At 46.1% G+C, this 121,896-nt stretch overlaps 4 protein-coding genes and 3 long non-coding RNA genes across 12 annotated transcripts; 4 read left to right on the top strand and 3 right to left on the bottom strand.

The window, feature by feature from the left end:
* The first annotated feature begins 10,364 nt into the window (after nucleotides 1–10,364).
* Nucleotides 10,365–20,060, top strand: KCNE1 (potassium voltage-gated channel subfamily E regulatory subunit 1). 4 transcript variants are annotated; one of them, XM_049835294.1, is made up of 3 exons: nucleotides 10,365–10,520; nucleotides 10,703–10,743; nucleotides 17,375–20,060. In XM_049835294.1, exon 3 carries the CDS (start codon nucleotides 17,423–17,425, stop codon nucleotides 17,801–17,803), a length of 381 nt encoding a protein of 126 aa, XP_049691251.1. In that variant the 5' UTR covers nucleotides 10,365–10,520; nucleotides 10,703–10,743; nucleotides 17,375–17,422; the 3' UTR covers nucleotides 17,804–20,060. The 4 variants fall into 4 exon arrangements, with proteins under 4 accessions (XP_049691251.1, XP_049691252.1, XP_049691253.1 ...); XM_049835295.1 differs by lacking the exon at nucleotides 10,703–10,743; XM_049835296.1 differs by lacking the exons at nucleotides 10,365–10,520; nucleotides 10,703–10,743 and adding an exon at nucleotides 10,762–10,887.
* Nucleotides 20,061–26,524: 6,464 nt separating this feature from the next.
* Nucleotides 26,525–62,277, bottom strand: SMIM11 (small integral membrane protein 11). 3 transcript variants are annotated; one of them, XM_049835264.1, is made up of 5 exons: nucleotides 62,172–62,277; nucleotides 61,048–61,109; nucleotides 56,971–57,086; nucleotides 55,420–55,600; nucleotides 26,525–29,944 (listed from the first exon to the last, which is right to left on the bottom strand). In XM_049835264.1, the coding sequence occupies exons 3-4, from the start codon at nucleotides 56,989–56,991 to the stop codon at nucleotides 55,433–55,435; spliced, it is 189 nt and encodes a 62-aa protein (XP_049691221.1). In that variant the 5' UTR covers nucleotides 56,992–57,086; nucleotides 61,048–61,109; nucleotides 62,172–62,277; the 3' UTR covers nucleotides 26,525–29,944; nucleotides 55,420–55,432. The 3 variants fall into 3 exon arrangements, with proteins under 3 accessions (XP_049691221.1, XP_049691219.1, XP_049691220.1); XM_049835262.1 differs by lacking the exon at nucleotides 26,525–29,944 and adding an exon at nucleotides 51,561–53,691; XM_049835263.1 differs by lacking the exons at nucleotides 26,525–29,944; nucleotides 61,048–61,109 and adding an exon at nucleotides 51,561–53,691.
* Nucleotides 44,612–45,830, top strand: C32H21orf140 (chromosome 32 C21orf140 homolog). Its single transcript, XM_049835259.1, is given in 2 exon segments — nucleotides 44,612–45,649; nucleotides 45,651–45,830. Coding segments are annotated over 2 exon segments (759 nt in total). The 5' UTR covers nucleotides 44,612–45,070.
* A 19-nt stretch (nucleotides 62,278–62,296) lies between the features above and the next one.
* On the top strand, nucleotides 62,297–64,457 carry LOC126053277 (uncharacterized). Its single transcript, XR_007510316.1, has 3 exons — nucleotides 62,297–62,414; nucleotides 63,328–64,249; nucleotides 64,411–64,457. It is a non-coding gene; the product is annotated as an uncharacterized LOC126053277 (long non-coding RNA).
* On the bottom strand, nucleotides 64,305–73,448 carry KCNE2 (potassium voltage-gated channel subfamily E regulatory subunit 2). Its single transcript, XM_049835260.1, has 4 exons — nucleotides 68,746–73,448; nucleotides 66,619–66,802; nucleotides 66,409–66,486; nucleotides 64,305–64,700 (listed from the first exon to the last, which is right to left on the bottom strand). The coding sequence occupies exon 4, from the start codon at nucleotides 64,680–64,682 to the stop codon at nucleotides 64,305–64,307; it is 378 nt and encodes a 125-aa protein (XP_049691217.1). The 5' UTR covers nucleotides 64,683–64,700; nucleotides 66,409–66,486; nucleotides 66,619–66,802; nucleotides 68,746–73,448.
* Nucleotides 64,500–66,403, top strand: LOC126053278 (uncharacterized). The gene is made up of 2 exons (XR_007510317.1): nucleotides 64,500–64,616; nucleotides 65,841–66,403. It is a non-coding gene; the product is annotated as an uncharacterized LOC126053278 (long non-coding RNA).
* Nucleotides 73,449–93,133: 19,685 nt separating the features above from the next.
* LOC126053281 (uncharacterized) lies at nucleotides 93,134–109,988 on the bottom strand. Its single transcript, XR_007510319.1, has 3 exons — nucleotides 109,304–109,988; nucleotides 103,072–103,194; nucleotides 93,134–95,454 (listed from the first exon to the last, which is right to left on the bottom strand). It is a non-coding gene; the product is annotated as an uncharacterized LOC126053281 (long non-coding RNA).
* Between the last annotated feature and the right edge of the window lie 11,908 nt (nucleotides 109,989–121,896).

The following is a 121,896-nucleotide window of genomic DNA, read 5'->3' as shown; positions in this document are numbered from 1 at the left end:
CTTAGGCTGACTTTTCTGTACTTTCTGTTCCTAAGCCTCAGGATTTCATTTCCTTCTGCTTGGTTGTGATCAGAGAAGAAAGGTATCCTATGTGTAGTAACCTCATGTACTAACCAAGGAATGATCTTGCCCTTCAGTTACAAAGCTACAAGCAAGCTGTTACATACCTGAGCAGCTATCTAATATACAGGGCCCTGTGGCATCACTTCTGTTGAAGAAAATATGGGTGATGTGGTTCACACGTGCCTTTGATGTCTGGTTTAGTTTACAAATACACAAAGCCTTTCCTCCTTGACCTGCAGGAGGATTGAGCAGTTTTCTTCCTCACCACTTCCAGATCACAGGAATGAGGAAGCCAGAACTGTGGCACGAGAGTGCCAGGATGGCCTGAGGGTCAGGCTGTGCCCAGCATTCACCCAAGGCAGAAGAGGGCAGGACAGATGCCAGAGAGCAGGCACTATGTGTTTCTGTTGTGCAGACCCTTTTTGGGATGACAGCAGCCAGGTTTTGTGCTGGCCGAGCTGTTGGGGTGCAGTGATGAAGAGACCTGCTTCACTGCCTTGTCCTTGTTAGGCTGATCTGGTTCTGCTGCTGCTTCTCAGGAAAGTATTTCAGGAGCAACTGCAAAAGCTCTGCCTGTGTCCTTGAAGTGGTATCTGAGATCTGGCTTTCCTTACACCAAGCTGGGAGAAAATTTACTCATGTCAACATAGTTAAACCCATGCAAAATTGGGGTAAGGAGATATGAGATACTAAGAACAGTTCAAATCCGTGCCAGTGCTTCGGCAAAGGCTGCAGGTTCATAACTGCATGTCTGGAGAAAGCGTCTCCCAGGGGCAGCCCTGGTCCTCTCGCTCCACCATGGGTCAGTGGACCAGAAACACAAAGGATCTCAGAGGTTTCTGAAGGGTGGCAATTTGCTTATACTGCTCACGTCTGTGTTTGCTCAAGGGGAAAACCAGCACAGCAGGAAGATACATGTGGCTGCTTCTGGAGAAAAGCTTATCTGTGCCTCACGCTGTAAAACATCTAGCTTCTTTGGAAGAAGAAAAGAGGGGCAAAAAACCCCAGGACTAGCGATGCCTCTGAAAGACTTCCTTGATCATGCAGGCAAGGTTGGACCTTATGTGATGTGCAGGCACAGGAAGCTGTGGGTTCCATGGGCGAGAGAGTGAGCATATAGGTTTCATTATTCTAGCTAAATTAACGGAAAGCTATTTTTCACTTTTGTTTCTCAGGATACAAGGTTTCCCTTCCCCCATGAGCTGGCTCTTTTCCTGAATGGGTGCATTTTTGAGAATGTCCTTCTTAGCGCATGGAGGGCCCTCCGCTCTCAAGCTTACCTAGCAATTTAGTGCAAATTCCTGGGAGATTAGAAGGGACATTTGCACAGCTTGGTCTTTCTGCACCATTAGGGGATCTTTGATCTTTCTTTCTTCTGGCAGTGCTGCCAGCAAATCGGTTTCTGAGCTTAAAGCATCTCTGCTTCTCAGTGTATTGGGAGACCTGCTGGTAAAAACATGGGTATAAAATGCTCTTTGAGGTGGTTGGATTCAGTGGAAGAAAAGCCAAAGGTTCAATATTATTTTTGCTTAAGCAACATACTGCCAAAGGAGAACAATGCAAACCTGTTAAGTTTTCAGTACTTTAAACATTGGGAGGATGAATAAACCTCCAACAACGTGGTAATGCTGTGGTGGCTTCCAAAAGCCCTTCCTGCCTGACGCTGCGGCTCTTTGTGGGTCACTGCTGGTACAAACCCTCTGCTGACCACGCAGGTTTTGTGGGGTTGGGGTTGGATATTTTTGAAGACCCTATCATTTAATGGCTGTGGGCTCTTCAATACTGGGGATCTTGTTTGATTAGATGTGCTTCGTGAATATAACCTTTCAGTTTTGCCACCTGATTGAGTAGGGATTGTGGTTTGTAAGGCTCACATTCCCCCCCCCCCCCCCCCCCGAGGGGAGGGGAGCTGGATACCACAGAGGGATGGGGTAGTGAAGGGGAGCATCGTCTGGGAACACCTTGCTCAACCAGGGGTGCTGCCGTGCCATAGGGAGAGGGGGCACAATCAATCCACCGACTGCTCTCCTGCAGCATGGGTGTGCTGTGTCCTTTTGAGTGCAAAGCTCGGGTTGTGATGGGCATTGCACGATACCTGACAACCTCTGATTTACTGCTGCAGCAGCAGCAGAGGTTGCACACTGAGTGGTAGATATAACCTTATGTGCAAGCAGGGAGCGGGGTTTTTTTTGTACTATCTTGTCCTTACGTGGTTGGGTGGAACAAGTGACAATGAATCCTGCTCAGTCATATGCTCTCGTTTCATACTTGGTACATCCTGAAACCTGCATCCCTCTGTGTGCTCTCTTTAGAAAAATGCCATTTTGATTTCTTAATGGAATCTGACATGGATTTCAACTTCTGTGTACTGCAAAGGAGAAGAAAGCTTACAGTGTTTTCCACTCACTAATTGGTGTTAGCATGACCCCAGCATCAAAGTATGGAGGGGTCTGTGGTTCTTTTCTCATAATGTTTTATTTTTATGAGTACATGGCTTTTGTAATTCCACCTGGTTTAAGTGAGATCTTCAGACAGCATCTTTAAATCCTCCCTGAAAATATGTCTGAAGTGCTACTTTAGGTGTACTTTGCTCAAGATGATCCTTTCTTTTAAAAGATGCATGTAACCCCACCTTTTTGTAAAACTTGACAGCAGATGAGTACCTAATCCCCCTCAGACAACCTGGGGAAAAGGTGTGCAGAGAGTCTTGAGTGGATGGCTCCTTCTGGCTGTACACGAGCAGTGCAGACCTCCACGATGCTCGTCCTGCATAGCAGTAGAGGAGAATGGGGCCTTCTAGTGCACTCAACCAAAACAGTGATGCAAGGGAGCGCTCCTCGGCTCCTGTGGAGCCCTGGAGGTGCCCAACCTTCCTCAGCAGCTTCCTGAGGAGAAGGCTCCTGAGGATTCCTGAGGCTGCAGAATGCATCAGAGTGGGCCAGGAGACATGCTCCTGGGGAGAATATATCTGAGCTTAGCATTCAGAGTCTCACCTTCCCTCTGCCTAAATCCTGGAGGTATGTGTCCAGCCCAACAGGCATTTGCAGGATACATCTAACACAGGCTGGGTAAGATTGAACTTCTCCTAAAATGTATTTTTAGCTGCTTGCATTTAACTTGCTGGTGGTGGCATTGAGAGGTTACAGCAATTATATAGGAAATGAAAGATAAGGATTTGGTTGCATCCTCAAAAAGCTGCCGAGCATGTAGCACCTGCTTTCCAGGGCAGCACCTTGCTGGCTTGTCTGGGTGTGCCTCAGCAGCTCCATGGCAGCTCTGACTTACTTCACTCTGCTGAGTGCACAAATTGAGGCAAATGCTGCAATTCAAGCCTCTCCCCTCCCAGGACAGAGTCCCTATGCACAGCCTGCAGCCTAGGTGACCCTCTTCACTCCCCTCTGAAGCCAAGGGGATGACGTGACCCAGCCTTGGGAGAAGAGAGCACCACGTGCGTGGTGAACGCAGCAGCCTGCTCTGTGGGGCTGTGCCTGAGGAGGTGGGTAATGAAGGCTTGAACTCCTTTGGGCCAAGGGGACACAAAGGGGGCCCTGAGACCTCCTGCACCTCTAAGGCTTTGAGCGATGGGAGTCAGGGCAGTGGTGTGGGCCAGCTCTCCCGGGTGTCCTCAAGTGTAATGGGCTGGTGGCCACGTGGAGGACATGGGTTGGTTGCTTAGAGGTATGTGTGGCTCCAAGGGGCCCTGCTGGCTAGGTGACCCTCGCTGGGAACGCGGTTGGGGGCAGCTGGGGGCTGGCAGCAGCAAGGTACCGAGCTGCTGTCGGCCGTTCTGGGTGCGCACGTGTGCCCCTGCCAGGGCATGAGCAAACCCAGCATCAACGAGCGGGTTAGGCTGGGCACCTCAGCAGTTAGGCAGCAGCTAATCTTTTTGGGTTTGGTTTGGTTTTTAAGTTGCAATTATGGATGTGTTTGGGCAACATGCCAAGATCACCTAGGACACCTCTGAAGGGTTAAGGGCGTCTCAGCCCCAACCCAGTATTTTAAGGAGAGAATATTCTGAAGGAGGCAGAACGAAACGATCTCTGCAGAGGAATTACTTTTTTTTTTTTTTTTTTTTTTTTTTGTCTTCCAAATGGGTGCAGAGTGAAACAAAGAAATCCCTGCCTGCATGCATGTGGTGGATGTTTCAGGGGTATCGCCTTGGTGGCAGGGCAGGGCCCCCACCATCGGTGCTTGCAGGGTCAGAGACACGTTGCCAATAACAGGCTGAGACGCTAAGCGAAAATGGGCATTCTGCAGAGCCGAGCCCCGACACCACCTCCAATGGATACGTGCAGAGGGGAGATGAGCAGGAATGAAATGCTATCTCCCCTCGGCCGTTTCTGGCTTGTTGCCCTAACGCTCCCAATGGGTGAAGAGCTGAGGGTACCAGCAAAGGCACAGCACGGGGCAGGCTGGCCTGACCTCCAAATTGGCTACGGAGCTGCTCTTTGCGAGGCACCACTGGGAAACAACTGCCTCCCCCTCCACGCCATGTCTTTGCTCACCTTGGCACATGCGGACACGCTTCTCCTGAGGAACAAATGCACCTCTGTCAGAAATGAATGGTCACGCCTCTGCAGACCTTGTAGGCAGCATCCATGCCCTGAATGGAGGGGGGCAACCGGTCCCTGGGTAGCAACTGCCTGCAGGTGTAAGGTGCCCCGTGACCGGCACGTGGAGGACTTGCAATGGCACAGCATGCGTGCCAGGGCAGGGATGTTGTTAGCCATGCAGATACCTCTGTAAATGCACCCAGGGCAGTGCACATTCCTGAGCCAGCTTTGGATGAGAGGGGAGACGCTCCAGAGCAGACTCGGCCCCTGATTTTTTCCTGCATGGAACAAAGCTGCAGAAAGTGGAAAAACCAGTCCAAGTACCCCTCAGAGCAAAAAAGCTGCCTATATCACTGCTCCTTCTCAAGTAAACACATGATAGTTATTCCTCCCCTCTGCTAATGTGGCTTTTTAATCTGTGGAGACAGGAGCAGCAAGGCACACAGGCAGGCTCTGTCCTCCTGGGAGCAGGAAGGAAGAAATGTGATGGCTCTGTCATGACCTGGGCTCCTATACCACTGCTTGGGGGAAAACTTGGCCTTCTCTCCTTGGGCTAGCTTCAGGGTGAGGGGAGAATTGGGGCATTGTTACCCATGTAAACAGCATTTTAAAAAAATCTTTTCACAGGACTGAATATTTGTAGGAGAGTGTGGTGGGTGAAGAAAAAAATCCTGTTTTTTCTTACCAGACCATACCCATTTGAGGAAAAAAATTAACCACCGTTTGTTAAAAAAGGGAATTGAATATTTTGTGAGCAATGTGCCCCACTGCTGGGTGCCAAGGCCCAGTGCTGCTGGTGGCTATTGAACTGTGGCCACCTACACAGCACCGAGCTGAGACCATTTAATGTGATTACTGTGCTCCTGTCCTGAGAAGCACTCATTCCCCAGCAAGACCGGGGCAATTGTGAAACAACATTGCTAGCCAGTAGGAACGTATCCAGGAATTTTATGGCCGTCTCCATGTACCGTGACTGTGATTTTTTTTTTTTTTTTTTTTAATGAGGTTCTGCTTATTGTTAGGTAACTGTGCTGCTTTCTGTGCATGTTTGCAGCAGTGGCCGCGGGACCAAGCAGTGGGGACAGTAGAGCTGTGCTGCATGGTGGTGAGAAAAGGAGTTGGTCCTTTCCCTGCAGGCACTGCACCACAGATCACCTGAAACACTGCTGCTGGAAAGGGTCAGGAGCCATAGCACAGGTACTGCCGGAGCTGATAACCATGGCTTGCTCTCAAGAGACATAGTCCAGAGTGGATGCGAATTTGTGGCTAATGGTATAGCCTTCCCACGATGCCTGGTGAATGGTCAGAAGAATAAACTGCAGCATCGGTCACCGCTATACCGAATTTCCCCTGTCTGGTCATTAAAGTGATGAGTGCTTGCTGATTGGGGATGACTCATCTGAATCATCATCATAAAAATCTAACACTCCAGCCTTTGCGCCTCTGCCGGCATCTATGAATTACTCTTCAGTAAGGGAATTACATTTAACCTTGTGATGGGCATCCAAAGAGTATCCATCCAGTGTCTCTTCCAAACACTGCAGGTGTCAGCTCATTTTTAATTTAACATTGTGGGTTTTTTCAGCCTAAATTGTATTTCAATGGCAGGATGCAAATTGCAAGCCAGTTTCCCCAGCTGGTATAAATCCGTACAGCTCTGTTTACTTTGCTGCAGCTCCGCCAACTCATGCCAGCTGCACCTCTGACCTGTGACATCGCTCCTGCTGCTGCAGCCAAGCGAACCTTTATTTTGCAGTTGCATAATAGCAGAGGTCGAGCAAACATAGGGGAGCAGGTGGCCCACGTCCTTGCTTTTAGGAGTTGGATGTGCTTGCATTAGTGCTGGGATATCAGCAAATGAATTAGTGTCGCCCTTTCCAGGTTTGCTAAATGTTATATGCAATTCTGAGTACTTTTATTTTGGACTATCCGTCTCAAGCTTCATTTACAGAAAGCCAGTGCTGTGGTTTTCCTGAAAGCCCATCTTTCATAAGATGACTTGGATAGCCTCCAGTCCAAAGTCACTTCTACAGAATTTGGGCTGAATCAGAGGTCGTGTCCCAAAGGGGCCAGCTGAGACCTTCAGCAAGAGAGCTATTTGGCGGGAAGACGTTCTTGGGATGGGGGATGGAACTGGAGAAGGGCTCAAAGCCCCGGTCGTCTTCCCATCCCCTTGGCTTGGCCATAAGGAAGCAGAGGAGAGCAGGCAGCCACAGCCCAGTGTCTGCAATGAACTAAGCCCAGCTCAGGTCACTGTGGGACCACAGGAGACCAAAGGCACCTTCTGAGTTATTTGTCCCTCCCCCTGGGCTGCCCTGAGCAGCCCTTTCATTTCTTGCTCTGGAGCCCAGCAAAACTGTGCAAGTAAGGGTTTGTATAACTTTCTGGTGATTTCCCCTGATTTTGAGGGATTAACATGATATGTATGGGAAAGTGCCAAAGATAATGATCTGGACAGAAACATGTTCTACTTCATCTATTTATGTGCAAGAGCCACAGCAGTAACCTTTCTAAGAAAGAGCGACGATCCATTGAAAGAGTAAACTATATTCTCTACTCCCCATACCTACTTCAGTATTTCTTTCCTCAAAACAACAGTAAGACCAATTTTAAAAAAAAAAAGACCTCCACTCCTCCACCAGGAATATGGTTTCAAGAGATCTGCAAACTCCTGTGCCTGTGAAACGTCCCTTATCACCTTCCAGAGAAAACCTGTATTTGCTTTCTGAGGGATCCCGTCACTCTACATGTCGTCATTGTACTGAAGAAAATGAAACCTTCAGCTACTGACAGATCCGGGAGGGCAAAGAAACTTCTTCCCCGGAGTGGTTTTGTAGCACTGAACCTAGCCTTTGTATATTGCCATTGCTATATAAAAACAATAATCTCCCTGTCAGTCTCACTCTCAGGTCCTACCAAAGTCAAATAGAAGTTACACAGACCCTTCTAAAAAAACAATGAATTTGCTCTTGCCTAATGAAGACGTAATCCTCCTCTCAGCTGCAATGGAGCCATGCTGGTGTAACGGCAGGGGAAGCGATGTCTTACACAGACCCTGAGAACTCTTAAAAATAATCCATGTTTTGGTTTGCTCAGCCCCACAGCTTAGCTCCCTCTGGAGCTGCATCAACTGGAACAGTTTCGCCAGAGGTTACCCCAGTGCTCAGTGCTGCAAGGAGGCTATGGGTTGAGGGAAAGCAGGGCTTAGTCACTGTATTTGCATTTTTCTTCCCCATCACAGGATGTTAGTCAGTAGGATCCTGTTTACAGATCTCTTGCTGATTTTAGCTGATTTTGCTGACTGCAAATATCAACTTTTTGTGATGTAACAAGAATAAAGCAAACCCCAGAGGTGCAATGGTGTTCCTGTGGGGTTGAAGGGAGACTCGCCCCTCATCCCCCTGCAGAAGGGGTTCACTCTCTGCCAGGCACCTATCACACCCCTTACCAGGCTGGTAACCTCCCTGCTGCGTTTGGGATGGTAGGTTGACACCCCACCCTTTGCCTTCCCCGGGTGGTGGCAGGGGACTCGCCACCCACCAGCTGCTGCTCCCTGTGACATGCTCCCGCCTTCCCCAGGGAAAGGCTGTTTGCTTGTTTTGGCATGGGTTTGGTGATGCTGCCCCAGCATGGGTTTAGGTGGCTGCTCCAGCACAGCTCAGGTGTTCTCCATGGCCCGTCATCCTTTGTGCCAGCAGAGAGCCCTGCCGTGGGGGGAGGTGACAAGAAATGGGGCTGCTACCACTAAGCCTTGGCTCAAAGTGCCTTCCTTGGGAGCTGGTGCCCAGTCTGCCTCAGGTCCCAGCAGCTCCCTCCCCATGCCTGCCCTTCTCCCAAAGGAAGGGCACAGCTGCCAGGTCCACAACAAAGTGATGCTCCTCTTCCTCAACACCTTCCTGGGTATTCAGCCATGGGAAGAGGAAGGCTGGGCCAGGAAGCAACGTGATCTAATTTTGTCCCAAATTTCCCCTACGAAAGCAGGAAGCAAGGCCTGACTGCTTGTGCTCTGCTGTCACTGACCATGCACGCTCTCCTCCCTTCCTCTTCCTCCTCTCTCATCCCCTTTTGGACCCTTTCCAGGTTTGAGGCAGCACCTTGCAGCGTGCTCAAGCCACCCCAAAGTGGAGTGAGCCTTTGCTGCCCTAATCCTATTTTTGATCCTTCTGCATTGCCAGAAGATGTAATCAATTTGTTTATCAAGCAGTGTAGTTTTCCTGATTAGCCACAGCCCATCCTTACAGCAGCATCTTTTCCTGGTAATGCTCTAGTGTTTGGTTAGATTCTTGGGACACCCTTCTGTGATTTGGGTGAGATCACACACCCAGGCACACAATTTCTTTTTATTCTAGTGTTTTGGTGGCCGTGCTTGACCTCAAGCTGGTGCAACTGGTCTCCAGGGGAAGGGAAACACCTTCCCCACTGCTGGGAAAGCAGTCCTGCACTGCCACCGACGACTCCTCTGAATTTGGGCCATCTCTTCAACTTCATCTTCCTTGGCCCTACAAACACTGCCTCGTGGCAGGCATTAGAATGCAACAAAAAGGTCTCAAAGAGGAATGCTCTGTGGGTGCTAGGGGGTGCATGAAAGCAAGAAGTATCAGATCTGGCTCAAGGCTTCCCAGAAGCAAAGTGAAACTTCAGTTTGCTGCCCTGGAGGAGAGAAACCAAGCATGCAGGAGCTGGACCAGAAGCAAGCCAGATTTTTCCAGGGCTTTGGGCACAGCTCAGGACACTCACTGGTCCTGCCCACCCCCATCTCCAGTGAAGCCTGCCGTTGTAGGTATCTCCCTACCTAAACCCAGCCCGGGAATCTGTCCTGTCTTGTTAACAGCCTGCTCCCTCATTTGGATGCAGCAATGTCATGGGCAATGAAAACATGGGCAGCCCCCACCCCACTGAAAACACAGAATAAAGCTCCTGAAAGGGGGTATGCAAGAAAATATCCGGTTTTGTGCATTCATTTCAATACCTTAGTCACTGCCTAAATTCTCCTCCCTAGCAGCTGTCCTAGCAACAGCACCTGGTAAAGCCGAGGAGCATCAGCCAAGGAGGGGCCACCCCTGTCCCGGCTCGCTGCGGGCTGTTGAGAGTCTCGGGGCAGGGAACTGCCAGGAGCGGCCACACAGTGCACTGGTGCGGGTCTGCCACAGCCCCCAAGACACTGAGGGCATGTTATCCCACATCACCGGCATCCTCTGAATGAGTTTAAATGCAACTGTTGTGCAAAGCTAATAAATTCATTTTATAGTTTCCAGGTGGGCATTAACGAACCCTCCCTTTGGCTAACTGGTGACTACAGACACCTCTTTCTTGAATGGAAGATAGGGGTTTAGGTTTAGGGGTTTTTTTCCTTTTAGGTGATGGATAGGAGTTAGCTAGTGCTCCCTGTGAGCTGTTTGTGTTGGGTTTGAAGGGCAGCCCTGGAAATGGCTCCCCCCTTCCTCCTCACGCCCCAAAGGCTGTAACGTTACTTGAAGACAGACCTCGCCTTACGTCGTCACAGCTCCTAATCCCACGGGATTTTGCTGACACTATCTCTGTTTCCAAAAACGTCTTCCCACGTGCCTACCCGCGCAGCTTTGCTTCCTTGTCTCGACCCAAGGACACGCGGGGCACCGTGAGTTTGTGCGTGCGAGCGTGCAGGGCAGCGGGGAGGCGAGCGTCAGGGTGCGAGGGCAGAGGGACCGGCAATGCCCCGACGCCCCGGCATCCTCCTCCCGCTCCCCTTGCCGCCCGGCGGTGCCGGGGCCTGTGGCACCCACGGGTGCCAGCGTGGGAGCTGCCCCCGTGCCCCTCGGCACCTCCCACCTGTGTGTGCCCAGGGCTGGAGCCGGCACCTGCAGCCGGCGGCGGGAGGCCGGCTGACAGCACCCACGCCACGGGCTCCTGCCCTCCCCCAGCCCGGTGAGTCTGGGTGTTTTCCTGTTTGCCTCTTACCTTATGCTCTGATCCCAGGGACGGGGGACAGTGACAGCCAGGCTGCTGTCCCTGCAGGAGCCAGGAGCCAGCCTCAGCCCGCTCACACCCCAGGGGTATTACCCCGGGGGCTTTCTAGGGCTCACATCTCCCTAATTCTCTTTCCCCAGGAGGGGCTGGAGCCCTGCACCCAGCCGTGCTTTGCTGCCAGGTCTGTACCGACACTCAGCGCGGAGGGGCTGGGGACGAGAGCAGGGGCTGGTGGAGAACTGGGAGGCTGCAAGAGCCGCAGAGCTGCCGAGCCGCAGAGCTGAACTGATGGAGGAGAAGAGGGAGCTGGGACTCTGCCTGCCAGGTTTTGTTTGCTGTTACAGCCGTGCCAGTGTTTGCCTGCTCTTTTGGGCTGGGTGCAAGCCCAAGACAGCTGCATCTGGGAGGATAAACTTGGTTGCATGTTGAGGGGGGGAGGGTTGCTGGGTTTTCCGCTTCAAAATAGTGTGATACATACCCAGTGTGTGTAAGAGGACTAAATTTCTGTCTTGCGATCTGATGAAACTGGTGCTTTTCGGAAGAAATTAGTGTACCCCGCTGCATGAGTGTTGCTTTTTAAAGCGGCACAAAGACCTGAAGTGTTGCTTAGGCGGGTACAGATGGATGGCCCTAGGACTGGTTGTGAGAGGCTACAGATTTGCTAGAGAAAGGTGGGGACTGCGGAAGGTGTGTGCATCTTGTGTATAACTGGAAATCTATCCCTACAACCCTGCTTGCTTCTGGGCTGTGCTGTTGTCCCATCTCCGATAGGATTGCGGCGTCCTGGATGCTGCACCGTTGCAAAATTTCCAGGAGCTGGCGGGAGGAAACAGGTCTATCTTGTGCAATGCTCTGGCCTCCAGAAAGTTGTCCGACCTACTCATCCCTGCAACGAACAGCCAGGGAAATGAGCCAGGGAGGTCAGTAGATCCATTACTTTATGGTGGTGGAGAAGCATGTCATTGGCAGAAAATGTGGGGAGGTGGGCAACGTGCTGTGCTAACTTTTGCTACTAGCGTAACACAGGCTTTTTTTGTGCGTCATCTGTTCACGAGAAGTTGCTAGAGTACTGTATTTTCTAAAGGTACATATTCCTCTAGACTCCCTCAGTTTCTGGTGCTCAGTTAGCGATGCTTTTGGCAACAATATGAAAGAGAGATTGTTGGAGGTGTTTGCTTAGTATAAATTAGAATGTAGGTCCTTTGATTTGTGAGAGGTGAGAAAATTGTATTAGGAGACGAGCATCTGTCATTTAACATCTACCTCTGTTTATATGATAAATATCACATTTTACCCTCAGCAGGGAAGAAAAGTACAGCCAGCCAAAGCAAATCAGTTTGCCCAACTAATGCTCGAGGACAAAATTCCCATTGAGCTCCAAAGCCCAGTATCACATCCTCTAGGTACATTACATGACAGAAAATTGCCTCTTTTCTTTTTAAACCCCAGCAGTCGACTGGGACCCAACATCTCATAGCATGTGCTTCACCGAAGCTCAGCTGTTGGAAATAAGCCCAACTCAGACAGGGGCAGAGAGGACCCTGCTGAAGCTGGCGGCTCCAGCTGGGTTGGGTGCATTTCATTGGCAGCAGCATCCAGGCTCACAGAGCAGCCTCCAGCCTGCTTTTGAGCAGACCGACCCATTCTGCTTTGCCTTTGTTGGGAACCAGCCAGGTGTAAGTCAGTTCTGACATTTATAATGTAGACAGAAATTATATTAAATGCCAGATGCTCTGCAGCTGCAAATTGCTCTAGTTGAACTCAAATGCCAACTTACAGCTCTGTAGTGATACCTCCCGCGTGGTCCTACCTCCCCAGCAGCGGTGGGTGCGACTGCCTCAGCACACAGAAAGGCACAGCGTGCTCTCCAACAGCTCAGCCTGGCCTCTCCTCAAACCCAGCCAGGGTCAGATTCTGCATCATGCAGGCAGTCTCACGGACTTGCATTTTGCAGATCTAGCACTCCATAGCTGTAAGCATTTGGATGTGCAAGAGACTGAGATTAGGAGTAGGTCTGTCATAGCATGGTCATACTGGAGAGTTATGGCCGCAGCCACCCTCAGGGATGGTTTCTGAGATGGCAGATAGGCACGATGCACGTGGAGCCTATCCACACTTGCCCATGCCATCTGCATCCTCCAGTCCCACAGTGTGTTCTGCTTCATAGCTCCAGGAGCAACTGGGTCTTCCCTGAGTTTGGCCGTCACAGCCCTCCATCACGTGCAGCCAAGGGGACTTGGTGGCTTAAAGCTTTCTTCCCTAATTTCCCCTGTTAACTGTTAAAATGCAATCTTGACAGATGCCCTCTGCCAGAGACCCCTCAACCCTTTCCTTCAGGAGGCGGCTGTCAGGGTCAGTGCCGGGCCAGTTTTCCTTCCATCCCAGAGGGAAGATACCACCATGAACAAAGTGGCTGCCAGAGGGTTTTCTTTTCACTTTTTCTTCTAGAGAGCTGCTTTCCATCCCCAGGAGGTCTCCCCTCAGCTACACCCCAGGGCTCTTGCCCAAGCCACAGAGATTTGGGGGAGCAGCAAGTACTCCTATGGGGATGGTGGGAGCTGTTGAGGGATTGAGCAGTGTGAACAGACTCTGGTGGGCTTGGAAATAAGCAAAGGAGGACTCATTCTTCTCTACACAGGGGCCTTTGGGGTGTATGAGGGAAAGGAACAGTGGGTTTGGTTCGTTTTTTTCCTCACCAGTGGAGTGTCACCACGGCAAGGAACAGCTCACCTGTGTAAGTACATCTCTGGGGAAACTTTTACATTGAGCAGTGTCCAGGTTAAAGGCATCCCAAGCGATAAGAGCCAGCAGACAGAGAAAGAAAATGCTGTCTAGGATCCTCAGATCTTCACTGCAGTTATATCGAATGCATGGTTTTACACCTGCTAAGAACCTGTTCATTTATAAGCAGTATTGTAAAATGCTTTGGAAGAGGTGGTTAAGCTGCCTTCAAATGCTTTTCCTCCCTCCGCTGACAGTAGAAACTGTAGGCCATACCCATCTGACCACACAGAGACATTTATGGTGTAGATGTGTTTCCTAGAGTCATGCTTTTGTCCCTTCCTCAACTCCAGAAACCTGCCTGTGGCATCTGGCCTGCCATCCTAAACCCACAGTCTCCATGATATCACTCAGGGGACGTCCCTCTCCGCCTCTCACAAGAAATCCATGGCATGAGAAGGAGAGGGCAAGCGGCAGGTGACAGTGAGGAAAGGGACAAGGCTCATTAAGAGAGGGCCAGCTCCAGTGGTGCTGCTCGGCACCATGGACCATGGCCAGTCGGGCAGTGGTTCAGGTCATTGTTGACACCTGATGGAAGATGAGTTTGGGCAATGCCAGCAGTACACCGGTGCTGCTGGGAAACCCGTGTGTTGGAAAGCAACCTGCACTGAGCCCGTTGTTTTTGCTTTGGAGATCCGTCACCCGTATTCAGGGTATCGGATGGAGAAGCACCAATGCATTTGAGAGCCGGATGCGGTCCAGGCTGCTGCCAACCTTAGGGAATTCCCTCTGAATCACTGGCCAGTGAAAAATTTTCTGAGATGTTCAGTTTTGCCCCAGGTGATTTTTAACTTGGGCAGTTCACCGCTTGGTGCTTGCCCCTCCCAAGAGAGGCAGGAGGGGTGATCCCCTGGCCTGCACTGAAACCTCCTGTGGGATGGTGTGGGTTGGGAACCACCACCCCAGGTGAGGTCCCGGCTTACCAGGATGCAACCTGGGTAAACTAGGATGCTGGGTTTGGGCTGGGCATGATTTTACTCAGAGCTCCTCAGGGGACCCCCACGAGGGGACTGATCACAATTTGTAGCCCATCAGCAGTCCTCTGGGGAGATGAGTGGGGAGCAGAAAGCCAGTCTGGTTATGGCCAAAACAGAGAGCTTTTGGGACACTGAGATGTGACCATCTGTCGTGGAGTCGGCCAATGACACAGGTGGCTCTTCCCAGTCCCGTGTACTCACAGCTCTAAACTGGTCCCAGTATGGATTTCAGTGGAGTTCCAGAGGGCTTGTACAGTGGTGGGTGAGGCCCTTAGGCTTGTTGAGATTTCAGGAGGAGATTTCCTGGGAAACAGGAGCGTGCCCCCTCCCTCCCTTAACCTCTCCTGTTACTGCCATCTGCTGTGGTTACAGAGATGGGGCTGCTCAGCTCCCTGCTGGCTTCCAGCCCAGCCAGTGTACAAGCAACCCAGAAGTGGGCAATACCTTGCAACCCTCAGAAACCTCTCAAAAAATATATGGAGGTAGCTGAGGATATCCAGGCTCAAAATGTCAATTCATCAGCACCTGAAGTGTCTTCAGTGCTACCGATAATTATTATGAGAAATTATTGCCTCTCTTTCCAGAAAAAGTTGAGAGATCCAGTGGAATTCTTCTTTGTTTTGTCTTAAAGTTATTGCAATGATTTGTCAGCAGTTTTACATTTTACAGCGTCGACACGTTCTACACGCTTAGGAGGAGTAATCTCAGATAAAGGTTTAAACTTCCTTTTCTCTTCCTTTCCTTTCTAAAGGATCTGAAAACAGCTGTGAAATGTGAATACATTTTAACTATTAAGCCCAAGCTGCCAAGACGTTACTTCCTGTAGCTTTGAGTCATGGAACTGAAGAAATAAATTGGATCAGAATATTGTTTTGTACCAGCAATTTTTGTCTCCCTCTGCCACCCCCAGGCTTGGCTCTATGGAGGCATACTCTCATGTGTGCTCATTTTTCCTGCTGGTGAGGCACCTCATCGCAGGAACTGCTTGCTTGGAGCAGGGTGAGTCTGAGCCCACAGGAGCCTGACCTGGGCTCCCAGTGGTCACCCACTATCCAGGGGAAGCAGTCTGGTGTCATCTGGTGTGGGCTGGTGCCACTCGTGTCCCCCAGGCTTGTGTGATAAGGAGAACAGGGCTTTCTCCACAGAATTTATCATCCTGGGCTGAGTGTCTGACTTTCAGTGAGACTCGGCACGGAACCCATGACTGCACAGCTGGGAGGTCTAGCAAAAGGGTTCAGACTAAAAATCAGTACATGCAGTTGCATTAACAATTAATTTAGGTGAGTATGTTTGATCATATTCATGTCCAGATTAAGTGTGTATTTCATTCGGCTGCCAACAGCACCTGCTAGCACAGAACACGACGAGTAAATAACTGCTCTTCATATGAGGGATGGCAGGTCATAAGATCAGTGTCCTCTTCTCACTTCCTCTGTCTCAGCATCTCCTTTTACAGCATTTATGCCATAGCAAGGCGCAGACAATTCAAAGAAGCCTCCAGATCTCATCTACTGCAGTGTCATTACAAGCAGCTGGAGGCTGTGTGCACAGCTAAATTCCCTCCCATGCAGAGGTCCTGCACAACATCTATGCGTCATTAATGTCGCCCTCATGGAGGGGTGTAATTGCTGCCTAGGCATTTTGGTGGCTTTCTGCCCGAGGGTTCATTTCAGTCTTGATGTATTATAAATGATTATAATTTAGTACCACTTAAAAAAACCCAAAACAACAAAATGTAAGTATGCTGGAGAAGCTTTTGCTAACATGCTGGCCTGCTCTCACAGATTTAAAACTGTAGAAAGCACTGACAGCCATCTTATGTGATTACAAGATTGCTGTCACAGAAATGACCTTGAATAAAAGTACCTCATTCAGAAGTGCTAAGGGCAAAACCAGAGGGAGAGTGTTGCTGTAATCTTCTAGAGACATTTAAATTAGGAATTGTAGTGAGATTGTCAGTCATGTTACCTGGCTGCTGAGCCCTTTGGGACTTGAGTGCTGATAGGATTGCTTTTATTAACTGATTTACAGCTGACATTGGAAAGGGGAAAAGGACCCTTTAGCTTCTTGTGTAAGACTGTCAATGCAGAGGGCCGTGGCTAGGAGGCTTTGGACTTCCAGGTGCTTCCTGGTGTTACCATCGCCTGTCCTATTCCTGACCTGCAGTGATGCCAGTGGAAGTCCTCCAGACAACCAGACAATTGTCCTCCGACAATATTGTCCTCCAGACAATAAAACACTGGTTGCATAGCAATTTACTTTGGAGGGGAAAGCAATGAACTACCTGGGGAACGACTGCTAGCCTATAGGAGGGAGGATTAAGGGAGATGCTTTTCCTTTCCACTGCTGGGTAGGCAGTTACTATAGATTTCCCTCTGTGTCCACTCCCTGGGCAAATGCCCATTGGGAAGTTGCATCAGATTAGTGTGGGATACATTTCTGTCAGAGATTTGGTTGCTCGTTTTTGCATGGTGTATATCATCATGAGGGCTGCAGAAGAAAAGCAAAACTCCTTAACAGGGGTGGACAGGAGGAGCTTGCTGCAGGTACTGAGTGATTTCCACTCACTGCACATCAGCTACAGAAGTTTTGCTTCCAAATTCAATCCTGAAGCTGCGAGTAGAGGAGAGAAGACCAAGGGAAGCCATGATCACAATCTTCAAATCCAGAAGCAGCTGCTGTAGAGTGGGAGTGAGACACACCTCATGCCTGTGGGGGCTCAGGAGGGAAGTCATCGACTTTAAATAGCAGCACAGGAGGCCTGGGTGAGGTATCTGGGTGAGTGGCCAACAGCCGGGGCAGCTGTGCACTGCGACAGGCTGTGTGTGATGACTGAGGAGGTTTTGTAAGGCAGGCGTTTATGGGGGATGGACTCAGCCTAGCTAGCCTGGCTTGGAAACAGGAGATGAAGAGGTCCCTCCAGGCCCATCTGACCACCCTGCCTCTGCACTGGCCCCAGGGAGCTTTCTGGCTGAGGAGGGGAGCCAGTAAAGGGAGACAGAAGGAATCGCATCGTTATCTGATGGCATGCCCCTTATTTTTGTTCTTTTCTAGCTAACCTATAATTAAGGGAGAAAGAAGTGCGAAGGACAGAAAAACAAGATGTTGGTGCTGTCTAACAAGACAGCCCTGAATTCACTCCTCTCCAAGCTGCTTCAAGACTACCTGGAGCAGACAAATAGCTCTGCACCTTCCCAGGTCAGAAGTGCCAGCAGCAACCTGGAAATCATCTACGTGCTGCTGATGATCGGCCTCTTTGGCTTCTTCACAGTGGGAGTCATGCTGACCAACATCCGCGCCAGGAGGCTGGAGGACTCCCGCGACCCCTACAACACCTACATTGCCACGGACATTTGGCACAAGAAGGACAGGGAGTATTTTCAAGCCAAGATCATAGAAAACTATAAGCTGTGCTGTGTCTTTGAAAACCAGCTGGCCGTGGAGCAGCCAAGCATGCAGATTCCAGAGGTGAAGTCTTCCTAGCAAAAAGGGAGAAAGGATTGCACTTTGCACAGGGACAACCCGACCGATACCTGGTATGAACCAGGCTAGCTGCTTGCCCGTCTGCAGAGCCGCAGGCACTGGCCTCAGTCGGGCTAAATAACTGTAAACTGATGGTGAAGCTGATGGGTCTGTGATGGCCCTGGTGCTGCAAATGTGCCTGGCCACCAGTACCTTGCTGCAGTCACTGTAAGGTCGAGGAGGGGGGACACGCAGAGGGGGTATCATGGACTCGTCAGCTTCAACTAGCAAAAAAAGCAAATGTTGGTGTTGCCTGTGTGAACGCTTGCAGTAGTCCATGTAATTAAAATCAAACTGGATCAAACGCAAGCTAGAGGTGTTAACTGCCAAGTGTAGTTTAGGCAATCATTTTCAAGTAAGAAAGACCAGTTTCTTCCAAGAAAAAGTAGCCAAAATATTTCATTTGCATTTTTGTCCAGCATAGAATAATCATTTTATAAATTGTACGGTGTTGTGGATTAGCTATTTCTTTGAGAATCATGCACCTCTTTGAGATAAAATTTTAGAAAAATATTCCATTTTTTTCTGAAAACCATTTCTGTGGAAAATTGCAGACTCTGGAGCAAATTTTTTTAGTGACTGTCCCTAATTCCTAGCAGGTACCCCAGACCGGTGTTGATGGCTACTTTTGGTTTTTGGTTTTCCTTCTCATGGATGGTGGTTGATCCTGGCAGCAGTGTCCACTCTTGTTCAAAGATTCAGCAGCCCATGGGGTCTATGCCATACAAGTGTGTAATGTTTTGAAAGTGCCAGTCACATTTAATTATTGCACAAGAACCTAAGTGCAAGCCCTTGACTGGAAAGTGAATTTCCCCTCTGTGAAGAGCTGTTCCACAAAGTGTCTTATATTTAATCACTGACACAGCTTATGGCTGTGCTTAACTTAAAGCCCGTGAGCAGTTCCTCCAGCTCCCAAGAGCAGCCTCCCTCGGTATAGCTGTTTATCATTGCAGTATCCAGCACGAGGTCCATGCCAGCAAAGTTTTCCTGCCCTTGGCCTCCTTACTCCCTCCTTCGGCAGACACGGCCTGCCGAGCCACGGAGCTATGGTGGCAGCCAAACTCGGCTTCTGCGGCAGCAGCTATCATCTGTCTCTGTTAAAAGGGAGAAATACTGTTCCCCTGGACATACTGTTACTCAAAATAGCAACCTCGCCAGCCTGAAGCCTGTTTTTTTGTTTGGGATCAAAGAAGCAATGGTCTGGACAGAAGGGTGGGGGGGAGGCGGTTATTTCTGCTCTGCAGATACACATCCCATTTTTAGCTATTGGAGAGGAAAGAGAAGTGGGAGAGGCTTGAAAGAAAGTCATGCAGAGCAGCCGCTTCAAAGGCAAGGCGAGGGTAGATAGCTACCCAAGTATTTGGATGGGCAAGCGATACCAGTCACAGCATATCCCTTTTCCATGCATAGGTACTTCTTTAGCACTGCACTTTCATTAAAGTAATATTCTAGCCATGTTTGTGTTCCCAGAATACTCAGGACAATTAAAAATGCCGGGTATTTTTTAAAAAAGATATTTATAAGGTGCCTACCATTAAGCTGAGGACAAGATACATGTTTTCAGTGTCTTGAACAGCTTGGAAAATCTCCATTAGCTTAATTATCCAAGTTACTATTCCCTCTAGACGAATGTAAACCAAAGCCAAGCTTTGGAAAGATGTTGACTTCTGAGCTTGGGCACTGCTCTTTTGGGATCTCACCATGCAGTCTGTTTATTACTTGCAGTTCCCTCCCCCTGTGACAGTGCAAATGCTCTTGCTTGCTGGCTCTCCAGAGGCAGGCCTGAGAAGCATTGCTGACAATGTTTAAACTTGCATCAAAAATGGCTTTTAATTACATTAAAACCTTTGAATATTAAGCTTGTCAAAAGGGCTCCCTCTCGCAGCTCCCCCTCCACCCCAGGTGTTTTCAGGTATTTTGGGTCTAGGCACTTGCGGGTCACCTTATTTTAATAGGTCCAGTGTAGTTATTGGTGACAGGGGTAATTGTCACCATTAGTTGGCTTCCACTTTTTTTTTTTCAGCTCTGCCTTTTTGTTTGTTTAAAAAAGAAGGGAATGACTGTGCCTTAGTCACAACAGTTCTGTACCACCAGGCTACAAATCACCTTTCAGTGGCAGTTGTGGACTCCCACTGTGGGCTTTCACATTACCTTTCAGTCCTGTAGTTCTCCTTTTTCCCCTATTTTTTCACTTGTACAACGCAATAAAATATGAATTACAAACTGTGCTTGTGGCCTCAGATGTTTTTTTCTCCTAACCTGTTTCACAAGCTCACAGAAAGAGTGCTGATACTACCCAACGGGCACCCACTCACCCGTCCCCTTTCTACACCCTATTAACCAGGGCCAAGCCTGGGTGCTGGGATATCTCTCGGTACACCTAGATCTGGAGAAATATTAAAATGTCAGGAACAAATTCCTCACCTCAAGTAAACTCCCAGAGTCTGCAATACCCCAGGCAAGCTTGGCTCTGGTGTTCGATGCAGCGATCCCAGCTGCAGCCTTTGGGCATGTGTTGCACACAGCTTTCCACTGCAGCCCCAGCAGCACCTGCCCTAGGGGAACCTGGGTTTTGTCGCACCCCCCTAGAAATGATGGTGGGCCTGGCAAAAGCGGAGAAATTGCTGTGTGGTAGTAGTCCCCCCAGCAAGGGAGGAAGGTCTTGTGCCCACCTGGAGCCCAGTGGCTCTGCACAAGTCATTGGTTGGGTAGCTAGCCCTCATGGGATGCTCTGTTGATGCAGATTTTTTAAGTCTAGAAAGGATCGTTCTGATCGCAGGAGAGGTAGGTGTACGTATCAAGAGATCTTAAGGGTTCAGGTCAGCCAGGTCTCTCTGCATGCACTCCTTGAAAAAGGCTCTGAAATCCCTTTCTATATAGCTTTGGATTATGTAATAGCAGTTTTGGAGATGTAAAGTGTGAGCCAAGCTGCAGCCCGCATTGCCGAGCATCCTCCAGGGCCTGTAAACACAGCTCCCACTTCCTCTGTCATTACCACTGACTCATGCAGGACGGCTGACACGGGACCCATTTCTGACTTCATGTAATAGGAGAAAGAGCATTCACTGGCCAAGGAGTGCCTAGAAATGTGTGATTAGTTCACTTGCTCGTCATCTTTGCCATAGACCAAAGCCAGCAACAAACCTGTCATAAAATTACCATCACACAGAGCTCACGTTTTCCGATTTCCTGCTTGTTGGGGAGCTTGAAGAATCTTAAACTCATTAGGCAAGTGTTGCACTTTCTTTGGCCCAAACTTTACAAGTCTTTTGCTCAGGAGACATAGAATAGCCAGGGAGATTGTCACAGGTTTATTTTTCTCCAGTCCCCAACAGCTGAAGTACCTGGCTTCATCAGCTGTGGCTTATTCTAGTCAGTAGCCCTGCTGCCGGTTGGCCTAAATGAGCATATCTCTAGGCATAGGTATTGCTCTCTGGCTACTTATGGTTTTTATAACAGAAAACACATTACATAGAAATGCCAGCATTACACAGAAATGGCATTTTGAATTTAAGCCCTACATTGTTAAAAGCAATGTGACGGTAAGGCGCAAAGGTCTCGAGCAAAATCAAAGCCTAACATAGCAGGCTCTCTCCTGTATATGTTTTGAGACGTTCTGTTTTGTACAGCTGCAGACTAACATGAAAGTTGTGTGGTACAAAGCCACACAAATAAAATATTTATGAATAACTGTGGTACAGCACAAACAAGGACAAGACTCTGTGTCATACCTCTTGGAGGGGAAAGTCAGTCCTCGCACCTTGGAGGAAGAAGCTCCAGGGCAGTTTTTCACTACGTTATGTGGCCACTAACTCATGGGAAGATGACGTCTCCCTCTTCTCCCCTTTTCTGCCTGCCCCGGAAACCTGTCTGCATTGCCCAGGCTCTGGGCAACTCTGTGACTGCTGCAGACCCCCAAACCTAAAGCATATCTCCTTGGGCCATGGCTGTAAAGCTGTTGCAGGAACGTCATCTGTAATGCCTCTACCGGAGAAGACTTCCCCAGCCATGCGTGGAGCAGGGTGCAGCTACGCTTCTCTGGCAGCATGCAGTCATTTGCTGCGGTGGGATACCCGAGGATATGTGCCTGCATGGGCTCACACAGAGAGCGTATGGGTGGCCCAAGCTCAGCTTTAAGATGGCCAGATGCCAGCTGTAGCTGTAAGAAAGCATGGCTGCAGCGCGGAGGTTGAAACCAATGTGCTCTAAGCTGTGACTAGAAGTGGTTTACATCCAGGCAGCACAAAGCTCAGGGAAGCAAGCCTGCGCTGATCTGTAGCCGCTCTGTAGCCTGACGTGCACAACCTTCCCATAGGAAGCCCAAACTGAGAGCTCATCCTTTGCCTTCACTGCAAAACCTTCCCTCCCCTCTCACCTCCCTGGAGAGCTTCAGGCACTGGTTCTTATTTCCCATCTCATGGAGAACTTGCACCTGCAGCAGCTGGCTTTTCATTACACACAGCAGAAATCCTTAGAGCTGCAGGTACAAGAGATCAAACCCCTAGTATTAAGTGGTCCATCTGGAAAATACTTTACAGCCAAAGGCAGCCCAAGTGTGCAAGTCTGAAGTGAATTCCCCTCCCTCCTCACTTTATAGTTATCAGTGTTATCTTTATTTGCAGTTGGTTGGGTCAGACCTGCTACACCGGGAAGCGTGCACAAAGACAAGCAGAAGGAAACCGATAAAAATAGAAGATATGAGCAATCAGAAGCAAGCAGAACATTCTTTACAGCCGATAACAGGAATTATCTTATATAATATTTCTATGGCATCCTGTTTCATTTTTACACGTTGTTATCTCTATGCCAAACTCACTCCCTAATCTCCTTATCCAGCTGGAGCCATCAGCTACGCATGTGAAACCTCCACGAAGCCTTTCTCAAGAAATTGCTCAAGGGACCAGCACAAATATGATTGCTTGGCAGAGGAGGCTGTGAAAGGTCATGCTGCGTTTCAGTGGTGAGGTGGACAGGAGGCTGCTCCCTGAGACTGGAGCTGTCCATGCAGCTGGCTCCATGGACATGTTCAAGCAGAGAAACCGTCTCAGTCAACTGCCTTCAAAGGACAAGAAGCAAAGGCCAATACCATGCCAAAATAGGCAAGAAAATGACTTGGTAGTCAAGAAAATTCTTGGTAGTTCTAGGGCAGGGATTGCAAGGATAGTTTAAAAAAAGCACCAGCTTTCAACTGCACCCACGGGTGTCCTTCAGATCAAAGAAAAGGGAAGATGTACATAAATATCGATGGAAAATGTATGAATGCTAAATCCAGAAGTGCACATTATGACCTTCTGACCCGATTTAGCAGAACTAAGGCCAAAGACTCTAATGTAATACTTTCTTCAGGCAGGCCCAGAGCCTCTGGTTGGGCTACAGCACATTATTTTCAGACGCACACTCAGGCTCACCAAAATAATTCCTCTGCTCAGTCCACAAAATCCACACACCGTACCAGGGGCCACTGACCTTCCAAGACCAAGAGCCAAGTGAAATAAAATGTGACACCTTCATGTGAGAGCACCTGCTCTAAAAAATGCTTAATTCAGTATTGCTCTGATGAGTGTGATAGCAGTTTTACAACCGGTACATCACACAACCCGAAACACAGGTGATCATCACAGAAATACACTGTTTGATTTTGACCAATGTCCAGTAAATGGATTCTCAGTATATGATAGTTCTGATTTTGTTTCTAGATGCGGTAGCTTTCATACTTTTATATAAAAAAAGCCTAGCTCATTAGCCCAGCTGCGAGCATTCATTCTGATTTAATTCTGAGGATCAGAGGTTGACCAGTGGCTGCTGTTCAGCACAGCACACTTACCTGCTGGGGAGGTAATGCTCGTTTGGCACAGCCCCATTAGCAGTATCTCTTCTGCCTCCCCCCACTGCAATATTCACCCTTCTCCAGGTTTCCCTCCAAACCACAACCTCTGGCCTTCAGACCTCCCTCCCCAGCCTCCCTCACAGATCCATCTATCCTCGCTTGGGAGAAGGTGGCATAATCCCTCTGCCTTAGCCGAAGGGAGCCATATCAGCGGAGGATCTAACCCATTGTTCCCAAAGTCTGAGCTCCAATTTCCTTTTTCCTTGTGACCTCCAGCTTCGACTGGCAGGGTAATTTGTCAGGGGAACAGTTGATTCAGCAGCTGTTCTGGTTCACTGTTGTGCATATAAGCCTCAAGCCTGTGGTCTTTATTCAGACCCATGGCAACAGCAGGTTTGGGGACCTCCAGTCTGACGGGACTTTTTCCCCTGGCAGTATTTTCTCAAGCCTTTATTATCAGCTTCCCACCTAACAATGCAAAACGAATCTGGGAAAAGAGTGCAAACAATTATCTCATACCAACTCTGCACCTGCAGGCAAGATCCCTTCTCCAGGCTGCTTGAGCTGAGCTCACCCCGAGGTGCCTTGGTAGCTTCAGTCCCAGCAGTCCAGTTGCCGGGGACTCGGGGCTGGATCCGACCCTGAGTTGCATGCAGAGAGCAGAGGAATAAAACATCAAATCCTCCCCATACCTCTATTTATTTTTCACCTTAATATGCAAGAGTTATGATGCAGGAATAGACAAACTGGCACACTCATCAGTCTGGCACCCTCTGCCAGCCAAGGAGCCACAGAGATTTACCCTTAGGCAGCCTGTAGCAGGACTGACACCTAAAATTAACCCTCTGCTGTGCTTCTATTTATTTCCTCCTCAAAAAAAAGTGAGCTCTCTCTTTAACAGCAACAGCCCAATAGTCTTTCCATCCAAATCCTGACCTTGAGAATGAGATTGTAACAGAATAAAATGCAATTTGAATAAAAGTAAGCATATAAGAAACATACTGATGCGTGCTAATCCAAATTCCCAGCAGTGTTGGCTAGCTCACTGCAGAATACAGGCAGTAGAGACAGGGTCATCTTTGTTTACAACAAATGATTTAATCCAACATGTGCATATTAAACAGTTTCTTCTGGATTTCTTTATGTGCATGTTGCTCCTTATTTCTGTTCGTAGAAGTCCCTGAAATGCAGAATTTGTCAGGTCTTTTGAAGTTACCACCAGGTATCTCAAGGGCAGACTACCCCGGCTCAGATTTCTGACCTATATTTCTCTCTTTTCCCATGTACCTCCAGGGGAACATGACGATGTCCACCCTGGCTATGTGGGCCAGCTCTTCTCCCTGGAGAACAACCTCGCTAGGCTTGGGCAGGAGTAGAGGTAACAATAATGTCTCTGCTGACGGCAGTGCTGTAATTGACAACAGTGGGAACGGGATGTCACCCTGATTTGGACTCACCAGGGTCAAAGAAAAGGACATCACCCTATAGTATAGGGCATCACCACATCCCAGTGTGTGACCCGTGAGGAAAACGATCTGGTCTGGTCTGAAGAACAGTGTTATATGATATAAACTGATACCTTGTGATCTGGTAGTCTAAAAACATGAGCAGAACTACATTGCCATGGTGTGTATCCAGCATTTTGTGGCACAGCACATGGAGGCCAAGGCATAACTGAAATAACAGCAGAGGCAATTGTTGGGCAAGTGTGATGGGTTGACCCTGGCTGAACACCAGGTGCCCACCAAAGCCGTTCTATCACTCCCCCATCCTCAGCTGGATAGGGGAGAGAAAATATAACAAAAGGCTCGCGGGTCGAGATAAGGACAGGAGAGATCATTCACTATTACCGTCACGGGCAAAACAGACTCAGTTGGGAAAATTAACTCAATTTATTACAAATCAACCAGAGCAAGGTAATGAGAAATAAAACGAAATCTCAGAACACCTTCCCACCACCCCTGCCTTCTTCCCGGGCACAACTACACTCCCGGATTTCACCACCAAGCCCCCCCAGCGGCACAGGGGGACAGGGATGGGGTTTATGGTCATCACACGTTATTTTCTGCCGCTTCACCTCCTCAGGACGAGGGCTGATCACACTCTTCCCCTGCTCCAGCGTGGGGTCCCACCCACGGGAGACAGTCCTCCACGAACTCCTCCAACGTGGGCCATTCCCACGGGCTGCAGTTCTTCACGAACTGCTCCAGCATGGGTCCATTCCACGGTGTGCAGTCCTTCAGGAGCACACTGCTCCAGCGCGGGTCCCCCACGGGGTCACAAGTCCTGCCAGAAAACCTGCTCCGTGGGCTCCTCTCTCCACAGATCCGCAGGTCCTGCCAGGAGCCTGCTCCAGCGCGGGGTTCCCGCGGGGTCACAGCCTCCTTCGGGCACCCACCTGCTCCGGCGTGGGGTCCTCCACGGGCTACAGGTGGAGATCTGCTCCACCGTGGACCTCCCTGGGCTGCAGGGGGACAGCCTGCCTCACCAGGGTCTTCCCCACGGGCTGCAGGGGAATCTTCGCTCCGGCGCCTGGAGCATCTCCTCCCCCTCCTTCTTCACTGACCTTGGTGTCCGCAGGCTTGTTTCTCTTACATGTTCTCACTCCTCACTCCGGCGGCAGTTTCTCCCCGTCCCAACTTTTTTTCCTTCTTAAAACTGTTATCACAGAGGCATTACCACTATCACTGATTGGCTCGGCCTTGGCCAGTGGCGGGTCCGTCTTAGAGCCGGCTAATATGGGCTCGCTCTCTCTTCGAACACAGGGGAAGCTTCCAGCAGCTTCTTACAGAAGCCACCCCTGTAACCCCCCCCCCCCCCCCCGCTACCAAAACCTTGCCAAACAAAACCAATACAGCAAGCTAAATGGCAATGAAACCATCCAGTAGCTGCTCACAGGGGCCAGCAGCCATGCCAAAACCCCAGACCTGCTTCCCAGCTTTCCCACTAAGACACCCAGGACCTGGGTACCAGGCGCATCACAGCCACACTGGTGGCACCAGCCTTCCCCTCCTTCCTTCCTTCCTTTCTTCCTTCCTTCCTTCTTTCGTTCCTTCCTTCCTTCCTTCCTTCCTTCCTTCCTTCCTTCCTTCCTTCATTCCTTCTTTCCCTCCTTCCTTCCTTCCTTCCTCCAGCTCCAGGCAGCTTTTCTTTTCCCTCCCAAAATTCCTTCAGCGGGAAACAACACAGATGGTGCATTACCCTGCATCTGGGTTCGCCTCTTTATTTATCCACAGGAGCAGTTGGCACTCTTGGGGATTTGCAGATAAGTAAGCAGTCTGTGAAATTTTAGAAAAGGAGAAAAGGGATGTTGCAACCTGATGTGTTTATCAGAGGTGTTTGCGGTTCTGTACCATGTTACAGTTTCCGTTCAATGAGGAGGGCAAGCCTGCACCTACTGCAGGGACCAGACCAGTGTGTACCAGCTGGTGGTGCATGCTTCTGGCCCGCTCTGAGGAAACATGTTAAACCCCAGTGCAGGTGGTTCAGGCTAACACATTTTATCTGGAAATCTTCAGGGGAGGGGGAAGAGGAAACAGGCAATTACAGTGGCGGGGACAACATGGGGCAACCTGTCAAACTACCTGGCCTCCTGCCATTGTGTGTGGCCGTACCCAGGTGCCTCCCTAGATCGTGGCCCTACACAAATACTCCTCCTTTGCTGACACCTCCTTCTTCCATTTTTGGGACATTATGGGCAGATCCCAGACAGCTGTTCCCAGCTGCCCAGCCTGTGGTTTTAGAAATGTCCAACTCTAGGTCAATGTCTGAGAAGCTCATCACAGCTGTGGTCCAGAAATAACACCCTGAAGGGTAACCACCCTGCCACAGCTGCATCTCTGCTAGTGGCTGCAGTCACAAGGCAGCAAACACGACTTCTCTTCCAATGCTGCTAGCCCTCTGTGCCCTCCTCTTCCACCTACTCTGATGCAATCAGGAGTGAAACAAAGGAGAAAAAAAGGTCTTTGCCAAGTTTCATGGATATTTCCAGCATTCATCACAGATTATGCCAGTCTTCCATGTACTGCTACGCTTAGTTTTCCTGCTCTGGCTTGCCTCCTCCTATGGGGAAGGCACCGCTCGTCCTCTGGTGTTCACCATCAGCCAGCAGCCACCGCTGCAGGCTGGCTCAGGTTGTCCCAGGGTGACGTTGTCCTGGGCAAGAGCTCCTTAGTGTGCAGCCTGTGGTGGAAACAGGATGTGAAGCACAGGATAGGAGTGGCAATTGCTTTTATTGCTGTCCTGAAGGTGATACTACTCAAATCGTATTACCATGTGTTTGGACAGGAGCCAAAAACGTGAACATTGGACCACAATAAATGTGGATCTTTTTTGCTTCACAGGTGCAATTAAGGGGCAATATCCAGAATTTTACTGTCAGTAGGTGAGTCATAAGTGGCAAAAGCTGGATGTGGCTCTGAGACAACCACCTCCTGAAGCAGTTACATCTGCACAGAGCCTGCACGTGAAAAGGATCAAGTGATGAAGCAGGGATGAGTCTGCACTGCTTGGCAATGCCTTTGTCTGAAGCACACTCTGTTGCAAGAGGACAGGTCCCGGCGGCACTGGCTGCCACAGCTGCCTCCCGGTGATGTGGGGTCACAGCAGCACTCAGACAGCATTAGAAAATGAAATTTCCTGGCAAAGGGAGAGTCTGAGAATGGTGGGAGAGCAGCAAAAACTGTGGAGGTCTGCTACACTGGAGTACTGAGGAAGCTAAACGCATTTAGAAGGATCAGCCAATAAATGTTGGAAAAGCTAGAAAAAAGGAAGAAAGAAACAAAGAGCCTAAACTTAACTGCCTTAGACTTTTATCATCACAATCACTCATAATGCAATGTCTAATAACATAATTTTTGCCATATGACTCATACTGCGTTATCTCACAGAAGGCAGAAGCTCTTTTCTTTCATCTGATGTACTCAATGTGCAAGTAGCTATTCAAGGTTTGCCCCTATTGCTGAGGAGGAGTATTGGAAGTATCTAAAGGTCCTGTAGGAAAAACCAGTTAAGAAAGAGTGAGCCACATGACTGCAGTGCAATGCATGGGCATGGACCAGAGACCCCTGAGCAGATGTGCAAGCACCATGTTTTTTCCATTTAGCCCCAGTGTACGATCAGGGCTGCAACAGTGTTTTGCATAAATACTCAGGAATTCAGACGAGCTTTTTCTCACACCTACACTTGAGCATTGAGAGAGAGAAACAGGTCACCAGATAACCAGGACTAGCCCAAGGCCTATTATTGCAACAGCAAAATGAAAGCTCTGGCTCATTCTCAGCCACAGAAACTTGGGCAATGCAATTCGTGACATGGTCTGACCTGCACGAGAGGCAATATGCACTGCCTTGCGCTGGGGCCGTTACCTGCAGCCCTCACCCTCGGCCGCAACGAGTGAGTGTCCCTTTTCAGCTCTTCTAGGAAGCCAAGGTGACTCAGCCACCACCGAGAGGCAGCTGGGAGAAGGACATGACAGAGTATCACTTTGCCCAACCAAGGCCTTAGGAAGGAGGTTTCTACATAAAATAGCTCAGTATTCTAACAAATCCTCCACAGCTAACTGCTAACTCAATGTATTTCTCCTCCAGTGCTGGCTCCTCCAGCTCCCAACAGAGCAGGTCTCCTGTCAGTGCTTGCAGCAGCGTGCCAACCTCCTGGGCGTTGTGCCCTGCCTCGCGGGCAAGCCAGGCCTGCCTCTGAGACACCTTGGGGCCCTCCAGCCAACAGCAACCCCCAGGAGGATTGCTGGGGAAGGGGCACCCCTCAGCATCCCTGTCTTGGGGATGGTTCATTCCTGGAGTAAGTACTTGTCAGGGCATGACCTAGATTTTTTTTGAGGAAGTCACAGGGCTAGCGAGCAAGGAACCACATGGGGTTGAGGTCCTCAGTACCCCACTGTCCCAGATGACCAGTGTGGTCTGTTTGCAGGACTTGGCCACGTGAGAAATGATCCGTTGCTCATCTTAGATCCAGACATTCCTTCATCCCACTTCCTCCAAGGCAGGCAGGTCATCCTGGCTCAACAGGAAATATCACTTGAAGACATGATCCACCTTATATCCCAGGGGGGTGAGAGCATGGAAAACAAGCTAGCATGCTCCAGAGGAAAGTGTGCATGGGAAATGCTTCAAGTCTGAAGGTCATCTGGGCTTGTCCAGGCACTTCAATAGCACGATGAATCTTCCGTTCCTGGCTCATTCCAACCCACAGGATTTTAAAGACCTGATGCCTGTCTTGGTCATGTACTGTATGTGCTTTTCCAGGTGTCCTTGGTCCTGGAAGAGGGGAAGCACGGAGATTAGTTCGATTTCTACCAGCTCCTAAACCCCTTCCAGGGCTTCAATTCTTACTATAGAGTTGGCAACACTCTCAAATACAATATTTGTGCAAAAATATGACTAAAATAGCCTTGCTGATGTGTATTATTCCCTTACGTTATCTTTTTAAAAAAATGAAACTTCAGTAATAAGAGAATCAGATCCTTGGCTGGTGTGCCCTGGCCAATGGAAACTTCCCAGCTCATTCTGGGGTCCATATGCCTTCACTGAAAAACTGTCAGAAGTACTTATTCTGGCCCTGCTGTTATGTTGATGCTCCAAACCCATTCCCTCACCCTTCATTCCTTTTAAAAGAAAGGTGCCACCTGGCACTGGCACAGACTTCCAGGGCTGCGGGTGGAGGAAGGAGGCTGTCACCATTAGGCAGGTGGTGAGTACTTGTTCCTGGTCAAGGGACATGGTTGTGGCTGCATGCCTCTCTCCATCCACACTGCAATGGGATCCTAGTCCTGTGACGCACTGCCATAATTTCTGCCCTCCCCCTCGCCTGGACGTCTTACGCTACCCCAGCTCCTTCATTCTCGTTGTTGGGAATGGTATCCAGATGCTTCCCCTGGGTGACACAGGGTCCTTGCTCTCCTGCCTTGGGAAGGACAAGTAGAAATCCTACATCCTTTGCCTTGGTATGACTGGGGGTGGGGGGGGAGTCCATCTCACAGCACTTTTGCTGTCGTCAGTTTAGACGCTGGCACTAATCACAGTCATTAGAAAGCAAGCTCCTCTTGAGGGCACGTTGTGCTGAGAGATGGACTCATCACCCTTCAGGTCTATCTATCTTTCCCCGTTGAGTAGGGAAGCTCCCCATAGAGTCCCAGGCAGTGAAACAAATCCCACCTCTGGTGTATGCTTGAGCCTGTGTTGCTCATACTCCCATGTTGTGCAGGTGATCGGATGGCCATCATCCCCAAGGTGCTTGTTTTCAGTGTTTACACTTTCACATTTCCATTTGATTTTGTTTCCAAGAAAAAGGACCATCAAATCTAGGGAAGAGGTATGAAAACAGGTGGGTTTTCCATTTCCACGCTCCAGCTAGGTAGAGGGGTGGGGACAGGAGCCTCAAAGGAACTATACTTGATGGGGCAAAAGGACAAGGTGTGAGGCTTATCTTTCCCTAGCCCTGACCACGCTTCCTCAGAAACAAGACAGCAACATCAGTACAGCGCTGGGTCTAATCCGATGAGCTCTGCAGAGAAGCCAGCTAATTAGCCATGCTGTAGGGCCGTGCTGACCCAGCTACGCCGCTCCCTGGCCCTCGCTGGCATCTCCACCGGGCAATGCGTCGTGTCCTGCCAGCTCACCCACAGCCAGCCTGGGTCTCTGGCTCTGTCCGGTGCAAGACCAGACAGGCCTACTGGCGTTTCGTGCTCTCTGCTGGGTTTTGGCTCTTAGCGGGATGGTGGCTTTAAACCAGTAATACTCTTAGCACCACATTTTGCTTCAAGAGCTGGGGGTTAGCTGTAAAACAGCTCCAGCAATCTGGCAGCAATAGGGGTTATACACGAGTGGGGGAAGGCATATGTAAGAGTTTACGAAACCTCTCTTTCCCCATTGTCCTTGCTGCCTGGGAGCCCTCAGGTGTCCTTTCCTCCAACCAGTAGCTCCCTGCTTCTGGTTTTCTTCCTATTTCTGCATTTGTTAGCCAAAGGTGCAGCTCGCCTAATGAGCTGCTGATACTTTCAAAGCACTGTATGTTATCCAGCAAAGATTAGACGTGAAAAAATGAGTAGTTTGAACCGAGTCCCACAGCAAGATTTATGAATCTGTCTGACCACAATTTAATGGCAATAGCTGCTGCCGCTTCCTGAAGGCAGACATACCCTGCTGTAGTGGGGCCCTGCTTACCCTCACCTTTCACAGTCCTCCTCCCTCCTGCTTTCCATGGAAGGAAAACCAGCTGGCTTTAGCCTGAGCTCTCCTCCTCTCTCATCTGCTTTCAGTTGTTCTGATTGCACAAAGTAACCCCACGCCAGCAGTCGTCTGTGGCTCCCATGGCAAAGTCTGAGTTAAATTAGAGATGTTGCAAGCCACAGGTGGTGTTATGTGTTGATCTTGCAAGGGGACTTGGCTGTGAAGGGGTGTAACTCGTGCTGTTTTGCCACGGTGTGTGAATGGAATAAAACACCCATGCCCAGCTGGCAGAACAGGATATAAGAGGTTGGGGCAGGAGGACGCAAGATGAAAGATAGCAAGGTTGCTTCATCCAGCATCCTCTTTCCCATTCCTGGCTACTTTCTTTCCCCATCCTTTCACCAGAAGGGTAAAGCAGGACAAGCAGGGATGTAGGTGTGCAATGAACAAGGAGGCACAACTGCGTAGCCTCTTTCCTCTGGCATGACGAGATGGCATCAGCCAAACACATCTGGGGGGCACTAGGACACTGCTATTTTCTCTCCCACTTCTGAGAGTCACTGACTTTAAAAATGACAGATCTATGATGAATAACAAAAAATCACCTCAGGGCCATAATCTACTCTTACATGGGCTCTGACCAGCAGCAAGCATCCACCCACAGCAGCCTTTATGGTTTATTTTGCCCAGTATTGAGGCAACTGAGTCCTCGTTCACATTATTCTGATCCCCTGCACGATAAGGGAACATATATGGCCACTTGCATAGAGCCCCCATGTAGTAGAAGCCTCACAGGCCCATAGTATCCTGTTACCACATTGCTTTGCTGACACTCCCTCATACATAATGTGCCTGTGATTACTTGCTAGAGGCAAGAAGCAGAAGCCACTCCTCTCCTATGCTCCTTAAATAGTTAAATGCATTGGTCAGCTGGGAGCAAGCCTGACAGCTGAAAGAGGTGCTGCTCCCAGGACAGAGCCAGGTCTGCATGTAAGTAAGCTGTTTGATAGGTATAACATTTCATAGCTGTTGTTACGGTTCCTGGGGAGTCTGCAGCTTCCTCTACATTGTGATAAATAGGCACTGGTTTAAATTTTCATTTTCATTTTTCCATTATGTTGGATACATTTACTGGACCTTTTTTTCCCCCTAAAGTGCTGTTCTCTGAAAATCTCAGCTCTGTTTAACACTCAAGCTACTAGTCATTTTTTAAAAAAATAGCTATATCTGACATTATACAAGTAGCTCTGTGGGTGTTTTTATATTTTAGCATGTGTTTGTATGTGTAGGGAGAGGAGAAGTTTATGCACGCATATCTGTGTGCATGGATTTATGGCTACTTACAAGACAGACAATAGTGATGTATATCTCTAGTTGATGTGTGTGGGACACACCTTTGCACACACACAGAAAATGGTCAAAATGGAAAAACAATCCTTAGCTTGTGGAAAAGCAGTGAAGAGGGGAGCTGGTAGAAAAAGGATGAATCCCATCATGGGAAAAAAAGCTGATTTCTGTGTATCTAATATGATGATGGGGGAAAGGTAGCAATGCAAATGTTTGAAGCCTGGAGGAGTGCTGATGTCACATCCCAGTATCTTTCCAGCATTGTCTATGTGTGTGGGTGTGTGTTGGGGGGGGGGGGGGGAGGGTGAGTGTCCATGTATACACAGACAAATGACACATAGCCTTACTTGGACAAAACCATCTGAAGCCTGTTTTGTCCCTCCTAGAGGCCTGGTGTGGCTCAACAGCAGCCACTAATCCTTCCCCTAGTTGCCACTAAAGGCAGATCCTACCCTAGACTTCTTTCTCATTTCGGTGTGAATACTCAGCTTCTGCCTTTCAGTAGCATCACATTTGTGCTTGGCCCCCACAGCCTGCCAGTTAAAAATTTCCAGTGTGCTGTGTGCCTGGGCAAAGGAGAATTAGGCAGCCGTTAAAGTAACTGGCGATACTCTGCCCTTCTGGCTTGTTTTGTCATTTGCCTCAAGCCTCTCATTATTATTTTCTGGGGATTGGTACCTGTCCTGTTGTTTTTCTGTTGTATTTTGTATGGGAGGGAAAAATGTTTGAAAAGCAAAAATGCATCTTTTCCCCCTTAAATGTTTTCGGTACAGATAGGATGTTAATGTAGTGAAGTGACACATGGCTCAGTGATACCCACACTTCCATATATTTTAAGTGCCAGTCCAACATTTAACTAGTTTCACTGTTCTAGAGCAGAAAATACTGTATTCCTTAGAAAGCAGTGTCTGAGGAACTGTGTGTCAAAACACTATGCTTTTGTATTCAATTTTAAAACCGCAACAGTTTGTACACATCGCTAAAGGACCAGCCCCACTCCTGTGGGGGCAGGACTCGGGGAGATCCTGCCAAGAGACTCCAAAGGGCAGCATGGAGCTGCGGTTCCCAACCAGAGATCATCTTCCCAAACATGAGAGGGACAGTCCATCCAGCCACTGTCCTGTCTCCAGGGGTTTGGAGCAGTGCTTGAGGTGGCCCATAAAGCAATACAATGAGTGCAGAAGAAGCCCTTCAACAACATGCAGGCAGCTGTAGATACTGGAAGTAATAAATATGGATAAGAGCATTCAAAGCTTAGCTTCACTTTTAGATGATAGCAAGTGAGTATATTTTTGGCAACTGGGTACAGGATAGTCTGGGTGTGCAAAGAGGGTGGGTTGTTTGGGTTCTTTTTCAGTGGGATTGCAGAAAGTTAGGAAGTCCATCTATCAAGAAGAGTAAGGACCATTGGTACATCTCTGAACTTTGGTCATCCGCAGTGTCTTGTAGCTAGCTCATCATGGCATTAGCCAAAAAAGCCAGGACAGCCAGTACAGCAGAATAGGCTGGAGAGGCAGAAAAGGGAAATGTGGGTTTGGGGAGCAACAGAGCAAATCTTTTTATCAGAAAGTCAATTTACTTTCACTAAATCTTTTTCAGAATAAAACTTTCACCTAGTGTTCAGCCAAGGTATAGATCACTTTTTTCACATTGTGTCCTCTCAAAGGGGAACACCAAGACAGGTTTCATTTCTGCAGAGTGTTGTGATCACTGATTTCTACTGCAGCCAAGTAGATGTACCCAGACTGGGCTGGGGCAGAGAGGGGTTTTGTAATCTACGGGCAGTTTACTTGTATCTGGCTTGGAATCTGGAAGGAATCTTGCCTTTCTATTTTTCTGTACAGACCAAAAAATCCTGGTTAGCTAAAAGCTATACTCTACCTGAACTGTGTGGTCCCACACCCCCACTGTTGCTGCAATTCATTATATTCCCCTGGTAGATCTCCAACTCCCGTGCTGTGGTTGTAAATCTCCACACGCCTCTGCAAATGGGTCCCACGTAAGCTCTGCATTTGATTCACGCAGCCACCCGTCGTGGTTATTTGGCTATTAATAGATTCCAGGCAGACCAGTCACAACCCAGCCAGCAGGGTAAACACATTCATTAAAAGGTAATAGTTGCAAGAAGGAGGAAACCTAACCAGGAATAGATAACCTTAATCATCCAGGATGCTCAGTCAATTTCAGACACCCAATCAGCACTTCAGTGGTCTGGTGATGGGCTCATCCTAGCTGGACCGGAGAGGAAATGCCCGACTTTCCTGAGTCAGGAGTAGTGAACATCCCAGTGTCAAGCACAAGGAGGGAAGATAAAACATCTCCTGCCACCTGTACCTGCAAGGAGGATGAGAAAGGAAAGGAGGCTGCCCTCACCTGAGGTTCAGGCCACTCTCTTTTCCAAGGGTAGCCCTCATTTTAATACTGCCAAGTGTCCCTGGGGAGACTGACAGGCAGAGCTGCTCTGAGGGAGCATTCTCTAGTCTCCATCGGAAATTTTTTAGAGCTTTTTATACTGTTATTCATATCTAGCTCTTTAAATGGTTTCTTGTATGAGATTTAAGGGGTCAGTCAAATCCTCAGGTATTGTAAATCACCAAAGCTCTTGTTGCAACACGTGGGGTTGCAGCCTCAGTTTGTACAGCCCCTTTGCGAGAGGAGACCTACACAGGTTAATCAGCGCTGGCTGAAGAGCAAGGAAAACTACAACAAGGAAAGTGAATGACTTTAAGTTAGCAAAAGTTGCATGTTTGGGATGAAACTCTTGGTTTCTATTTACAGCTGGGCAAGACCTCACAGGCAGATCTGCACAAAGCTTTTCTAAGATTATCACATACTTCCCAAAGAAGGGGATTTCAGAGAACCAAAAATTATACATAGATTTGTATCAAAATTGGAAAATTGTTGCTGCCAAAAGCAAAAGCTTATTTTTTGGATGTGGGATCAGGAAATGGAGTCAAAACTTTTTATCTTGAAATTTTTCAGAATGGAAGGATTTCGTGGTTTGCTTAGAAGCAATGATTTAAGTTCCTCTTGTGCTAAAAGTGACTTTGAAAAAAGCTCACAAAGAAAAAGAAGACAACCTCAAGAAACATGATTTGGCAGAAAATAATTTCTCAGGTTTCCTTCTCAGCAAGATAACAAACTTACATCAGTTTGGATTAATTTAGTTCATTCCCACAGCTCTTCTTCAATTCAGCAGGTTTTACTGCAGATGATTTAGTGCAAACGGCCCTTCCACTCAGGAGCCAGGGCTATAATACCAGTATTATTCTCCTCTCCCCTTAGCAGTGTTATTGTTTGAATTATACTGGTACCTAAGAACGAGTCATTCTGTTTCCATTGAGATAGTTGCTGGAACTGTCAGCGTTATTCGGATGTCCTGATTTTGACACTACGTCACCAGCAAAACCGCGTCAGCCTAAAGTAATAGCATGTGCCCGTGCATGCATGTACATGTACATCTTTCATGCAGAGAGAAACAGCTTTTGATTCTCTGAATTCTTGCACTAACTTGCCACTGGCTTTCACCGTGGCTCTCTCCATACAAGACGTGCTGCTAGAGGATAGCCGAGCGCAGTTAGCTACACAGCAGAGGAGAGGAAATGGTGTGAAGGACCTGAGCTAGAAAACATGAAAGGACAGATGTGCATTAAGCAGCTAAGTTGGTTCTTTTGTTTTGCTTTGTTTTGCTTAGCTTTTGCAGCCAGAGTGGAAGCATAAGATGGCTTTCAGCAATCACACAAACAGCAGTTTGGTCATGCAGAATTTACTCCACATGTTTGTTGAACAAAAGAAGACCCTTCGGTTCAATAATTTCAGCAACCCAGCCTTGGAGATGCAAGAAGAGATAATGGCCTCATTTTATATCCTCATCATCGTTGGGTTCTTTGGCTTTCTTCTCTTTGTCATGATGCTCAGCAATATTGTTTCCAGCAAGCCTGAAAACTACATTGACTATCTCTATTCTGGGAAGCTTAACCCTCAGAGAAGCAAAGTGGAGGTTCCAGGAAAGGAGAGAAAAGACACTTTTGTTATTATCAACAGCACTGCCTTACTGGAGCTGCAAAGGCAGGATGGCAAATACAACCCTGGGTCTGAGGTGCCGAGCACAGATGCAGTCCTGAGGAATGTATGAAAATCGTTTCTTTTTATTATCATTCTGTTGTGCATACAGAGCCTAAACAGGGATATTTTTTGTTCATGAAAGCAAGAAATGAGGAGCTGTGCCAGGACAGATGCACAGCGGTCTTGTGCAAACTTCCCATGTGCAGCTGTGAAGGTACTGGAGTGCAACCTACATTATTTCAGCCCCAGGCCTTTGGAGAAGAGGCTGGAAATCAAGTCCTTGCTGGCCTAGCTCTTTCATTGCTGTTTCTATCATGCGTTTTTATGGCTTGTCTCTCAGGAGAATGAAAGGCCTTCCTTTGCATTCCTATTGCTTCAAGCAGAGCCAGTACGTTTCCAGCTGGGGCACTATTGGTGTGCCTGTTTGCTGTTATTATTTATTCATTCACTTATTTGGGGGGTCGGAGCTGCCAGTGAGCCCACTGGATATGCACTCTGCAAGCAGAAACAGCCGCTACAGCCTCTATGCCCAACCCTCACCGCCATGCCGGGCATCCGGAGGGAGAGGCACGCCGACCCATGTCCGGCCCTTCTGGAAGAAGGTTATTTCAAGGGTCTGGAGGCACGTGTCAAACTTGAACTTGTTTGCTCGCTCGGCAGGCTTGGTCTGCAGCAGGTTTTTGACAGCGTTCGTGCATTTCTCAGCAGCTCTCTTTCTGCGTGTCAGCCCTTTACCATAGCCCAGGACAATGAGGAGGGCCAAGACATCCTGACGTCTCTCCAGGATCCCTCTCTGGGCCCACCTGGACAGCATCGGGCATGATAAACCACAGCTGTAGCCCTTGGGGTTGTGCCACTGGTGTGTCAACGGCCTCCAACACATTCCTTCAGCGTTTAGTGCCAACCCCCTCACCTTGAAATCCCACCGAGCCCTCAGCCCCTGCTGCTTCCACGGGTGGTAGACAGTAAGAAGAGGGGTACCGTGGTAGTTTTACGGTGTCTTCTGTGGGCCACCAAGCCTCAGCAGACACAAGAAGGAGGGGTTTTCCCACCACACGGCTCAGGGGTGTTCAATCCATGTCCTGTAGAGCCCTGGCATACAGGGGTCCGAGACGGGCAGCTGTGGAGAGGCAAATGTTGGCAGTGGGCTTCAGCTTGCTACGTTTGGTCCGTTCATTCATTGGGAAAAGCTCTGGAGTCTGCAAATCAAAATGATTGGAAACTGGTGGTGCAGATACTCTGAGAACTTTAAGGCATTTTGTTATAGAGGCAAAAATCCAATGAAACCCTATAAAATTGTATGCCTGTGGGGTGGGTGTTGCTGGTTCCACTCAGCCTCCTTTATATTGCTTTGTGTGTTTACTCTTTGTTACTGATAGGAAAAAAGTTCTCAACAATTTTGTATCCTAGGAAACATAATTTCCTGACTTTTCTTCAGCAGGTTTTTACTCTATCTGTAGCTTCATGATTTGCTACTGTGATTTCTTTCTCTTTTTTTTTTTTTAATGTATCCTTTTCTGCCATCATATAGTGTTATTATTATGGGGTTTTGCCACTGTTTGGTCCAAGCCGACTGCCTGGAAATTATTTACTTCATGTGGGCCATATCCTTAAAGGGAGTTTCCAAAGCCTGATCTCATAAGACGTGTTCCAAGGCTGATACTTCCAGCTGATAGCCAAGATGAAATCCACACCACACTCTTGGCTTTCCACACTTCTTTGAATTCCAGAGATTCAGCTTTCCAACACAGACATCTCCTTTTTTGGATAGGTGCATATTCCCCAGACACTGTCTCCAGCAGAGGCCAATTAGGCAGTCAAGTTAGTTTTGGACCCCATTGCCTTTGGCTTCGTTACCGTGTCTGGTTTAATAACTGCTCAGTTTGAGCCAGGATCAACTATTTATGCTCACTTCTCCTGACTGCACTCAGTAGCCATGGTCCCATTGCTGCAGCTCAGCTATTCAGATTTGAAAAATGAGAGGTGTTTTGAAGGTTGAAAAAACATTTGCAGTTCCAGGTTTGTTCCTTCTACCCAGTGTGGGTGTTTTCCAGAAGGTGGTGAGTATCACTGTCCATTTTGGAAAAGGATCAATTGCTGCCCAGTGCCAGCATTGAGAGGAGACTTTAGCCTGACTTCTAGCAGTAGTGACAATTTCTCCTGCTTTGCATACCCAGTTTATCAATTTTTCCAGTCGTGCAACAGTGTCAGGAAGCAGAGTCAAATCTCTCTTTCCATTGTGAGTGTTAGATACAGGTTTCAGACATCCATCACCCACACCAGGCTCTGTGCAGTGAAATTTCACCTCCTGAAGCAGTGACTGCTGCTTTTCTGGATGGGCTGATGCAAGGGTGGAGGGTGACCTCCACAGCCGTGGGAAGTGCTCTTTGCCTCCCTGCAAACCACGCTTCTGAAAACTAATTCACTGCTGATGCATGACAGAAGTCTACTGATGTCCCCTTTGGTGTCCCCGTGGGGACGAGCCCATTCCTGCTCACACCCTAACAGGCAATCAGCTCTTGCAGGCAGTCTGGGGTGGAGGTGAGGTGAGCCTTTCCTCTCCCTGGGCTCCCCACGCAGCGGGGGCTCTACATCCTGTACTGGGAGCTAAAATCAGACCTTGACCACTCAGGTAACGGACCTAATGGCTCCGTCCCCTTCCCAGACACACCCATCTATGCCAACCCCTTGATCTTGAAGCTTTGCCTTCCGTTTTTTCTTCCCCACCTCAGGCAGGTGCGTATGTGTGTACATACAGTTTCAACCACATCTGATAAGAAGTTTCAACTCCTAAAGATAGCCCATTCCTACAGAATCCAGGCAATAGATGGCCAAGTATTTCCACCTGAAATTGTGGCCGTGCTTAGGCAGAAGCCATGACTGTGATGCCACCAAGGGGAAGGCTGATAAGCTCAACCTTGGCAGAGAGTCCCTAATGCTGGAAGCCAAATTTCATCATTTTCACAAGGTGTCTCGCCAGTCTTTGCAGAAAACTTCCAGCAGTTGTACTAGCTCTGTTCTGAGAAGTTTAGGGCTCTTACTTTAGGTACTGGCTTAATTTATTTTCTGAAGTTTCCACCTTTTTCTGTTTCCATCCTAAGGCCATCTCTGATTTTGGGAAGCGCTTCTCTTATTGGTTCCATCAAGGATCAAGAGCTAAAATTAAACACTTTTGGAAGGTCTTGTATGACACCAGAAATACTACTTTGGCATGGGACTTTAGCTAGTGTTCAGGACTTCATCGGACAGCTAGGAGGGAAAATAGATTATTTAAATTAGGTATGGTATTTGTATTTGTTAGAAAAAGAATCCTAATTTTTCTCACTCCATGTAAGACTGGAAGAGAACCAAATTCCCTGTAGAATAATGTTCTCAAGTGTTGGTTTTGGAAAAAAAAATTTCAAACTTAAATTTCAAAAATAGCAGCTTAATTTTAGCTGCTACATGTAATATAATACAGCAGTAAAAACGTCTACTCTTTGCCTAACATCATGCCTACGTTTATGTGTATTTCATTATGTTCTGTATTTCATTATGGTTTTATTTGGTATTTTAAAATAAAGGGTTTGTGATAATTTTTAGCTCGCATATTGAATGTGGTGACTGGTAGCCTAATAACATAATTACTAATGAAATGGGTAATTGGTATCTAACTGATAATTGGTATCCTAATTGCTTCATTAATAGAGACTTTGTTCATGGGTAATTGGTAAATTTGTTATTTAGCTAAGTGGTACAATGGAATTTGGTGAAGCACCAAAAAAGTGCCTTGGGGTGGGGTCACTGCTCAGCCCCCACTTGTGTCCCCAGGCAGTGATGGAGGAGCTGGCAGCAGGCAGGGGCCAGCCCTCCCACCTCCTTCCCAAGGGGAGCAGGAGGCCACTGAGCCTGGGCATCTCTGTGAAATGCTCCACGTCCTACTGAGCCCACTCTCCCACACCCGTAAGCACTGGGGGGGGGGCAGGTACAACCCATGGCCAGTGCCCTGTGTGTGGGATGCTGGGAGCAATGGCTGCATATGCTGGGGGTGGTGGAGAAAGATGGGTGGTCCCAGCACTGATGCCCAAAACTCAACGTTCAGGGCACTGCCTTACTGCCAGAAGCAGGTCTTGCTGGTAGGGCAGCAGGGCAAGAGCAGGAGACTCTGGTGCAATGGCTGAAGGATAAGAGAGCAATCGGAAATGCCTTTTCCCAAATGCACTTCTGAGGCAGGGGCTATGCCCTGACATTTTGCACTGTGTGGCCTTGCAAGGGAACGACAGAAGTCTAAAATTACAAAAGGAGGAAAGCTCCCTGCCCTGAAGTGCTCACTGGCTATGTAGACATGGGGTGGGAGGGGAAAGAGGCAAAAAGTAACACAGCAGACTAAAGGTAGCATGGGAAATAAAATACATATTTTTGTGTCTTAGCCCAGTGGCTTATTTTTGCTGCCCAAGTTTTTAAATGATTCTGAGACGCTGGGACCATGAACAACTGGTTTTGAAGCATGTTGACAAGGTGGGTTTATGTCAGATATGTATGAATGGGACAGAGAAGAATCCACTTCTCAACTAGTTGCTCTGAAAAGAACATGAAAGCAGTTCACCCCTCCCATCTCACTACATATCAGCTGCATTATCATAATCAGTTAGGCTCAGACCAGTTCATGGGGGTTGAAGGAGCCAGGGCCAGCCAGAGACTCACGCACAGTAACGCCACCTGACAGCATAAGAACATCACCATGTCCTTCTGAGACAGCACCACCATACAGTAACAGAACACCTTGCCCGTGCCTAAGGCCTCGCAAGCAGAAAGGCTAGTTTGCACCTCCTTCACCTGCCTTGTTAAGTCCCTTCACCAGCACATGAAAGCACAGACAAGCTCTCAGCCTACAGCAGCAGGCTGTCTTTGTCACTCAGCATTTGCCTCGATGCTGCAAAACCACGAAAGCATGGAGGGATACAGAACAGTTTCACGACTGTTCGCTATAGGGGTCCAAACCGAGGAACTTCAAGCCTAACTTTCCTGGGCATCCCCAGCATTATACATGTGTGGTCCAGTTCAGAAGAGGATGTGCTTTTACAGCGCATCTCCTGTCTGCTGCTGCTGTGCTGTGGGTTGCCTCCTGGTGCAGTCTCAGAGCACACAAATGGGCTGAGCACCACGGCTTTCAGCCCATGGGCAGCCTGGAGGTGACAGGAGCACAGAGCTGCTGCTTGCCACTGGTGACAGGGGCAGGTCTGAGAGGGACGAGGCAGGCAGTGTTAGAGCCATCCTTAGCCTGATATGGCCAGGAGGCCTCAGGGACAAACCCAGAGAGGGAAGAGAGGATGGGGAAGGAGAGGGGAAGCCCTACCTCACTTTTGTACCCTTATGCTAAGGCCTAGTGAGCCTTCCTGAGTTCGTAAATGAGCGTGGAGAGGGGGAAAGAAATGCACCACCACAATCCGGGGACACTGCCTGGATGCTATCATCACAGTCGCTCCCCTGGCTTGTTTCCTACTGGCATCCATTCACAATCAGAAGGTAGCTAGGAAGCAAGAATAACAAAAGCGAGGTGCCCTTTTTGTGTCTATGGCAAGGATGGCATGCTCCAACTCACGGACAATTAAGTAAATCCTCTCTGGAGGGGAGACAAGGAAATTACACCTTCAGTTTAGATAACAGAGAATATGATTTGTGGTTCCAGTGGATGCCGTCATGGGTGGGATGCTTGTCACAGGCACCAAGAAGAATTAGGCAATCAGATTTCTTTACAGGTAGTTCTTTCGACACTTCACATCCAGTTCTTGAGCAGTGAGGTCCTTAAATCAGCATTTTGGGGGAGCTTAGGCCCTAATCAGGCCTCTAAACATGTCCACTTTTCAAAAATAATAAGTACCAAATAACTCCAGTAGGACTATGAATGTCAAGTTATGCTTCTGGTATACATTTATTAAGGACAAAAGCTAAAGAGAAAGGTATACCACAGTGTGAAATGCTAATAGAGATGACTCAATATTATTTTATGTTGTATTCTCATATGAATATGTACTGCATATTCAAGGATTTTTCTTCATATGAGTACAGTCTGAATCTGGCATCATTTTGCATCTGGCTAACAAACCATATAGGCTTCTTTCCGGGGGTATACCCTTCTATCAAATTTTCAGACTTTTGCTCTCTACTTGATGCTGCTAACATGATGTGTCCCATCACTCATCTGCCTCAGCAAGGAGAGCATCCAGACAGCTAAGTTAGACCCCACTGGTCATGCTCATCCTCAGATATTTTTTGACTTCACAGAGTTTCCCACTGTGTTAGGGGGAAGGAAAACTGTTCCAGAGGGGATGACATGGAGCGTGGGGTATCTCAATTTCAGAGGTGGGCAAGGAAATGCATGCCATCATCAGACTGACACATTTGTGCTGTTCAGCCCATCTGGCAGGCTGATGATGCTGCCAGCATTCACTCACAGCCTTGTAGGTACAGCTAAGTGAGAGCAATTTAAAAGTCTTGTACTGACAAGCTTGTTCCTGTGGTAAAATTCTGAGTGTGCATCTGCAGGGAGGAGGAGGGACAGGTAAGAAACCAGATGGGTCAAAATAGTTTTCACTTTCTGCTGCTCCACAACCTTCCCCAGGCAAACACTTGCTGCCCTCAGCGCGGCTGCGTGCGCACACACACACACGCGCACGCTCTCTCTCTCACACACACACGTATGCTCTCACACACACACATGCTCTCTCTCTCACACACACACACACACACACACACCCCTTCCCCTGACTGCTCCCGTCTCCCCAGGCCAGCTGCAGCCCTCACTTTGCCATGTGCTCCTGTGCCACCATTTGACTTGCTATGGCAGCAGGGTGGTACCTGTCCAGCCTTCTGCTCTGACCTTCATTTCAGCCTGTGTGTTCACATACCACCACACGAGCAATTTTCTTTTTCCCCCCCATCATCCCTTCCGTTTCTCTGAAGGTGTTGCTCACCCTTGGAGGGGGTGATGATGTTGGTGTCGGGCTCAGTGCAGGTCTCTCAGGGGTTTGTCGCTAGGGCCAGCACAAAATGGAGAAGCTGTGCACAAAGTGGGAACCAAAGAGGACTCTAGAAATCAAATTACTCCTAAAAATAGCTCATGCTGAAGTGAATTCTGATGCATCACTTATTTCTTCCCCCTCCAAAGCCTGGAGCTGGGCAGGCTGAGCATGGCAGACCTCGCACAGGCTGCTGTGCTGTTGGGTGCTGGGCACCAGGCAGCACCTCACAACACTGCCGGCATTGGGCCTGCCTGTCACAGAGGCTCGTTTGAGGGTCCAGAGGTCGTCCTTCCCCCCATAACAAGATACTTGGGCTTCAGCCCCCTCCTCCACCCAGGGGGACTTCAAGGCCACACCTTCCGTGAGGCCACACACTTGCCAGGGAGGGAGGGAATGGTTTCTACCACTGGTCTCAAAGCTCAAGCGTTGGCTCACTCTCCATGCTGACTCTGGGCAGCTCCTTCCTCCACATCCCCGTCCCTCTGGACCCCTTTCGGCAGTGCTTGGCCAACCCACACATGTACACAGGGCCCAAGCACCAACCCAGTGCTGTGAGAGAAGGAACCATGATGTTCAAGGTGAGCAATGTCCTGATGCCAGAAGCTGCTAGCCGCACAGTTGCAGCCTACCCAGCCTGGTGGGACCATTGTTTTCCAAGATGCCTTTTGATCAGCCACCTGGAAGCCCCTGCTGCTGCTGCTGCTGCTGCTGCTGCTGGGTGGGTGTGACATCGTGGAGTAACACCAGGGCGACAGGCGCATTGAGCCCTGCAAGCATCCTTCATGAGCCCTGAGACACCAACATGCAGCGCTTTGCAAATCCGCTCCTCAGGCATGTAATTTGCAGGGGCTGCTTTGATACTGCTTCAGAGAGGCAGTGCCTACAGTATCCAAGAGCTCTGAGGACTCTGCATCTTAATGGTTTCAACACCATTTTTTTAGGGGAAACAGATATTCCAGAGAGTCTTATATGAGGATAAAAAATAGTCGAGGAGGCCAGCCTGTGCTGGCTGGTATGGACACTTGTTCACACTGGCAGCTGCCAAGGGTGGGTGCCCTGGAGGTACAAACTGCAATTAAGAGGTGAACTGCCCATCCATCGGCAGAATGGTGTCTTTCAGTTGTGTCAATCTTTGAGCACGTCCTATGGGAAGTGCATAATTGTGACGAGGGATAAAACACAGCTGATGCATGGGGGGGCAAAAGATGGCAAGAGCCAGACGGGAACTCTGCTGCCAGTACCACCAGCGATCTACATGTCCAGCACTGAGTGCTGCCCTGAAGTTGCTAGAGCCAATGGCCGGGAGTTTCTTGTTGTGCCTTCATCTTACAAGTATCTCTATCCTATGGATGACACCTGGTCTTCTTTGAAATGGTTTATTAATTATAAACAACAGGAAGGACTTTGCCCTGAGGTCTGTTGAGAGGACCCACTCCTATAGGTGTATCCTCTTCAGTGACATGATTGTTAAAGGAATAGGGAAGATGACCCCAAACAAATGGAAGGTAGCAATTAACAGAGTGAAGAGATGGGAGAACTACTGCCTTGACACACTTTCTTAAACGGTTCTTCCTGCAGTCAGGATTCAAATGTGTTTTGATTGGTGTTGAATGAGTTACCCTGCTTCAGCTCTGCTGAGCCCTTTCCTTCAAAGGCTGTAAACCTAAAAAAACACATCAATAGCACTAATAAAAGAGATAATTTTAAATCCAATTGTTTCATTTTAGCTGTATTCCAGACTAGGTTGATATGCGCTATGCTTGTGCTGCAAAGGGACAGTTAATTTGCCTTATCACAAAAAATGGGCCAAAGCATGCCTAAGAGCCAGTTTAGCCAGCCTTCTGCACAAATTCCTCTGTTAATGGGAGTCATGAGACCACGCTTCAGATGTAAATTTCCTCAATTTCAAGAAAGACTGGGCTGCAAAATGAATTCTGTAGGTCAAGCCTGTCTTTGACCCCAGTGGGAGATCTGCTCCTGAGCAGGGAATATGCTGGACCATGACTGACACCAGCATCCATGGCTTAAAGAAGTCTGAAGAATTTAATGTGACTTTCCCATCATATATGCATTAACATCTGATATCAGCTCAGTAGTTCATTACACTGACTACCTTCCTACCAACAGTGGTCTGCAATAAACATTTCAGTGACAGGTAAAAGAAATCTTTCTAAAAGGGAAGATCCTTTCTGAAGCCTAACAATTAGTAGTTGCTTCAGGCTTTAAAGCATGATGAGTTCAGTCTCTCAGGATAAAATATGGCACTCATCACTGGAGATTTTCTTTATCCATGACATCAATTACTGAGAGGTAATGATTTCTCATGGAATTGAGTTCAAAAGATTATTTATGAGTGATGTAAAGTATTTCTTAACTGCAGTTTTTTCAAGTTTATTGAACACTTTCTTGTTTTTTTGAAAGAGGCTCCCAATTTACATTCTCTGTGTTGCTCATTACTGGGTACGTGTTTATTGTGTACTTCTAAGAGAACTAAGACCATAAAACATAAAAGAAATAAGTTATGAGATGATTCACAGGTTCACTAAAACATTTCAATACACTGAGACAAATCTGTGCAGTTTTTCTCCTGTGTGTGGAAACCATCTAAATGAGCACTGTGATTTGGTGTGGGGCAGAGATATCTAAAAAAGGGAGTCTCATCTACCTTCAGAAGAATCCACACATCTAATTCTCTAGAGCTGAGATGTGGATATAAAGAGAAAAATAACCATCTTTTCTCAGCTTCATCAGCAAAAACATCTGCTCATTTTTTACAAATATGGATGTAGCAGAGAATGGAGAATTAGGTGTTTCAAATGCAAGGAGGAAAGCAGGGGGAGCGGAGAGATTGGAGAGGGGAAGGAATGTTTTTATTGTCCTGGTATCATAGCCCTCAATATAATTTCACATTGGCTTGAAGCAGCTGTTGCTCCACTAAATATCAATGAATATGAAGTGGTGTGAAATCAGCATGAGGAAAGAAATAGGTCTGGTGTCTCTTTACCACAAAGATAGGCAGTAATTGCACAGTACCTTGGTTTTCTTAAGAAACAAATGCACATCCCATTTTCCCAATGACTGTTTACCTTTACCCGATGACACGGCACTATACTACTGGGGAGAAGTAACAGTGCGCTATAGTCAAATCATCACAAACCCAATGACTTCATTGCTGTGTTCTGGATTCACATGAAAAAGAACAAGACCAAACCTCAATGGAGCAGAGTCCCAAATTGCTGCCTCACCACAGCTCAGCCTTACCAGTCTCTACTGCCATGGCTCATGCAGCTGTGGGTTTAGGGCCACATTGCAACACTTCTTCATTGGTAGGGTGTTTCTTCTGCCATACCTAATTCACAGTGGAGTCCATGGGACCAGGTACAGAATCACCAGCTTTCCATCCATTTTAGCAAGGAGGAAGTATCAAAAGGAAGTAATTTGTGTCACAGGAATTTATCAGTCTTTCCTGGTTTGTATTCTTTGGTAAAAGGAGGGTAAAGTCTCCATGAAGGATTTCCTGGAAACAGGCATGAGGAAAGAGGAAGTATTTGGTGCCACATCTCCCAGAGAGTGAGGGAAAAACATCCTTTTCCTGCAAAGGGCTGGGAAAGCCTTGCTAAACAAACACCTTAACTCTTCCCAGCCTCCCGCTGGGAGGTTGAAGACTGGCAAAACTTTTCTACCCAGTCCTATTTAATGTGTATGGAAACCTGTGGGCAGGAAAAAGAACTGAGTCTGAAAGCAAATGAACTTTGGTATTTTATATAAAATCCTCTGAGATGAGTCTTCTTTCTTCCTCCCTCCCCCTTTGCTGCTGCATAAGGGTAATTACAACCCATGTTTTCTACAAAACGTTGTAACCCTTTGTACCGAAGAAAAATATTGTGGCTCATACAGTTCTGACTCAACTGGTAATTTAGGATGACAAGCAATTCCTTTAACATATGACTAAACAAGCTAATAGGAGGATGTTACCAAATAGCATGCACCTTATTCAAGAGCATTTGAAATAGCATGCATGAGTCTAATATCTTCTTGGTAGGATTTTAAATACCTATTATTTTATTAGGTTTGCTAGCAATAGCTCTTGTAGAGAGGCTCGGTACACTTGACCATTGCAGGATGTCAAAGCAAATCTCTTGTTCCCACTCATGACTCTCTCTGTGTGACTGAAATGCACCACTAGAATAAATGATTAAAGTATCTTTGCATGAAGAGGAGAGGCAGATGCAAATGTATATGTTGATGAAGAAGCTATAACAGATGTCCCTCTGCTCTAAGCTAGATGGAATGCAAATCACCTGAATTTTCATGATGTCTCATTGACTAATTACCTTTAAATACTTTTCCAAGCCTCATCTTCATGGAAAAAACCATTTATTTTCCTCCAGCTCATGAAGCAGGCTTGTAATGATTGGCTCAACAGATTTTTTTCCCTATTTTCAAGTCCTCTGTCCTAAAAGCATGCTGCAAGCCAGGGTACAGATAGGACAAATGCACTTGGGGCAAAAGCCTACAGAGGCCCAACCCATGAATGTAAAGATGGGACACAAGGTGTGAGCTTCTGTGAGTGAGTGGGGCCCATTTTGTGCCATGCCTGAGAACTGGGAGAAGACTGGCCAGGTAGTGGAAAGGCAAACCACATTGCTGAAAGCCCAGCCTCTGTCTCTGTGGACTTGTTCCTTGACATTTCCTTCTGCAGCGACCATGTGGAGGAGGTATGGAGAGAAATGCACAGAGACAAAAAGGAGGGATACAGGAACAATGTTCTATGTAAGAAATACAAAATAAGAAAACTGTTTTAGAAATCAAATACATGTACAGGACAGACTCATTTATATGACTTAAACTGCACTTAACTGTCAGTGCCTGACATTTCTTGTTGGCTAGTTCTAAGCCTCCTCAAATCAATGAGAAACATTAAGCTAGGAAATTAGCCTGAGTTTAGGCCAGAGGAATATGAGTCACAGCAAATCAAAAGAGCCACAGGACTGGGAAAGTGGCACACCAGTAGAAGCTGAGGCAGTAGAGAGCAAAACCAACCAATATGAGGAAGTCCAGGAAAAAAAGTGACCAAAAAATAGTCACCAATAGTCACCCATGGTCTGTTTCTACTATCAATAGAAAGCAGCTATATACATTCTCTGCTCTGCGACAGCCATCTCAAGAGCCTTTGGATAGACTGGAAATAGTCTCACAGTAAGGCGCCTTTGATGCTGGTACACACAGGCATTTTCAATAGCCTTCTCATCAGATTTAAAGAGGGAGAAATTGATGCCATATGGATATACACATGAATATATGCCTAATCACTTATTTGTGCCCAAACAAACTTTTTCTCTACAGGAACATATGAGGAGTCCATTGCTATGGGGATAACTGTTCTGGCAACTACCAGGTATTTCTGTTATCAGCTGGAGGAGGGCCAGCTAGTGCTCTGGTTATCCCTGAGGCTGGTACACACATATGCCAAATAATAGATGATATGCTGGGCTTGCTCCAGTAGCCAAAACAAAGCAGCATCAAAAGCCAAAGCCAAACTGTGGGTTGTGCATAAACATCCAGCCACCTCTGAGTGCCCAAACCAGGTAGTCACTTACAGCCAGCCTATCTGAAAATGGCTTTTGGCACATGTCCATGGAGGAAACAGAAACTCAGGTTTTAGAAATTTTACCTGATCTGACTCCACGCACTCATGTGGGTTGTACATTTGGTTGTTTCCCACGTGATCAGGAGCATGTCAGACACAAGACTGTCACAGGGTAGTCAAGTCCTCCATGTGAGGTCTATCAGCTCCTCACTAAACTTGACTTGAACGCTGAGGTTAGTACATAGTTAATAAAGAGGGAGATGATGCAACAAGCTCATGCATCTTTGGAAGCAATTTTGCAAAGACTGCGAAGAACTAGTGAAGGCTGAAACAAGTAAGGTTTGTTTCAGCTTAGTCTACTGGTTTCTCCCATAACAGAACTGAAAAGGGGGCTATGGGATTTTGCCGCAGTGCTCCTCTTTGGCCAGAGTTGAGGCCAGGAGGTTGACAGTCAGCAGGAGTGTCACAGGTTAGAGCTGGGATCAAGGAGAACTGTGAAGGACTCAACCTCAGACAGCACAAGGCCTTTACTGAGAAGAGCAAGAAGAAACAGCTGGAACTGCTGATGTCCAAGAGGAAAAGTGAGGAAGGAAATGTTGGAAATAGTCATTTGCATTTGAGGCTCTTGGAAGAGCTGAAAAATATTTAGCTCCCTGACTTGCAGCACAATCTCTCCAGAGCAATCTCTCCTGCCCTGGGGCACTGCTCAGGGAGCTCTGCCTTCCTCCAGCACCAGTGGTGGTGTATTTCTGGCAAGAGTCTCATAGCCTTCAGACTAAAATTGTTCAGTGGTACTAAAATCAAGCCAAGTTCACTTCAGCCAAAGTCTAATATGGATAACGGGAAAACAGGCCCATTGAATGCTTCTTCACTTATTTTTCACTTTAAGGACCACAGATAGCCCACAGCCACTGGGCTCCTTCAGGCTGGACAAGCCCTATTCCAGCAGCCACTTAAGTCATCTCAGAACCTGTGAGAGTTTATTTTTTTCCCTTAAAATCCCAACAGCTCCTTTCTATATTACTACACAAGGATTTTGTTTTTTGTTTAAAAACACATGGCCCTCATGTCAGTAAAAGAAAGCTTAAACTATAAGTTTGAAAGCCAGTAATCCTTTTATTTTCTCAGCTTTCAGCACTTGGCACTGGTGACAATGACAACATCCAATAGTGAAAGACCTGTGCAAGTGAGATACTGTGTAAAGTTAAGCTGCCCATCTACACAACGTGAATGCTCTTTTTGAAAAGAGTAATTTTAGGGAACAGGGGAGAAGGAGAGACTGTAGTTCTGTAGGCACCAGAAGAGTGTGACCTGGCTTGCTTTCTGGGATGGGAACATCTACATGAGGATCCTGTGTAGATCTGCTAACAAGCTGCACACTGAGCATTTCAAGGCTCTCTATCCTTGCTGCCTCCTCTCACTTGCAGAAACTCAATCAAATTGAATTCTCTATTCCTCTTTTAACTTGCCAGGACTAATTGTATAACTCTTCTTTCAATAAGAAACCAGATTTCGAGGTCCCCAGCTGGTTTCTGAACAAGACACTGAAACAAATCTGAGCTGCTGTCTCCCCCCAGCGTCAGCATATTTTCTTGTTCAAGGCTGCAACTGCAGCACATAGGATGCCCAAGGGTAAAAAAACCTGCTGTAACTTATCCAGTGATAGCATAGATCAAAACTCTATCCTGGTACATCAGAGATCAGCTATTGGTTCAGGTCTCAGAATGGATAAGATCTCTTCTAAGTTTGGAAACTCTAGGACATCAGCCTGCTGCGACACCCATCACAAGCTCTAGGGGTTATTGATGCTGTAGTGCTACTCCAACAAGGAAAAAAGCATCCAGGTTGGACCAGATTTGAAGTCTTACATGTACAAAGAGGTTTTCTGATTTGGCTGTAGAGGCAAAAAAGTGGTGATGCAGAGGACTTCTGAGGAGACTGCTCATAGCTGCTTTCTCCCCAGTTCAGGCCAGGGACAAAAAAGAGGCTTCTTGTGTTAATTCCCTTCTTGCACATGTTTGGTAACGTAAGACCCGCAGATTTTAATGTTCGTCTTGACTGCACTGGGTGCTAAATGGTGCTCAGTTGGTGTCCAATTGCTTTGATGCTAAATGACTTGCTTTAAAGGGAGATTGTACCTTTGATTCTGCTTACAGAGCAACTGTATTGAAGTAGAGAATACCTCTGCTTTCAGTTTAAAAACCAAAAAAAGCTCATTATTACTATTGGTCTAGAAAAACCTACTCTTGGTTGAGAGTCTAGATTGGGGCCAATATTCAAAGGCAACCAGTGACTGCATGGAGCCAAGACACTACTTACTTTTGAAGTTGGTGGACAGTATACAGGCCTGACAATTTCCTGTTAAGGTTTGGGCATGTGGCTTAGCCAAGTACCTTGGTGCGTTTCCCTCAACTGCTGTTTAATGGAGGTGGTTAGTAGAGTCTGTTATCACTGAACACCACAGAACCATTTAATTAAATTACCATTCAATTCCACCTTTGCATAGACAGATGACTGCTGAGACTGTAGAGGGAAACTGCTGTTTTACAGTGGCACTATGAATTCCCTAGCCTGGCAGTCCTGAGGCTGCCACAGCAAGGATACTGCTCTATCCCAGGAGTGGGTTTCTGCAATACTTGTATTCCCCAGCCACCAAGGTGACCGCATGAACAGTGAGAATTTAAAAATCACTGCAGTTGCCAGGGAGTAACTCTGCCACAGCGAGAGCTCTCCAAGCATCAGCTGTATCAGCTGCACACAAACTTAGGTAGCAGACGGACACTGCATCAGCACGCACTAGTGTCACCACAGCAGGCACCTCAGCCCGCAGCCGCAGGGAGAGGGCAGGAGCAAGCCATCCCAGAGGCCTCCCAGATCCTGCTGGAATCCCAAGGCTTCTCCAAGGGCCCTCCAACTCTTCTCTTCCCTCCTCTCCCCGCTCCACTGTCAGATTTCAGCTTCACCTTAACTTCCAGAACTTACAAGGATCTAGGAAGTGCTTTATAATGGAAATGTGAAGGCAAACGTACCTGTTGGCACTTCTACACATGCCTAACTAAGCCTTTATTTCTGTAAAAAAAATCTGCTGTGTTGATTAACCTACTGTGACCAAGTTAGCTTATCCTCCAGGAATTGGTGTTATTGCACATGCAGGAATAGCTAGCAATGGTAATGAAAACCCTCTCTGCTTCATAGGTCAGGTAGTAAATAGAGAGCCATACACAGTTCTCAGATACTGTGCATAGCAAAGTAATGTAATAAATCTCTAAGTATGAAAATTCCTCAAAGGTGACACTGTGATTTGCATTAATCTAAGGAAGTCGTAGGTGCAGAAAGTAGTTTGAGAAAGACCTGCCTGGAAAAGCTTCTCTCCTGAGTTTGTTCATCTGGATTCAACAAAGGGCCCCCAAATCTCAGATTTACAGAGCAACTGCTTCCTGCAAGGCTGAAGAAGTTGCACAGAGCCCTCCCCATTTCCTTCTGTCTGTCCATGAACCTTGTACACACCCGTAATGGATTCAGAGTATTTTTCTCTTTAAAACCAGCCACCTCCTTGCAGCTGATCTATAAAAACTGTCTCCCCTGCAGCTCTAACTGTAGCATTTGAGTAAGCAGCAACTAAGGCTATCAGGTTTATTATTTTTTTTTACAAAGGATTCTTTTATTGCATAAATAGCGGCTTAGATATTTTGCTGTACATATAAAAAGTTGAGATACAGTTTAAGTGAATGTTACCCTTGAGGGTTTTATTCCTTTGACACATCCTTCATCTACAGGAAGGCTTCGATCTCCCAGGAAAGGAATCCAATGCAAGCTGACAAGTGTCAGAAAATCTGCAGGGTGGGGAAACAGCAGTGAGAACAGCAGGCATGATATGCTGGCAGCACATGGGCTAAATCTGCCTGTCCACGTGGCACGCTGCAACCAGAGCTAATCACAGCTCTGCAGTGCTGACACTGGAGAACATTTTTGGGGTAGGACAATTCACCCCTTCTTGCAATCCCATTATAAAAAGACATGGCTGACAGTTTGAGAGATGGCAGAATTTAGGAAGGACTGGGCCTCTGGTGGGCAACACTGGGTAACTGGGCAAGTAGGATATTTTCTGTGAAATCAGAGACGCTTTAATGCCAGTCATTCAACAAGGTCAACGTCACATGCTGGACACAGAGGTCTTGTGGGATGAGCTCACTACCCTGGTGCAGCAATCCCTTGGGCTATGGACTCTGCCAAACAGAACTCCCTGGGACCCAACTATGGACACACAGCACAGTATGGTCTCCTCATTACAAACTGCAGGCTCATTTTTTTAGCAATAAAACTCCATATAATTTACTCTGACTTATTCTGTAAAACCAGAAAGAAGTGTTCTCACAGCGTCTTCCAGTGGCTTGCAAAACTTATTTAAAATAAAAGTTTAAAATGGCACAAGACTACCCAGAGACAAGTGCTCAATCTGATGTAAACAGGAGACCGAAAACCACCTTTCGTTTTGTTGTTTTTTCTATGCGAACGAACCACTTCATTCCCATAGTTATTTCCAGGGCCCCATTTCTAGTCACAATTTCCAATCCTTGTTGCACAAAATAAAACAGTGATAGGTTTGAAATCAAAACTAGTAAACATTTCTAAAAACTGAAACTCTCTTCATATGTGAGGTGATGACCGCAAAAGGGGAAAGTTAAGTTTTTTAGTTTAATAAAGAGTAACATTACATCAAACTCCTACTGAGCTTACAAAGGGCAGGCAGGAATAGAATTCCCATTTTGCTGCAGAACAGAGATGTGAAATGAACTGATACAAAAATCACACACCAAACAAGGCAGGGAATATAATCTTAGCACTAGGCAGTACTCATTTTGCTAATGGACTTGATCCAATAAGGCAATGATTGCTTAAACTTTGAAACAGAGGGAAGGAATTCAGCACATGGGGAATGAAACCCCAAAACTTTAAGAAATTTTGCTCTTCTATGCAGAAAGATGTCCATTTTTCTCAGTGAAGTATATATGGTGGATGTTAGATAGCAAAACCTGTAGCATTTCTGTTACCTTGGGAAGTTCCATGGCATGAGATTTGGCCCTTCCACCTAAATTATCTACAACTTGTCATGTATTTAACTAATATGGAATGGCCGATTCTTTTCTCTTAATTACATGACTTAAGGCCAAGATGCCTTATTGCATCATCCTGTCTGGCATGCCTCTCATGCATTTTTTTTCCCAATTTAACCATCTCTTTATGCATCAGGACTTCCTGTGCAATTGGTTTGGCGTAAAAATTCAGGGAGATTAAGAGCAGAGAAGGAATACTGTGCTAAGACCTCCTTTATCACGAACTATGGCTGTCAAGTTTTCTGGTGATAACTGCAATTCCTACAAAGAATGGGCAGGATATGGGTGTGCAAATACGCTGAAATGTCACAGGAGACAAATATTACAAGAACTCAGATAATGGTGAAAGCTCTAATTGCACAATCCAAATGCAACCAAGTCAAAACATAATTGGATTAATATGTCAATGCCATTATCGAACACCAGAATGCCGAATAAATTCTATACCTGAGAAGACTCTTCAATCATCCTTCTTCTCTGCTTCTGTTTTCAATTTCTCTTCACGATCCCTCTTCAGTTTTTCTTCAATTTTTTTGCTCTGGTACATTTTTACTCCAGCAAATGCTAAGCAAAGAATCAATGTTTTAGCTGCCAAAATGTACATCAGCAATGGGAAATTCTCCAAAGCCTGAAATACAAAATAATATATTTAGGCAGTTACTGGAACACTTGGATAATTAAAAATTAATCTACAGGGATGCTATACAGCTTCCTACAGCAACAGCATTATTCAAAGCAATGGTAATGCTTCTCTGTTCATGCTTTTTTTCTACAGGAAACTTTAAACCAGGCAGATCAACATCTAGGGGAAACGACAAAAACAAGTTCACTCAAGTTTGTTTATGAAGCCCCTTTGAACAGGTTTTTGTTGCTTTTGTTTGCTTTACAGCAAATGGAACATTGGCACAATCTCAAGCTGAAAAAGGGGAAGAACTGAGTATCTTAGGATAATTGTAGAAGTGGAAACGCTTCTGAACAGTTCTCACATGAGCGATGGATCCATGCATATCAGGTATCAGATGTGATCCCCAAAGACACTTTCGTGCTCCTAGAAATTTTAATTCATGGTAGGTTTGCAATTCACTTGCCCAGATCTGGAAGTCATAGATAAATGCCTTTAAACTGGAAGAAAAGTAAAAAACCCACAGCCTTCCATTTCAGGAGTTTTTATGCCCGGAGCCACTGAAATTGCACAACATATTTCAATGTTATAAAAGCATGCTACTGTAAGTGCACATGGAGTGGAAAACAAAATGCAAATTGGTAACACTGTGAACTTGGAATAGAAATGTAACAAGTGGCACAGGCACTCAGTGAAAGATGTCAATTCCAGAAGGATGTTGAAGGTACACGAAGGCTGATTTCTATAAGCTGCATGTTACCTTTGACATTAGGCCACTCCCCTCTAATTTTGCAAAAACCCATCATCCTCTGTCAATCTCCCCACATATTAAAAGTGGCAATCGCTTTCAACCACAGCTCTGCAACACCAGAAAGGTAAAGCCAAGGCTGGGGGTTAGCATTGCTTTCTTGATAAATGGTTTAACATGTTAAAATTGCTAATGCATGAGGTACTTCCTCAAACGTTTCTGTGCCTTACACACCCACCCTGCAGAGTATTTATGGCCCCAATACACTAAAAGACATAGTAACGAAAGGAGATGAGGAAGGAGCAGCCAGAGGAAAGCCTGGAAAGAGGAAAGCCAGGAGGAGCAGACGCAAGCAGAGCAGAGCTTGCCTACCAGTGCTATGCTCAGGTCTAAAGTGTGAGGCCCCAACAGCAAGTACTGGGGCCAGCCTGCAAGGTGCAAGCATGTATGGCAAGAAAGGACAACAACAACAAGTCCTCTGTCCTGGAGGTGCAGAGTGCAGTGGTTAAACAACCTTCACCTAAGCAAGGAAACCATTTTTGAACACAGGACCCATCCAACCACATCTTACATGCATCTGCTTGCAAGAGCAGAAATTCACTGCTTTATGAATGTGAAACATCCTTACCTTCCAGTTAAATGCCACCATCTTGGCTGTGTGACGATACTGCCCGTCCTGCAGCAGGCTGCACCTAGCACCAGTGAGCGTCACGCTTCTAAAGGCACAGACCAGGGCAGGAGCATCTTGAAGAAATGGATATTAAAAAAGAATTAACCAATCTGTTTCTACTCAGCACGTCCACACTGCACATCTCTGACAAGCTCATCTGCTGCACAGTGCCTGGCAGCGTATCAGTGCCACACAGTTCAGGAATGACCTACGTGGGCCTTTTTGGAGCTGAGTGACAGGAGCAACATCCAAGCTGCTGAAAGACAGGGGTCTGACAGGCCCCAGGCAGGTGCCACGCTTGCGCAGAGCAGAGGCTGAGCTTCCACCATGCGCAGCACATCCCAGCAGCTGCCCAACCGAAAACGCAATGCTGCCTGCTTTTGAAAGCTTGACACCTGTGCACATCACACCACCTCACTGATGTCTGAGATCTAGCGGACAAAAGTGCACCCAAGAAAAGCTGTCTTGTGGGCTTTAAGCCCAGTCTGCCCTGTTCAGAGCCTGAATGCCTAATGGATCCTAGCATCTACTATAATTTACCAGTTATCTCTGATTTACTAATTAAATTCTCCATGCAGCCCATAATAACACAGAAGTGAACCAATCAGTTGCTGGATCCCTTGACTGGTCAACATATGTTTCAGAGCTGAACTTCAGGGCTGAGAAATGCCTGAGGGCATGCTGAAGGCTGCAGCACAAAGCCACAACACTGCCCTCCAGTCTCTGCTTGCTGCTTTACCAGTGCTGACACTGTTTCAGCTGCTGAATTTCAAATTAAGCATGTTTCCCTGCCTGACTCCCTTGAGGTGTTTCCTGTATGTGTAATAACAGAATCACTGTCGAAAAATAGGAAGAAGCCCTACAGCTTAGTCCAAACCTTCACCAGCAGCTGGACTGAATAAATCACCAGCACACCACAATAGCTGCTGCTGACCTTTCTTCAGAAACAGGGAGTCAAATAAACGTTTGCTGCTCAGCCAGCTTCTTCACAGATGCCCTTATTTCCCCAGCTAGGCCTTCCTCTTCTCTCCTCTTTCCCCAGCTGCAAAATCCTCACCCTGCAGAGAAAACACCCTGGAAACCTCCTCACAGAGAGGCACCACCAGAGTTCTCTGTTACCAAGATGGAACTATACCGAAACAGTGGCGTGACCAACTCATTTGTCCTTCAGTATTTACTGTGTTGATCCCGAGTCGTGCAGCTCCCTTCTCCTGTTGATAAAATGTCAGGGCAGCTGTGAACTAATGAGTCGGTAGTGTTACACCTCCAAAAAAAGGGCATTTTAACTCCTGATGTTTCCTCCAGAATTTCAGCAACCATTAAGATTTGAAGTCCCCTGCCAGATGGCCACAGCAAAAATCCTACATCAGAGCAAAGACTAGTTCTCAATGCATGATTCAGATGGCTACATGCTTCTCAATGAAACCCAAGTTACACAAGCCTGGCCTGATCTGAAGGGACTGCACCACCTAACCGGGGTGTCTTCATCTCAGAATGCTGACTTGGGTAGGGGCTTCATCAGACAGTCTTCACTCTTCTCCTAAATTGCTGTAAATTCTGTGCTTCAGTTGGAATCAATTTTGCAACATGTTGTAAAAAAGCAAGAATTCAGCCATTCAAAGACAGGCTAGCATCTGGCATATGATGCTGAAAATGGGGGTTTAGTGATTTTTTTATGTACAGAAAAAGTTTTAGACTCAGCAAACGTTATGCGAGCCCATCTGTGGGGTCTGATTGCAGGGTACCATCCCAACAGCAAGAAGCAGCGTATAACGTGTATCACAATGTGAACTCCTGCAAATGCTCTTGGTTACAAGTTGATTATTTAAGCATTCAGCACAACACTTCTGTAATATTTCTGCACTGCTGAGACACGAGCCTGTATCTGCCTGAATTGTATATCCACCAGGAGTAGCTGCACTGAAGTCACAAAGGACAGGAAGAAATTCTCCCTTCGTTCTGAAGAGTGGCATTTTGATCCAAAATGTTTCCTGTGAGAGCTGACGCTTTTGATGTTCTGCTCTCACAGTGTCTTCTGCAGTTGGAACTGAGCAGCGAAGCCACCGCTCCCTCCACATTGCATTCCCACATCCTGTGCCACCAGCCTCCAGTGGTCAAGCACTTCTCCCCATTTCGTCTCTTGACTCTTCTGGTCTCCATCCTGATCCAGACCTTATTAAATACAGCTGAAACCCCAGGACAGGAAAAAATGGGTGGAGCTGGGGCATGGGGCAGGGAGAAGAAAGTGTGAAAAGGAGAGAAAAAGGCAGGATTCACTTCACAATTGAAAAACAACGTTTGTTAGCACTGAGGTCGCCAATTCAAAAGCAAAAAGCTCAGACACTGTACTTTCAAGGTTGTGATATCTTAAAAGCATGCAGGCAAATAAACAGCTGAAGTTTCATGTTTGCCTTTTCAGAGGCAGATAAGGCTCAGATATGAGTTCAGAACACATCTACAGTCAGGCATTGTTCATTCCCCAGGAAAATGCAAGCTCCCTTAACAAACACAGTGCTACTGGGAATGGAGACTGGGCCCCACGGAAGGTCACTATTACCTTCACTCACAAGCAAGGAGGTCTCATGTTGAGCCACGTGAGAAAGAAACAGGAGCACTAGGGTCTGCCTGAAGCCCTGCCAGAGACTCCGTGACAGACACTCCATAAGCGAGCCATCATGTACTTGTAGACCCATATACAGGGTAGGGGTAAAATGATATCACTCTCACACATATCGGTGGTCGTCTTCACTGTGATTGCACCTCGCAATCACTAGCCTATTTACACTCAGACCTCTTCTGTGAAGCAAGTCAAACTACTGCAGATGGGAAAGGAAGAGAGGGTCTGCCTGTATCGCACACCTCAGTGCTGTACCAGCAATCCTCCACTAGCTCCAAATGCTGTGAGGTCTTCTGGGTCCAGAGCAGGCAGACAGTGTCACCAACACAGCCCTAGCGGCTCATGTCCTCAGCAGGGCTAAGGAGCTCCCAGGGAGAGCTGCACCAAGTCCCAGAGCTAGACTTTAGCTGATACCAGCCCCAGGATCTCTGCACAACAAACACTGTGTTGCACAACACAGACCACCCCAGACAGACTAAGGAGTTGGGCCCTAGTCAGATGGGAAGTCTGTGGTGGAGCACAGAATTGAATCCAGGTCTCTCAGCCACTGAATTACAGCTCCAGTCCACCACAGCAACCACATCACAGTCCAGCCACTCACACCATTGTTTGCTTATGCAGCGGCAGAATATCGACTGGCCTGCACGCACCAGAAAGCATCTACACAGGCATCTGGGTACTCATAAACCCACTTGACTTGTCTTGGCTGAACATCTCACTCAGCCTGCCAATAACTCCATCTACTCAACAAAACAGGACTTGAGATATTCTTTTGTCTAATGGGGATTTCTGAGCAACTCCATTTTACCCGCTTTGTGAAAAGCTATAAAAGTCACCAGCTACAAGGCCTCAGAAAGCAGCGAGCTACTAGGGTTATTTGACTACATTTAAAATGGAGTGATGGCCAAGTATGTCCTGAGCTAGAAAAGGGGTTTCACTCCACCTGCCTCTTGTTGCTGCTTTCTTTAACGCACATATTTCAGGAAGCAAAACGCATGCTTCCCACATGCACAGTCACTGGAGGACCCGCCACTACACGTGACCTGCTGCGTCATGCATTAGGCTGAGCATCTGCAAAACAGGATCACGCATCCTCAAAAAACAGACTACTGGGTCATGGGAAAACACAGTAATATGGCAAAGCCCAAAGGCTGCAGAGAAATGCAGTGGAAGCAACTGCGAGCCAGAGCTGCTGCACTAAGAATCCATCACAAACCACTGCCACAGGACACAGTGGTTACATTAAGTCAGAAGCACTCAGACCTGTGCACGTTTACAGCCTCTGTGTGTAGGTGGGTCAAGACATCACTCCATAAAAAGACCTGTATAATCACTCAGTTTATACTAGCGTCACTGATAAAGAAATTCCTAAACTAACACCAACTCAAAGTAATCAAAAACATGTAAGGCCTCCACACCTGAAGAAGCATTAAGTAAAATATTAGTGATTCCTCCGGCAGCTCCTCACATGCTCCAAACTCTGGAAAATAAGAACAGAGCAGATAGGATGTATCAGTCATGGCACCTGGATTAAAATCAATTCAGAACAAAACCGAGAATTGTCAGCGGCACATCAGACTGTTCCACCGTGGCTCCCAGGGCACCATTTCAGCCACATCCCAGGGTCCTTGCAAGCTGCAGGCCCTCGCTTGCTGCCACTACCTCGCCCTAGGAGGGTCTGCTGGGCTGGCAGCCTCCCCTGCCTCCATCCCCGCCCCAGCTCTGCCCTGCACCCTGGCCGCCTTTTCCCCTGCAGCGCCGGTGCCCAGCACAGCCAGCAACCCGCAACCCGCAGTTGAGGACACCAAACTTTTTCAACAAATGATGACTTCAGATTCCTCCTTCTTACTTATTTGCTCACTGTTAAGCAAACAGCAAGACTCGGCAGATTCACACGCAGTAAAGCGCGGCTGTGCATCGTACCCTGCAGCAATACGCCGGGGGACGCCCGATGCGGGCCTGCCCGCCCGTATAAACGGCTATCAAGCCAGCGAGCGTGCCTCCAGCAGCTCTTAACCCGCAGGCTCCCTCGTCCGGAGGTTGTTGCGAGGGAGCGTCTGGTGCCGCCTCGCACCCCCGCCGGCGCCAGGGCGGGGACCGGGCCGGTGCGGGGCTCAGACAGACAGACAGACAGACAGACGGGCAGGGCGGTGGGCAGGGGGGCAGGCAGGCGGGCAGCCAGGGGAGGGCAGGACAGCACAGCAGGCAAGCAGGGCGGGCAGGCAGGCAGGAGAGCAAGGAAGGGGGGCAGGAGAACGGGCAAAGGGGAAGGTACGCCGGTCAGGAGCGGGCAGGCAGGAGGACGGGCGGGTAGGCAGGCAGAAGGCTGAGGGGAGCGGAGGGTCCCTGGGGCTGGCGGGCGGGGGAGCAGGCCGGACCGGAGGGCAGGCAGCAACGCAGGCGGAGCAGGCCGGGTCGGGGACGGGGGCCGCCCCGCTCTGCCCGATCTCTCCCCGCCGCCCCCGCCTGCCCCCCGCACGGCGCCGCGGCCGGCCGCGCCGAGGAGGGGTGTGGGGGAAGGCCCAGGAAACGCGTCTCCTACCTCACGGGGCGGCCATGGCTCTGCGCGGGAGGGCGCGACAAACTACATCTCCCAGCAGCGGCAGCGGCAGGTCCCGGCGGGGCAGGGAGCGGCAGAGCGGCCGGGTGTCGTCGTCCCCCCCACCCCGCCTTGCCTCGCCCCGGGCGTCTCTCCTGCAAACCCGCCGTGCCCCGGCCGCCGCCTGAGGCCGGAGCAGAAAGTAGCCGCCCGCCCCGTGTCTTCCAAGAAAATAATAATTCTGAGGTAAAGAAATTCCCACATGTCCCAGGGGTGTAGGCCCGAGGGCAAAGCAGTCCAGGCCCCCGTCCTCAGCTTCGCTGTGCCGCCTTACCCGCCACCGGGAGCAGGGCCGGGGCAGAGGCGGGAGCTGCCGCCTGCTTTCGGCGGGGAGCAGGGCCTGAGCGGGTCTGGCAGCTGCTGGTCCTGGTGCTGGTGCACCTGGACAAGTTCTCCGGGGGTGCTCCTCTGACTGTATCAGACCAGAAGGGGCTCTCCCTGACTGTAGCATGGCCATAGCGCTGGGCCCAGATGGCCCCTGGGTCCCCCCACCGGCTCGGCGCAGCGCAATATCTGCGCTTCTCCGGCCAGCGGGCCCCGAGAGTGAGGAAAGTCCTGCAGCCTGGGTGTGGAGCACACCCGTGGCAGGAGAAGGGGGGCTGGCAGACACCCACAGGCCACCCGGGGAGGTGGGGGGGAAGAGGGCATGCTGGGTGGGGAGAGGCTCACCAGAAGGCTGTGCTGGGACCTGACAAGCCTTCCCCTGTGCTCACGGACCGAGATTATTCTAAGGCTTATTACTATGCCAGCAAAAGGCACATCTGGAGTATGACAGCAGCTGCTGTGCCAAGTCTTAAGACCAGTCTCCAAAATAAGCCAAGCCTCCCCAACATCAGAAGCCCTTTTCTTTTTCATTTCTTTTTAACATGAGCAAAACAAAATCGTTGGAAATGCAGCGCCAGACATGGCTGAAGTGTTTCAGCCAAAACTTTCTGAAAACAAACAGCAAGCCCACATGACAGCCAGCCAGCATGGGAACTTTTAGCTTAAGCGATTTAAGTCTGGCAACATGAATAGGAGCTAAACCCAGAGTCTTACAAAATGAAGCACGTTTTAATACTAGAAGTATCACCAGTTCTGCTTCTAATTATTCCCTTAGAGCCAGCGTTGTGATACTTCAGCAGCACAGGAGAAGACAAACCATCCCGAAAACCCATTTCCCAGCCAGTGGAAACCAGTACCCAACATGGGAATCCCTTAGGAAGCACAGCAATGGGGCAGCCTTGATAGCTGGGTATAGAAATCCCTCCTCTGAAAGCCAGAAGGCAGGATCTCAGTGATCACTGAGCCCTGGCTGGTGGGATGTAACCAGCCCCTCCATCACCCAGCTTGCATCACAGGTAGACAGATTGCTCTGGAGAACCAAGGAGCAGCAGAAGAGGCAGCTTGGCCAGCTATGGACTTGAGGAAAGATGATGAACCTCTGGAAACTGCCCTAGACAACCAGGACATGCACCTAGATGAGACTGCTAGTTTAGCAGCTCTTCTGCTATAAAAACAGGCCTTGTCAGAAGGCCATGAGTCAATCTTTGCTGCTAACGAATAATGAAATCAAAATGGGAGCCAGATCATTAAAAAAATAGTTTGGAATGAATGTGTGTAGGTATAGGTTACCTCCTATGATTCATAACATAACACATTGTTCAGTCAATAGGCGGAGATTTTGATATTTTACTGTACATTTTAAAGTTATTTTTAAGATGGGCTTAAGTCATACAGTTTGGATCTAAATTAGTGCTTTTGACCACTAATCCACAGTTTCTCTGAGGTGGGAACATCCAGATCTGCATCTGGATTTAAAAAATGCTAAAAAAAAATCAAGTTATTAATTCTCTTGTTTTTATTTTTCTGAAGAACAGAGTATCAAAGCAAAGCACAATCATGCATTTTTCTTGGGTGTTCTCCAAGCAGCTGTGCCAAAGTCCTCATGGGAAACAGTAAAGTTGATTTCCTCAGCACTCTGTTCCACATTGACCTGTCTATTAATTTAATGAACAATTTCACAGCTATTTGTAATTCCAGTGAGTTCCCTGCACGTGGCTTTATGATTTCCTCATTGCTGATGTTTCCAAAAAGTCAGGGTGATCCAGGGCTTGTTTTGTCCCTTGCACCCAAGTTTTCGTGGATCACACACTTGAGGTCTTCTCGATTCAGAACCTGGCTCTTATACTTCTCTCCCCAGTCCTCAACGATGTACTGATGATATGGGTCATTGGAGTGCTCTCGCCTCTTTGATTTCACAGTACTCACCAAGATCGCCACAATAATGAAGGAGAACATCCCAATCATCACCATCAAGTAAAGGATAACATAGTCCAAGTTTTCAGCAGCAACTGTGGCTTGCAATTTATCTGCCGCTTCCGTCATGTTTTTCCTCCAGCCATTCATGTAAGTGAGAAAGATTTCCTTGAAAATATTTTCCACCGCCCAAGTGAAGTTTCGCATTTCAGCCATCCTTGCAAGTTAGGGATACTAAAGACAACATGATACTTATTTTAATCAAATATCTATACTAAAACAGTACATTGGTTTCTTTTGTCCGCATAATGCCAATTAACTAAGAACATCTACCACCTGCCACTTGAAAGCACAGTACCAGTTTCAGATTAGCTGAGAATCCCCACTTCTGAGTGGTTCAATATGTTCAGAGACCCAAGGAGGTCTTACTCCTCTCCTCACTCAGTTCACTTTTGGTCGGTGGGAAGCCTTGGTGAAGACCAGTGGGCATGGGCCCCCATGACCCACGTTACAGGGGTTGAGGCACACTGGATTCCCTACTGAGGCAAAACACCAAGTGAAGAAGCCCAGGAGAAGACAAAGTACGTATCGGATCCTGTAAGGGCTGGCACAGTGCCGTTCCAGGCAGCTGCCCAGCATCTCTCAGGGAGGGGTGTGACCTTCCCCCTTCCCTGTTTTGTCTCAGACATTACATCTGGTGTGAAGGCTGGTTACCCATGCAAGCACAAATGAGTCCATGGGAGCATAATAGCCAGAGAGCTAACTCCTAAATAGTAGCCTGATAGACAGGGGAGGGACAAGAAGACACAGCCCCCATATCTGGAATAGCCTCATTGGTCATTAGGACCACCACCCCAAAGGGGCAGGGATGCTGAATAGTGCTGCAAAGCCACATCTGTCTTGACCCTCTCCCAGCTATCCCAAAGCTTGCCACAGTCAGACCCAGCTGCTGCTTAGAAAACCATAATCAGGTCTCCATCCCACAGGAGACGTCCCCCTCCACCACACTCCTGCACCAGGGCCTGTCAGGAGCTGTTGGTTTCAATGGTCTTTCTCTAAGGCTGGATTGCAGTGTTGCTAGTGTTGCTAGCAGAGGGGCAAAGGTTGGCAGAGGGACCCTGCTGAGGCTTCCAGGCTGTTAACCCTTGAACAGAACAATAGGGTGGGGGGACAGATGAGGGAAGAGATACCTGCTCAGCAACTGATTACTCATCAGTCCAAATAGTCCCCTGATCCAGTCACTCAGTGCTGATCCATCTGGTCCTGCTTGAACTGAGCTAAGTCTGGGGCAGAAACTATCACATACTGACTCCAGTGAAGGAGTTCTCAAGAAGCTCTGAGAAAAGCCGCTGTCCTTTTCTGCCTTTCCCACAGAGGAGGGTGTGACCGGATTGCAGCCTGCTAGCTTGCAAAAAGCAAAGGGTGTGGTACAGCATTTCAGTCTGATGCTCCTGTGTGACACCTGTCCTTAAATGCTTCGGGCCAACCAAGCCGTACAACATATGGCAAAGCTTCCAAAAAAAGTCGACTCGATCTCAGTGCAGTCTTCAAGCACTGATGAGCTTATTGCAGCCTATAGTAAGAGACAGTGAATTTTCATCACTAATAAGAAATTGCACTGTCTTTTGAACTGGAGTTCAGTAATCTCCCTTCCTCTGTTTGTTGGACTAGCCTTGCAATATCAGTGTGCACAGAACAGGCACGCACTCATGGAAGGACGCAGGTACACGTGCATGTAGGTCTCTGCCATTATACACTCACACATGCTCCAACATAGGGGATAAAGGTAATCTAATGAAAGGAAGCAATCTATAAGCAAATCCAAATATGAACTGCCTTGAAACTTTTTTGTGTGTAAAATCTCTCTGCTTTTTCTTTGATTCAGAACAAAAATTACTATGCTTTTTCAATAGGAAATAAAGAGTTACCAACAGAAACTTACCTTTCCTGTGCCCTTCTCTAAAGAAATTCACGATAACACTCAGGATTTTAAAACTCCACTGGATAATATGACGATACTCTAGAAAGGAGCAGAGATATCTTAAACTTTAAGTAGCCTCCAGCCTGCAGAAGGCTATAAGCAATTGTCTGTTAAATAAGTGCCTTGTACTGCACGCTTTATATTTATATTAAATGCTAAATCTAATCTCACCTGGAAAGTCAAATATTGGCTGACAGCTTACATCAGTCATCCTGTCAGATGCTGCGTACTATTCTTTATGCTTATTACTGCAATTTCATATATTGTAAATGAGCACTGCTGTGCTTTCCTAGGGGTAAATATTGATGCAGCTCGATCTTTGTTGACCCAGACAGAAGAAGAGTAAAGATGAGCTCTGCAAAATAATGATGATGATGATAACAATGACAACAACAATAACAACTTCCCTTGGCTGATAGGGGCACGAGAGACTGAGCACTGAGCAGGCAATGTGAAAGTCCTGCCAGCCTGTCAGGCTGCTTAGCACCCACAGTTCTCCTTTCCTTTTCTTCCACCAGAATCATGCTTGTTAGTGACCAACCCCCCTGTGAAGCCCTTACTGTGAGAAGCAGGTCCTCATATACAGCCAGGACCAGCCTCTCTGAGCTCTGCTCTGTGTGTACCTCACTTGTGATCTGGAGCAGGAAAAGACAAAAACTTACTAAAAAAAAAAGCAGAACTAATGGATGTTGATTTTATTTCTAGCAAATAGCACATGGTGACACCTAACTGGAAGGCTCTGACTCACACCTTAGAAAATAGCAGTGTACTCAGTGAAATAAGACAACTTCAGTTTCAGTCAGGAGTGGTTCCTTGCTATGATGGGAACATCCAAGGGAGGGGAATCAAGGTGGGATTGTGGTGCAAAGTGCTCCGCAAGCACATGGGCTGGGAGACACTTTCTGTAAAAAATATTTTCATTGTACAGGCAGTGCTGCCTAAGCAATTTGCAGAGAAAGCAATTTCTCAGGTAGCTCTGCTTTGAGGAAGATAAAGCAAACATGGACTACCACTGAATCAACAGCGCACATCAGAAGAAGGGAGATACACTCTTGGTATGGAAAAGTGTTAATCCCTGAGGAAGCCCTGCTAGTGTCGTGCTGCTGACATTGTCATGGTTACTGCTATCATTTCTTCTGGATAATTTTCTGTGCATGAACACCTCCCAGCACGGGGGCGAGCTGCTGGCAGCATTTTCTCCCTGCTCCCCTGGTTCTCTCTGGCAGTTTTCCATGTGGCCTTGGCTCGGCCCCTCAAAGTTGAGGTGGCTGGCAAGCTGCTTCTGTTTGCTTTGATGAAACCTGTAAGCCAGAGGCACCGTGGCACGTCCAGCCTCCTGCACTGGGCAGGCAGAGACATGCCCTGGTTGGTCCTGGCTGGAAAAAATCACCTGGAGCCACCAGCATGCTGTTAGAGGAACTCCCAAATAGAGGGCTATGAGTCTGACTGTGAAAATAAGAGAGGATAGCCCTGGAAGTTCCCAAGCAGAGTAGCTTGGGAACTGCTGCCCTGGACTGCCAATAACGAGGTGAAAGGACTTATCCCTCCTTCAACCACCCTCTTCTACCATCTGTTCCTGGCCAGTCCTGTTTGGCTAATACTTGCAGGCATACACACTCACACACGCACACAGGCATACCTACATATATAAAAGATGCATATGTTGTCAAGCAGATATGAAATTTAACTGCCAACTCTGTTCTCAATGAAACCAGAAGAGTCCTTGAATAATCCTGTTCTGCTGCATATCCCCCTGAAGGTCACATTTGCTCAGGGCTTGCTTAGTCTTTATAGCAAAGAGGTGATCAAGGACAGACAGCATGGAACTGGTTAAAAGGAAGGAGGGGCAACCAAATATCTTGGGCAGAAAAGGTGACTGCCTTAATATTAGTCTCCCAAATGGAGACTAATATTAAGCAAAATGCTCCTGATCTCAATGGAAAGAGGTAGGAATGGCTGGTTGAGCCTCCTCTCTGTGCCCCAAGAATGGCTAGGTCATGGCAATCAGGAAGAGCCTCTGGTGACTGGAAAAAGGCAAACGTCATGCTCATCCTTGAGAAGGGCAACAAAGGCCAAGGGAGCTGAAGGATGATCAGCCACACTTCAAACCATGTGACAATTAAGGGACAAATCCTTCTGGAAGCCATTATCAGGCACATGAAGATCAAAAGGTGATTGGAAACAGCCAGCATAGATTGACCAAGGGCAAATCACGCCTCATCAAGCTAATTGCTTTCGATTGCGAGTTGATGGGAGGTCTGTTTCAATGGATGAGGCAGAATGGTAGTGGTGGTTTACCTTTGCTTTAGCAAGGTTTCAGCATGGTCTCTCATAATATCCTTGTAGCCAGATTGGAGAGATACGGACCAGATGTGTAGACTCCAGAACTAGCTGGACCTGTCATGGGCAAGATAGAGTAAATGACAACCCGCAGCAGATCTGGATGCTGGGCTTTAAGAACCAAGGAGATCAGTGCTTTCAGACCCATCTGCCAGCTCGATTGCAGCAGCTGACCATTCACTGTTGAGGCAGTGCTGTGGCAACATCTGCTCGTGCCTCCCAGGTGTTGTAGAGCAGGTGGGTCCATCCCATGACAGGGTGTTGTCATCATCAGGAGGTACACCACATATAAACATGCACAGTATTTAACAATTAGTATAAATAACATTACAATTGGATGTATTTTTGCATGTAGCAGCCCTGTGGTCTTGAAGGCACCATTTGAGGAAAACATGTTCATTTTAGATGTACAGTAGGCTCAGAACTGAATGATATTTGATTGTTCACAGCCTTCATGATTGATAATCCTTCTGTGACTGTGTAGCAGTGTATTCATTTGTGGACTATTTTACAAATCCTTTGTTAGTCTTACTGTGAGACAGTGAAGAAGGTAGCAGACATACTGAACATCTTGTGATTAAACCCAAATCCTGTAAGAGGATTTATGTGAGTTTATTAGCAATACATCTCTCCCAACATTTTGTAATATCTATTGTAAACACATAAAAGGATACTCATAAATAAACACAAACATGCATACACATAACATACATAGATCAGTATCTCTAGGATTGGAATAGGGAGCTCAATTTTCTGTGTTTCCTGTAGAAGATAAGATTAACAGAAGATTGTTATTAATGATGATCTTTGTTCTCCAGACATTTCCCTTCACAGGAGCTTCCAGTATACTCGGTCACTTTTTCCCAATCCTCCATCAGTTGTTTCCCCGTATTGTCTACAATAAACAGACAAACTTTACACTTTATTTTAAATCAGCAGCTGATACATTTATACACAGCTTTTGCCATCTTCTTTTTCCTTCTTTTTTTTTTTAAGTAAGGAAATTAACTATACATAATTCATGAATTGTAGGGTTCATTACTTAGGATCATGAATTTTATAGGTTTAATTCTTAGAAACAAAAGAATATAGCTGTTAAGTGTGGTTATTGGAGAGGTATGAGTATCCTCTCATATGTACCTATGTAATTTTCCTTAGGTATTTCTTCTGGTTAAATCTTAACATTGTACTATTCACTGTGCCTTTCAGACCTCAAACCTTTGTATACACAGACTTAACCCACAATCTTCTCAGCCTTTAACTACTGATATGCTATACTGCTAACTACTGATACTTAGAGTGCTGATAGCATTTAATTAGTTTCCCCACTGCTTTAAACTTTTTACCTTCTTGATAGCCCTCCTAGATTCCTTCTGGTATTTACACATTTTCTTAAAAGAACATTAGTGAAATCGACAGTTCTGTCCCTGGGTCTGGCTGCTGCTTTTCAAATTGTTGTCTGTCAGTCAGTCACCCTGTAAAACAAAAAGACCACTAGGCCACTAGGTTTTTATAGTTTGGCTTTAACTGTGACTGCTGAAACCTTTCCTCTTAAGATTACTCAAGTTTACATCTATTAATTAAGTTTGAACTGTTTCTTTATGTTGTTTTTTCTTTATAATCCAATTTTTACTACATCTTGGGACATTTTCCAGCTCCCTCTGGTTTCTCATAAAGGTATTGGTGATTAAAGAAGATGCTGCCTCTCTATTTTTTGTTTTGCAGCTGTGCTTCTAGGTCTCTTACCTGTTTTTTGCATTCTCGTGCCTAGCCTATGCAGCGGGTCAGCATGTGTAAGCTACCACCTTTCCAGGAGCTTTGACTTCCACCTCTCGAACATTTAACTCTTCTGCCTTTGTTTGCCATTCCTCTAAGCAAGTCATTACGGTTTCATTTTCTTTCTGCATTCACCCCATGCACGGTGGATGTTATTTTCTTCCCCAGGGCAAGGGAGTTAGGATTTGTACATCATTTCCTCCCAAGGGTATGGTTTTCAGCACAACTGGGAGTTTTGATGTCATGCCCTGTACAGGTTGGGTTTTCTTTTTAAGTGAGGAAATCCTTTTGCAATTGTTTATTTCTTATGTAACTGTTCTTCCATCTTTCCGGGAGCAGTGTTCAGAGGTTTCATCTTTAGCCTATTTTCTGGGGCCTTTGTCTGTTCAATGGTAAATACGTTTGCCGTATGGGGTTCAACGGTTGGGGTATTCTGTTTTTCTGAGTGATGTGTTATACAGTTTGATCACCTATTATAACACTTTGGGTACATTTGGAAAAGTATTAACCCCCATACTTTCACATAGGATCTGGCATGGCTGTCAGACAAGAGGAAGAGCTGATCTGCTGAAAGGTTGGCTGCTGTTCAGAGGGATCTTGACAGGCTGTCCCCAAAATGTTCATAGCTGGTACAAACCTATCTCTAAATATTAGAATAACTCCGTGTCTGAAGATTGCTCCCTCATCACATCAGAGACCCACATCAGGATGCACTATCCTTAATACCTTATATAGAAACAATGAAAAGAGTGCAGACAGTGGAGAGGGACACCCGGAATGGTCCTTTGTGGTTAAATAAAAATATGTTTCACAAAGCAACACTTTCCAGTCATTACAGAAGCAAGAGGAAAAGCATTCAGAAGGAAAGTGAATTTTAACCATGTTTTCTTATGCAGTACAAGTGTAAGCAAGATTGTGAAGGAAAACCCTTTCTGTCTATGAGAAAAGAGGCTATCTCATCAGTATGCATTCAACAGTGAGGGACTCCAGCCTAAACATTTTCTCAACCCTGAATGCGTGAAAAAAACAACCAGGCAGAACAAGTCAGGTCCCAAACTCTGACTGTGTCTGGTGCTGAGACTGCACTGCAACTGAGACACCAGCACCTGCCACCCTGCCAAGAAATGCACTGCTCCCCTCAGCCCAAGCTGCAGGGATGGAGAAATAGTGGCCAGGCGGAGACGGCAATCATTCAGCTTTGTTGCTATGGTTTTATGTGTTGCTGTTGCAAAAGCTTTAGAGAATAAATAAGGGTGTTGCCTGCACATAGCATTTAAATGAAAAATCAAACACCATTTTTGATTTCACCATGTCCAATGCTTAGCTTCTGGTGACTTAAGGAAATTCTCTCCTCAGCCCCTTTGAGATCACCCTTCTGAAAGCAAGACAGAAAATAAACACCTTTCCAAACAATGACCACAGGGACGGCTTTTGCTGAGGACAGATAGCTCTGAGGGAAACGTTGTCCAACATGCTGCAGGTAAAGGGCATCCTCACATCAGCCCTGGAGAACATGAGCTGCTGAGTGACCTCCATTGCCAGCACAGGCAATGGGGGTGGTGCCTGCATGCCCAGCTGATAAACTGCGCAGCAGCTGGTGGCATTTCGCCCCCCTGTCTGCTAACACCAGGGTAGGACTAACAAGGGCTACCTGTTACAGCCGCGTGCCCATTAACACCTCAGCGTGTGCCTGTGCACCAGCCGATCACCTCTCATTTGGAAACCCCATCCTCACTGCAGCCCAGGCAGCCAAAGGGCTCCTGAAAGGCAGATCTGGCTGTCAGCTCCCAGCCTGACATCTTCACACTGCCACAGCCTGAAGTCAGCATCCTTCTGGCTGGGAAGATAAGATATGGCACCCTGAATGCATGTATGTGTGTCCCTCAGAGAAGAAAAGAAACCTGAAGTGCCCTCCTAAATATTGTGTGGATTTTCACCATACTTCCAGCTGTAATTAAAATATTGTTGCCTGCAGCTTGACTGCAGTGCACCACCTGCGGTTATCTGAAGGCAAGGTCCTGCTCAAGGCCAGTGCCATGAGAGGCAAAGTTAACGGTAATAACTGACAGCAGAAATTTTGTTCCTAACAGATTAAGCTGAATCTGTCCTTTGGTTGGGAAGCTGCAGGTCAGTTGCTTGCTGGGTTGTTGATAGGAACCACAAAGCTCTGCAGACACACGCACACACCCTCCTGCATGCACAAGGACATTTGCAACCACCCAACATCGCTGCCCTCTGCTCCTCACCCACACTCCCCAGGCCCTTATGGAGGAATACGATCAGTAGCTCAGCCAGAGCAGTTAAAGAGTTGGAGAGATAGTAGTAAAGAGTTGGATGGGGAGTATAAATGTCAGCCAGGGCAGTGCACCCAGCAAGGTATTGACTGTGCGCACCTGCCCTCCACTTTCATGGAGCATCTCTGAAAATCACAGGTCATTTGCCATCAGTGGTTTGAACTAGCACCAATGGTGGTACGGAGGTATCGCTGTCCCTCATGCCCCCAACCTAGCCTGGGATCTGGGCCCTCTGCTCTGATCCTTATACACTTGACAGCTACACTCCTGGTCCTGGAAATAAAACTGCATTATGATCCATCAGCCTCAAATGTGGGTTTTTTTGTCCTGGCATTTGCTCTGATAAACACTATCTGTGTAGCTAAAAACTGACTAAAGTGTGTGCTGTGCACTTCAATTAACAGACAGAATAAGACCTTCTGAGACATTAAGGGTCGTGACTGCTGCTCTCACATAGGAATGCTTGCCCTGTGCAGAGAGCCAGCACAAGCTAAGACTTGGATATCATCTACACCTGCACCTCAGTTTGTCTTACAGTGATGTCCACAGCTGAACATGATGACAGACGAATGTTTCTTCACTCTGTGTGTGTTGGCTCTTTAGGTGCCTGGGCTGGGGAAATGAAACAGCTCTTTACATCTTCTCTCCACGTCCCCACAAGGCATCCAGAGGCAGGCAAGCAAGACCCTAGGTGGTGCAAGAGGGCCAAAGGTATGTGCTGACCTGAGGTTTTGCTTGGAATTGCACTGGGTAGCAGTTCACAGACATTGCAGAACAGATGTACAGTGGTAGCAGGCATCACGCCACACCTGCTCTTCTAGCAAAAAGCCATTTCTCACAAGCAAATTCACTGGACCCTGGGGTCTCCTTAAGAGTGAGCTGCTAGTATTGAGGAGTTTCTGGGGAATGGAAACTGGGAGAGGCACTTTTGCTGAAACCCCATTTTATTGCAAAGTCCTGTCCTCATAAAGCAGAGGGAAGGGAGACAACTGGCCATGGGTTTGGCAGGAGATCATTGCACTGACAGAGGTCACTGATTGCAACAGCTTCTCTGGGCAGGGGCAGCTCACAGTTTCTGGCAGGGCTGAATGCCCACAGTAACACTGGTGGCTTCAAGTCTTGTTCCTCCTCCTCTCATATCCTAACCACAGAGGGTGGCCTCTAAGCTGGATCCAAATCCTGACTAAGTCTCTGAGTCTTTACAAAAGCACCTTGTCCCCTTCTTTCTTCACACAGTGCACTACTAAGCTGTGGACCTTCTTGCCACAGCTCATGTAGGTGCAAGTAGCTGGCAAGCACTCAAAAGTGATTAGATTGATTCAGAGAAGGAAAATCTGTCAAGAGTGTTTGAGTAAAAAGACATCATGCCCTGTCACAGCAGACTGCTGACGATTATTCTGGGGAAGCGTGACTACATGCTTGCCCCACTTCTATGTTCTCTCTTAGGCTTCCAAGTTTGTCCATTCCCTTGACTGATTTCTTCACTTAACAAAAACCTCCCCACCTTGTCTGGTAAAGGGGAGGGAGAGGCAGGAAAGAGGATGGTGGGAAAAGAAAAAAAGCATGTAAGAATCAACCTGTCCAGTCAACAACAGAGAAGATAAAGGGAAGGATGTAAAGGTCACCAGGGTGCTCACACCAAACCTTCCCCCTCTGGGGGCAAGAGTGCCATGACTTGATAGAGCTTCAGATGGGATGAGGTAAATAAAAAGGGGAGGGCAGGGGAGCAGCCAGAGCCTTTCTAGGAGGCTCTGCAGAGGTCAGAAGAGAGATTACAACCCGCCACTCTCAGCATGCTTGTATGCCAGGGCATCCCTCTTGCCACAGAAGGCTAGACGGACTTGTGGCTGAGCCAGGATGGACATCCTTCCATTGTTGTAGCCCACTGATGCTCCAGAGTGGGCTTCAGCCCCAAGGTTGCTGGCAGCAATGTACAGTCATAGCTGAGAGGTGGATCAGGACAGAGGCGCAGGGGTACTTTGTCCAGCTTTGGTACCAGCCCTCCCATGGGCTGCCCCTCCAGCACGACCCAGACTGTAAGTGAGTTAGTTCCGCACTCCTGGCTCAAGTGAAGTCCACAGAAGCCAGTGGGGAATTTGGATGGAAGAGAGCAAGGAGGACCTGAACCTGATCTGGAGTTACTGCCAACACCCACTTTTGCAGGGCTTGATATTGTTAACTCACATGTCTGCAGACTTAGGGACTTGTTGCTGAAAAGTGGCACGTATGAGTGAATCATCTGTTTTCCTAACTCCTCAGCAAAACAAGTGGTCTGATTCACATGAGCAGGAGAGTTCAAGCATTTCTCCAGTATGGCTGCTGCAACTCCTTAGCTATGATGCATTTCAAGACATGTTTTAAAGCAATGCTGTTTAGAAGACAGAGGACTGAAGTCAGGGATTAAATTCTAGCTGCCCTGGTCTCTGAAATACTACAAGACACTTCTGGGCCTTTCAAGTTGTGTTGGAAGCATATCCTTGTTACTGAGCACTGCAGATCCTGACAGCAGATCTGTTACTCGTCCGGTGGATAGATCTACGCAGACAACTTCACCTGCTCTAGAACAACAAACTATGCTTTAAGCAAGCTTGCAGCCACGTGTAAAGGACTCTGCCTTACATCACACTTGATCTCTCCCCTACCAGATGCATTTAGCCAGTGATTAAGACCTGCCTCCTGCATGGCCATGAGGTGCTTCTGCTCGGGACAGGCCCCCTTTGAACGTCTGGCAGGTAGCTATGTACAACTGCCCCATTTCTTGGAGGCTGTGAGAGGAAGCACTGTCAGAGCAGCGTGACTTCCCAGCAGGTACCCTCAGGGGTCGATGACTGGCAGAAGCTGGCAATTAACGTGCTTTCTAAATAGCGTGCCTGTCTCCCCCTATCCAGAGCCTAGTGCAAACCAGGCCCTTTTGCCCAGGAGCTGAGTGAAAGTGCCTGCAACCAGCACAGTCTCTTGTTAAACAACTTTGTGTTTAAAACTCCACCTTTGTCCATATGCCTCCATGGAAATGCATGCCTACATACAAACATACACGTTTATGTATTTTAATCCCTTCTATTTGTAAAGGCTATATAAATGCTTTACTAAGGAGTCGGGGAGGAGAAATGGTCTGAAGACCCCAAGATACAGCCTGAGGCTTACAGAGGCTGAGCTTAAGCTCTTAAGTCCGGTAAAAGAGCAAGTCAAGGTACAAATCTGTGATATTTAATGCAGGAGCAGAACAGAGCTCAAATCACTGCTTCATCCATGCCTATGCAGATGCAGCCCTCAGTGCGAGCTCAGCTTTCACTGCATTTCTTCCAGGAGTGCACTGAGGCCTCTTCCCACCCAGGTACCTGGTGGGCAAATGATTCCCGTCTGCTGGCCCTGGATCTCACATTGGAAGAAGGCTGCTATCCAGAGGTGTGCTACCTGGTGTTGCCCCATGTTCAGAACCTTGGTGCTAGCGAGCAAGCACATTGCTTGAGCATAGAAGCCGCCCCTCAGTCACAAACGCTCATTTGGCTCTGCCTCCTGTGTTTGGAAAGAAGAGATCTGAGAGCTGCTCTTCTCTTCTTGTGGCACTTGAGCAGCTTTGTTACTGGTGGGGTCCAGGCACCAGCAACCCAAGTGGTGTGCCTGTGCCACATTATGCTGTGCAGGAGGCAAGAGGAGGAGAGCACCCAGCAGAGGTTGTGCCAGTATTAGCTGGTATGAGCACATGGTCACTGTGGCTGGGTGCAACCTGCTGAGGAGCTCAGTGTTTTGCAGAAATCTCAAGTTAGGTTAGGTCTACAGCTGCTATATATTTTGGGTTTCATGCACTCCATCATTGCATATTAAAAAAGGTCTTGTTTCTTTTTTCTAACCTGTAGACCTGGATACAGCCTAGTAGAGATGCTCATTGCTCATACTTGGGACATTAATGAAGTCCTGTGATCATGGAACCAGTTGATGCTGCTCACACAGTGATAGTGAAAGGGGAAGCAAAGGCCAGGTCAAGACATTTTATTGAAATAGAAAACCTACACAACCCCATGCAATGGCATCTTCTGAGCCCAACTCCACTGTAAGAGAAAGTTACATTCCACTGATATTTATTTTGGCAGAAAAAAATCTATGTTTTGCACACAACAATCCACAGAGGTCATTGAGGCCAAAACATATCCTGAGGCCTCACATAACCCTGAGAGCTCTAAAAAGTAAAGACAATTGATCATTTCAAGTCCACTGACAAGGAAGGAAAACAAGTGTGTCAGCACATGAGTTAAGAAATAATTGCTCATTTAACCTGGTATATGTTGCGTGAGCACAGGCACATTTCTTGTTTCCTCAGCCTTCCCTGACCTTGGACCCATTTGCTTATACGGCCACAATCCAGTTGCACAAACTGGCCTTGCAATCTGCCCACATTCAGCTCCCAATTCAAGCAGAAAACCCTTGCCTCCGGAGTGGAAGGCAGAGGCCACCCATGTGTGCACACCTTCCCGGCGCCGGCATCTTTCCTGCGCCTTCCCTGGTACCCGGCCTCAGCACCATGACGCAGCTGCTGGCTCGGGGTGCAGGGCTGGTGGCTTGCAGGGACACCTGGCACCCCTGGCACCCCTGGCACCAGCCTGCTCTGGACCCAGGGCTGACCCTGCTCTGAGCAGGGCTGGCTCCCTGCCATCCCCCATCTGGCACCAGCTCCCCCAGGAAGGCACTGGGAGCCAAGGCGAGCTCCTCGTGCCGATCCACTGGGCCACACATCTTCACACCCTCCCAGGACAGCTCCCAGGCCCAAAAGAATGTGCGATTTTAGATACACCATACACTACATAACTCTGTGAGTGTTCCCATGGTCAAGAAGTGCAGAGACTCTGTGGAGATGGCAGCAGCCTCCTCCTAGCTTTCCGAAATCAGCTGAAACCTTCCCGTTGATATTAATCTCAATTTAGGAAGGCAGATAGGGTGCAATTAAGTACAGCCTTGTTGGAAGTGGCTCTTACGTACATGCCTAACTTTAAGCAAATGCTTAAGTGCTGTTCTGAATAAAGATGATTTCCTGAACTAGAGCCTCCACTGAGAGCTGGAGTGGATCCGGAAGAAGGTTATTCTGGGTAAGCTGCCTGAGGGATTCCAACAGATAATTTTGTGTATTTATATACCACCCTATCTGGAGAACAGGAGAGTAATCTTTAAATTGGATTCCATCCGATTAATTACCCTCCTGGATCTGCTAATGTCCAGTGCTCTAGAAACCATATTCTGGCATCTCCATTGAAGGCTCCAGTAAAAGCTACAGTAAAGAGCCATGGACTGTTGATTCACCTTAGATTTCAAAAATACTGTGAATGTGGTGCCCAGGAACATATGCTGCAAGCATTGTGGCATGGCATGTACATTTATCCCACCAAAGTCATGGAAATGCATTTTGGTCCTGCTTTCTTTTAGTTCCAGCACTATATAATGTGTGGTTCCTCAAAGTGCCTTCTTTGAGAAGGATGAGTTTAGTATTTCTGCTGCTGCCTTTCTCTGGCCATTTCTGAGATGGAAGAAAGAGGAAATATTACCATTTTTCATAAAAATTCAGTCGCTTTTAAAATAAATCAGATTTTTCATAGTGCCCAAGAATGCCTGCAGACCTGTACAACTGGAGCACACCTTTTTGTGTGTACAAGTACGTGATCATTGTGGTTAATGTAGGAACGTGTTCACAAAATTTCCATCTAATGTTGGTACCTTACCCTGCTTTTGCATTGACTCAGATCATTCAGACATCTCATCATCTCAGTGGGGTAACCACAGTCCCCATGCTGGTATCTCCTGGATGGGGATGAAGCTGCCCAGAGCGGCATGGAAGGCACTAGAGTACAGCAGTCAGTGTGCACGCTGCCGAGGGCAGGTCTGGGCTCAATACCATGACCTCTCTTGGACAAGGGGAGCTTCATATTCCAGCCTAATGTGTTGAATCAGACTCCTGGTTTGTGCTCTTCTGCAGGGATTGCCATATCTCATGCACTTGCAATGCGGAGATTTCCCGTTACCATCACTCCTTCTCCACCAACAGAGCTAGCTACAAGCCCCGTGTTAAGTGCAACCCCCCAGCCCAAAAGCAGCACAGTACCTGACCTTGGGCCCTGGTACATTCAACAACGCACCAGGCCCACACAGTGGCATGTGAACTAAGGGACTAGATGTGTCAACCATCAAGGTATCTATATGATGGAGGAGAGGAGTCTTAAGATACTTGTGTGCGGTGTGACTATGTATTATCCAACTCAGTGGGAATGATCCTGGATCTTCATTTTAAAGTACTTACTGCTATTGTAATGGCAGAAAAAAACAGTTCAAGGTTCCTAATGCAAATTAGTTATAATAGACACAAGCAGATTTCAGCTAAAATTTAGCAGTTTGGTCCCACATACATTGAAGAGAGAATAGTCTGGAGTCAAGTGCATGTTTATTTGTCTGTTTGTCTCCTCCTCATCTGCTCCATATGCTTTCAGAGCTGACAAACTTCAGCTTGTTGTCCTTGGGGAGCTGGGAATCAGTAGACTACAAGGGATAGACTGCTTGCCTGGTTTTGTGTATATGTGTCTCCACTGAAGTTAGCCTGAAAGATTTCCCAAGTAAAAAACTGTCACTCATCTCTCTTCTTCCTATCACTGAAGTTCTTCAGCCTGGTATTACATCTGCTAAACAAGGACCTTCTACGGGATATTTTTTAAAAGGGAAATTGTCCATTTACTGAAAGGCTCTTTAAAGAAAAGCAGCATTGGAGGTAACGGAAGAGTGGACAGAAAGGCATACATAGGAGCTATCTAAAATATGGAATCCATACAATGTAATGGACAATGTTTTGCCTTGTAAAGTACCTTTTACAGTAATGATGCAAGAAGCTGTGTCTTTCAATGGTCATGAAAGAAAACAATTCTCAGGCAGAAGCACCATCTGCTGGTGGACACCAATTCTATTACTTCACTTAGAAAGTCTACAGTGAAACTAGCTTAAACGACCACCTCAGAGACTGTTAAGAGGTGCTTAAGAGGCATCTTTGAGACCTTAATCCAAATCCGAAATGTGATATTTACTCATTTTTCACACCACATCCCTCATGGAACTGTGTTACTCCAGCCCCTAGCTAAGAAGTTTCAGAAGCAGATATTTGCTTTGACAGAAGCAAAAGGTTTCCTATGTTTGGAGAAGTATCAGGCTTTCAGCCTCCTCTCACTAAAGTCAATATGAGGACTTTCACTGCCCCCCAAGTACCTCAAGAGTTTCTTCAGTGAAAGCAGGACATGCTTCTTAGCATTGGGCTACAAAGGCTGTGTGTCTCCCCTTTGTCTATGGATGTCTTGGTTTTCAGCAAATGGAGATTTCTCTCTGCCCAAAAACATGGACTAAGGGCAATGTATCCAGCAAGTTTTCAAGAAAAGGTGAAGATACAGAACTGAAAGGGTGACTACGTTTCACACAGTGGATATGCTGAATGATTAAAAATTTCCTTGCGTTTCAATCTGAAGGGAAGGTGAAAAATACTGTGCTATATGTTATCCAGGAAATGGTTAATGAGCTTACAAAGGCACTATGTTGAGTTTCCTATAGTCCTTCATTAAAAATTTACTCCGGTGACATAATTTAGGAGCCTTGCTTGACAATGATACAGAGCTGACCTTTCTGACCTCAATTCCCTCAACTCAGGCGGGGTTAAAGTATGAATCCAGACCTGGATTCAAATCCTGTAGACCATTCATGCATCTGTGTATCCGTGTAATAAGCTGAACTTCAACTGTGCACATTCCTCCATGTTAATACATTTATGTTTGACCTGAGGTCTCAGTGCTGCATCATGAGCTCACCTCTGATCCTAGCCTGCAGTGAAAAATGGAGGGGTTCCTTGTAGCAAACAGATACTCTTCCAGAGGGAACCCAAACATTCAAAATCCAGATGTAATAATGTGGATGGATTGGCTGAAGAAAAAGAGGCTTGGATTGGAGGGGTCCCCATCTCTGGGGTTTGATTTTGCCAGCCCACACTCAGAATTATTGTATTCTGCATAATTAAAATAAAAACACTCTTTCCATAGCTCAGGGCTCACCTAAAGTAATTTCATCTTCTGAGAAGGGAAGTCTCAAACCTCTCATCAAAGACAGACTTTCTCTTAAAACTGATCTGTAAAACTTAAGTTTTTCTGCTTTCTGTTCAGATTTTACTTTTGATAAGTATTCCCCTTATTGCTGAGAATTACCATAAAGCTAATACATCAGTGAAGTGCTCAAAAATGGGTTGAAGAGTGATGTGTCAGTTGTGCATCCACTTATCAGGAGGACCGAACCTGTAGGGAGAAGATTGCTTACATTTCTTACTTCAAAGGCTCCATATCAGTCGGCATTTGGCACACAGCGCAAAGCCATTTGTTTGACCTACAACTCTGGCTAAACATCATGATAAATGAAAAGGAACCCGATTAGATATAAAAATTTCTGGGTCCCTTATGCCAGTGAAGCAAAAGCAGATTTAATCTCTTCCAGAGACATATTTTTCCATAAATTAGGACAATGGGACTTCCTTTGCTTTTTCTCTTGGACCACATGGGACACCGCAGAGAATGCAGGCCCCACCAACTCCAACTGCCGCTGTTGCTGTAAATACCATTTCCTATTTGAAGGGCCAACTGAGATCTTATTAAAGAAGCAAACTGTTTATCTTTCCTTTCAGATATTAGTCCAGTAACAAAAGTCTGGGTAGGCACCCTATGGTGACCCAAAATAGGTTCCTCCTAGCTTTTTAATGTATGCAGCTGAAAACTATGAAACAAACAAGCAGGCCATGAAGAAATGCCCAAACAGGAAGAAGTGATTCTCTAACCTGGCAAGTTACAGGCATTTTGCTAATTTGTCTTGTAGAGATAGATACACTTCTGTCTGGAAGTCTCAGAGGTGCTTTAACCACAACACCAGCTTGGTCTTACAGTGACCACTCTTTTTGCTGGCATCTTTTGACACCCTCAATGTATTTTAAAGCTCACATGTTTTTAGAAGATATTTGCTGAAAATACAGATACAGCTTTGCTCTTGTAACTCTAAACAATCTGGAAGCTTCCAGACGCGCTGCATGTGGTGTGAGATTTTTTCTTTAACAAGTTGGAACTTTGAAGGGAGCCTTATCTTACCAGGCGGGAACAGCATGAGCCGTACCCTGCAGCATCCTGCAGCTGATACAAGTCTAAGGAAGGGTAAGAACATTGTCTCTGAAGGACACAGACACATACCGCCCAGAGAGAAAGCCTGGCTGCTGGCACAGAGCCACCTCTGGGTACGCCATCCCAGGAAATCTGTGTTGGCAGGACCGCATGCGGTGCTCTCTCTTGGTATCTGTGGGCCTTTTTCTGGTACCAGGACCACGATGGACTTGAGCAGTTCAATTGAAAATACTGATTTGCTGACTCTCTTTCAGGAAAGCAACTAAAAGCATAGACCTTCAAGGATGCTGAGGTGCGTAATAACTACTAAAATCAGTGGGAGCTGGGAACCAAAATAGCCTTGAGAAGCTGAGTGGTTTGTCCAGACCCACTAACTCCTGATACCTTCGATGTAGAGACTGATTTATGAACCCCATCCTCCACAGAACACGCATCAAAATTCTCATTCTTATACAAAGCCCTACGTTACACCTAACGTCCCTGCTACCTGAATGATGAAAGTCTGCTTCAGAGTCCCCACAAATCTGACAGTGTCTTAGAACTGCACTTGCTCTTTTAAACAAGGATCTCTATTATTAATTCATAGATGAGTGGTATTTTTAATTGGTCATTAATATCACATCATAGGTGGCTGAAGCTCACATAATGAGATGAGTAAGGACCAAAAGCTGATCTGAACAGTCCTGGACTTTGTGGAACTGGAGAACAAATGCTGTGTCAGGAATCATCAATAATGGATTGAAACCAACTATCCCATTTAACAGGAGAAGTTCAGAAGCTCAGAGCCATCTTTGCAATAGAACCTGATCCTGATTCTTACCGCTGTGTATCTGAGCTCTTCCTAGGTTAACCAGAACCCCAGAACAATGTTCCTGGTAAATTTTGTAGCATCTTCAACTCTCATCAGGGAAATGCATGAAATGCATGTGCAGCACTGTGATCAAGGTTCACAGCCTGCACAGCATCACAATGAGAACTAGGCAGAAAACAATAATCCCCTTATGAAATATAGTTGCCTTCCACCCTAGACTAAAACTCAAACATCTCATCTTACTCTTTGAAAGGGAATGGAGTCTCAGGCAGATGGGTGGGGAGGGCGAGGATGAAGGCCAGGAGCAAGTCTGCATGGTTCCTGGGCTACTGAGGAGTTGTGAGATGGGTCTGTCAAAACCTCATCCAAACCTAAAATTTTTGGCAAGCTGGTGAACTCCTTGTTTTGTTACCGTTTCTTCAGCCAGCTGTCATGGTGACGGATTCAGTCCACTGCACGCTCCAGCGCAGAACTCTCCCTCTGCCCCTACCTACCTGGCTGTTGCCAGAGGTTTGGCAGGAGCTCCTGGGTGTGCATATCAACAAGTTCAGAGGCAGACTAATCCAGAGGTTAGCCCATGGACATCAAAACCATATCCCTCCTCGGGGCTTGCTCCAATTCCGAAATCAGGACAGCAGCACCTGCAGCAGATGAGCACACATCTGAGCTTAGCCCACTTGAGTTAATGAATAATTGTTTGCTGACACAGTAACACATGAGCATCCCTCTGGCTAGATGATAAACCATAGGGAACAAGGAGTCAGATGTCAAACTTCAGGTTTGATGTATGTATTATCTATGTATGAGTTATCTATTGAAGATGGGGCCTGAATCTAGAAGAGTCCAATGGACTGAAGAAGTTCCCCTGGAAGGGCAGCTACAGCTCTGTACAAGCCTGCTGGGAACACCGCAGTGTATGGAGGGAATCATCTTGCATGGGAATAACTCTCCCAGTTAGGTTAATGCTCACAGCGAGATGCTTACACCCATGGGGTTACCCTGGAGGCAAACGCCGAGCCTAGGCTGGTATCATTTACAGGTGGAGCCAGGCAGAAGGAGGCATGATTTACACTGGCTGAGGCCCGCTTAGCCTTTCCTCTGAATCCTGCAGAGCAGATCGAGGGCAGTTATCGGGATTCAAAGTGCAGAAAACTGAATCGGTATTTTTTCCTCTTCACAAGCTGGTCAGCGTTGGAGTTCGGCCACCTAAAAGGCTGGCGCCGAGGGCCAGATAACCCTACAAGATGGCACTGATGTTTACTCACCCACGGTGACACGCAGGTTGGTCTTTGCTCTTGCTCTCTGCCTGCATACTCCCAGATAAGGAGAAAGCAAGCCAGAGGCTCAGCCTGTCCACACCGGGTGCCGTTTTCGGGAGCGACCACACCGTGTCCCCACAGAGCTGTACTTCCACCCCTCCACCTACCAGCAGAAACGCGTCCAAATGGTAGCTGATCTGCATGCCCATAAATACACCCCCCTCCAGCGCTGCTCTAACCCTTACTTACATGGTTAGAGCTGGTAGGAAAATGATTCTGACCTTCAATTACCACCAGTCCACTCGCTTCAGGCCCGGTGAGGCGAGTACGGAGAGTCATAAAAAAAACCTACAGAAAAACCACACCAAGACCCGCGCCCCCCCAGTAACACATAAAGGTCAAAATTCAAGGTCTGCTGCTCATTAGTAAGAAATAACACCAGAAAACTTCCTCGTTTGCATAATACGTTTCACGCTGAGACCTGAAACGTCCCGAAAACAGAGGTAAGCACCGCCAGCCCCATTTCACAAACAGACAAGCGAGCCGATTGCCAAGCCCACGCAGAGGCACGTAGCAGACCTGAACCCAGTTAGGCTCCTGTCTGTCTAGGCTCACCCCACCGGACCACGCTCCCAAACCCAGGTGATAAAGTGACGATGTGGGGTTTGGTTTCCTCCGCCCTTAAATGTAATGTCTCCCTGGCTGAGGGAGGGAGATGAAGCAGCTCCTACCTTGCCACAAAGCTGTGGCTGTTGTGCCCTGTTTGGCTGCTCCTGCAGGCTGGGAGCAAGCAGCCTCCCTGACCTCCCCAGGCACTCACACCTGAGACCACACCAGCACATACAGAAGTCGGTATTTTGGAAGCACCCAGCACCCTACAGCAACTTTTAGGACACCTCCATATCTGTGTGACTGGTCACACACGTCAACAGCCTTTCTAGAACACCAGAGTTTGCCAACTTATATCCAGAAGGGCAGAGCAATATGGGCCTTGACACCTTAGCCCCCCCCCCCCCCCCTCGTTTCTTCAAACACAGCATGTCTCTTCAAAAGCTGGGCACTGCAGATAGGACATGAGGTCCTCTCATCTATATCTCTGCAGCCAGGTGTGCCAACTACCTGACACCCAAGGGTGGGTCTCTGGGGCCAGATGAGGCCCACATAGTCCTCACTAAATGGGGAGAAGAGGTTGAGAGGAATGGGGGAAAGAAGTACATGCAGGGCTATGGTTTCACAGAGCAGAGCTGCAGCGGCCATGGGATACACAGAGATCTCTGGCCAGGCTGGCCGCTGGGGAAATGCAAATTGGAGGGCAGTGCCAGGCAAAAGGGAAAAAGTTAAAGGATGCCTTCAAGACCAAGAGCAAGAGCAACCACTTGAGATGGGGAAAGATACTTCTGCCTCAAGTACGAAGACTTTCAGGAAGCCCATAGACAGGAAAGCTCTTGGGTAAGAGAGAGATAACTCCTCACCTGCCAGCAGGTTGCATCAGATTCAAAGGAAAAGTCACAGCTCTCTTCAGAGAGGATGGCAGTGACATGTCAGCACATCCATGTGACAGTGGGCCTCATCTTGCTATGGATGCACTACCAGCCTGGCAGCGGTAGTCACTCTTTGGCTAGGATCATTGCTTCCTGGCAGCAAGCTGTCTGGCCCCAGGGCCAGACCACCAGTCCTAGCTCAGCTAGGCACCTATGCCATGCCTCCAACTACCAAGGTCACACCATCAGCCCTTCCATCAGTCAGTCCATTTAGCATCAAGGACTCTTCTGTTATTGAGTCACCAGATGACACTACCATTTTTGTTGCCCCAGAATAACTCGCTGGGAACTCCACTATTCCCCAGGATGACCCTCAAAAATATGCCCTAAGCAGCAAAAGAAGGGAACCAGTGAGTCTGGTTTTGAGCGACATAATTTTATGTTGACGGATCATGGTGGAGGAGCCCAAGAGACAGCCATGAAACGCAGCCCTGCAGCCCTAAGCTCCAGGGATCAGATCCAAACACAAATGTTCACACCCTCCTTTACCACATCAGCTTAAAGACATAGCAATACATGGACTCCTGCCCTGCACATGCCATCACAGAGGAAAAGATTGTCTTACTTGGGAAAATCGTAGCTGCCCTAGCCTCCCTGACCCGGTGCAAGCAAGTTGACTCACACAGTTTTACCACCAAAAGCGCAGTCTGCTCGCCGTGGGCAGTACAACTGCATTCAGGCCTGAATCGTGGAGAAACCCTGCATCCTACCCTCCCCAGCTTGACCAGCAGGACTGCAATTGTGTTAGGGAGGCCATGGAGTAAACTAGGGTGAGCAAGCAGTCCTGAGGTCAAGTGGTACCTCATGCAGCAACAGTGACCATCCAGAGCTGGAGGACAGATATCACAGAAAATGCCCGCCAGAAGTTGAATAGCAGCACTGAGAGTCCTCCCAGTAGAATGCAAGGAGTGAGCTCTAGCTACCAAATCCAACGGATTTTTTTTTCTTTCAGATCACCCCACTCCCCTGCAGATTGGCCTATTTCTGCTTTGATCAGGTCAGTCTAACAACGTGCTCCTTGAGGGCCCATGCCCATGGCTCCAGGAAGTCAGCCACGCAGAGTGGTAGGAGGCTCAGCCCTATGTCCTCAACATCAAGGCTGAGCCCTTAAACCGGAGGCAATCAGGCCATCAGGGTCAGGGAGCTCCTTGAAATGGGGCCAGCAGGGTAATTGAGGGCCCTGGGGCTCTGTTTCAGCTCTATTTTTTTCTCGGTCCTCTTGATTTTTATCATCTTTAGGGAAGGATGCCTCATGTACCTTCTTTTACAGGCTCTGATACCACAGACTTTAGCAAGCGGAAGAGCAAATATCCCTTAGCCTGGAGTTGCTATGAATAACTGGCAGAGGGATCTGAGGTCTGACTTAGAGCTTGTTTAAGAAAAAAGGCCAGGCCAGCATCACGACCCATCTCTTCTGGGTACAGTGAATATGAATGACCTCCAGGATTGCACATTGCCCCAGTGATCAGAGGAGCTTTTTTCTCTGCATGGTGCCTTATGTGAGCTGCCTTGGCCCCTTCCCTTCTCGTTTAGCAAGGCCTGCATGGTGTGTGCAGGGCAGGGGGATCTCTATGGCAAGCCTGCTGCTGCTATCGGTCCTCTCTGCACCTTCTCCCTCCCCAATTAGCCTGGACTACAATACTTGCAGCTGGAGTTTCTCACTGCTATGAGCTGGTCCCCAGCATAAGGGGAGGTTTAGGGGGGAGAAGGCTGACCAGCCTGCATGTCTTCCCTGGCTTTGTGCTCCCTCTGTGGAGCCAGTGGTCCCAGACATGCAATGTAATGTGAGCTGGCTTTCAGGAATGACTTCTTGCCAGAAGTTTCTTTGTGTGAGGCCGATGCAGATTGCTGGCCCTTGACCACAGGAAAAGACTTTCCACTTGTCAACCAGAAAGTATTTTTACAACACGTGCCTTCCTCTGGACTCGTTGACCTAGGAGAGTCCTTACCTCTGCGCCTTGGTGTCTTGCCCCATGGACAAAGCATCCCTACCACATCCCGACCCTGTCTCCGGTTGAGCAGGACCAGCTGCTTACCCCTGGGGCAGGCTGGTGAGGAAGGTGCCCCAGGTCTTGTGCTCAGCTGATCTCCCAAGCAGCTCTCAGGCACCCGAAGACACATTTGGCAGGAGCTCAGGATGTGACTGAACTCCCCATGGCCATTTGGGTGGAGACTGTGGAGGGTCACACAGTGCTGATAAAGATGAAAGTGGAGATAATCACATCGTGGAGACTGATATCTCATGTCAACAGTCGAGAGAGTAAACACTTGGTACGGGTGGTGAGTGGAGGACTTCCAGGAAGCACAGGCACAACGTGCACAGTCGGAGTTTCTGATCGGGGTGCACAAGGGCCACCTGTGGTGATCAGAGAGGCCCAGGTACAACCAAACTTTTTGTGATTGCCCTGTTTGGGGGACACCATAGGGCAACACGCATCCTGCCTATGAGCTCAAAAAGGGAGAGATGCTTTCCCATGTCCTGGACAGCAGGAACAGAAGAGTAATCCATCCAGTGTATGGCCCTACTGACCTCCACAGTGACACTGGGCACACTGCAGTGACCTGCTGTGCCACATGGATGTGGCAGCACCACTCTCCTTACCAAGCTGCATGGCAAAACCAGACAGCAGGCCTACTCTGCAAAGTGGTCATGGGATCACAGGATAATCCAGGCTGGAAGTGACCTCAGGAGGTCATCTAGTCTAGCCTCGCATTCAAGCATGGCCAGCTAATAGGGTGTGCATGGGGCAGATAAATCAAGGCTGAGGATAAGTATTAACAGGGGCTTGACTGAAATGCTGTGGGAATTTGTGGGAGAAATGCCATACACTATGGATTGTCATAGAGGGAGACAGATAGGGTACTCTAGTCCTTCATTGGAGCACCTCAAGGAGCAATGCAGATACAGCCAGGGATACCTAGGTTTGTACCTTCACTGCTCCTGCTCTGGAATTACTGCTGGAATGGCTTACCCTTACTGAAAGCATGTGGCTTCATGGCTGCAGGACCGCTCCCCTCTCCAATCTCACCAAGCACATGCCTCAGGTCAAACCTGCTACCAGAGCTCCTAGCTACAACTTCTTAGCACTTCCACTGCTGCTGGAAGCTACTAATTTCTGACTAATTGCTTATGACCTAAAAGTGTCTTCTCAGCAGGAGTATGCTATTTAATTTTAAAGCTTCAAACATTCGCCATGCATGTCTGCCTCCCCAAAATGATGAAAAAACCTACACCTTTATCTCACCTACAACTTGTAATCGCTCTTGCAAGCCTAGCTTTCTCAGCCTCCTGTGTGGTGCCTGCCAGTGAGATCTCTGTGACTGCAAGCCTGCGCTTTCAATAATGATGATGATCTTTCTGGATTTTTTTACTTGCATATTGTGTGGATATAGCCTCTTTACAGCTTGTAGCTCAGGTCTTATTTCTTAAGAGTTCCTGATATGTCAGCTAAGAAATTGCTCTTGTGAAATTATTGTATTTCTTTCCTTTTTTTTTCTTAATGGCTTGGCTATTAAACTAAGACAGCTTCTTCATGCAGGTAATAATCCAATAACCAGATGTAGTCACACAATAATTATCTCTATAGCCAGACTTCATGTAGGATTCATAAGTTACTACAGGCCAGCTCCAAGCCCTTCACACAGATCTGGCAGATGTGTTAAACAGGAAAAAGAAAAGTAATGGCCGAAGAAAGATGCCAGTTCTTTTAATACTGCTCAGTTCTCCTTGTTTAACTGGACAAACAACTCCTTTACACACAAACTTATTATACACATTCTGAGAGACTGAGTTAATATGATTAGAAATTTAACTTTAGCATTTCCAGACTCTTGGGGACAGAGATGTTAATACAGCTCCTAATTTTGTACTTATTTGGGAAAAAAGGGACAGGAATTAGTTGCTGGCAGTTGGGGGTGACTGGTTGCTTGTGCTCTCATCCTGCAGGCTGTTGAACACAAATAGCCCCCTATAGACACCAGGAGACATAGAGATGAGTTCAAAAAGCAGGGTCCATAACATATGACTGGGCTCTCCACTGATTGTGCCTGTCAAATTTCAACCCTCAGCAGATTTGCTGTTGCCCTTCTTAGAAATGTGGTTAGACATTTTTCTTCCCAAGCCGGAAAAAATGTAGGGTTTTTTTCCACTCTCCCGTAATGTAAAAGTGACTAGACGTCTTTGCTAAAACTTCCACTCACGCAGGCAAATTTAACCTCCAGGCAAACACCAACCATGGAAAACTCCATCTCCAGAGGTGAGTGTTTTGGAAAGTTAGGAGACTGTGAAAAATAGGGGCCATAATGGAAACTATTCCTGCAATAGTAGGCAAATGATTGTATTACCATATTGGATTCCTTCTCCACAGTGTTTCATGTTTCAAGCCAATCCTGTAACGCACAGTGCACCAAAGACAAACAAAGCCAATAATGAACTGACCAAAATTCAATGTTATTCCAAGAAACATAGTTGAGGTGAAGTAAGTTATGTGGAATGGAAGTTGAGGTTAAGTGAACACAAAGACAAAGGAATTTGTGCAGTTTGGGGTATGTGTAGTAAATATCTTTGCCTTTGCATCTGGTACAAATTGGAGATTGCCATGCAGAAAGTGCCTACCCTGGGCCAAAACAGTGGTTGGTCTTAAAAATATTTCAATTGTCTTCGAAAACTAAATATTGTTTCTCTAGGATTTGTGTTTGTGTAGCTTCAATATATTCCATAGGGAACTCTGTAGACTGCCAATGTTAAGATAAAATTACCCTACTATCTGATGCAGAGCTGAAAAGTTTAGAAGAAAGGCTTCTGAGCCAAGGTCCCTGATGAGATTCATGGATATGGCACTTCCAGAGAAAGGTATTGGTTGAGGAGAGTTAAGTGCTCCCCATTCCACCTTTCTAACAGACTCTTTTCTTGTCAGCTGTCTGCCTGATGGCATTTTTTTTTAAACCATGCTCTCTGCAGTTTGTTAGTTTGCCCTTCCCTATACACTCCTTCACTGAAGGGGAGAGAAAGGACAAAGAAGAACAGCAGAGATCCATAAGCAATGGCCAAAATGCTATTCCAAATTATAAATCCCTTTTAGGTGCACAGCTGAACTGAGTAACTTTTTCTTCCCTTGGGTTGAGCACTCCTGACTCTGCTGTTAGTTGTCCTTTCCAATTTTGCAATATTTTTTACTTCACAGCATGAGCTGCCTTATGATCAGTAGACAAAGAGATACTTGGAGCCAACCATTCTGGGCTTGTACTTAAGACTGTGACATGGGGAGCTGGATCCTGTTAGCCTTAGTAAATACAGTATGGACACCTGCATTAAACTGCTCACACTAGGCAAGAACAAAACAAGTGTTTTCAGGGTGTGATTCATCTGGTCTAAAGTAGATGATTGATTTAGGATAAGGTGAAATGTGCTCTGCAAGTGCTTATTTGTCTTTATTGACTATGAAGGCTATGCAGGGTGACTAGTCCTGCTGTAAGTGCCTACATTGCCAATATCTGCACGTGACCAGATGGATCCTAATGCTGCTTTTTGGTGGAAGTCAGGACACTGACCGCATCTAACAATGTTCTGATTGTTGGTGTTACCAACCAGCGTATTACCATTACTGACTTCTGTTCCTTGTTCAAATACTGGAAAAACTTTGAAGCAAAGGAAGGGCTGTGAGGCTGTGACAGCTGGGTAACATCTGCTGGTTTCTAAACGAAACTGTGGAGTATTTCAAAATCATCATTTCTTGATGATTTCTTCAGCAAGACAAGTATCAACATAACCTGTTAAAATGACTGCACTCATTGCTGTAGGAATCTGGGCTCTGAGGTCTGAGTGAGACAGGAAAATCTGAGCCCAGGAAGGAAAAAGATAACATGTACAGTACAAGAGCATAAAAAAGAGAGACAGGAGGAGGAAAGAAGAGGTATATGGGAGAAAATAAATCAAGAGAGGCAGGAGGAGGAAAGAAGAGGTATATGGGAGAAAATAAATCAAGAGAGGCAGGAATGAGACAGAAAACCACAGAGAAACATGAAAGGACCGTCTCCGCCTAAGCCTTCCCTGGTCCCAGACGTGCTATTTCCAGAAGGAGTAACCTCACAGCTTGTATGAGGAAAATGGCAGTGTGCTCCTAAAATGTAGCAGGGTTGTCAGAGATCAGAGGGTTCCTCATTTGCTACTGGTCCTCACTGTCTTTGTCAGACACACGGGATGTCAATGTTCTCTGAGATCCAGATGATCTTCTCTCCTTTCACCCTGTCCCTTACAGGTCTTTCTTCCTATTTTATCTGTTTTTGCAATTTTCCTCTGCACTTCATAGGTACCAAAAGCCATCAGATTTGAAATCATCTCTACACCAGGTCCCTCTGTCCTATACAATGCTTAACTCCCCAAACCCTCCCTGACAGAAGGGAGTGCCTGCCATTTCAGTGGCGGAAAGACCTTTTCTCCTGGTTCCCAGAGCACAGCAGGGGGTAATAATAACCAGGAGCAGCTGACATTTTCTCCTCTAGTCTTCACCTGGGTTTAAGACGCATGTCTTTTCCCTTGCAAAGGCCAAGGAGATCTTGCCTCACAGTTGAGTGTGCCTGTCACAGGTCACTGTCCTTCTGGTCAGTGGACTGGCTGGACAGAAGAGAAACCAAGATCAGATACTATATATAGCTTGTCTTGCATCTTTTCCCTCTCTGGGACCCAAGCTCCTGTGTCCTGACTAGCTGCCAACTGCACATTTGCATTCCCTAAGCCCCTCAAGGAACTTGGCCCCTTGTTTCCATGAGCAGATGACATCCCAAGGCCTCAGGAAAGCCATGCTGGCTGGATGAGGAGCAGAACAGCAGAAGCCATCCTGTGGACAAAGTTGCAAAGAACTGGAAGGGAAAAGGGCTGATTCAGCTTCATAGTTTGTTAGTCAAGGCCAAATTCTGCCTACTTACATCCATGCAAGTTTGTGGGATCCATGAAATTCGGCACAGCGCTCTGCTTCAGTGAGGCGCAGGATATAAATATCTCTGTTTAGGACTGGAAAGACAGGCAGACAGATAGAGGGTTTCAGCTTAGTTTCAGCGCTGCAACATGAGCTTCCCCAAGGAGCCCGTCTTAACCTAGAAGAGTTGTTGGCCTCTGCATGGAAAGATAAAACAGTGAAGAACTATCATGGCTTATAATGATTTGACTGAACCCAGATGAGAATTTAAATGCTAGTTTCCTGTGAGCCCAGCTGCAGGGGACTGCTGGGATGCAGCACATCAAGTTTGGCCCGTCAACACTAAAGTTCTTCTGAGGCTATCTGGCCCACATTCACTCACTGGTTAGTTAAGCCATTTCTGAGCCCAGGAAAATGCCAACCCACCTCCAATTCTCAGAAATGTTAGCAAAATAAGATTCAGAGAGCATTAAATTGAGACCAAAATGAAAACAGAACAGGGCAGAGAAAGGAGTTTGTTGTTGCAAACAGACTACAAGGCAAGGAAAGCTTGATTTTTATAAGTGTCTACATTTATTGTAAAAACTACATGTGATAATGAATGAGCTTTAAGATTGTAATGCGTATCCTTCCAGTAGATAAGAAAAAAAAAAAAGTAGACCCTGCTTCTGACACAGTGACTCATGTCACAAATTGCATGTCACTGAAGTCCAGAGAAATACTTGCACAGATAATCATAAAGAACAGCAATAGAAATAAGGCCACCATTAGAAACCCACCATGTGAGAGTACTGGGTCCACGTAGTTCAAGTTAGCTCACTTGCAGTCACATCCAGGGACACTGTACCTGCTGATCAGAATCTCGTCTGAGTCCTTCTTTACTGAAGCTTTACATTGTGAGTACTGACAATCACTACTGTTCTACCTACCATAGAGTTAAAGTTATACTGATGCTACACCCACCATGAGCAAAGGTAGATGAAATCATGGTAGCCATGATATGCTAGCACCTTCTGGGGAGATTTTCAGTGCCACGACTGTCAGGTAAACATGTCATTCCCTCTCATTTTTTTGATAGCTATGCAGCTAAGCATCTGTTCGTGCCTTTGAGAATTGTCACTGACACTGCTGCTACCACAAGAAGAAAAATTAAGACAAAGGCAGGCAGATATCTTCACACATGCATCTTTGCCTTCACACATCTACCTTGTGTTGATGGCCAGAAGAGTGTGTTGGAAATATAAAGGCCTGAGATGCATATGGAATGCACTTTACCTTCTGGAAATCTCTACTGTACTGCAGCCAAAAATCATTATTTTCCTGCTTCTTTCCCACCATTTTTATTACATTTACAGTGGCTCTACAGCTGGCAGAATTTAAAATACCATTTCCAAGGCATGACAATGGTTGTGGCAGTTCATTGCTGCATTTCTAATCGTCTCATTTTGCCCTGCATCTACATGATTTAGAATTCTTTAGGGTGCTTTATAAATGGGTGTCCATTAAGTAAGCCATACAAATCTTTTAACCTAAGGTCAATGTTTGGCTTATAGTGACTATATTTAAATATGATTAGTGGAACTCTGCATTCTGATTAAGCAATTCCATGTAAAGTAAACTCACTGTAATTTAATTTTTTTTTGAACTGTAGGCAGAGTATGAGATTCACATTTCTTTAGTAAAACTGAGGGGGTGGGAATGTGATTTGATTACAAGAGTAAATATAAGATCATATGATTGAAAAATTAATAGCTTCCCTTATTCCGATTTAATCTGTTAAAATAACTTTAGAAAAGGCTCAAGTCCTGAAATATTTGACTACTATTCAGTAAACCAGCCAAAGAGCTTAGCAGAGTCCCCCGTGGAAAATCCTTGATTGACTTTCTGCATAGTAACTGAATACTTTGGTTTTCAACCAATACCTTTATGCAGCATTTTCTTACACATTTTACACATTTTGAACAGCTGAGAATTTATTGGGCTTTTTCCTGTTGAAAAAAATCTTGTGGATATTTCAATGGAGTGTTTATTGTTAACTGAATTCAGACTCTAGGGACAACTAATGTTTTCTATCCTAGATAAATCCACACTGAGAATTAGACAATGTCACAACTGAGTCCCATCAAATAGATCACAATAGGTCATTTACATCTGGTGAGGAAGGATTTGTCTAAGGAAGTCTTGAGTTAAAAAAATGTAACTCTATTACATCTAGTGAAAAATATAAAGCACATTTTCCTCCAAAAAGTAGTATGTGCAAGATCCATTGAAACCTTGGCTTGAAAATCTTTGTTTTGTGGGTGCGGAACAGCTAACTTCTTATTCAGAGTGTTTGCTGATGGGAGATGAAGTACTATTCCACTGAGATACAAAATAAAAACTATTCCAGGTCACTCCTGAAAATGACTCCTGACTAAAAGAGCTGAAGGACGGAGTTCCAAAGAGCCAATAGTTTGAAGTTTAATTGCCTCAAGTCCTATACAGCTCTCTGTACTCCTTCACATACTGTTACCCTCTAGGTAATAACAATAATGTATCCTATTGCAGGTGACTGAATTGAGACTTTAATGGTTTCTTCCGGTAGAGCCTCATGTCTCAGGTCATGGGCAATGCAGTACTCTGGATTGCTTTGGGTCAGAGTTGAACACACTGAAGGACTGTGGAGAAGCTTGTGTTGCCATTGCAAAAACATGCCTGTATGAAGAAAGTCTCAATATTATCAGTCAAGCACATCTCCTTACCTTTAAATGCACTTTAACAAATTACCAGAAATTCCATGGTGTTTCTCCATAGTCTTTATGCATTTAAAGCCTGGAGGCCATAGTAACAGCATTCAGTGTAATAGCAACAAACCACTGTCAGAGAATGAGGATATGTCCAGAGTCAGGGTAAGATCTCCCCAGTGCTGTAGAAGACAGAAACACATAGAAACAAACAAAAAACCTCCAGTCATCATTCAATCTTATCATTGTGATTTCTTAAGGATTCTTTAGCATCTAGCAGCTAATAATCTGCATTACCCCAGACTGACACAGAGCACCTTGTGGACACAGCCATTTCTTTGATGCAAAGAAAAATGACAGCCCGAGCAGGTATTGTCAGCAAATCTTGTATGTAGTAAAGATATACACTGCAGTTAAATCTCCAACGAGGTCTTAATACCAATCATGAGGGCTACCTCCATAGTAGCAATGACAAGCTGTGTTTGTCCTAACAGAGGGGTTCAATTACAATCCCTTCTCCATTTGCAAGACCTACAGATGTGTTTCCTGTAAAGTAACTAGTTACACCTTTAGTTAATGTTCAACTTGTCCAATGCCAAAGCTGGTAAAGGATTGTGATTATTGCTCCAGTTCACTCCATGCTGATTTCCTGCAAGCCAAAGATGGCAGAGCAGTGAGCTTCCCTGCTACACAGCCCAGGACACAGGTTATGGATACAGGTTTGCCTGTTCTAAATTGATCAAAAAGGGAATCCAGGAAACCTGCAGATACATATACAACTGCTCAAACAATGGCAGAGTCCTCAAGAATGGCAGGTTTGCCTCAGGGATTGACCTGAACCTTCCTTTCAAACACTTAGCTTTAAAATGCGGAGCCTGCTCCCTCTTACAAAGCTGCCATGTCATAGTTTGCCAAGGGTAGGGCTCAAGATCTATCTCCCCACTAGATATCCACAGCCTGAGGATAGCCTTGGGAAAATATCCCTTCCCAAGAAATTTAAAACATTTGCTCATGACTTGCAGCTACTTTTTGTGATGCACACATTATTCAGAGTTTCCCCTCCTGGGTCTCTTCATGGTGTGGAGCGGGAGATACGCCAGGAGGGTAGAGATTTGGACTACCTGCAGCTGCTGAAACAGTCATTAATTTCCTGCTTCAGTTGCACATATCTTCAAACTAATTTATACAGAAGGTCAAATAGATGTCTGGAAGACCTGTAGAAGGAAAATACCACCTCCTAAAACTCTCTTACACCAACCACTTCTCTTCTTTACATCAAGTTGAATTCGAACAGAACAGAAATGTTTTTTCTGGATCTGAGTAGCTTGCTACCTCCAGCGGTATCAGAGGTTCATCTGTGGAAAGAGTGTAAGAAACAGGGCATATAACACAGTTCTTCCCCTGACACACCTTCTGCATTTCTGGCAATCAATGATTAACCATTTGGGCTGGAGGCTGTAGCCAGTGTTTATTAGCTATAAACAAATCTATCCTACATGAATTTGACTAATCTGTCTTCTAACTGATCTAAACCTTTGGCCTCCATGATATGTTGTGATTAAGAGTTTCATGACTTAATTACACATCGAATTAAAAAGTCCTTTCTTTGGTCTGTTTAAAACCTCTGCCTGATACTTTTATTAGCTTCTCCTTGCTTCTTTTATTACCAGAAACGATGAGTAATCCTCCCTGTTCCTCATTCTTCATGATTTTATGGACCTATATTACCATTCATCTCTTTTCCAATCTATTAGTCTCTTCTCCTACAGAAACTGTTCTATATTTCTCACCAGCTTTATTTCCCTCCCTTCTATCTTTTTCTAGCTGTGGTAACCAGAACTGCACATAATGGATTTGGACAGAGGCATAATCTATTTTGGTTTTTGGTTTAGTTCCTTTCAAATCATTGCTACCTCTCTTTCTCTCTTTTTGACCATCACTGAGCTGCCTTTTCAGGGAATTATCTTGTGACTCCTAGACCAATTTTCTGAATAGCAGCAGCTCAGTTAGATCGCCATTCTGTTCATAGCTAGGGTGGGTTTTTTCCCCCGTATGTATTATCTTGCATATATGAATATTGTACTTCATATGCCATTTTATCACTTCGTCATGCAATATTGTCAGTGCCTTCTGAAACTCTTTGCAGTTCACTTTAGACTGTGTAAAGCCATACATGATTTTTGTACTATTTGTGTAGGAACAGCCGCGGAATTTCACTAGCGGTCACTGCTGAGTTTGATGAGCAACACGGGTCTCAGCTGACAACCCGGTGAGATCCCACTGATGAGGTCCCTCCATTTTTCCCTCTTTCCATCTTATCTGATGACTCATTTGTTTATTTAACAGCCTGTGCTGAGTGGCTTTGTCAAAAGCTTTTCAGAAATCACTGTTATCCACATGGTTCTTTATTCCACTAGGTGTGGTGGCTGACGTAGGTGACAGAGAGCACATTGTAAGCATCAGTTCAATTGCATCCACTTGTTTTCCCTTTGTACTCTAGGGTGTAAACCATCTAATCCTGCTAATTCACTATTAATCATTTCATCAGCTGGTTGTTCAGTTCCTTCTCCTGATATTTCACCTTCACACAGTCCCTCAGGTTGTCCCCTGTAAAGATATTCTCCTACATGGGAACTTCTGTATGATCTGCTACAGAAAATGCTGGCAGGATAACATTCAGTGTTATAGCTGTTGTGAAACACCTTTCCCCATTTTTTTGGTCATATACATTGGTTCTCAAAGCCCTCCTCTTGCCACTGGAACCGTAAAGACAACAGCAGAAGGATTGCTATTTCTACAGCCACTCATTCCCCATGAGAGACCCAAGCCTGTTCTTACGTATTCCTGCATTAGCAGACAATCTGATGTGCAACCTTTCTCTCTTTCACTGGCTTTTCCTCAAAAGAACAGTCAGAAATCTATTTAAGCACTGTACTTCAGCTATCATCTGCACAAGTTGCAAGGAGTGCATTTTTTTCCAGGGAATCTTTCAAGAGTTTTCCAAGCTTTAGCCATGAAGAAATAGTTACCCCCTACCTGTTGGCCAAACAGCTGCTGTAATTTGATTCCTGCTCTTTTCTTTTTGGTTCCTATTCTCCTGGAGAATTGCTAACTATTGCTGAAATTTGTATTGTGCCTGTTTTTATTAATTCATCAAATGCCAATGAACTGGTTCCTCATTCTGTTTGACCAGCTGTTTCATATAATCTGTTGTTACATTTGGCTTTAAAAATCTCCCAGGAGGAGCACAATAACTCAAATTTGTCAGATCTGCAGTAATTCATGAAAGATGGTTAGTATGTGGAAATCCACATTTCTTAAATGCAAGTATCAAGATACCAGTTCTATTGTTGAAACCAAGATGGGACTTCCAATATATCCCACTTGTCACTTACAAATCCCCCACTCCCCTTCATATTACTAGGTAGCCTGAAATTTTCTGTGTTTGGTCTTAGTCCAGAGTTCAATGTATTTCCTTTCAAGAGCGAAGAAAATCTGTTCAGATTAGCACTGCACAATCCAAAAAATTAAGAAAATCACTCAGATGCTCCTTATACTTGGATAACTCAAGAAACATTTTCTTTAAAGCCTCACATTTGGCATGTGTCTAAGAGGAATGTGTGGTTTGCCTTGATAGAAGAAATATGGTAATGAATGTTCAAACATTTTCTACTTTGTAATTTGTAATTGTCCTTACTGGTTTAGCAATAAGTATATAAGTATAATGTTCAGAGAGTTTTTAGTTATGGTTATTTGACTGCAACACAGATCTTTTTGTTATCTTATTTGACTCAGGAGTTACATAAGATGTCATTTGGAAACCACTGTCTGGCATTATACAATGTCAAATGCATATACCCTGAAGAGAGTCTCAACATTTTCTTTACAAAAACTGTGGCTCAATGCTTTTTTTCCAGCAGCACCTTCTCACCTGCACAACTCCATATAAAACAGTTCAAGCTCACAGGCATAAACTTCAAAGTGAAATAACAGATTTTTAAATCCATTCTGGTATTTATGGGAAGTATAGTTAAATGCAATTAGATAGGCACCAACCAGTTCTTTCAGAAAAGTTCAATTCCCTGATAGCATAAAGCAATATAGCGTCAACGAACAATTAGTTATATTAGTTTAGGCCTCATCTTTGGATTCAACTGTTCTGAATATGTTTGATATCATCCAGCACATGCAGCCTGGTAGCATGAGGGCAGTTACGTCTATGTGGAGATCTCCTAAAAGCAGCCTAAGATCATCCCTACACTGGAAAGTAAGGTGAATATACAAGCTGGCTTCAAGCACACTTCTCATCCACTCTAGATGGCCTACGCATCCATGCCCTCCTTGGAGGAACCCCTCTTGGGCTGCCTAATGGACACCTGGCGTCGTCCATCCTTCCTGCATGCAGCCCACTGACAGAAGAACCTGGGCTCCAACTCCGGCCACTGAACTTCAAACTCCTCTGCTTTAGAAAGTCAGAAGTCCTCCCAGCCACCAGTCCTCTGGCACACGCATGCAAACAGTGTGGGGCGGGAGTGGGGGGGAACACAAGCCTAGACTTCAGAGCAGGTTCAGAGCCAGAGTGTTGCACAGAAGCTGATGCTGGCTCTACAGCCTTATGGGCAGTGGCAGGTAGGGGCCAGGAGCGACATCTCCAAGGTCAGGACTGGCACAAGTACTCTTAGACCGCCCACCTCACATGGTGGAGAAGCAGCGTGTTAACAGCTGGCAATGGAAGAAATATCAGCTGTGAACAGAAGAGCTTCTGTCCTGCTGGGTACCCCAGAAGCAGCTCATTAAAGAAACAAAAGGGCATGCCCCACCTCTCCCCTCTACACCTACAACACAGTTGTACGCCACAAATCTGCACGGTTTCAACCCATGCAGCAGCCTGAAATGCAGAAGATGCAGAAGTGGGCATACTGCCCTTTAGCTTTGATGTCTAATCCTGTGTGTGTCCTAAGGAGACAGGCTCTTCAAAGCACCCAGCTGCTGCTCCGGGATCTCGTACATAACTGACTTGCTCATAGAACAAGGAACATCTTTTAGCTTCATCACTAGTAGGTAACCCTGCTGACTTTAGATGCAGTGAGATCCCTGGTTTAGCTTCCTTGTGGGAATGACTGCTGACAAATAAAACATAGCCAGCTTGCGGTTAAAGCACAGGATCTTTGCTCTATTCCTGGAATTGCAGCAGATTTCCTGTGTGGCTTTGGACAAGTCACGTAAGCCACAGTATTCAAACCTGGGGCCAAGCCACTGGGTGCTCAGCAGTTTGAAAATCAGGTGTTTGTTTATTTGTTTAAGTATAGATTTAGGACCCTTATTTTTGGCATCCATTTTTTAAAAATCTTTGGCCTATGTGTTTCAGATTCAACACCTATATGGCCATGTTATACTATGGCCATGTTATACAACCAGCCAAAGCTCCTGTCGAATTTGGGGAGACCACTGTGTTCCCTGGATGTTAGGCAACTTATCTACATACAAATTGAGGTGCCTGTCTTTAGTTTACAGGGCTGATCATGTGGGGATTCATCTCTCTGAGCCAATAACTTCCACCTACAAATGAAGAGGACCCAGGAGCACACTTCTATCTCTTCAGGCCTTTCAGAGGCTCAGCATGTTATAGGTGGAAAAGCTCTAATCCCTTATCCAAACAGACAAATGCAAAAATGATCATTTGTACTGATGTTTATTATACCTCTGTAATTACACTTCATTTGGACAATCATTGAATATGTTTTTTGTATTCTCAGTGGGGAAAAACTCAACACTTGCTGGGAAGAAAGGTCTAGCAGTTGTTCTCACCCTGAACTAGATTTTTTTTTTTTTTCTAAAAAAGAAACCCCAGAATTTGCCTGCTAGTTTTTTGTTCCCACTCCTCCCCAAGATATAAGCCTTCTGTCAGGATCCAATCACCAGAAAATGTAATCTAAGACCTTTTTAAACAGAAAAATGCAAGGTAGAAGTCCAAAACCACTAATTATTTTTCATTCCTTGTTTTAAATAACCTGTCAAAATAAACAAATACCTTCTAGGCTGAGACTTTCTATGGCAATTTTTAGTCCTGGCTGAATTTTAACAGCCAACTTATAACAACAATATACTCTTATTGGTAGTGGCATGTATGCTACCACGGTAAAAATATTTTTCAATGTGCAGACACTGTATGGTATTTAAATAGAAATATCCTTTTTATTTTTGCTGACAGACTCCTCGGGCAAAGCCAGCTGATTGGAGAAGCAGAACTTTTATTAGCATACCCAGGGGCCAGCGGGCTGGATGCTGTGTTCAACACGCTGCTCTCACACAGGAGGGGGTTGTCAGGAAGGAGAAATAGGGTATCTAATCTTAGTCCCCATTAAGACCTTCATAGTAGAGCCTAACAGAAGACACCAATGACGCATTTCATATCCCAGAAGATGGAGGACTGTTTGTTTTTTTCCCAATATGCAGTAGACCTGTTGGATATGTGGCAAGAAGCAGGTACAAAAGCAGGTGAAGTCTCTAAAATTAGTGGTGGCAAGTGAGATTTCCTAGCAAAGTGGATTAAAAATCCAAGGGAATCTTTAAACCAAATATTGGCTTTTGTAGAACAACAAAACCAGGATAGTGTTTCCACTCAGCCATAAAAGTTACTGCGGTTGTGTAATCATGTTGAGTTGTGGCCTTAGGAGAAGTTATAAAGCAGCTGCAGCAAATTAACTTTTCAAAAGTTATTATGGATTGGATGGAATCTAGAAAATTCCCCCATGTTATTTTTTTTAATAAAACTGTAAAATGAACAACTGTGGATGAGATCTCATCTCAAGCCTCTCAGCCTGTACAAGCACAAACCTGAAGACTTCAAGTGGAAATATAAAGCCAGAAGCTCCCCTCCCCTCAGAAAAGACACCCCTCTTCCAAAAATCTTTTTTCCATATCCCACAGAATTCATTCAAAGGAATCTCACTATGGGGGCTTAGTAGACCTTAAACAAGGTATAAACTTGTGGGGTGATCTCAAATGACCAGCTTCTTGCAAAACAGTTGGGAAACCTCACGCCTGAGAAAGGGGTGTGCAGCACCAGAAGAAAACCCACAGGAGGGTTGCCACAGCTGGCACAGGGGCAAATTCTGAATTCAGTAGGATGCTGTAAATGGGAAGTCACTGGTTCTCAGGTTAAAAGGCAGCACTCTATCTCCTGGGTTCCAGCAAGCCCAGAGCTCAGCTGGAGCAACACATCCTGACCTCACCTGGGAAGAAGTTACAGTCACTCAACTAATAGGAGGCACCTTGGCTTTCTAGGAGGAGGCAGCTGCTGACCTTATCCAAAGTGTAATTTGGGAAAGAACAAAACAGCCTTGCAGACCACCTTGAGGCTGCTGAGCCTGGAGACTAAGTAGAAGACAGAGGGTCCAGGCAACAGCAGGAAAAGAAACCAACAGTACTGAGTAAGAAGCTGTGAAGTAGAACAAAAGAAGACATTGACGTCATGGTCACTGCAGTCACGAGTATTTGGACTAGAAAATTTGTTATGTGGGAGATGAACAGGCTTGAAATCTCCTGGACTGAGCCGTGAGAAAACCACACAGTAATAGTCACAAACATGTGGGGTGGGGGAGGCAGGCATAGTAGAAAAGAGCAGCATGTCTTGATGTTTGAAATGAAATCCATACTGCAACTGTTTTAGGACAAATGCCTTACATCTTAACCCATAAAAGCTCTTGAATCCTTAAAGAAGCAAGTCACTAGAAACGCATTACCTCTAACTTTTTTCCATATTCTCTTGCCCAGTCAGTGGTCTGAAATGTACATACCTGTCATTTGACTCATCATGTATAACAAAATGTGAAGCACTGGAGCAACTCTAGGACCTGGAGTTCCAGGTTCTTGTGGCTGCATGAGGTGGCAGTCTCAGAGCACTTGGGTTCATGTTGGGTCTAAACACAATAGAAAGAAGTCAGTGCTTCCAATGTATGCACCCTCTGAGTATTTTGAAACAAACCTGAATTAACAATGCCTATAGCACCCTTAAGAACAGGGTCCACGGCATTTCCATCTCTATTCAAAGCCAGCTAGTGTACCAAATCTGAAGGATCTGTCCCATTATAATAGTAATATGTGACATGTACAATGTTTCAGACCTTCAAAGTGTTCTCTCGGCATAAATTAATGAATTCTCACCAACACTCTGAGACAGGTAAGTGTTTACACAAACAGGGAAACCAAGACCCCATTCAGAATGTATTTATAGAGTGCCCTAGTTACATTTGGGCATGTTAGACCGCGTTCTTGCCTGAGGACAGTTTTCAGATGTGACACAATTTGCAAGTCACTGAACTACAGATGTAGTGTTGTGGATGGCCAGACGGCCAAGCTCCCCTGTGATCATCTTTCCTGCATTCAATCAGAAGGGTTGCTTCAAATATTTTCAAGTATTTAACCCAACCATTCTGGAAAGAGAAAGCTGGGTTTATCTACCAAAGAACTTGAAACAGACCACACAGATGCCTTGCATATAGAAAAAAAGCCTTTGCATACAAAAACACTTTTGACAAAATGCGGGCTATTTTTAATATCCATAGATCAGCCTCCTCAGAGGCAAGGAATGATAGAGGTGGACTGAGGAACTAACAGAAACTAGTGGCACTGTTCTTTGCAAATTAGTTTTTAAAAAAAGTCACTTTTTGGGCAAATGTTAGAAAGTAAAAGAGTTCAAAGTCCCTTCCCTCTTTGTGTTTCATAACTCAGATCTTGCCTGTTTAATTTCCTGCTTGTCTCAGGCAATGGTTGTTTCTTTCACTGTCTCTTTACAATGCCTAGTGGCAAAAGTGTTAAAAGAGCCTCTGAATTAGTGATGGCTGTCCGCTGGCCTACAGGCCCATGGTAGCATGTGAACTACTTACAAGGGATCTGAGAAAAGTGGCTGAAGTCACTACACTTATGCTGTGCTTCACCTTTGTTAAAAATTTTGTAGGCGTCCACTAATTGGGAGACATTGGAAAACACTGCTCTAAATGAGCTTGTAATGACATTTATCAAAATATCAGCTGACGTATTAAAGGATACAAGCTCTCATCACAGGCCTTGTTCCTCGTAACACAAACAAAATTACTATGGAAAAAATAGTTTCCTTAGTCAACTTATGAGTTATGGATATCTAATATCTAAAGTAGTAAAAAAGCAGGAGGTAAAAAAGAGATTACCTTAGTGTAAACTGAATTACTTTAACCCATATTAGAAAATAGGGACAAATAAACCTGAAGGATGGATGGATCATCCCCACATGGCATGACAGCCTCTTTAAAGTCAGAATGTGACTATTCTGCACCTCTTCTGGAAGGAGATCCTAAAATACACCCACCACACACCTCCCCACACCATCACTTCCAGAGTCTTCACTTGGTTGCAAACTTCCTATTGTTTCTGGCCCAGAAACAGGGACAGAAACGAATTCAACTGCAGGATCTGGTTTGCATTGTTTGCTCTTGATTTGTTTGGCGTGCAGAGGGCAGTGTTTTCAAAAAGCCTCTGTGACACTACAACTGTTCTCTAATGAAATGTCAGTGGGAACTTTACCACTGACTTCATTGGGAACAGCTTTAGGTCAATGCTAGGCTCTTTCTGCGAAAAAAAAAGCAGCCCAACAAAAAAACAACAAAAAGCCCTCAATCTTTATTTTCCTTAAAATGATGTCTTGTGAGTGCATTACAGAGTGATGCCAGTCCAAGGGGGGCAGGAAAGAATGCTGAGAGATGAAATGCAGAGTTTCCTCTAAATATCAAGTGCAGAAAGCAGCCAGTGACTTGCCATTTTTGCAGTGTATAATCGGCAGGAAGCTTGTCACAGATGCCCTACGCTCTCCAAACAATGTTTCAGTTTCTCTTTCCCTTCAGAACATTTTCTGAGAGTCCCCCTCGCCAGCTATCTCATCAGTCCTCTGGTATTTTTCCCTGGGGCCTTCAGTTCCTTGTCTAACCGTGCCCTCTTACATATATCCCCTTTCGCACTTTCCTTCATACCATCACAGTTTTAATTCAGGTCGCTTCATTTTTCCATCTCAGTGTAAGCATGTAATTGTGTCTGAGAATCTGTACTACCCTTATCAGTATGAATGATGGTTCTCATTTCTACACTAGTCCAATAAGGATGAAATCTTCCCATTAAAGAGCCTTTCCCAAAGTGAACACCATTTCCCAATTACTTTATTGAACAAAAATGATGATCCCATTGCTAGGATCTGGATTCCCTGTAATGTTCAGTTTGTACTTGTCACAGGCCCCATCCAAACCTTATTCAGAATTAGTGGAAGTTTTTGTATCACCTCCAAAGGACTTAGGATTGCATTGTAGCTCGTTATGGGATAATTTTGTTTTCTCCTACATGAACAGTCTTGTTCCCAGTTACTCCTGCATATTTCTGCTGGGTGTTGTATCCTCACAAGGGGTGTTGCACAGTAACAAGAATTTTCACCCTCAAATATACCTTCCTTAAAGCCCACTTATTGTTTCGGGAAAGTGCTCAGTTCCTTCAATTGTTTTCCTATCAATAAACTTTCACTCATGAATACATTTTCCATGCTCATGGCAGGTTTTACCTTTAAAGCAGGCAAACAGAAAGGTAGTTGGCCCATGCAAACTCAACTGATGCTTGGCTTTATGCTAGCATGAATGAAAGATTTTATGGGTGCCACACTGTTCACTTCTGGCACTGAATGGCTCAGTAGCTGAGATCATATGCAAACCAGCTGCTCTTCCAGGTGACATGTTCATTGTCCCTATAGGAACACTCTGCATCCAAACCCTATGCAAACACACTACAGGGAACAAAGCTGGCTCATCTCCAGTCATAGGATTGGAACAGGAAGCTGATGCATTGTGTGCTATATTTTTTCCTCTATGTTTCAGAGAAAAAATATCAGAAAAGAAAGAAGGTATGGGCCATTAAGTCTGCAGCACAACCAGGTTGTAGTCATGAACTGAGAACAGGAGCTGGTGACCAGCTTCTTGAAGACGTGGCAGTAAATGGGAAAAATAAAAAAAATCAATGGCTACAGCCTTCATCTTCATAGCCATATCTCCATCCAGTATGAATTTGAGCTGCTCCAGTAGAATAGGTGTATATCACTGAGAGTCTGACTATAGGTCTCCTAAGACCAGAATTGCTCCAGGCCATTTTAGTGAATAACAGTGTACACAGGCCACCATTTTCCAGGTGACTTAAGGCTGCCCAATACCTGAATTGATCTGAAAATCCCAGCCTGAATATCTTCAGCGGCAGCAGAAAATGACTCTCTGCTTCTTATACACATTATCTGTTTTAATAAACAGAATTCCTACAAAAGAAAGCCCTTCTGTCTCTAAAGAAAATCCATACACTCTTCTAAGGTGACTTTGCTGTTCATGAATGGTACCTGCATGCAGCCAGAGTTCTCTGCTTGTTACAAATAGCTCCTAAGCTACATACATTAAAAAGCAGTTTTAAAGCAAGAAAATAGCTTGAAAGGAATGAATGCTTAAGCAGAACACCATCTAAAGAATCATTCATACCAGCTCAACAGCTTTATTACCCCTTGGTCTACTTTACTGCAGACTCAGAGGACTAGAAGATATGGATAATAGCCACTCATGCCTTAATTTTCACCCTCAATCCAAAAGCTTATTTCTCTGTTTTCCACTTTTCATGGAACAGCCAAGCCACTTACGTAATTGCTGAAGGCAACTGCCCACTTCTTACAGAAACCCTAAGAAGATGCAGTGGTGATGCAGTCATACATAAACAATAGCCTGTTTTACAGAAGAACTGTTTGTTATATACTGTTTATAGATGAGTCCCAGATGTCTTTTCTTACACGTTCATCTGCATATAGTCATCAGTTTTGGCAAGGACAGCATGGAGCATGGTAAATCAGCATTGATCAGGCTCACAGACCATTCTGGAATTTTCATTGCAGAGGGCTATTTGTCATGGCTTTGACCAATAAAAGTAGTGAAGCAACACTTGTGCTATTTCAGAAGTTCAGAACATTTTGAAGCATGCCATCTAGACTCCTGGGCTCTGCAGTCTAGCTCTTCAAAGGAGATGTTTTCAACCTGCTTACCAAAGACCAGTAAAAAGACTTCAGAAAATGGGTGCAACAGGCTTGTAATTAGTTGTTTCTTTAATGTACCCCACCCACAGAAGCAACCAAAGGAACCAACAAAATGGGGGGAGAGTGGATCAAAACTGCAAGAGTAGTCCTCTTTTAATTTAATTTAAAATTGATTGCAAGTGTAAACCACCAGCAATAATACACTAGAAAATGCTGTTTCTTAAAGAAAGAGTTGGTGACCTTCAATGGACTGCGTTGGCAGGCACTGCCCTGGCATCTCCTGGTTATCTTGACTTTGTAGAATAATTAGTACCTCAGACATGTCCTTCTAATTCTCTTGCACTTTCCCAGCAGCAGGCCAGTTTACACAATGGTTCTTCTAACCAGTTTGCTGACCATTTAGTTTCTTAGATACTTCCACTGCCCCACATGCAGAAAGAGGACTCAATGCATAGCTGTAGCAGCTTGACCCACGGTACAGGTCCCTCTCTTTTTCAGGTGCAGTGCTTGACTCACAAAGGATCCTGATGCACCATTCCTCTGCTGGGAAATGGCTGGATTTGTTACTGCTGTTATCCGTGGGATGTTATTACTTACTGTTGTACCACGTTGCCTGAGAAACTCAGTCTTCAGGTTAGTATCTTACTGTGCTAGGAACAGCAAACCCCCCGACTAAACTCTGGTCCAGAGACTTTATGAACAGCGACTGAAGGCAATAAATGAATGTAGGTTAGGCATGCCAGGAGGTAAGGAGAAAATACCGCAGAGCACAGTCAGCAGCAGTCATAGTGTACCACTGTTGTCACAGCTAAGCTGCTGTCACAGAAGCCCAGGGAAGGGGAATCTGAAAGTAAATAATGAAGCAACTTTGCAGGTTTTCCTGGGAAGCTCCCTCACCAAACAGGCACTGTATAAGAGAGCAGGAAGAACTCAGATTGAAGCTCTAACATTGACATTAGATGCTGGCAACAAGGCAGGTGAGAGATGACTTCTCACCAAACATGATGCCACAAGAATGTTGGAGAAAGGCATCTCTCCATCAGGGCAGTTTGGACAAGTAGCTTACATATAATAGGGAGTAAGACCCAGTATACGGGCTGAACAGAGAGGATTGGCACAGTGAGCACAATATTGCCTAGACTATGGTCTCAATAGAAAGTTATTGGGTAGGGTGGTGGGTAGAGTAAGGCCAGAAAAAGGGTGTTGCAGCACTTTGTGGGGTGGAAGAGCAGGAACTGGGCTAGCAGATTTTGGCCTCATTTCCTAAGGAAAGAATTCCAATATGGTCATACTATCCGTGTGTTAGTGTCCATCTCTTGTCCTATTTCATAATCTTTGCATCCATGGACTAAGTTCAGCTACATCTGGCAGGTGAGCAGGCACCTCAAAACACAAAACTCCAACATAGTTCATGAAAATAGAGGGCAGGCAGAAGACAGAGACCTTAGAAGCGTCTGCCTTGAAAACACTATCCACGGGCTGTGGTATGAATTCACTCTATATTAAACATCATATGGGAGGGGAAAAGGCCGTATAAATGATGCCAATGACATAAAAGCTCCCATTGGATACTGCATCTTCCTACATACCAAAGTCAGCCTCCAGATAAAAATCCATCAGAAAACAGGATACATAAGTTCAAATATTATGGGACAGGGTAGCAATATCTATACATTAAAGGTGGCTTACGTTAAAGATGGCTTTGTTCCATGTGCTCATATTTTCCTGAACCCAAGTTCTTCTTCCGCCTAGAAATTCTGCCTATTTTTAGGATATTTCAGGACATTTTCAGGACTTCCTCTGTTTGTTTGGATTTCTGGACCTCTGGCAGATGCAGGGAGACCTGGGCAGCAGAGCTGACAGACTTTTGTACATCCCAGATATTCCAACTATATGAGTACACCCTACCATACAGCAACAGTGCCTGACTCGTATCTATCATTGTACAAGACACTTACCTGGCAGGTAGACCTCAGTTTTCTGAGCCATGTCAGGGATGCCTGAGCAAGAGTTTCATAGCTGGTCTTCACACATAATAGAAGTCCCACGTGCTTTGGAAATGTTGGCTTTGCCGAGCATGTGCAGAACATTGCGTGTATCCTGTTCTTCCGTGCTTTCATTCTGTAACCATAATGTTGGTACTATCATGTCCAGAAAACATCAGGAGAAAACATGCAGAGCTATATATGGCTAACAAGGACATTCTGGAAGATTTTTACATAATCCAGAAATGGAAAATGGTGCAGAGACTTAAGCGACAGATGAGTAGAGGCAGAAAGTGATGAAGGCAGAGATGAGGAGGTAGGAGGGCTACAGGAGTTGTGATGAGGACAGTAAGAGTCTGGGTCCAGTGATGCTGAAGGCGAGGTGGAGGAGACATCGGTGAGGGAAGCAGAGAATTAGCTTGCACGGAAGGATTTGGCCTACTGTTGTATCTCCCTTTCCTCCAGTGAACGTGTTTTATGCAACATGTAAAGCAATAAGGGAAAACCAAAGGAGGGGTATGTCATATAAGCCACTTTTGAAAGCCTTTTTAATAAAAGGAGGTTTGAGTTGCAGGGCCTCACAGAGCCTCTGCACCAGTGTGCTGGCATTTCCACCTAGCAGCAGCATTCCCAGCCACCACCAGCCAAGCAAACAAACAAATAAACAGCTGCCATGTTGTTTGCATTGTAGATGAACTCAGAAGAAAATACAGCTGCAATTAGTTGGCACACAGCTGTTGAATTAAATCCTTTACTGCCCAGCTATTAGAGCACTGAAGTGTGGCTTAAGCTGCAGTAGCTGGATTCAAAGCAAGGGGTGACGAAGAAGGGGTTAACCCTACACCTGTGTGCATGTTCATAATGTGTATTTTTTCCTGAACACATTATTAGTCTGTTAGCTCATTTAGAGACCATAATGAAGTCATTATGATGCCACCAGTATATTTTGCCAGAAAGCTGGCAATCTTTAATCTGCTTCCTCTACAGCATCTCACAAAGGAAGGGAGAAACCAAAACACTGATTTCAACTAACAATGTATTTATTTGCAGTGCTGGGTCCCAGCACATGCTGAGAAGAAAATGATTTCGTTTATTCTCCCCTCTTTCTGATAGCTTTTACATAACAAGCAAGGCATAGAAGATCCCTCAATGCAGCCACAAAGCCACTCCACTTTTTACACGCTTTTCATTTTCTCTGCACCTTCCTATGTCATATCCTTCAGCTGAGGCAACAAAGATGAAGTTAAAAATTCTTTGAAAAAAGCCCTGGCTAATGAGTTGCCATGCATTTATGCATTGCCTGTAACTGCGTGCGGCTGCACTCATATCTTCTTGGGGAGACAACAATATACACTTAGCAGGGATTTCTAGAAGTGTGCTAGAAAACAATGGTTGGCATGCCAACAAAGAGAACTTTCTGTGGGAGTCAGGGAAAGGTAGGGGATGTGGATGAGGACAAAGACAAAGAGGGGCTAATCCATTCCAGTCTATTTTCCCACTCAACAGTGCATGTGCATTTAGAAACAAGGGGTAAAAATTACTTTTGTCAATCCCTGCATTTGTTCCCCCATTAAACAAATGCCACTGATGTTTCAAGCTCATGTGGGTAGCATTCAAGGCAGATGCCCAGAAGGGCTGAATGAGCCGAGTTTTCCCATTAGCAATGGCTGGGATGTGACTGGGTCACAATACAGGGGGAGACCTGAGCCACATCTACCATGAAGGGCTCTCCATGCATAAGGAAATGTACGTCCTATATAAAAAACAGAGAGGCGAGCAGGCTAGGAAGCTGAGTCTAAGGGCAGATGACTACTATAACCATTGTCTTTTCTAAGACCCTGATCTGAAGTCCAGTGAAGCTTCCCAGTGTTTTCATCACCTAAAAAGATTACCACAGGGAAGTAATTTTACTAGTACCAACAAAATGCTGAAAAACTGCACAAGAAATCCTTCCCTGATGCAAAGAGTTAGTAAATTCAATGACTTGGTCACAGTTATTTGCCAGATGTTTTGCTTACCATTGAGTCCTCCCGAAGCTTCAGTTCAAACTCTTTTCTTCAGACAGTGATAACTTTCTGAGTTACTAGATCATACTGCACAAAGGTGACTTCTCACAAGAGCTCCCATCAGCCACGTCCAATGACTGATAACAGCACAGCAAGATTAGCAAAAAGTTGGGACACCAGTATACCTGAGCCCACCATCCTGCTTCAAGTGGCAAACAACTGCAGCACAACTTGTATCTTCCCACAACTAAAGCATGCAAACCACCATTTTGTGACGATGCCCTTGTGTTAAAGCACTAGCAGCACAGCTAAATGCCAGCAGGCCTACTTGCTTTTGGTAGATGGTGCACAGCTGCCAGCAGTGTGCTGGCATGCATGCCACAGAGATCTGAGCATCCCCTTCCAACGTACCACTGCATCACAGCCCTGAATTACCATTCCTGTGCTCTCCTCCAGTGCATTGATGGTGGACTGGTGAGAGAGTTATTAGTGGGTCCTAAAGTGGGATAAAAATGCAGATGCTTGCTCATGCCAAGGGAGCAGAAAGCACTGAGGAGCAAGGAGGGCACTGTGTGCAAGCGCAGATTGAAAGAGGCAGTGAGTTTATCATGGGTTGCTTTTCAACAAAGCAAATTATTTATGATCTCTGGATTTATATGTGGCACATACTGCACAGCTGGGGGACTGTGATCAGATAAGAGGAAGAAGAATAGCCTTGGACTTAAAGCATATGAGCAGAACCAGACAATTGGTGACTTTTGTAAATGACTTTGACCACCCAGCTCACTGGTGGGCACCTTCAGGAGGGCTACTCGAAGCTGTAGCCTCCAAGATAAATTGGGCACTCCAGTGTGGAGGAAAGGGGAAAGCCAAGGATGGGGAAATTTTCATCCTCAATCACTAGGGACACTTAGCGCAGTGTGTGCATGTTGCTCATATGACAAAACTCTGGCATTTTGCCACTCCCTGTGGTCACATCTAGCCCTGAGAGGCCCTGACAGCTTGTGGGCTCCCTCCTGCTGTGACCCCAGTGCCTGGGCATACAGGTTCCTTGCAGAGAACCTGGGGACAGTTAGATGGGTCTGGGACATGGCCTTGAATGCAAATGAACTGAGACTCAGAGGAACAGAGCTGAGTGCCTGGGCCCGAGTAGCTGAGCAGGACATGAGTAGGACATCTGCACTCCCACCCTAGAGGTTTTTCATGCTCTGTGCTTTGAACACGGTCCCAGAGCTACTGACCAATATCTCAACATCCACTCTGTGCCTGACAGCAGGAAGTGCTGAATTTAGCACTTACGTGCAGGACACTAGATCATCCATTGCACCCTGAAGTGATGGAGATAGATACACTGTACAACTTCCGTGGATTTAGTGGAGAAGGAAAAAGAAAACGTAACCATGATTTCAACCCACCACACAAGGAGCTTTTGTGCTGATCTATCCCATGACCATACAGTCAAAATGAAGAAGCACTTTCTGGCTGTCAGGGCTGACAACCAGGCAGCTGGAAGCTCTCAGGAAAACTTAGAACCTGCCAAGTCACCATTTCCAGGTGGGAAAAGAAAAGGGCCATACCCAGGGGGAAGTTGAATAACAAATAACAAAAATAACAGATGTATGGCAGCCCTTTAGAGTAGTGAAACCAAGACTCCTATTGAGGAACTTTAGCTTGGGGTGGGGAGCGGAGCTACCCTCAGCCACAGCATAGGAGAGATACACAGCATCTTTGTCCACCTACAATGGTCAGATGGTGGTGGAGGGGTAGTTGGGAGAGAGAGCGGTAGCAAGGTGGCTTTTTTGTCACCAGTGCAGAACACATAGGTTTAGGTGCTTGAAGATCAGGAGCATAAACTTCTTTGGGCTAAATGCTCCATGGTTACCTCAGCCCACAGTTTTGGAGAACCACTTGAATATTCTTCACTCTTGTGCTCCCTGGCAGCACCCTCAAACACTACCTGCCATTGATTTTAACAACAGTCATATACCCAAATACTGAATTGATACTATCAGCAGTCACTCAAGAAGAGTCTAACAGTGCAGGGAAATGAAGAAAGAGCTTCTGAGGCTCAGGTTAATCCCCGATGCTTAAGTCAGCTTTCTACTATTAATACATATTTATTACATTAATCATTATTTCCTAGCACTGTTGATTAAGAAGAAATTTTGCACTAATTTCTTGCTAATCTTGTTAATCATGAGGCAGGTTATTACTAGAAACTCTCTTAAATGCACTTATTTTTAATTTTATATATACTATGTATATATCCTATAGTTTGTAAATATCCATTATGTAAATTACACTTTAATTTTATATCTATTTATAACCCTTTCATTCAAGATCACCTGAGTCTATAACATAGCCAAATGCCTTACTGCATCATCTGCAACATTTATAATGCTAGTATCACCTAGGCTTGAAGCCAGGCAGGTATATGTGTACACTGGTAGCAGCACAAACATACAGGAAAGAGCTATGTCTATACCAACACTGTGTATGTTGAAAAGATTAAACTTCAGTCTTCTCATGCTGCAAACTTGGCTAAGAAAACTCTACATTTAAAAGAAGTAAAAAATGCTGCTTGAAGAACTACTGAAATGTCAAGCAGCATATGAAAGGACTCTGTTTTCATGTCATCTCCATGCCCTAACTCCTTTCACATCCCTCAGGATTATAATTTTTTAAATTGTATTAAAAAAAAAAAGGCTCAGTCATCTCAAGTGTATAATTTAAATGCCAAGTTCCTGCCTGGATTCACATTTTCTAGCTCAGTTTTAAATCATTGAAAACAGATTGAATGGGGTGCTGTGTTTGGCAAACATTGCTGTTCACCTACCAACAGAACTTCGGTGTGGTCTCTTTCTGCAGACATTTACGCATTGGCTTGATGGGGACTACATAGGACAGGAAGGACCTTTCAGGCCTGCTGCGTATGCTTTTGTCTCATCCTGCTATTAAATCTCTCTGGAAAAGAAACATCAGCATTCTGGAACCTGATACTGTAGAAAATTCTGTGGTCCTTTGGACCCCGTAAGTGCCAATTCATGTTTTGCTTACAGAAGCAAAACAAATGGCTTTTTTCCCCTCAAATAGCATAATAATTGCTTTCTCCTTCTTGTGCACAGGGCATTAAACAGTTGGGCTTGTTTGTCATACAAAATCAAATTAAAGAGAGCATGAGAAGTTAGTGTGTGTCATCTCTAAAGGATGAGAAAGGACTGCTGCTCACGTTCCTGCCAGCACCACCCGCTTGTCTACCCTGGAAGGGCCAAATGACATTTCCCAAGGTGGGAGCAGCTCAGAGGTGCTCTTCAGTCCCAGGCATGGAGCTGTGATTTACCTTGCTGCTAAGGGGAGCTAACTGTGGCCATGCATTTCAAGGGTGGAAAAGTCTTCCACCAGCATTCCTGCGTATCCCTGTTCCCGCCTCTCTGCATGTCCTCCCACACCAGACTCCCTACAAGCTCGATCTGCTTATAGTTTCCTGTTTAGAATTGGAAAGCAAATACTCCCCCTGGTCTGCTCCCAGCATAACCACTACCAGCTCCAAAAGTCCTAGTTAACTTCTGCTCTGTCCAAGCAGGATGTTCTTCCAAACATGCAGCCGCTGATCCAGGGGGCACAGCCATATCCTGCTGAAGAGGAAAAAACAAATGCCAGAGTTTCAGCTGCATCGATACAGGTAGCCATGGTTGCAATGCCGTTGCAAGCCCTCTGGATTTGAGCACCTCCACAGCAGAGTCATAGTACCTGGGGAGGCCCCAGCACCTTGAAGAGCCATGGCTGGCTGCACACTGGAAGTCCAGCAGCATCCCAGCTCTGTCCCCCAGTTACATGGAGCTCCATGAGGCATTTCCCAGCACTCTGCCCCATCCTTCTCCCAGGAAGACTTTTATGACGCCATTGTCCTGCCCCAGATGTAGGAAAAGAGAAAGGGTGGAGGGAACTGTGGTAGTGAAGAACAGAATAGATATTAATATCCCTGATGATGTCTGCATTTTATTTTTCCTTTTAATTTACAGCCTGGCACTTCAGTTGTAGTTGCTGTTTCCCTGATTGCACCTGGGTTGGGAGTTAAAAAGAATATACTTTTTGTTGCTATTGGCCCGTATGTCAGACAAGCTTGCTCTAATGTTTCTACTTGCTATGTATGTACATGTGAGTTTAATAAAATTTGTTGTCTGTTTAAGCTCTGTTGTTGTCTACTCAGTTGTAGGGAAGTGGGAAGCTGTCACTATGCCAGAATTTTTCTTATTGAAGTCTAACAAAACAGTGAGCACTCTAGACAAACCAATAACACGGCACCCTGTGTCCCCAAACCAGCACGCACTAAGAGCTTCATTGAAATTGATCTTGAATTCAGCAAGTAAATCAACACTCACCCAAGACAATGCATTAAATTAATCATGCGCAAAATACCCCATACAGATCAGCAGGCCAAAAGTTTTTAAAAAACAAGCACAACAGAAACTTTCAGTTCTTGGTCAATATCAAACTACCATGATGTTTCACCACAAAGCAGCACATATAATTAGCAATTACTCATTAACATTGCCCCATGAAGCAAGCATGTGAGCAGATACCACATCTCTAATTCCCTTTGGCTCACTGGGCTCTGGCCTTATTTCATTATAACAGCACTTCCGGGGTGTGCAAAAAGGCAAAAGAGCTCATTCAGGCCCCGGGGCCTGCTTCCTTGGCTGGCAGACTGCGGTGGATACAGCAAACCATGACTGGGAGGGTTGGCTTCTTCACACTCTTGGAGGATGAGCCCTCTCACTGTTGGCAAAACCGCCTTTTCTGCACAACCCTAGACTTTCTGGGTGCAGCTCCAGATGCCATGTCAGAAAGAGAGAGGATGGCAAGTTCCTCCCCAGACTGTCCCAAGATACCAGTGCCTGTGTCACTGGAATACAGCCCAACTTCTCCTCATCTGTAGGTGCCTGATCTCCCCAGACCTTAGCGTCATCTGCACCACCATGCAAGAACACAGCCAAGTTGCCCAGGAAATCCTCCCTGAGAAGGTAGCAGTGCCTGCTGTGATTAATGTATCTGCATGGTTTGCAAACCTTTGAAAGACAAACGATGGCACCGCTGTGGCTTGAGAGCCCCGTCTTCTGGCATTGTTTCCAGTATGCCCCTGCTCCTGCCTGCCAGCATCTGTCATGATCAGCCTAACACTTGATTTTCCAACGCAAGATGAGGCATTCACATTTCCAATGTAAGATTTCCAGAACAGCCACACATTACGTACCCAACCCCAGGGACTTTTATCAGCAAGGGGCTCCTCTAGGTGTGGAGATGCCAGAAAAAGACAGCATCTTCCCAGAATCCCTGCAGACAGGAATTAACTGAGGGAAACACATGGGGGCTGTAAAAGAGACACAGATAAAATAGCCTGATCACTAAAAAAAAAATTTTTTTTTTTTAAAGAAAGAAAGAAGATTTGCTGGGACCCTACTGAAATGTGAGCCCCTATCCCCATGATGCTCAGTGACAGGAACTCCGTGAGAAAAGACTACTTTCACTGTGCAGCGCGCTGCTCACAATTATGGTTTGCCATGAAGCGTCATCGATATAGAGAGTTAGAAATTTCCTTGCAAAGTCCACATGGTCCTAGAGAGTTAAACCAGGCATACCCAGGAGATAATGTTTCAGAAAGGGTGAGGTTTATCTCCACGGGAAGATTTGGATAGTTGAGTGGAGTTCTTGGTAAAGCGGACTGTAAGATCCCATTTCTGAGAAATTACAACAAACAAGGTGTCAGTAACTGGGAATTAAGACCACAGGCATCCTTCTTAGCAAAACCTGCTGTCTTAAGAAGTGTTGCTGGTCCTTAGTGTGACACACCAGCTGGGCAATGGCAGCAGGGCTCTCCTCTTTCTGAAGGCTGAGCTTGTGGGTTTGGAGTCAGTGCAGGCACCTCTGCAGAGTGCCGAACTGGGCAGGTGAGCCCCAAGGTGCCAAAAAGCCTGCTCAGTCCCAGGGCTGGTAGTATGGGTTGAAACACAGCTGCCCAGGGAGCATTCACGAAAAGGAGATCAGCCAGCTGACTCATGGTCTTTTTTTATGCCACTGGCTTTCAGATAGACACCAAAAGAAAAAAAAAAATAATCTTGGCACCTCATTTGCTGGGAGAACAGCCTAGAAGTATTTATTATTAAAAGGAGTGATTGAGCAGTGACATTCAATGTTTCCATTTTTCAGTCATTTCTGGTTTTTTCTTCTTTTTTTCCTTGTGGTCTTTGTAAAAACACCAGAATAATAGCAATTTATTAAGAACTGGCATTCACTCAAAAATTTCCCTTAATGTGAATGCTCTTACTGACATTGTAAAATTTATTTACAGTTTCTCTTTTTTCTTCTGTTCATTGTTTGGATGTACCATAGGACACCAATTTTAAAAAGTTATTTATGCTAAACAGATGTACTGTGAAAAACCAGATGCAACATGGATGATAACCAGCAGCTGGGCAAGCCCTAGCAGATAAGCTGCCTTTGACTGTGGGTTTCCTTCATGCCCACAGTGGTTATAGCAGTTTTCTCTGTCACTCACTTCACTTGCAAGTACACAGAGATGCTTACAATGGAGGTCTATGTCCCCATTACTTCCAAAGGCTAAAGAATAAAGTGTGAGCATCACCTTCAAAGTGCTTTCTCAGCCTCCCCATGCCTCCTGATGCCTTTCCCACTTGGAAAAAACCCAAGACTTTAGAACAAAACAACATGAAAAACTCTAATATAGTGTGCAGAAAGTTGAAGTGCTGTCTGGATTTACCTCAGACACATTCCTCTCCAGAGATGGTCTCTCCAGGCCAGGTGGAGATTGTCCTGACACTGCCTAATGCTTGTATGTAAAGCATACACATCATCATCTAGTCCTATTCAGAAATGGCAAGGCAAACACAAACACAGTGTGTTCATGGCAAGGTGCACTCAAACTGCATCCTGTGGTGCCTCAGGTGGACGCAGGCCCATACTACAGCATTTAAGATGAAAAATCATTTAAGATGATTTCACACATGAAATCATGTAGTGCCCAGGTGTCATGAAATGGAGTGGTTTGGACCGCTTAAAGGCTGCCAAATGCCTGCTGTCCATACAGTCAGTGAAAAAGGATGCACAAGGCATGCTACAGGTGTGCTGTGACGGGTTCGCAATTTCTTCTCCCCTTTGACCACCTAGGGAGCCAGGGCTTGGAGAGTAGGTGGTCTGAATCACGCATCACTCTCTCAGCCAAAGACATCAAAGTAGGCAGGCAGGATACAGCTGGATACTCCTGCTTTCTCCTGAGTATGAGCCATGCCCGTGGCTCTCCCGCACAATTCATTCCACTGATGTTGTTCAGTTCTCATCCTATAAAGCATTCATTTAACTCAGAGGGGAAGAAAAAGTCAATTAAAAGAAAAAAGAAGTGCAACAATGAATTTTTAACATATTGTCCCAAACAGAAAGCTGGACCAGGTGCAGACCCATGATTAGGATCAAGTGATGGGAAGACGTCCAAATCGTTCAGCTGAGCTGATTGCAGAGGCCTGGCTTTGAAGGCTGTATACAATGAAGCCACTCATTAATAGTTGGACTTTCACTTTCCTGGCAATAGATGAGTCATGTATTTGAGAAGGTCAGTGCCTTGGATTTTAAGAATGGAAGAGAAGATCGGGATCATTTATCCTGCAGTACACAGGCCATACAATTTTCTTTCAGCATTAAAACTGCATGAGGCTAATACCTCCATTTACCTAGTGCCTTAGTTGCTTCTGCATGATTGGGCCAGGAGGGAACCACTGACCCAATTTACAGCTAAGCGTGTCAGCCTCAGTAACAACAGCAATTTGCTAAGACCTGGGTATTTGTTACTTTTCCTGTGTTTCTCACTCTCTTCATCTGCAGCCAAGCTCTCCAGTTCATAAATGGTACTCCATTAGAGCAATCTGATCCCTTGTTTACAGGTTAGTCCATGTCTCCATGTTATGACTAAAGCCCCAGATCAGCAGAATGATTAACCTTTTGAGAAAAGCTCTCAAAAGTACAATTAGTCTCACTCTTTCTCAGAGCATCACTTGGTGTCACACTCAGAGCATCAACAAAGAAAGAGTTCTTTGCAGTATGAGGTGGTTTGAGCCTGTTAGGGGAGCAGCCACAAGGACATTTTGGCTTCTATTTTCAAAGCAGAGGGAAGCAATGGTTTCATTGCCTGATAAGCCAGGGCAAGGGAACCACCTGGCTGCAAATCTGGGCTTTCTGAAGAGCTTCACACTGTCAGATGGGAAAGCAAATAGTGCACATGGTATCAGGCTTTTAAGGGAGATACTTGTAAAAAGAATTCTGCTGTGTGCTGATATGCCTGACATTTCAGATGCGCAAGAGGAGTTTGTTGGGCATACCATAGTAGTGTGAAAAGAGCCTGAAACTGAGAGCTGTGGAACGTTTCTATATCCTACCTGTCAGCAAGTACCAGCCTGCCCTCAGAACAGAGCTGGTTTTGAATACGTGTTAGCACACTGCCTGTACAGAAATGGTTGATAAATCTTATTGAGGCCAATTAAGGTGAAAAATAAAAGATAGGACCACACAGTTCTAGGTCTTTCCTCCCCCCAGGAAAGTAAGCAGCATCCAGAGAAGCTTCCAAATAATACATTTAATTTTCACATATCTCTTCCACCCACTCGGCGTAAGAGCACTGGAATGATTTCGCTAGCTTCTAATATTTCACTTGCAAGAAAGATCCCTGTAAAGGAAAGGAAGTGTCCAGGTGACAGAGTTACAGATATTCGCAGCTTCATATCTGCTCCCTCAAAAAGCTTTGGACAGAGAAAATGCAGACCAGCCTTCCGAGTTGTATCTTCTTTCCTGAGGTAGTCCTTTGGCCCCTTTTCTCAATACTAGGTTTGGAAGACATCTCTACCCCCTTGGGAGAGAAATTAAAACCATAGGCTTTCCCAGAATAACCACATTTATACAAGTTTCCCTTCCCTAGAGGAGAAAAAGAGGAACTCAAAACCTCGAAGATTGTTTTAGAACTTCTATGGTGCTTAGCCAGAAATTTTAAAAGGAGTTCATGTGGCCATAAATCAGCTGAACTGGTCAATGTGCAGAGACAACTGACCAAAAGACTCACCCAATGCTAGATGATTCACATTTCTGAGAAAGCCATGAAACAAAAGATTTTGCCTTAAAAAGCAATGGGTTACTTAACTTTTCACAGAGTCATAACACACTGCATGAACTTTCATGATTACAAGGACCAACATAAATGAATTAATGAAGAAGTATATCCATACATTTCTTCAGCACTGGCAAAATGACAAGTACACACCAGGTGACCGAAACCTCAACATCCTACACACTTAGCCATAAAATTCTTGCACAAACATTCTCACAAACATTTCTGTCCTGCTGAAAGACAATGACTAGCATCTTTTTGTTTAGTATATCTCCTATTCACATAGATTTTTATGTCAGGAAACTGTATATTCATCTCCTTTCAAGTTCAGTGCCTTTTCTCACAGCTACAGAGGCCATTTATCTGGAGGAGGAACTAAGGATTCTGCCTGTCTCAACTTATATTTTAAATGCCATTGACTTTTAGACTGAGCAAAGCCCATCTGAAAAATCAGTGGTCTTGAAGACATATTCACTCAAGATGAATACACAATGGGGGTTTTTTGGAATAGGGAAGGTGAGTATCTTATCCCATATGGGCTTAGGAATAAATATAGATACCAGCAGCAAGTACTAGGGACTTTCAAACACTCTGAAGATTCCTACATTCTGACTGGATTCTTCACTGTTTGTAGATATGCTGTGAATTGGAAACAGGGGCCTTTCACACCATTTTCCAAATGCTTTTCGCTGCCCTTAGCTGATACAAAAGAGGCTAGGATAGTCCTTCGTGTTATCCTTGCCTCTTCTGTCCTGGCTTAGAGTACCTAGTGCTTTATTTGAAACTCTTTTTGAGGAAAATATCATTATGCTCCCATCTCCATTGAGTAGGGTGGCAGATTCAAGTTTCCAGACAATGTTCAGAAATAGGTCACTTATAATGCCAGTGGCTGAAAGACTACAACAGCTTTTACTGCAGTGTTAACTAGGAAGTACAGATGTTGGTAAATATCACATGCAGATCTCCCTTGAGGAAGTGACTGCATTAACTAAGCAGTCTAAGGCACTGACCTCAAAACATCCACAACAGGATTTATCGCAGCTACAGTGAGTGCTAAGATCTGGAGAACTCACAGGTAAGTGGAAACCCATAACACATGGATATATTCCTCTTGTCCCCACAGTTCAACATCACATCTCAGTGGTGTAACTCACAAAGTCCATGACTGGAGATGTTCACGGAGTTCGCAAGGCACTCTCTGTTCTGTGGCTGCATTGCACAGTAAATTGTGTGAATAGAGGATGCCCACTAAACAGGGCACAGTTCAGGCCAACAGCATATGACACAAAACCATAAGGTATGTGAATGTCACTCAGGGCTAATGGCTGGAGAATTACACCTTTCCGAGTTACTCCTTCTTCTAGTAGATCCACACTTGGATCATTCTGGTTCAT

The sequence above is a fragment of the Accipiter gentilis genome, chromosome 32, assembly GCF_929443795.1.
Source record: "Accipiter gentilis chromosome 32, bAccGen1.1, whole genome shotgun sequence".
Classification (NCBI taxonomy): Eukaryota; Metazoa; Chordata; class Aves; order Accipitriformes; family Accipitridae; genus Astur; species Astur gentilis.
The sequence above is the reverse complement of the archived record's forward strand: the minus strand, read 5'-3'. Positions and strand labels throughout refer to the sequence as shown.

Bases quoted from the DNA above. Each gene is read 5' to 3' on its own strand.
- KCNE1 (XM_049835295.1), top strand. From the start codon at position 17,423: ATGTTGGTGCTGTCTAACAAGACAGCCCTGAATTCACTCCTCTCCAAG.
- SMIM11 (XM_049835264.1), bottom strand. From the start codon at position 56,991: ATGGTGGCATTTAACTGGAAG. The intron at 55,601-56,970 runs GTAAGGATGTTT...TTTGTATTTCAG, and splicing joins TGGTGGCATTTAACTGGAAG to GCTTTGGAGAATTTCCCATT.
- KCNE2 (XM_049835260.1), bottom strand. From the start codon at position 64,682: ATGGCTGAAATGCGAAACTTCACTTGGGCGGTGGAAAATATTTTCAAG.